General features: G+C 42.9%; 1 protein-coding gene across 1 annotated transcript; it reads left to right on the top strand.

Annotated features, from left to right (window-relative positions):
* Positions 1–19,047: 19,047 nt before the first annotated feature.
* On the top strand, positions 19,048–114,660 carry LOC144490399 (uncharacterized). The gene is made up of 6 exons (XM_078208147.1): positions 19,048–19,084; positions 94,822–94,936; positions 100,785–100,887; positions 103,962–104,031; positions 108,023–108,126; positions 114,249–114,660. The coding sequence occupies exons 2-6, from the start codon at positions 94,828–94,830 to the stop codon at positions 114,403–114,405; spliced, it is 543 nt and encodes a 180-aa protein (XP_078064273.1). The 5' UTR covers positions 19,048–19,084; positions 94,822–94,827; the 3' UTR covers positions 114,406–114,660.
* Positions 114,661–114,886: the final 226 nt, after the last annotated feature.

Genomic DNA, 114,886 nt, shown 5'->3' with positions numbered 1-114,886 from the left:
GACCCCTCTCTGGATCACCTGTTGGATGCAGTTGAGTGCAGTCAATGGCAAGCTGACCTATGGGAAGCCGGAAATTGCTGCAAAGTCCAATGCCCTGGTGTCCTGTCTTGCCTGATCTCTCGTAATGCATATGGAATTCTGGGCCTTGGCAAAGTAAGTGCCTGTTACCCCTTGGATGCACTTATGCTTGGCAACCTGAGAGACCCCACAGAGGATTTAAGCACCAATGAACGATGTTTCTGGGAGCCTCAACCTCACCGTGTGGATGGGGCCCTGCTGCCCCTAGTTCCTGAGGGTGAACCTCCTGTCTTTAGTGTACCTGGTGCTGCCTTTAGATGAGGAGACTGGACTCTTTTGCATTCAATGCTTTGTCTAGAGTGGAACAGTGGTTAACATGCTGCCTCACAGTGCCAAGGACACAGGTTCGATTCTGGCCTTGGGTGCCTGTTTGTGCAGAGTTTGCATGTTCTCCTCGTGTCTGCATGGGTTTCCTCTGGGTGCTCCAGTTTCCTCTTGCACTCCAAAGATGTGCAGGGAGTGCTAAGCAAGGTAGGTAAGTGAACCCCAAGGATCTCAGCCTTTTGGCTAAGATCAAGCGTTAGATCAAGCCCAAGATGGGGTGCAATGCATTATCTTGTCAGCTTGGATCTTGTTTGTCCCTCTTGAGGGGACCTTGAATTGGATTCATTGGATTTTGAATTTGGTTTTTGGAGCAAGTGAGGATTGGATTTTGGTTTGCCCACTCCATTCTGAGCATTGTCTTTGTAACTTTAAGGATGGAGTAAAAACTTTTTTAAAAGTTCCAAGGCAAGTGTGGTTCACCAGATTCACGACACTTATGTAGCATAGACAACATAATGGAACATCTCCAATATGAGAGGGTTTCTTAATGAAATTATTCATGATATTTTCCTAGTAATTAGCCACAATACCATTGTTTCTCATCATGATTAGTTGTGATGTTGTTCTCAAGTGATTAGAAAGACATCGGTGTGATGGCCTATTGGAGGGAGGATTCAGGTGAGCAATGGCGTGGCCCACCATGGCACTATTGCAAACTGCTTTCACAGTGATAAATGGGCTCATGTTGCAGAGCTTTGGCATCATTCATTGGGACAGTCCAGTTTCTCAGATATTCGCTTGGACACTCACTTGCAGTGGCTTGCCACAGAGAGATTTATGGGTAAATTAATCAATCCTGCACTTTCAGCAGGAAGGCAATAATGGAACAGAGAACACCATAACCCAGTTCTACAACTGGCATTCCCTTGAGGTGCAGCTCTCATTTTGAGTGTGGAACAGTAAATTTACCTTTTATTGTACAGTCATAACTTTCTACCATGACTTGAGTATATACTATCTTGCTCAGATTCAGACAACATATTGGAACATATCCAATACGAGAGGTTTCTTAATGAAATTATTCATGATATTTTCCTTGTAATTAGCCACAATACCACTGTTTCTCGTAATGATTAGTCGTGATGTTGTTCTCAAGTGATTAGATTTGTTGGTCTCATTTCTCCCTGTAATTAGGTACATTGTTCTCATTTCTTTCAATGATTCAGTGCAATACTTTTTTCCCTGTGTTAGTTACAAAGCGCCCATTTCTCAGTGATTTAACCACGACTCTCTTGTTTTTCCCAGTAATTAGCCACAATGCTCCTGTTTTACTTGGGAGTGAGCCGAGGCATTCCTGATTTTCCCGGGGATCAACCATAATTATCTTATTTTATTTTCCCCCCAATAATTAGCTATTCTGCTGTGGCGTCTAGTAGCGTATGTGTAATGCAGAAATTATTCTTTAGTATAGATTGATTATGACACACTGGCACTCATTTTTGAAGTAATTTGCTATGATTTTTTTTCTGCTTAGACAAGTTTTTCATGATCCTTGATGGCACATTTGTTTTACATTGCAGTTTGGCAATGTCCTCATTTCCAGAACTTCAGTATAACACATTCATTTCTTGTCGGGATCCACTCTGATGTTCTCATTATTTGAAGGGGCATCATTTCTCGGAGGGATTCACCGTGACATGATTGTCACTTGCTGCAAGACTCTCATTTCTCAAAGATTCGTCCCAGTGCTACCATCACGTGTAGCATTTCCTTCAGGTCCTCCACTGTTTGACAGGGTTTCTCTGCACTGCTCTAATTTGTCTCAGAAGTTTTCTGTAACGCTTGTTCCCTGCCAAGATTCACCTCAAGACACTTACAGCAATTTTGGCATCACACTCTCATGAATATTACTGTGTGATTTTTAACACCCATTTGTCAAGAATTAGGTTAAAATCTAGCAATGATCCAATTTGCATACTTTACACAACAGCTTGAATGGTACATAACACCTGCTGTTTTAATCAATGCTGCTTTTCAGTAGAGAATGCAGCTGTGATTCTTCAAGCATGGAATTACTCCTGTTTGATAATACAAGTGCTATGTTGTTGGAGAACTGTAAATTAACTGAAATTTTAGTATCCCACACTTCCATCTTTGAGCAATTGCGGTTACCTTATATCATAACTCAGGACAAGATACGTAGAAAAATTGTCATGCTTGTCTGCATGTTACTATGTGCTTCACATGTGATTAAGTTCATTGGCATCACATAACGGTGGTTAGCGCTGCTACCTCACAGCGCCAGGGACCCGGATACAATTCCGGCTTCAGGTGACTGTGTGGAGTTTGCACATTCTCCTCGTGTCTGCGTGCGTTTCCTCCGGGTGCTCCAGTTTCCTCCCACATTCTAAAGATGCGCGGGTTAGGTTGGTCATATTAAATTGCCCCTTAGTGTCAGGGGAATTAGCAGGGTAAGTACATGGGGTTACGCGGATAGGACCTGGATTGGATTGTGGTCAGTATTTGCTTGATGGGCCAAATGGCCTCCTTCTGCACTGTAGGGATTCTATGATTCTAATTGCAGAAGAACTGAAGCAGGCCTCAGTGAAGCAGGCAGTAAAATGCTAAATAATTATACCAAACTACCAACGAATGCAGATTCTAATTTGACGATCGGCCGGTGCATTGTACCTGAGAGTGATAAATTCTCACCTCCAATTTTCCACTTATGAATTTGAGGCATCGCCACTGGCCGGTGGTGGGATCTTCTGGTCCCTCCAATATCTATGCCGTTTTGTGTGGCTCACCTGTCTCACCAGTTCGAATAGCAGCTTTCTTTGTTGTATTGTTTGGGACACAGTGCAAAATAAACTTAAAGGGGCAGGGCTCATGACTGGGGTGTGTGTGTTGGGGGTGTGTGGGGAGGGTGGGAGGGTTCTGTTTGAGTCTGCCAGTAACTTCAAACAAAAATCAAGGTGCCATTTTTAAAGGCTGCCCCAGTGCACAAAAGTTCATATGGAATCACCGCCCCTGCCCCCGGCATTGCCCAGGCGTTTCCCTCCGGCACATTGGGAATGTGAAGTATTTAAAACAGCGTGGCATCCAGGAGGCAGAGCGGCAGCTGTGCAGCACAACAGGAATTGAGGAGAACTAAAAAAGGGTGTCGTATCTAAGTCAATGCGGAGGGAAGAACAGCATTATTCAAAGGGTTTTGAGATAAAGTAGCTGTATACTTGCACACAATATAATGTGTATAATGTTCTTAGTAACCAGCGAAATCACTTGAAGAATTGGAGAGCCTGGAGGGAAGGGTGAGGGTCAAGGAGAGAGGATAAAAATACTTACAGTGACACCTGCACAATGGGAAGGAGCTGATTTGTGAGGAGCTGATTGGTGAGTTTCTTTCCAGATGGGATCAGGAACAAAGCCTTAAGCTTCTTTCTGCTAACTTTAGATAACAGTCCAATCAATAGAGGCATTTCAATGTTTTTCCATTGTTTTAGTGCTTGGAACAAGTTAGCATTTGAAGAATAAATCAAATAGACGAAAAGATGGAGATAAATAACCTCGACTCTGATAAGACAGAGCTGCTTCTGAGTCTGTAATGCAGGTTGCGGACAGTGAGACTGTCTTCAGGGGATGTCTCTGTCTCAAATCTCTCGGACTAAGAGTAATCAAGGTGCAGCATGGGTTGTAAACATTGAAGATGTATCGGGAGGGAAATCTGTATCTAAACTATTGGTTCCAGACTTTAGCCAAACCTATAGGGAGGTACAGGAAATGAATGGGATTGTTACAATTGACAGTGTGTACAGTAAGGGGAACCCAAGTAAGATAGAAAACAAGGATTGGCAGAAACTGATTCTGTCCAACGGAATACAATGTTCTTGTACCTGTGAGGATAATGATAAAGATTGCCAGAAATACAGCCAAACCATGGTGAGCATAAGACTATCCAAATGAGCGAGAAGGGAAAGAGTAAGTAACATGGTCGTTCAATAATTAAGATTTAATACATAGGAAGAAGGCTAGCACCATTTTTAAGCAGGCTTGCGAGTCCTAGATGATATGCTGGCCGCCTGGTGCCAGAATGAGGAACATCTCAAACCAGCTTGAAAGGATATTGGAAAGGTCAATCACCGTGATCCCTCTTGGCCCCAGCAATGTAGAGAAGAGTAGGCAAGAGGTCCTGTTTAGAGATTACCAGGAACCAGGAGCTGAATTACAGAGTAGGACATTGAGGGTTATAATCACTGGATTATTACCCAAGCAAGCTCTCTGCCAATTGGGATAGGATAGGCAGGTTAGGGATATGAACACATAGCTGAAGGAGTAGTATGGGAAAGCAGGATTCTATTTTATGGAACATTGATACCAACATTGGGACTGAAAGGAATGATACCGTTGGGACGGGCTCCTCCTGAACTGGGCTGAAACCAGGATCTCAGTGAAAAAATGAATAGGCAGTCACAAATGAATGGTAACAGAGTGCAACATACAAGGTATTTTGTTGAATGTTGCCCACGTACAGTGTTGCCACACTCCGCTGATTTCTGTCCATGTAGCTTTTTACCTACCAGTATGACTGAAGTGATATGCACAAAACGCAAGGGCAAGTGAAGTGAGGTGCATGCTGCACTCCCTCTCTGTCCAAAATGTAAATATTTCTTTTGTTTTTACTATTTGATGTTGATGACAGTTCTGTTAATGGCCAGGATTCTCCAGGTCCATTTGCCCCAATCAGGAATCCCGATGGCCTATTGAATCGGGCAAGAGGCCAAATCGAGATACCTACTGGGTACCTGTACAAATCAGGTTCTGCCCATTGTGGGCAAGATCCTGATAACAGGTCATTTAAATGAATTTTAATGTCATTAGCGGGCTTGAAGCTCGATTCAATGGGCTTCTGCATTTCTCCCCATCCCCCAAAACCAGAAATCCCGCAAGCACCGATTACACCCGGTCCATACAAGCATGGACCTGGTGCCATAGACTCCAAGGCAGTACAAGGAGGGAACTGAAGCCTCCAACTATGCCCCTATGTCCCTCTGGCATTGCCAGGCTGCAGTGGGGGAGAGGGCCCCTCAAGGGACAAGGGGGTAGGGGAGCTCGGGCTGGGGGGTGGGCATTGGGAGGAGGAGGGATCTCCCCTGGGATGGTGGTCTAGTGGCTGCACATATCCTTTTTGCCCTGGAACAAGTGGTGTTCACTTTCAGGATGGTGATTTCAGACACCATTCTGGTAAAGAAATTCATTATTGTCCCTGTACTTTTAAAACCTTTGAAGTGGCCTGCTCACATTAAAAATGATGCCTCCTGAGCACCTGGAAGCCTTCAAAATCACCACAGCAATCCATTCCACAGTCGGGATTGCTCATGGTTAATGTCATAAGCTCCAGATGTTAAATGATCTTTTTAAAGTGCTCTAATAGAAAGGATCTGTCAGTTTTTTCAGGGTATAGGAACATAGAAGATAGGAGCAGGAGGAGGCCATTTGGCCCTTTGAGCCTGCTCCACCATTCATTAAGATCATGGCTGATCATCCAACTCAATAGCCTAACCCTGCTTTTTCCCCATAACTTTTGATCCCATTTGCCCCAAGCCGCCTCTTGAATGCACTCAATGTTTTGGCATCAACTACTTCCTGTGGTAATGAATTCCACAGGCTCACCACTCTTTGGGTGAAGAAATGTCTCCTCACCTCCGTCCTAAATGGTCTATCCTGAATCCTCAGACTGCGATCTCCATGAGATCCCCCCTCATTCTTCTGAACTCCATCGAAAACAACCCTAACCTAGTAAATCTCTCCTCATATATCAGTCCCGCCATCCCTGCAATCAGCCTGATAAACCTTCGCTGCACTCCCTCGAGAGCAAGAACATCCTTCCTCAGAAAAGGAGACCAAAACTGCACACAATACTGTAGGTGCGGCCCCACCAAAGCCCTGTATAGTTGCGGCAACACATCTCTGCTCCTGTACTCAAAACTTCTCGCAATGAAGGCCAACATGCCATTTGCCTTCTTCACCGCCTGCTGCATCTGCAAGTTTACCTTCAGTGACTGGTGCACAAGGACACCCAGGTCCCGCTGCACACTTCCCTCTCCCAATTTACAGCCATTCAGGTATTAATCTGTCCTCTTGTTTTTGCTTCCAAAGTGAATAACCTCACATTTATCTAAATTATACTGCATCTGCCATTGATTATTCCACTCAACCAATCTGTCCAGATCATTCTGAAGGATTTCTGCATCCTCGTCATAGTTCACCCTCCCACCCAACTTGGTATCATCTGCAAACTTTGAGATGTTACATTTGTTCCTTCATCCAAATCATTAATATATATATTGAATAGCTGGGGTCCCAGCACCGATCCCTGTGGCACCCCACTAGTATGCTTTCTCTCATCAGGCCCAGTTGCTCCGTACCCTCTTTGCAGTGCTTTGATTGACAGGAGGATGTCAGTTTCACTTGCTCCATTAGCGTTTGTTCGCAACATCACCTTCTGCTCCATTGAATTTTTGCGATACTGCTTGATTGACAGGTCCATTGCAAATCAAAGGATTAGCCCTAAGACAAGCGCAAAATACTGCGGATGCTGGAATCTTGAGACAAAAACAGAAAATGCTGGAAAATCTCAGGTGGTCTGTCAGCATCTGAGGAGAGAGAATCGAGCTAGCATTTTGAGTCAGCATGACCCTTCATTACAGCTGGAAATTGGCAGAGGGATAAGCTCTGATGAAGGGGTATCCTGACACAAAACGTTGGCTCTGTTCTCCCTCCATAGATGCTGTTAGATCTGTTGAGATTTTCCAGCATTTTCTATTTTCGTTAAAGGATTAGCCTTTGTTTGTTTTCAAAAGCAGCAGGTGGTCAACTTTTTTTTAACTGACTGCTCAAACCATATCAAAGAAAGGATTAGCCTTTGTTTGTTGACACTGAGTAGATGGTCCATTAGTAGCTGCAAGCTTTTTTGGCTGGGAGCCCAGGAAAGATGGAAGCCTGCATTGTTGATACAATTGCCTCATTAACCTTGAAATCCTGCCTCTTTTCTCCACAGCTGTTCAATCTGGATCCATTTTTAAACAATGCACTTTTGTTTCAAGTCTCTGAGGCTTCCTAGAAAGCAGAAAGGCTTGTCAGTACTTGTTTTTTTTACTACTGTCTTTCTTGTGTTGCCTGCAAAGCTTCTCACTGAAGCCACAAGATCCATTCTGCCGCTTTTTCCAATGACTGTATTTTGATCACTCTGCCCAGCTTCAAGAATGGTTAGGCTGGGATTTTTATCTTTGACATATAGGGGGCTGAGTGAAGATTAAATTTAAGTGCACAAAATTATGAGGGGGCCTTGACAGAGTGGATATGGAAGGACCTATTTTGCATAGCAGAGGAGTCACCAGGGAGCATAGATTAAAAGTGATTGGCTTGAAGAATAAAGGAGTTGAGGGGGAAATTATTTTAAGTGGTGTGGCGGGGGAGGTGTGGTGAGAGAGGTTATAGGTGGAAAGCTTATAAAACTTGCAAGACATGCTTATGCATTAGATGTTCCAAAATCTACAAGGCTATTCCCAAGGGCTTGAAAATGGTCTGTCTTGGAGATGGCAGACATCTGAGGGGCTGATTGGCCATCCCATTACTAGTATTCTCAATAAATCTATAGTCCCCGTCTTCTCACATCACCCAATATGATCCTCAGAAGGACCATTTATATACCTTAAGTCAGACACCAGAATAATGTTGCCAATGGCGTATAGGGTGAGGATGTAGCTTCTTGCCCATTTGAACATTGGCTAATGAGATTATTCATTGGCTCCTCGAGGTTTCACAAATCTGACAATTGCTGTGGCTATCTTGGATTTGAAATTGACCTTAGAGCTATGACAATATCACTGAAAATCACAAGATACTATTTTACAGAATCCATGCCAACTTTTCTACTTAATTTAAAACGATCATAAACAAATGAACTTTTTACTAACCTTGTTGCTCATCATGGAATCTTGTGCTGTCACTATTTGCTCAGAAAACAACAGGAACTGCACTTTCATCCTTTAATTGGACAAAGCCAGCGGTGTGCAATTAGCGATAATATTATAATCCTATCCTTAAACAATGCTACTTCTGAATGTGGGAATTAAATCCTGTGAAATGCTTTGAGACAATGCTGAGTCACATGTAAAGGTGCAATACGATTGATGTTCCTCCTTCCATCCTTCCTCCCTCATGTCCTTTCTCTTCCTTTCACTCTTTCTCCTTTTGCAATCATTCTGTCCTTCATCTTCCTCCCTCTCATTCACTCTTGCTCCCTCCGTCTCCTTCACTCTTCTCGCCCTCTCCTTCATTCTTTCTCTCATTTTAATCCAGCATGGTCATTTTGCTATTCCCACATGCTATCCACTATGATTTGCAGATCCTGGATGATGAAACAAGTGTTTTGCTCAAATGAAATGTTACAGCTCGTGCACTGAAAATTATATATACATAACTTCAGTAATGGGAGAAATGTGGAACGTGCTGTGTCTGAGAGCTGTCCACTCTAATATGGTGCTGAAAGATGTGAGCGATATGTGAAGGAGACACACAGCCAGTGAGACAACACCAAAGCAGGAACTGCTCTTCACTGTCAGGACAACAGCTGATCCCCAATTCCAATGGGACATGCCTCTGGGCCATTCAGTGCAGCGTGATTCCAACAGGGAGAGACACGGCTCATTGAAATGAGCTGGATAGGATGAGAATAGGGCTGTCAGCAGGAAACACTCCAGTTTTCCCGCTTAAAGTCCAAATGGGAGAATCGCGCCAGTATATAAATGATTAAGTATTTTCAAAAGTCATATGAAATATTCAGCGTGAATTAAATATATTCAATCTTATTCATGGGATCATAGTTAATGAACAAGCCTAATTTCAATCTTGCGGCCCACTGAAATGAAGGAGGGCCACTCATACGGCCCATTCACTAGCCTAGGTTGCTCATCACTGAAGTAGGTTAGCAGTAAAAGATGTGCTTTAAGAACTACAGATAAAGAGAACACGAGAAGACATAAAGCAATTAAACCCAAAAAATTAAATTTGTGAGTAAAACATTCGAGCAGAAGGACAGACTTATGGGATGGGATTTTCTACACAATCCGTGCGTATTTAGCAGTGGCAGAGGTGGCTCACCATTGGTGATGGGGTTTCCTGTGGAATGCACCCCTTGCCACAGGAAACTTGCAATGGGGGTGTGCCATTGGTGGCATGAACAGCTGGAAAGTTCAGGCCATGGATTAAAAAAGCACAGATTGAATGAATGTTAGGCACACATTTCAGCTTGTAGGGTATGATATGGCAGCCTTTACTGGGACATGGCTGAAAGACAACCAAGACTGGGAAATGTGTCAGCTTAAAAGGCCTGCAGGTAAAGTAGAAAAAATGGTAGAGGAGGAGGAGCAGCCTGAGTGATTAAGGATTAGAAAGGATATACTGAGTTAAGCAGACAGCAGAGACTTTATGGGTAGAATTAAGAAATAGAAAAGGAGTGGTTAGCACTGCTGCCTCACAGTGCCAGAGACCCGGGTTTGATTCCTGGCTTGAGTCACAGTCTGTGCAGAGTCTGCACATTCTCCTGTGTCTGCGTGGGTTTCCTCTGGGTGCTCTGGTTTCGTCCCACAGTTCAAATGACATGATGGTTAGGTGCATTGGTCATGCTAAATTCTCCCTCAGTGTACCCGAACAGGTGCTGGAGTGTGGCAACTAGGGGATTTTCACAGTAACTTCACTGCAGTGTTAATGTAAGCCTACTTGTGACAATAATAAATAAACTTAAAACTTACAATTTAAGTCTGTAGCGGGAGTTGTATATAGGTGTCTGGTATTGCCTGTGGTAGCTTGTGTAAATCTGAGATTAGACCAGCATGCAGCAAAGATGGAGTGGTTTTAATGGGGTATTATAATTTTTACATAGATTTGGATAAATAAACAAGCACATGTCAGAAAGAAAGTGAATTTCTTGACTGTTCAGGATAGATTTCTACAGCACTATTTGTACCAGATCCAAAAAGATCTCCTTATATTAGACAATGAGCAAAATTCAGTTAACAGTCCAGTGGTGCAGTAACATATATCTAATGATCTGATCCAATACATAGAGTGGGATTCTCTGGCCGCACACGTCCCAAGAATGGAAATTCCTGCCCAAGCTCAACAAACCTTTGAATGGTCTGCCGAAAATCTGTTTCGCCCTCTGCAATTCCTGTGGCAGGCGGGACAGGAAAATTTTGGCCATAGTATTTGAATGAGAAAAATGCAAAGCCAGTATTAAAATTCTAAGTTTAGGTAAGGCTGGCTTCAATGGGATGAGGTGAGGCAGTAAACTGGGCTAATTCTGTTACTGAGTGAAATAACAGAAGATCAATTTTCAAAAACAAATGTAGTCTTGCCCTTTTGGCTAAGATCAAGCATCAGATCAAGCCCAAGATCAGGTGTAATGCCTTTTCTTGTCAGCTTGGATCTACGATGTCTCTCTTGTGTGGATCATGAATTGGATTCAATCTGAATTTCAATTGGTTTTTGGAGCAAGCAAGGAGATTGATTAAGGGCTTGCCTGGTCCATTCTGCGCATTGCCTTTGTAACTCTGAGAAAGGAATAAAATAAATTATATATGTATTGTGTGATAGAGAACTAGTTGTTTGCCTAAAGGGCAAAAGTCTACTTGTCAAAAACAACTAAAGAGGTAAGATATAGCTTAAAGTTGAAAGAGGAAAACATAGAAAAATGCAAAACTAAAAGCACAGATCTTGATGACTGGGAAAAATGCAAAGAGCAGCAAAATGTGACAAGCAGATATAAGAAAAACTACAAAAAGAAAGTCTGTAAAGAAACTTGCAAGGGATATCAAAATCAACACAAATGTCAATTATATTAAGAAAAGGAGAGTATTCAGGAGCAATGTGGACCCCTTAAACACACAGTAGCCATACTGAGCTGTATCTTACACGAGTGGTGGGCAACTCATTCCTACCTGGAAGGTAAGCCAACTCACTCCACGCCAGCCCACCCATTAGCTGTAACACGCAGCGTGCAAACTAAATTGCCTGACAGAGGGACCCGGTCATTCACAATGGCTGGCAGCTTCAGCAGTCCCAGCTGTGCCAAGAGCTCAGGAAAACCAATCAGCAGAAAAAGGCCCAATGGATCCTGGCATAAAATAAGCCTGGGGTAATGGGCAGTGAGGGTTTGGGCAGTTTAATATAGGGTGGGAGGGGCGTTGGGTTTTGGAGAGCAAGCAGATAGGAAGAAAGGGGAGGGTACTATCTTAGTGGGGGAGCGGGTTGGGGGGGCTGCCTCTCGATTAACAAAGGACACCTCATCTTTTTAAAAACTTATTAATGAAAAAGTTTATCCATTCCCACTCAACTGCCCATGCCTACCATATTATGGCATGGGAAGCATATTGGGGTCAATTAGCTTGTTAGCTGGCACAATTTGTCTTTGATTATTTATTTAAATAAGAAGGGTGCGCTACCAATGTCAGCACCTGTCCATCTGTTGTGTTGTGAGGGTGAGCCCTCAGGTGGGTGGGAAAGTGGTAGCACCCGCCCTATTTTACATGCCTCCCTCTATCCTCCTGCTGAAAACAAACCCAACTGGGGATATATTAAATACAGCTCATTGTCAATGAAAACAAGGAAAATACAGATATAGTGAATAATTATTTTGCATCAGTTGTCACAAAGGAGAAAGAAGTCAGCATCCTCCAAACATCCCAAAGTTGTAAAGAAGTCGGTAAGAACATTGTAAACACCCTTACCATAATCTTCCAGAGATATATTGATTTGGAAACTGTTACTTTAGATTGGAAAGCTATGTCACTTTGCTATTTACGAACATTGAGAAAGGGATATCAGGGAATTATAGACCTCTTGGCTTAACATCTATTATCAGAAAATTGCCAGAACTTATAATTAAGGGCAGGGTAAATGAATACCTTCAAAATATTCAGCTGACCATGGATTTGTAAAGCATAGGTCAAACCTGATGAAACTTGTTGAATTTTGAAGAGGTGATGAAAACAGTGGACAGAGGAATATCTACGGGCATTATTCATATGGATTTCCAGAAGGCATTTGATAAAGTCCCTTATAAGAGACTGTTACCAAATGTTGAAATTGAAGGAATTTAAGGCAAGTTATTGATCATGTTAGGAAATTGGTTGCCTGACAAGAACTAGAAGGTAGGGATAAACAGCAGGTATTCTACTTGACAGGATGTGGCTGCAAGAATTTGTATTGGAGCCTCAACTATTCGCCATATTTATTAATGACTGAGCCTTAGATAATGAAATAGAATGCCACATATTCAAATTTGCTGATGAAGCAAAGTTAGCTGGCATTGTAAGCAGTGCCTAAAGTTACAAAGAGACATTGATGGGTTCAGTAAACAGTGTTAAGACCCAGGCCAGAAACTCCAAGGTGTTTTATCAAGTTAGCCTAAACTTTAGGTTTTGCATTTGATTTTGGCATGAGTGAGCATAAGTTGTTTTACTCCAGGTATGATTCAAGTGACTCACTCGGAAGCTTTTATTAAACAAAGTTTATTTAAGAACACAGATAAAATATGACAAAAAGAATTAGCATAACTTTTACCAATTACATGACTTAAACATATCACAGCCTACTCCTAACAGCTAGCTCTCTCTCTATTGTTCCATGTTAAACACCATCCCACAAACATACACCTTTCCTCAGACTTGGCACAGAAACAAGTATATTCATGTGATGCTGGATTTGTAGCTTTTTAGCACCTATTGTGAATTAAAGAACAAAGAACAATACAGCACAGGAACAGGCCCTTCAGCCCTCCAAGCCCGCGCCGCTTCCTGGTCCAAACTAGACCATTCTTTTGTATCCCTCCATTCCCACTCTGTTCATGTGGCTATCTAGGTAAGTCTTAAACGTTCCCAGTGTGTCCGCCTCCACCACCTTGCCCGGCAGCGCATTCCAGGCCCCCACCACCCTCTGTGTAAAATACGTCCTTCTGATATCCGTGTTAAACCTCCCCCCCCCTCACCTTGAATGTTGAATTATCCCTTTGAATGTTGGATCAAATCTCTGAGGCTTCGCAGTCCTGGAACTTTATAAACAGCCTCTGGAGGGTGGAGAGAGACAGACACTGCCTTCTTCCACCAGCTTCTAGTAGCAACTGAGAAAATCAAAATGAAAGACTTGGAATGTTCTATTAAAAAAATAGCTGTCCCCAGGCATATCACCCGACCTGTCAATCATCTTCAATCAAGCTCTACTCTCAAATCCCCAAAGGACCATTAAAACCCCAGATCACTGCATTAGTCCAGATTAAAATCAGCATGATATCAATTATACTGCTTCAGTAGCAGTAAAGGATACCAGTTACAGACGACATGGCACCCATAAAATGCTAGGGTCTGCTTGAAAAATCCCTGCAGAGAAACATGATTAAAATAGATTTCTTAAAGGCACAGTATCATTACAACAGACAACACTGGCAAATGGATTTCAGTTTTGGCAAATGTGAGGTCATCCACTTTGTATTTTAGAATAGGGTACTTTGAAAATGGTGGAGAAGTTAGCAACAGTGGAGGTCCAAAGGGACTTGGGGGTCCAGATGCATTCACTAAAATGTCATGAGCATAATTAAAAAGGCTAGTGGAATCGTGGCCTTATAAACTAAAATACAAGGGAAAGAAGTCATATTACAGGTAATATAAGTCCCAACTAGACCACATCTGGAGTTACTGTGAGCAGTTCTAGACACTACATCTCAGGAAAGATATATTAGGTTTGGCGGGAATGCAGAGTAGATTTACTAGAATGATATCTGGACTCAGAGTTGGTTTATGAGAAAGCTTTACAGAGACTAAGGTTGTCTTACCTGGAATTTAGAAGATTAAGGGGTGATTTGTTTGAAGTGTTCAAGATCCTAAGGGGAACAGATGGGATAGATAGAGAGAAACTATTTCCGCTGGTTGAGGAATCTAGGACTCTGGGTATAATTTAAAAATTAGAGTTAGACCTTTTAGCAGTGAAATTAGAATAAAAACCTCTACACACAAAAATTGGTAGAAGTTTGGACTGTCTTCTGCAAATGATAATTGATGCTAAACCAATTGTTAAATCTGAGATGGATAGATTTTTATTTAAGGGATTTAATTTATTTAGTTAATTTATTCAAGGAATTTTTATTTAAGGGACTTAAAGATATTTAAAGACATGGGGCAAAAGTGGAGTGTATGGCATGATCTCTCTTGCCGCCTTCTCTTTGAATGAAGAACATGTTCAAGGGGCTAAATGCCTGTGCCTACATTACCAAGACTTGGAGGTGAATTTTACAACCCCTTTGTGGTGAACCATCGTTGGTTCCCACTAAGTAGTACTGAGCCAGGGTCTGGCCAGTACTACGAGTCTGTATATATGTTGCTGTTGGGGTTAGGGATGGGTTGTTCTACTTGTTACTGTTAGGGTTGGGCTGTTCTACCTGTATTATAGTTATTATGGTACATCCCAGTCGGGCTCCGCCTCCTGGGAGAGGTATAAAGGTCACTGCTCTGTCTGGGACCCCTCAGTCTGGGATCGTGTACTATATATGGTAGCTTCGTTGTAATAGTAAATAAAAGCCTTTATTTCCTTGAGCATCTCAAGCCTCGTGAGTAATATCGCGCATCACCCTTACTGGCATATTTGAAGATAGAGGGGGTGTGTAAAATAAAGTGGTTGGTTTGCCAACACCTTCCCATCCACCCCTGATCTGTACCCCATATCATGATATCAGGCAGCCCTTGGGTCTATTAAGGCTTGTGAGTGGACAGTTAACTACCAATTAAGGGTCTCATTCTGCCTCTGCTGCACCCGGATGAAACCCATGCAGACACTGAGAGAACGTGCAGACTCCGCACAAATAGTGACCCAAGCCAGGAATCAAACCCAGGTCCCTTGTGCTGTGAGACAGCAGTGCTAACCACTGTGTCACTATGCCTCCTTAAGATGTCCTTATGTAACAAGTGGCTGGACCCTACTTGTGCATCTTTGTAAACTCTGAACCACCTCCTGAGGGTTGCCCTCTGTTATTCAAACTATACAGCTCAAGATCTGAAGTGTGTTTTATAGTACTATAATGACCCCAACGAGGCCTCCTGGAGTATGAGCTCCCTGATTGAAGTAATGATTGCCCAATCAGGGAGTCTCACCTGTATATACATATTGAAGAGTGTCAGGGCTACTGACACTCTGGATTCTGACTTTGTACCTGAAGCACTCTTAGAAGTGGAATTGAGTTGGTTAATAAAGGAAATCTGGTGAAGGGACAATACTGTTGAATAATAACTATCCAGGATAATTCATCAATGGAGGCAAGAGCACTAAGGAAATGAAAACCCAATCCACTTGAAACATGTGCATTCATTGCAAATGGGCAGTTATAGAATGGTAGATGCAGACGGTCTGGTGCTGTAATATCCAGGCACTTGTGAAAGGGATAAGGGAACGTATGAGAAAAGGCAACCCATGGTTTATTTCTTCACAAACCAGGCTCAAGTATTCATTTGTTAAAATTATGAAAACTTTATTTCTGTGAGACAATATCAGGCACCGAATTTAAGTAGAATTTACAAATGAGCAAATTAGATTGTTCATTGAAAAATTAGCTATAAGTCAAAGAAGTTTAGCATAAGTAAAGAATATATCCTTTTGTCATTGTTTGGAGATTCAATATGACTGTCTTTTCTTCCTGAGAGTTATTTATTAAAAGAAAAGTTACTCAGCTGTAAAGTAATGTTCAGCTTTTTGCATTAGCGAGAATGTAAGTTATGAACAGTGATGCTGTTGGTATGCAAAGCTTCGAATGGAATACTGAAAATGTCTTGTTTTCCACTCCATTGATTCCCACATGGGTATGCCATTAGCTACGAAGTCATGTTATCAACAGGAGATGCAGATCTACTTTTGGAAGGTCATTTTTTGCTATGGATCTTGTTATGAGATATGCCATCTGCATTCCTTGAATGAGGCCCTGTGAATTTGCAGTGCTTTTGCCATCTGTACATTTGTTCATTATATATGAAGTGGTTTAACAGCTTATGAGATCCAGGAGTGCTTTAGTGGCTGTTGTCTACCAACCTGATTTCTCTGACAACCTCTAATGACTTCTGGTGCTAAACTGCAACCCCTGGTGATTTAGATTGCAGGATTCTTTCATCAGTCATCCACAGGTCTTTGACATTTTCAAGATAGAACTATACAACTGGAAGTTAAAATGTGACTTCTGCTGTTACCTTACCAAGCTATGTGGGCAGCGCTACGTTACAGCCAATTTTATAAAGCCTTCCAATAAATGTAATAAAAATTTAAATACAGATTTCAGCAATAAACTTTTCAACATGCAGCATTTAAAATAAAAAGATTACAATGACTGTTCATCTGCTGGATCCCAAAAAGTAATGCCCATAAATTGCCCAGTCCTTCTAATATCCATCCATAACAAACATAAAAAGTGAACTTTAAAAGTCAACAGAAACAACAGCTCCATAACAAGCATTGCTTAACTGAAATTGAATTCCAAGACAGAAATTTGTTACTGTGAATTAGATAGGCAAAAAATCACCTACCTGCTAGTTCTAGTTGATGATGGATCTCTATTATAACTTCACTTTTAAACTTGGAAGTTCCCTACACTGCCAGGGCTTGAGCAGGGTGGGAAGTTTGATTTTCGCCTGTTGGGAAGGTAGGTAGGCAAGAGCAAGAAGGAAGATGAAAACCCAATCCACTTGAGACGTGTACATTTATTGCAAATGGGCAAACATTTGAGGCGGGATCTGGCTACACTGGAATGGATAATGGGTGGCACAGTGGAAAGCATTACTGCCACACAGCACAGGGATCCGGGTTCGATTCCCGGCTTGGGCGGAGTCTGCACATTCTCCCCGTGTCTGTGTGGGCTTCCTCCAGGTGCTCCAGTTTCCTCCCACAATCCAAAAGACATGCAGGTTAGGTGCATTGGCCATGCTACATTCTCCCTCAGTGTATCCCAAACAGGCACCGGAGGGTGACGACTAGGGGATTTTCACTTGTGACACTAATAAATAAACTAATTTGTAGAAGTGAAATGCATACTTGTTTATTATTTTATTGCAGTTAAACACTAGTTTTGAACATTGGAAATTGCAGTTCTTGAGGAAGACAATAATAAGTGATTAAAACATTCAGCAAACATTCTGGGAGAATTGTAGATTTCAGACATTGATGGCCAGATTGTGTAATACATACATGGACCTATTTCAACATAATCACGTATTTGAAATAGCTCAAAATGTTATTGTTGTGAAAATTATCACTGCCATATTGAATATCGTAAGAAGTCTAACAACACCAGGTTAAAGTCCAACAGGTTTATTTGGTAGCAAAAGTGGCTTTTGCTACCAAATAAACCTGTTGGACTTTAACCTGGTGCTGTTAGACTTCTTACTGTGTTTACCCCAGTCCAATGCCGGCATCTCCAGATATTAAATATCGCCAGAATTGGCCTTTTGAATTATTTATCTTAAAGGATGGATCCCTAGGGCCAGATTTTCCTATTGGAGGCAAGAAACAGGAGGTGGGTTCGATTCTGGGTCGCGAAACCGCTTTCATCTCCAGCATCCTGCATAGTGATTTTCACAGTGCCTGGGCCATAATATCAATAGAGTTGGGCTTGCAGCCCAATTAGGGGCTGGGTGGGGGGAGGTTAGAGCAGAAATGGAGGTGGGACATTAGGTAAGTGGGCTATGTTCTGGCCCCAATAGGCAGCCATTGCTGTAGCATGTGTGTGTGTACGTGTGTGTATATGTGTGTGTCTATGTACAGCAACCGGAGGCCTGGGTCTGTGATAGGGTAGGGTTGGTGAGTACAATTCCATTACTGCAGAGTAGCTTTTTCTCCAAACACTACTGTTTCAGCGGACTGCCACCCCTCTTCCCACCAGGTTGCAGTAGGTCAGCTTCAGAAAGCTCCGAACAGCCACCAGTCCCCTGAAAATCTCGGGAGGTCAGAAGGCAAGCTTTTAATGAGCTCCCTTTTGGCCTCATGCTGCCCAATTAATGAAGCAGCTGACTTCACTTTCCTGCCCGGACCCCTGATCTCCCCTCTCCACTCTGGGGAAAGATTATCATTCAGGAACAGAGGTGACAGACCAGCAGCAGGCAGGTCACCAACAACATATTTTTGCCAATTCACCTCTGCTGTGCCCCAGTTTGGATTGGGAAGATCCTAATCTATCTCCAAATTGAAACCTGCCAACTAGGCTGTGGATCAATCTGCAACTGGAAACTTGTTTTTAATACTCACAATTTGTAGTGTTCCCAAATATAGCATGCTTTTTAGAAGGTTGTGTGAGCAATATGTATGAGTAAACTTCTGATTTCACTGCTTGAGTTGTAATCTGCCACCCGTCCGCTGCACTGACCATCTGATTTCCATTCTGTTTGTTTTAATGGAATGAAGTCAAAGCTGGTTGTAAAGTGGACAGTCCACTCTGCCAGATTATCACTCAGGCATTAAAGTTGAAAATTTACCTCTGCTCCTTAATTTAAGTATTGAAAATAACTTCAATTGTAATCAGCTGTTGGCCACACATTGCTTCGAGTTTTTAATGTAAAATTTCCAACTATAATCCTGCAGATTCTAAAAATATTTCATGTCTTTTTTTGCTTTCAGCTCGGAAAAGGCAGGGGAAATCGCCACTGTTCCACTCACAAGAGTAAGTGCCTCTTAATGTATTTGTTGCTTCTTTAAGCCACTTTGTTACAAGTTTAAATAAAAGACGGGATTAGGTGGGAGTTAAGCTATTTCTAATGTGCTGGTGCGAACTTGATGGGCTGAAGGGCCCCTTCTGCGGTGTATGATTCTATGATTCTAAGTCAGTAGATTTTAATAAAGGTACTGTTTAGATTAAGAATATGGTGAAGCAGCGAAAATTGTGAAAGAGTTTGGTTTCCAGATCCTAAGTTCGTAGTAAAATTTTGGCTGAATGTTTTCCTGCAATCACACGTCCTTCGCTGTGAGAAAACATGATGAACATCATCTGAGTAATACAGTAGTGGTTTTTTTTTGCTGTCTTCTAATCTTCAAAGAGCACAAGCTCTTGTGAACTCCTTATGGTTTGTAAGAATTTAGTGGTTTCCTGTGTGCGGATCCATCAAGTGTTCCATGCTGCTATCTTGACCGTATGTAAGCTGCGTCTTCAAACTTAAGAACAATGGTGACTGATTCAAAGAGGATTATTTTTCCAATTGACGTTGTAGCAAAGACTCTCATCTATCAGCAGTTCAGATCTGAAATTTTGACATCCACTGGTTATGGTTTTCTAATGAACAGTCAGAAAATTCAGTCATGCTCAGCTACACGATTTCCATTACTGACAATAAGGATCACAAAACAGACTCTTAAAATTACCCACAAGGATAATTGGTGCCTAAAGTGCATTCTCTACACCTTCATGGTATATATAAAATAAATTATGTAACCTCGGTATTTTTACTTCTATTACTTTATTTGCTATATCTTGCAACGGTTTTAAGTTTTTTAGGGTGGCACGGTAGCACAGTGGTTAGCACTGCTGCTTCACAGCTCCTGGGACCTGGGTTCGATTCCCGGCTTGGGTCACTGTCTGTGTGGAGTTTGCACATTCTCCTTGTGTCTGCGTGGGTGTCCTCCGGGTGCTCCAGTTTCCTCCCACAGTCCAAAGATGTGCGGGTCAGGTTGATTGGCCATGCTAAAAATTGCCCTTGGTGTCCTGAGATGCGTAGGTTAGAGGGATTAGTGGGTAAATATGTGGGGGTAGGGCCTGGGTGGGATTGTGGTCGGTGCAGACTCGATGGGCCAAATGGCCTCTTTCTGTACTGTAGGGTTTCTATGATGATTAGTCACAAGTTTACATGTTTCCATGCTTTTTATAATTTTCATTTTTAGTGCTGAATATTTCCTTAACATCATTAGCTACTCTTGTAAGTAGATGTTCCATTGTCTATGGGTCCGCGTGTGTCTTTACCTGTTCACTGAACGAAGTCTACGAATTGAACAGAGATCCTTTATTACTATACTTATTGGAGCATATCACATAATGCTATGTGACCTTATCTTTGTGTGGATGAAGAATAACTCATCATACTATGACTCAAGCTATTAATGGCCAAATAAAATTTGTTGATTATTAAACAATTAAATTAAAGTGCAAATAGTATATTCAGCAATGGCAAGTTTTAATCAGCTCCCTGTGAAGTCAGAAACAATAAAGAAGCTATTTTTGTGTTAATTTCCAACATTGAACTAAACCTAGAAGTGCATTTCCTTTACTTGTTATCTAGCTGTATGTTATAGAGTCATTCGTGTAGTATCCAATAGTTTGTTTCATCTGTGTTTGATTATGATAGTCTGGTAACTGATGTTTGTACACTTGCTTGATTGCTTAAGCCTGTGGTTGGAACTAGTGAGTTAAGCACTAGCACCACACAGGGAATGTTACAGAAGGAATTTAGATTCCCAGCTCTGAAAACGTGTTGAAACCCTGTAAGTTATAAAAGTGTTAAAGCATTGTTGATAAATATTTAGAATTAGAGTCTAATCTGCATTGCTCTGAGATAACAAGATATATAAATACATAACAACTGGCTCATCATATTTTCCTATGGCCTTCAGATTGATGGCAGTTTTTGGGTAATACCAAAAGGATATAGGGCAGAATTTGATGCAATTGATGTGAGTTCAGGCCATGTCACTTCTGAAGAGAGGCCCAACCACATTAAGGACTGGATTTTTGCCACTGAGGAAGACATTGCTAGGCTCACTAGACCTGCCTCCAATATGTGTAATTTTCACCCCAGGGTGGGGACAGGATAGAGTCAGGCCCACCAAGCGCATATGCATAGCATAGCCAGCCATGGAAGTGAGTGTGCATCAAGGTGGGCTGGTTAGAAAGGCCACCTCAGTTCTCTGGGACAATGTCCCAATTGTCTTACAAGCTATTAGGCCGTCCATCCCTAAAACCTTCTCACGCTCCCACCCATCCTGCAGTGACCTTCATATCCTCCATGTCAACTCATGCCTTCTCATACCTCCATGCACTTTCATAGCCATAGACTCATTATTCACAATGGGCAGACCTCAGGATTCATGTAGAGTTAAAATACATTAATATCTAACAATCTAATGTAGCTCTCATTTAACTACAATGGATCATGGAAAACCTCCCATTCAGGAAATCCATTCAAAGCTTTTCAATCACATCAAGTACTTAATTTGTTGTAAAAACAAACAAATCTTTATTCAGACTGCATTCAGACAGCTAATTATTTAAAGCCTCTCTAAGCTGCCAATCAAACTGTGCATTGAGAAACTCAGCCAAGCATTCATGTGATATAATCATAGTCCTTGTGGGGAAGTATGAACAAAGTATTGAAACTGCATGAACAAATTCTATTTTTTCTAGCCTATACCAGATGGCCTGTCAGCCATGACAGTGCAACAGAGGGCTTGGTATTGTTACTGTCATTGACAGTTGCAATCTTTTTTAATGCTTAAAGATTGAAAGATACTTCAGATCATGTCAATAAATATTTACATCTGCTCCATCAGTTTGTGGTCCCACACACTGTGGGTTAAGTCTTTTGCAACAGCCAAAATGGGTTCTATTTGAATGCAGCAATAAGTTCAAATAGCCCTACTGAGTTTAGGCTTCCCCACTATGTGATTCCTACTTAACTCTCCTTTCCCATGCTGGCAAAGATTAAATCTGTCGGAAATTGGGGTGGGAGGAAACTTCCACAATTTTTAACTGGCTCTGTAAAAATCCTGCCTAAGTGTCTGTCAAGCAGTTCACTAGCTGGTGTTGGGCCTTCCATAGGACCCCAGGGGTGGAAATCCCACCTGCTGAGAGGTGGTGACAGCTGTCGTTATTACACCCAGGGACCCAGGCCACAGGTGAATGAGGGCAGGATGGGGTTTCTGGGGGGTGGTTGTCGGGGGGAGAATGGGGAATGTCAGACGCAATGGCAGCAGGTTGGTTTCCAGCCGTTCATCAGTTAAAATTGTATTCAGGGCTTGAGGGCATCATTAGATTTGGGTCTGTACATTGGAAAAAGGACTTACACAGCTTCAGGTTGCACACATGCTACATTTTCAGAAGATCAGGTTGAACTATAAGTAGCAGGAATGGCATAGACTGTCAATGGGTGATTCTCCTGGCCAAATTTACCTGTTTTGAATCCGGCCAGGTAGGATAAATATTAGTGCTCACATTTCCCTTAGCATTGGATAGCCATCCATTGGGTTCAATGAGATCTTTATTCCCACAAAGGCAATTAACAAACAAACATCTATAGTAAAGAGAATCATAGAATAATACAGCACAGAGGGAAACTATCCAGTCATCCTCGTTCCCATGCCAACTCTTTGACAGCGTTATTGAATTAATCCCAATCCCCTGCTCCATTGGATATTTCTGATTGACTGGAATAGCTGAATCAAGTTTGGGCAATCCAGTTATCTGTTCCAAATACTTATGATGATCTAAGGCCAGTAAACAATCCATAGCCAATGCCTTTGGAGTATAGACCATCATGTATCTGCTCTGCATATTGAGAAAAAGGTGACAGTAACCAGCCGTGTATAGTCTGTAACCTACTACAAAGTCTGGTAAAAATAAATCATCATGGTCAAAGCTATTTCATTTGTATCATCGTTATAGATTTTTTAAAATAACGGTTCAGATTTCTTCAGTTTCTAACATTTACTGCTTTATATCCATGTCTATCTCATGCCGCTCCTGTATAATACGAATAGTGTGTTCTTTTCATGCTGTTTATCAAATCTTGAATTCTTGCTAATCTATAGGCCAGCCTTCAGAGTTGTATGCATGTGACAGCAATAGTGGCTGTAACTTAAAACCATTTTATTTAGTGTTCCTAACACATTTATGTATTACTTTTCACATTTACTGGATTCATTATTACCATGTCATACTGTGAAAACGTTAATGCAAGTCCCTGCAATTGTAATTCAGTGAAGATAAAACATTAAGTGTGATTTGTTTATAAATAATTCATTCTCTAAGTAGTCTTGGCACAGGTGTACATATATCTTTCTCAGAAGCATCTTTTGATATTCTAGATAAGGTGCTAAGGAAAATAGTAGCGTTTTTAATGGTCTTTTGACACAGGGTTCCAAATGTAATTAAATGATGAAATTCACTTTCCAGTTTATGTATTTTTATGTAATAAAGCCAGGATATGATAAAGCATACCTCACATTATTCAGATCAGGTCTGAACTACTTGATAATATAATTCCTCACTTTTTTTTTTGCTTCTCACAAATGTGACTCTAAAAACATCTAGTTAAATAGGTTTTTTTTCACAGGGTGCTGGCTCGGCCAACATTTAGTGCCCATCCCTAATTACCCTTGAGAAGATGTTAGTGAGCTGTATTCTCAAACTGCAGTCCATGTGGTATAGGTGGTATCAGACCTGATCTGAATAATATGAGTTACCCTCTACAGTGCTGTTAGGGCGAGAGTTCCAGACTTTTGACTGAGCGACAGTGAAGGAACGGCAATACAGTTCCAAGTCTGGATGGTGTGTGGCTTGGAGGGGAACTTACAGGTGCTATTCTTGTCTTTCTTGGTGGTAGAGGTTGCAGGTTTTGGAGGGTGCTGTCAAAGGATCCTTGATGATTTCCTGCAGTGCATCTTGTAGATTGTTATATAGTTAACTGGTGGCATGATAACTTTAAGAGCTGATCATATGAATAGATGGTGATATCATTAGGGTGTTTACACAGGCTGCTCTGTTACTTTCAGTTTTTTCCTCTATATAGGCAAGTGCTCCGAGAATACACCAGTTGCATGTTACTTCCTTATTGACAGTGTATAATGAGTATTATTGATCCTATGTATAACATCGTAGTAATTTATCATGACCACTGAGGTAAAGGGGGAGGGATGTTATATATTTAACCATTGGCATGGTTGCTTTAAGAGCTATTCACATGATTTGATGGTGATGTCATTTGGGTGTTTGCACAGGCTGCTGTTTTACTTTTAGTTTTTTCCTCTGTACAGGCAAGCGGGCCTAGAATAAACTTGTGATGGTGTTACTTTGAATCTATGTGTGCAAACCACATCTTTTCTTTTCATTAAAATCCACACCCCCTAACATAGAACAGTTGGCAGCAGTGTGTACCATTTACATGGTATACACTGCTCGCCAACGCACATTTGAGGTGGAGGGAGTGAGTGCATATGGTGATAGATGGGATTTCAAACAAGTGAGCTGCTTTGTCCTGGATGGTGTTGAACTTTTTGATTGCTATTGAAGCTGTACACAGTGGAGAATATTCTATCACACTCCTGGTTTATGCCTTGCAGATGGTGGACTAAGTTTGATGAGTCAACAGGTGAGTTACCCTCAACAAAATTCCCAGCCTCCAAACTGCTCTTGTTGCCACTGTATTTATATGGCTGGGTCCAGTTCAGTTTCTGGTCAATGGTAACCCCCAGAATGCTGATCGTGGGGGGATTCAGTGATGGTAATGCCATTGAATGTCAAGGGGAAATGGTTAGATTTTCTCTGGTTGGAGATGGTCATTGTCTGGCACTTGTATGACTAGAATGCTACTTGCCACTTTCAGCCCAATCCTGAACGTTGTCCAGGTTTTGCTGCGTTTGGACATGGACTACTTCAGTAACTAAGAAGTCACAAATGGTGCTGAACATTGTGCAGTCAGCAGCAGACACTTCTGATCTTCTGAGGGTTCATAGAATCCCTACAGTGCAGAAGGAGGCCATTCAGCCCATTGAACCTGCACTGACAACAATCCACCCAGGCCCTATCCCTGTAACCCCACACTGCTAATCTCCCTGATTATGGGTCAATTTAGCATGGCCAATCCACCTAACCTGCACATTCTTGGACTATGGGAGGAAACCAGAGCATCCGAAGGAAACCCACACAGACACGGGGAGAACGTGCAAACGCCACACAGACAGTCACCCATGGCCGGAATTGAACCTGGGTCCCTGGTGCTGTGAGGTAGCAGGGCTAACCTCTGTGTCACCTTGCCGCCTACGAATGGATGGTTGTTTTTGTATGATGTATTTCTTTCCAATCAAATTGGACTTACTGTCAATATTTTATACAAATATGTGTTTTACATGTTGAGAACTTTTAACACTGTGTAACCAAAACTAATAACTAATTTTATGGATTTATCTTTTATGATCATAATCAACTTGTCAGAATTGTATTCAGAAGCCTTGTATGGGCTTATAAAATTAAATGAAAGTAATAAATTTAAAATAGTAAGAAAAGACTTAATGAAGATCAATTTTTAACACTTCCCATCCTGCAGAAACAGAGCAAGTGAGCTGTTAACATTGACTTAATTTGATTCACTGACCCTTTCCTGATATAATTGTGCCTGCCTCCATTTAAACTCCTCACATCATTTTGAAGACTGCAGGACATACTGGAATCGGGTTAGTGTTTCATGAATGCATGCAAATGAAGGTTGTCGGATATAATTAACATCCCATCATGGTATTAATTTGATGGACTAGGAGTTGGGACTAGCTGGCAGGGCACTTTGGTCGGCATGAGCTGGTTGGGCCGAAGGGCCAGTTTCCATGCTGCATTGTCCTATGACTCTGTGACCGAAACTCCCTCATACTGCTCAGGCTGCTGATTAAAACCTCACAGGACTTGCTTCGGGTATTAGCTGACCCTTTGAAAGGCTATTCAAAAGGGGCAGTTGAATCATTGGATTTTGTGTGCTGAGGGGAATTCCGAAGGATTTTGGAGCTTGAAGATTACTTGTTTCTGTTTCTCTTAAGCTACTGCCTTATCTCACTGCGAATAAACTGTCACAGTTTATCATGGGTGCTATCTTTGCTTCATTACTTTGAATGGAGAATTTGCTGAGAAAGAACAAGCAACAATATTCATTGGAACAGCACTTTTAATAGAAAACCTCCCCAGGCATTTCAAAGGAGTATTATCAGACACAATTTCACACTGAGCCACAAACTAATAGGTCAGATGATCAAAGTCTTGAGGAGCATTTTAAGGGGGAAAGAGAGACAGAGGATTAGGAAGGGAATTCCAGAGCTTAGGGCCCAGCTTAGGGCAAGCTGAAAGCACGGGCATCCATTATAAAAATTAGGAGGCTTAGGAGATGTGACTTGAAGAGTGGAGCAATCTCAGAAGGACTGCAGGAGATTTACAAAGATAGGGATGGGGGAGACCGTGGAGGATATTTAATTCAATAAAAGCAAACTACTGCAGATGCTGGAATCTGAAACAAAAACAGGAATGCTGGAAAATCTCAGCAGGTCTGACAGCATCTGAGGGGACAGAATAGAGCCAACGTTGCAGCTCTGACGAAGGAAGGAGGATCAAGGAAGAAGGAAGGTCCCGGTGCATTGCCCGGGACCTTCCACTCAAAAGATCTTGGGAGTGTCCAGTGCATCTGACTCCCCTTTCTAGAGACCTGGGTGCCTCTGGCACAGTGGACAGAATAGAATGGTACAACAACACCTGTGGTACCCACAAGTAGGCTGGGGCATTCCAGTTCCTGGCAGTCCAGAAGATGATCGCCAAACGCATCTTGGGCATCAGGGCCGGGTAAACAGCAGGACACTCCCACCTCAGATGTAGATCCTGGAGACACACCTAGATGCAGCAGGAGGTTTTGTATGGTTAAAAAATTGTAATTGCACAGCTTGGCATGGGTGATGTTGGGCACTTAGATCTGTTGAACACTTACTTTTGTTTTAATATTACCTATAGCTGTATTAAATCTCACTTTCGTTCACCACTTTTAGGCTGCATGAACTGTACTGATTTCTAAATGGAATGGTGCTTCTGATCTGTAGAATCCTTTAACCAAGCTCCCATCACTCTGAGATGACCCACACAATGGAGTCTGCGAGCTGGCATCAGACAGACAGGGAATTGTGGGGAGCTTGTATGGCCCAAAGTGTGGCCCCCAAGTGTTGGAGTAATGAAGTTTCTTTATCAAACATTTTTCTTTCATTTACTCTCTCAAGTTAGTTCTTCTATTGCTTGCAACTGAAGTGTCCCCACTGCCAAATGAACATGGCGACCATTTGGGTCTCCTCAAGATGTGTATCTGCTGCCTGGACAGGTCAGGTGGAGCCCTGTAGTATAACCCCCAGACATCAGCGGTATCTCTGAGGATATCACAGAACATTTCTCACTGTGAGTCACCATCAACTTCCAGCATTGAATGGTCAGTTGACATTCGGAGAGTCCCTATCACCAGGAGTTATGACTCCTCACACCCCCCCACCAGCTGGGCACATAAGAGTGTCCACATCCTGAAGGGACACCCGCGTGTCCTCCCTAATTCTCATTCTTCAGGAACTGTGTGGTGATGAGGACCTTTCTTTGCCTCCTTTGCAGGCTGCTCCTCGGTGCCCTCCTCAACTTCCTTCTCCAGATCCTCTTCCAAGAGCTTCTCACCCCATTACAGAGCCAGGTTGTGGAGGGCACAGCATGCCACCAGATTGAGGGAGACCCTCTGGGGGTTATACTGCAGGGCTCCACCTGACCTGTCCAGGCAGCAGATATACATCTTGAGGAGACCCAAATGCTCACCATGTTCATTCGGCAGTGGGGACACTTCAGTTGCAAGCAATAGAGGAACTAACTTCAGAGAGTAAATCAAAGAAAAATGTTTGATAAAGAAACTTCATTACTCCAACACTTGGGGTCACACCCTGGTCCATACAAGCTCCCCACAATTTCCATATGCTTTTTATTTATACCGGGTCAGCTGACCACTGTATCATTTTGCCATTGGTTACATTGTCTACTGGGTCAGCTGATTGATGTTACCATTTGTTACATAATAACAGATCCACTGTTATCATTGGTTACATTATAACACCAGTGTCTTCACCATGCAGTTGATGTCCTGAACCATTAAGTTCATACCTGAACTGTGGAGTTCATGGCCTGAGACACACTTTGGACACCTTCTTTCATGGGTCTGGCATCAAGCCCCAGGCTCTCCACTACGGTCACCACCTTTGCAGTGTTGGTCTGGGTACCTTGCATTGCCGGCACAACTTCCTGCAAGAGAAGGCTTTGGGACACCTCCAGTCAACCTTGCAATAGCTAGTGTCACTGACACCCCTTCCTGGTTTTCCTTATCTGCCTTTGCATCTCCAGCAGCTGAAGGACAAACAACGCCAGAGGCACAGCACCTGGTGGGGCACAGCTAAGTCCTGGGATCCAGCAGACCTCCGATTGTCCAATTCCTGGGACATTCCTGCCTCGGGCTGATATGGATCAGGAGCAATGTGGTGCTCACCAGATAGTGACCCAGAAGCCTGCCTGCTAAGATCGCCCAGTGATGTATTTGTCTCTGCGCTGGTAGAGGGTGCAGGTGACAGCCGTGACACATCCTCTATGTCCTCCACCGACATTTCAGAGCTCTGGTTGTCAGTTGATACTGGTTCCCTGCTGGTGGATGAGCCAGGCTGTTTGAATTATTTTCCTGTAAGGGAAGGGACATGGTGTTAGTGCATGGCAAGGGCAAAGGACTGAGAGAAACAGACTCACGTGTGTTTGGTCAGATGGAGCAAAAGTGCAAAGGCTCCTCACTTTTCTCTCTCCCTCCCACCTTGCTCTCTGCACAAGTCTACTCCTGTTCTTCCTCTGAAAGTTGAAGGGCTCTTTCCTCAAAAGGTATCAGGATCCAAAGCTCCGCCAATGCCATCGCCTGAGGCATTTGAAAATCTCTTAACGGCTGTGGTCCGTTCGTGCTGACGGGATTCACACCGGTTTTCGTACCGAAGTTGACACTTAGCTTAATTTTGGAAAATTTCCACCCAGTGTTTCAGGTTAATGACCTTGTGTCACAACTGGAAAAAGTTTTTAAAATGTGGCAGGTTTTAAGCAGGTACAAACTCAGGGAAAGAGGAGAGGAAAGATCAGAAGGGACTGTCTATGATAGGCAAGAGCCTTAGATATAGCTCTTGAGGCTAAATTGGTTATTAAGGGATATGGGACGAAGGGGGGATCAGGATATTGAACTTGATGATCAGCCATGGTCAAAGGGAATGGCAGGGCAGGCTCGAAGGGCCGAGTGGCCTACTCCTGTTTCTAGTTTCTGTGTTTCTATGTAAATGGAAAATGCTGAAACTAGGTTGGCTCTCCCCTCTACCTCGGCTTGCTACACTGATAACCTCTAGAGTTGTGGTAGGGAGGGGAGGGAACATTGTGTTGGATTGCCAAACTGGATTGACTCCTATGCCTCTTTTAGAAAAAAGATACCAAAAAATGCCAATGCCAGAACTTGTCATAAAACTTCATGACTAAAAACAGAGAAAAAAAACTAAAAAGAAACCGAAAATGGCATTGATAAAGCTTTGAAATACAATGGCTGGAATTCTCCAGCTGTTCAGGCCGGCGAGATTCTCCGGTCCCACCGGCAGCATATCCCTGCCCGTGGGTTTTCCGCCGGTGTGGGGTGACAGCAATGGGAATTCTCATTGACAGCCGTGGGACAGAGAATCCCACCACTCTCAAACAATGCGCCACCTCCCGCCAGGGGGAAACACATGGCTGGGAGGCCAGAGAATCTCACACAACATTTTTACTTCAGGATTCTTTAAACGTACTTCCGTGAACAGTACACCCAATCAACCTCAGACACCCATTGAATGAGTGGGTAAATGGATGGATGAATGGGAGTTGGATTAACTCATTGGCTGGACAGCTGATTAGTGATGCAGAGTGACACCAACAGTGCAGCTTCAATTCCTGTACCAGCTGAGGTTATTCATGAAGACCCCACCTTCTCAACCTTGTGGTGACCCTCAGGTTAAATCACCATGAGTCACAGCCCTATGGCCATCTGGGACTGTGACGACTTTACCTTGAAATGAATGAAATCTACGCAAGACTAAGTACCGGGGACTTAATTGGATATCTAGATTATGTGATCTGTGGCTCATTTTCCAAATAACTGACTGCAAACAGGTACAAAACCAGATTTAAAAAACTAATTTGCGTGCAAAATGAAGGAATACCTTCAGTTTTTGCGTGCTCCACCTGATGTCCATTATCAAGCATAATTGACAAGAAAAACTTGCACTACTTGCTTAGCAACAAAGAATTAAGAGCATTACTTGCCCTACTTGCACTACTTGCTTAGCAACATACAATTAAGAGCATTACTTGCCCAATAGCAGAGCATGATCTGATTTGATCAGATTATTATTATTGGCTGTCTCGTGATTCCAATACAAATGCAGGCCAGAACTTTCAAACAGATGGAAAATGGCAGCAGAGACCTGGACCTGGAATTCCCACCCCCATCTTCCCCCTTTTCATGGGGGCGGGTTCTAATGTATGCATCCATGGTTAATGGAGACAAGCGGATATTTTAAAGTGCAACTGTCATAGCTAGACCTGATTTGGGCTAGTAGGATCCAGAAACACAACTTGTGCACTTTAGACCTAGTAGGAGAAAGTCCAAAGCTACCCAATTTTTTTGAAGTGGTACAGAACCCTTTTTTCAATGTCCCAGACACCTTTGGAAAAAGTCAGGAGAGGTAATGTGCTCTTTGGGAGTGTTAAACTTAGACAAGAATGGGCATTAAAAGTGCATAAACTCATTGGAACTATCAAATTCATTGAATCCATTGCGAGAATTGTTAAGCTATGAAGCTATTTAAATATTGGAAAATACTGTATGCAATTTTGAAAAAAATCCGTGCTTGCCAATTCACTCTGTTGACAAAACCTGACAAGTTATCATTACAAGATAAGCCCCTGCAGGATTGATTCCACAATCTATTGTTATCACAGGTGCCTATCAGTTCATAATTTGAGAGCTCCAAGTGCTAATGAAGTTTTTGAAGTGGGATCTTAACTACATGTGCTTGTTATAAAGGATTAAGTGGTTAAATGAATTTAAATATAGTGAATGGTCCTTCACTATATGGTCAATTAGTCCTTTTTGAAGTAATGAATTCATTACTAAATTTACTCTCAGCATGGGTCCTGAGGTCTGCCCATTGTGGATATTGGGTGTGTTGATAGATATAAGGATAAAGGGTGGTGGATGGGGACATGGGTTGACATACATTGGCACTAAATTGGCAAAGGGGCGATAAAGTTCCATAGGAGTGGGTGGAGGGGCATAAGTTGGCAGAGGGGCTAGAAATGTATATGGGGGTGAGTGAAGGGTCGTAAGGCATGGAGGGTATGGGTGCAGTGGTCAGTGGGTGGGGGACATTAGGTTTTAGGGGCTGGCATGGGTGGGGTATGGAATGTATGTGTGCATGGGGACTGGTTTTTGTTTTATTGTTTTATATCTTCAACAAAGTGCCGGAACATCGAGGCAGTCCTTCCAACAGCTCACGCCCACACCTGGCAGCATCTGAACTCTTTCCAGGGACTTCCGCCATGATCCCATTTTCCTCCCGCCTGACCAAAAATCGAACTTCTGGAGCACCTTTTCCCTGGTCGGGTTTGCAGAGCTGGGTATTTTCCGACTCTGAGCTCCCGACCCAGGAATGAAACTGCAGGCCGCAGATCTTGAATTTCTTTTCCTTCAGTGCTCTTTCATCTATTGCCATCTATTGTCAAAAGGTGGGTAATACAAGAGCCTTTTTTTCTGAGGGTGCGCAATTCTTAAGAGATGTTCCAAACCAATGGTTTTATAACAGTCATCTTTTTCACATTGTTCATAAAATCAGATTTTAATTTTAATAGATCTCCATGCTACCACTATTAAACAATTATGTGTTAGCAGTCAATGAGTCATTCACAAATAACATGTAACTTATTTCATTATGCAAATATATAGTTTTATAGTTGCAGCCGTGAATTATATAGACAGTACAGCATTGGTTACATTTGAATCACTATAACAAAATAATCTGAAGATGTCTAATGCCATAAACCACAAGAACAAACCTTAAATCATTTGAACCTAACAATAGGGATAAGTTTATCATTGTTAGGTTTTTGAATGACCTCTCACAATCTAAGATGCTGCAATGCCTTTGAAGCATGTGAAAGACCCTGGTCAGGTCTCATTTGGAATACAGTGCTTAGTTTTGGTTTCCTCACATGGTGGTTAGATTTGAGCTTTTGCAAAGAGTGCAGAGGAGGGGCCTCGAGATCATTCCCTGTGTAAGCCATCCTAGTTACCCAAATAGGCTGGAAGAGTTGTGACCCTAAAGTGTAGACCTAAAAGAGATCCGATCAAATTTTATAAGCTGATGAAGGGAATAGATTCTGTTCTGTTCGGTAGTTGTTCCAATTAAATAGGTTAGTGGGGTACAAGGGGTCACAATTTTAAGTTGCATATGGCCAGATCTCGGTTGGATGTCAGGAGGTGGCTTTTTCCCCAGAAAATAGGGGTCTTTAGGTCAGGCTGCTGGCTTGTGCAGTGGATGCTGATTCATTGAATTTGTTCTATCGAGATCTGTACCTTTTTCTGGTTGGGGCTGATAATCACATCTTACATAAGTGGGATACTTGAAGGAATACAGGCCCCTTTTATAATTTTGGAATAGTTTTTGTAGTTTATATTGAGGAATTCTTTAGAAACATTGTAGCAGGATTAGGCCATTTAGCTCCTTGAACCTGTTCTGCCATTCAATGACATCAAGGCGATCAGCGACCTAATTCCATATATCCACTATTGTCCCATATTCCTTCATACTTCAGCAAACAAAAATCTATCAATCTCAGTTTTAAAACCGGCAATGCTAACACATTGATCTAGCATCAATTGCCATTTGCAGAAAAGAGTTCCAAACTATATCACCCTTTTTGTGAGGAAGTGTTTCCTCAGCCAAAATTCTCCGACCTTGCCAGCACATGGGATTCTCCAGTCCCACTGCTATGAATGGAGATTTGGCTGAGTGCCAAATTCTCCACTCTTGCTGGCAGCGGTAGCAGGTCGTGTGAGACTGTGGAATTCTGGCTCTATTTTCACTCCAGTGATGTGCCTCAGGGGTCAGTGCTGGGACCATAACCTTTCACAATATACATTAACGATTTGGAGGAAGGAACTGAAGGCACTGTTGCTAAGTTTGCAGGTGATACAAAGATATGTAGAGGGGCAGGTAGTATTGAGGAAGCATGGGGGGCTGCAGAAGGATTGCACAGGCTAGGAGAGTGGGCAAAGAAGTGGCAGATGGAATACAAAGTGGAAAGTGTGAGATTATGCACTTTGGAAGGAGGAATGGAGGCATAGACTATTTTCTAAATGGGGAACTGCTTAGGAAATCAGAAGCACAGAGGGACTTGGGAGTCCTTGTTCAAGATTCTCTTAAGGTTAACATGCAGGTTCAGTCAGCAGTTAGGAAGGCAAATGCAATGTTAGCATTCATGTCGAGAGGGCTAGAATACAAGAACAGGGATGTACTTCTGAGGCTGCATAAGGCTCTGGTCAGACCTCATTTGGAGTATTGTGAGTGGTTTTGGGCCCCGTATCCAAGGAAGGATGTGCTGGCCTTGGAAAGAGTCCGGAGGAGGTTCACAAGAATGATCCCTGGAATGAAGAGCTTGTCGTATGAGGAACGGTTGAGGACTCTGGGTCTGTACTCGGAGTTTAGAAGGATGAGGGGGGATCTTATTGAAATTTACAGGATACTGCGAGGTCTGGATAGATTGGACGTGGAGAGGATGTTTCCACCAGTAGGAAAAACTAGAACCAGAGGGCACAACCTCAGGCTAAAAGGACAATCTTTTAAAACAGAAATGAGGAGGTATTTCTTCAGCCAGAGAGTGGTGAATCTGTGGATCTCTTTGCCGCAGAAGGCTGTGGAGGCCAGGTCATTGGGTGTCTTTAAGACAGAGATGGATAGGTTCTTGATTAATAAGAGGATCAGGGGTTATGGGGAAAAGGCAGGAGAATGGGGATGAGAAAAATATCAGCCATGATTGAATGGCGGAGCAGACCCGATGGGTCGAGTGGCCTAATTCTGCTCCTATGTCTTATGGTTTTATGGTCCTATGGTCTGAGAGGTCTGGCTCAAATTTTTAAACTTTGCCCCCAGTCTTAGTTTCCTCAACCAGTGGGGAATACTTCCTTCCAAACTACTCTATCTGTACCTCTTAATGTCTCTAACACATCAGCTGAATCACCACTTAACCTTATAAATTCCAGGGAATGCAATCCATAACAACAGAAAAGCAAAATACTATGGATCCTCGAAATCTGAAATTTAAAACAGAGAATGCTCAGTCGGTCAGGCAGCATCTGAGGAGGGAGAAACAAAGTTAACACGCTGTAACTTCCGAACTCCCCAACATCGGATTTGAGAAGTACCCCAGAGATGAGCTGGGGAATCCCTCTCGGAACTTCCCAGATATGGGTTAGCACGGGATTGCCTAGAAGTGAAAACTTCCTCTGGGCAAATAAAAACAGAAATGCTGGAAAATCTTCACAGGTCTGGCAGCATCTGTGAAGAGAGAAACAGTGTTAACGTTTTGAGTCCGTATCACTCTTCTTCACAGCCTTTTCTTCCTTTGGTCTCATGGTGAACAATCACTGAAACAATTATATGATGACATCAATAAGTTCCATCCCACCATCAGACTCACCATGGACTATTCTCCGGAATCGGTTGCATTCTTGGACACATGCATCTCCATCAAGGACGGTCACCTCAGTACTTCACTGAACCGCAAGCCCACGGATAACATCATGATGCTCCACTTCTCCAGCTTCCACCCTAAACACGTTAAAGAAGCCATCCCCTACGGACAAGCCCTCCATATACACAGGATCTGCTCAGATGAGGAGGATCGCAACAGACACCTCCAGACGCTGAAAGATGCCCTCATAAGAACAGGATATGGCGCTCGACTCATTGATCAACAGTTCCGACGCGCCACAGCAAAAAACCGCATCGACCTCCTCAGAAGACAGACAAGGGACACGGCGGACACAGTACTTCCCCGGAGCGGAGAAGCTATGACATCTTCTCTGGAGCCTTCAACATGTCATTGATGAAGACGAACATCTCGCTAAGGCCATCCCCACACCCCCACTTCTTGCCTTCAAACAACCACACAACGTCAAACAGACCATTGTCCGCAGCAAACTACCCAGCCTTCAGGAGAACAGTGACCACGACACCACACAACCCTGCCACAGCAACCTCTGCAAGACGTGCCGGATCATCGACACGGATGCCATCATCTCACGTGAGAACACCATACACCAGGTACACGGTACATACTCTTGCAACTTGGCCAACATTGTCTACCTGATACGCTGCAGGAATGGATGTCCCGAGGCATGGTACATTGGGGAGACCATGCAGACGCTACGACAACGGATGAATGAACATCACTCGACAATCACCAGGCAAGAGTGTTCTCTTCCTGTTGGGGAGCACTTCAGCGGTCACGAGCATTCGGCCTCTGATCTTCGGGTAAGCGTTCTCCAAGGCGGCCTTCACGACACACAACAACGCAGAGTCGCTGAACAGAGACTGATAGCCAAGTTCCGCACACATGAGGGCGGCCTCAACCAGGATCTTGGGTTCATGTCACGCTATCTGTAACCCCCACGACTTGCCTGGGCTTGCAAAATCTCACTAACTGTCCTGTCTGGAGACAATACACATCTCTTTAACCTGTGCTTAACGCTCTCTCCACTCACATTGTCTGTACCTTTAAGACTTGATTACCTGTAAAGACTCGCATTCCAACCATTATTTTGTAAATTGAGTTTGTGTCTTTATATGCCCTGTTTGTGAACAGAGCTCCCACTTACCTGGTGAAGGAGCAGCGCTCCGAAAGCTAGTGGCTTTTGCTACCAAATAAACCTGTTGGACTTTAACCTGGTGTTGTGAGACTTCTTACTGAAGTGGTACTGAGCATCCTAGAGTCATAAAGCGCTGGCTATGGAGGTCGTAAATGCGTTGGTGTTAATTTTCCAAAATTTCTTAATTCTGGAAAGGTTCCATTAAACTGGAAATTCAGAAGGGAATGAGGCAGAAAACAGGCAACTAAGAGCCTGCTAGCTTGACGTCTATTGTGGAGAAGGTGTTAGAATTGATCATTAAAGAAGTTATAACTGGAAAAACTCAAAGTAATCAGGAAGATTACCTGATGGTTTTGTGAAAGAAAAAATCATGTTTAACCAATTCATTAGAGTTCTTTGAAGGAATAACATCTGCTGTGGATGAAGGGGAGCCTGTAGATGTATTGTACTTGAATTTCCAAAAAACATTTGATAGAACAAAGAACAAAGAAAATTACAGCACAGGAACAGGCCCTTCGGCCCTCCAAGCTGCATCGACCATGCTGCCTGACTTAACTAAAACCCCCTACCCTTCCGGGGACCATATACCTCTATTTCCATCCTATTCATGTACTTGTGAAGGCACCCTTTAAAAGTCACTACCGTCTCCGCTTCCACTACCTCCCCCAGCAATGAGTTCCAGGCACCCACTACTCTCTGTGTAAAAAATCTGCCTCGTACATCTCCTTTACATCTCCACTACTCTCTGTGTAAAAAATCTGCCTCGTACATCTCCTTTAAACCTTGCCCTTCGCACCTTAAACCTATGCCCCCTAGTAATTGATTCTTCCATCCTGGGAAAAAGCTTCTGACTATCCACTCTGTCCATGCCTCTCATAACCTTGTAGACTTCTATTAGGTCTCCCCTCAACCTCCGTCGCTCCAGTGAGAACAAATCAAGTTTCTCCAACCTCTCCTCATAGCTGATGCTCTCCATACCAGACAACATCCTGGTAAATCTTTTCTGTACCCTCTCCAAAGCCTCCACATCCTTCACGTAGTGTGGCGACCAGAATATTACAAGTGCGGCCTAACTAAGGTTCTATAAAGCTGCAACATGACTTGCCAATTTTTAAACTCAATACCCCGGCCGATGAAGGCAAGCATGCCATATGCCTTCTTGACTATCTTCTCCACCTGCATTGCCACTTTCAGTGACCTGTGTACCTGTACACCCAGATCCCTTTGCCTATCAATACTCTTAAGGGTTCTGCCATTTACTGTATATTTCCTATCTGTAATAGACCTTCCAAAATGCATTACCTCACATTTGTCCGGATTAAACTCCATCTGCCAGGGTGGCACAAAGGTTATTGTGGAACATAAAAGCTCATGCTGTCGGGGGTAACATATTGGCATGGGTGGAAGATTGGCTGGCTGGCAGAAAACAGAATATATATATAAATGGGTCTTTGTTTGATTGCTGGATGTGATAAGTGGAGTCTTGCAGGGGTCTGTGCTGGGACCTCAGCATTTTACAATTTACATCAATGACCTGGATGAGGGGAGTGAAGGCATGGTAGGTAAATTTGCAGCTGACACAAAGATAGGCAGAAAAGTAAGTTGTGAAGCTGATGGGGAAGGATTTTCCACCGCTGTTTTGGGTATCAGGAATGGCAGAGAATCAAAAGCAGGAGACCGAAAATGGCTTTTACACCGGCGGGACTTCCCCATTCAATTGTCCCCGCCTGCCCAACTTTAAAAAACAGGGCATTGGCAGGACCCAGTTGTCTTTTAAACTCTGACACCCCTCCCCCCCATACAAATTTACCCATTGAGGAACTTGCCAAGTTTTTTGTCTCATCTAATGAGTCAGTCTTATCTAAATCTAGAATCTTAGTAGCTGTTTCATGTTTCCCCTTTCAAACACTACATTGAGCTCAATCATATTATGATCGCAACAAGTTAAATTTTCATGTTAATTGAATCCGGCTGATTACTCATTACTAACTCTTGTGATGACCTGTCCCCTATTGTTTCTAAGACATAATGGGCAACATATAATGCCCCCTCCCGAAGCGATTTAACAAGCTGAGGGCATTTAATCATGTGAGAGGATGGTAGGGAGGGGCCCTGTTCCCTTCCTGCCTACAATGGGAAAGGCACATCGATGACTTTCCCTTCCCACAGCCAATTGAGCCCCTTAAGTGTTACATAACCAGCAGCAGGTGGGGCACTCACCACACATCCTGAAAAGCAAACCCTATTGTTTTCACTTGTGGAATTCTGTAGGGGGATCCTCGTCCAAAGGCACTCAGTGCCTGATCGAAGGACCCAGCATCGGGCAATGAGGGTGTATTTCCCTTGCTGCCGACACCCTTCCAGCCCCATGACCCCATCCTGGCCTGACTGACTTGTGGCCTGGCTCCCTCGGTAATCCTCGGCTTCTTCCTGGGTGTACTGCCAACAGCTGCCTCAGATCCTGAAGGTGCTGCCTACAGTGAACAATTGTGGGCCTCTCGTTGGCCCAATGGGAATTCCACCCCATCAGTTCCTTGGTTCAGGAGATGTCTGCTGCTGGCCACTTAAAGGTTTGAGAGGCATTTTAACATCAGTGGGCCTTCACAATGCAAGCATTTCACCAGCTGTCCAGCTGGCTGGTGAGAACCCGTCACCTCCATTAAATACTACCCTTGTTTCACAAACTATCCTGGACACATTTCTTTCTGGCATCTACTGGTCTGCTTATCCTAATCTATCTGAAGGTTGAAATCTCCCATTAAAACCGATGTGCTTATTTAATCTCACCATGTATAAAAGCAGTGACTTCATAACTATTATCAGGGAGCTTATGCATGACACCCACTTCAGTCTTGATTGGTTTTCTATTTCTTAATTCCATCCATAAAGTCTCCATTGTCTGCTTACCTCTCATTATATCCTCTCTTACTATTGAAGTGATTTCTTCCTTAATCATTAAGTGTACTTCTCCCTTTCCATATCATTTTCCTGGCCTTTTTTGTAGAGCTTTTAGCCTGTAACAGTTAGTTCCTCATCCTGACCATTGTGTAGCCTTGTCACTATGATGGCTGCTATGCTATACTCTCCAAATAGAATTTGTGCTAGCAATTTATTCAGTTCATTCCATCTGCTCCATGTGTTCGTATACAGAATGCTAATTTTGGTCACACTAACCTGTCCTCCTTTAATATTTTACTCAAATTCTTCCTGCTTCTTTTCCTCCCAGAGGAAATTGGCCTCAGATTTTTGCCTCTCTCAGGAGATGGTGACGTAGTGGTATTGTCACTGGACTAGTAATCCAGAATCCAGTACAATAAAAGTTTAATGATGATCATGAAACCATTGTCAACTTTTGCAAAAACCTATCTGGTTCACGAATGTCCTTTAGGGAAAGAAATCTGCCTTTCCCATTGTAGGCAGGAAGGGAACAGGGCCCCTCCCTACCATCCTCTCACATGATTAAATGCCCTCAGCTTGTTAAATCGCTTCGGGAGGGGGCATTATATGTTGCCCATTATGTCTTAGAAACAATAGGGGACAGGTCATCACAAGAGTTAGTAATGAGTAATCAGACAATCCTTGCCAGGTCTGACCTACATGTGACTCCAGAGCAACAACAATATCCTAAATGCTTTAAATGTCCTCTGAAATGGCCGAGCAAGCCACTCCGTTCAAGGGCAAAAACAGATGAGCAACAAATGCTGACTTTGTAGGTGATGCCCACATTCCACCAATGAATTAAAAAGAAACATGGCTTTGGGTGGGAGTGTTCATATAATGGATGGGTCATGCTGGATGAAGCAGAAGGTTTTTAACTTGTCCATGTATTTGTATGAGCCAGATGTTATATGATATCATTTTGTTAAATGTTGATATCGGTCAAAAATGATCAGGTGGGGAACCGTACTTGCATAACTATTGATTTACCATTCCATTAACTTTTTTAAAAATGGCCTTTTGAGCAAAATTGGTAAGAACATTTTGGGAACTATAAGGAAAATATTATGTGTTGATGAAGTAGTGACCCATACATGTGCTAAGAAGAGATGATGTGGAGATACACTGAGGGAGAATTTAGCATGGCCAATGCATCTAACCAGCACATCTTTCAGACTGTGGGAGGAAAGCAGAGCACCCGGAGGAAACCCATGCTGACACGGGGAGAATGTACAGACTCCACACAGACAGTGACCCAAGCTGGGAATCGAACCCAGGTCCCTTACGCTGTGAGGCAGCAGTGCTACCCACTGTGCCACCGTGCTGCCCATCTACAATTAATACTCTAGTGTTCCATCAAAGATGCATTATATAATAAAATGTAAGGTTTGAAACCAGATGCAATATTCGGGAAATGTTTTAAATAATTGGTTTTCATCATGTTAATACTTACTACATGGAAGTACATCAATTACACAGACATGGCTATGTTATACTTCTCAACCAGTTTGCCTTATTTTCTAAAAAGAAAGAGAAACTAAATGAATGACGATATAAACAGACAGTGAGAAGTAATTCTGTAACTAAAACTAGGGAAGATAATTACTTGGGGCATGAATTGGGCAGGCAGGCAGCTGGCTTGTTGATGGGAGCACAGTACTGTTTGTATCAGACAGTAGGAACCTGCCAGCGAGGACTCAAGAAATGATCCTGTTAAGTCAAGTAAGTCGATTGGGGAGACGGGTACCAAACCTGCGACACTCTGCTTTTGCCTGGCCTCGTGAGAGAAATCACAGACTTATCTCACTGAGATTCCTCTGTCCCTGACAGCTGGACCTGGCAGCAAACCCATAACCTAAAGTAAAGTAAGGCTTACATTAACACTGCAATGAAGTTACTGTGAAATTCCCCTGGTCGCCACACCCCGACGTCTGTTTGGGTCAATGCACCTAATCAGCACATCTTTCAGACTGTGGGAGAAAACCGGAGCAGCTGGAGGAAACCCACGCAGACACGGGTAGAACGTGTAAATTCCACACAGACAGTGACCCAAGCCAGGAATTGAACCCGGGTTCTTGGCACTGTGAGGCAGCAGTGCTAACCACTGTGCCACTGTGCCTCCTATTCAGGAACACAGCTAAAATAGCAGTCAGGTTCCGATTTCCTCTTCAAAGCCCAATCTATATATTCCAACTGGCATTCCTTTCGCTTGCTCAGAAGAGCACAATAAAATTGGAATCTGTAGGAAGATTGTGGGATGCTGACAGTTGAGTCCCACTGTTGATTTTAAATGCCCACTTGCCCAGTTTCTGTGAATGGCAGGATCTGCAATAGGTCTAATGAATACTGGAATTCTCCCTGTAGAGCACAATCCTCTACAAGAGATTTTCATTAAATATGTATATGCAACAAACAAACTAGTTCTCCTTCTTACATATAGCATCTGTAGTATTTAATCTCAATAATTTCTTCAAATAAAACTATACAAATAAAGTTAATATATACTATTATGAACTCCAGAGAGACTGTGAATGGTTTAAAGAGAAATTCTAGCCTCCAGTTATTAGCTGAAAGGATAACACGTCAAGATCTCATGTTTTAAAAGAACCTTTTACTATACAAATGACTAAAGACAAACGCTATAAATTAAATTCTCTTTTCCTTTTTTAGGCAATTTATATTTTAAACAACCAACAATGTTTGCCCCTTTCTACTTTTCCTGACAATTGAAACGCTCAATTTTATTCTGTCACTTAGCTATTCACTTCTGTTGGAACCAATTCAAAATGTTTTGCAGCTCTTACGGGTATTACATCTGTTCTTTTCCTTTCCCAATATTATTATCCATAGTTAGAAATTTCCTGGGGACGATCCCTCTAGCTTCAGCTAGGCAAACCCTCCAGCCTTGTTTAATTCCTCATGATCTTTGAAATTTAGGCCTTCACATTGTGGATTTAGAAACAGCTGTCATTTTCCCCAGATATTAACATTTAGCTCTTCCCTTTCAATAACAGAAGATGATTGTGCTTTTGATCGAGCAACTGAACCATTGGGTTTACTGTCAGACAGACTCCCGCAGATAATCTCACAAACCAAAAGAAATAGTTCTGATCCATAATAATCATATACTTCACACTTGTAATAGTACTCATGGGTATATAAGCTTAAATAAAATGGGTGGCATTTTGCGGCCTTGCTCGGCCAAGACCAGAAATTCCCACCCGATGTCAGTGGAGATTTCTGTTGTCGGATCCTCGCCCGCTCCGATTCCGTGATGGGCGAGGTGATAGAGTTCCGGCCAATATGTTATGTAGCAGTCAGCACAGCATCTTGAGCTTGTTTTAAGATTTTTGATGTGATTTCACAAAAACTTACTCAAGTACGAAAGTCAATCCATGAACAGTGTAAGTGGTTCATGGTGGACCTAACCATGCAGACCTGATTTGTTTAGTCTGTCCAGAGGCATGTTTGATGAAGTCTTGATACATGCTGACAGACTGGAGAATCAATTGGATCAGTATCTGATGACCTGGAGAATCAGGAATTTAGGAGGTCGGGTCAAGAAGGCCTGGAGAAATGCATTCAGTGGAGAGGTTTGGAGGAATCTGGCTGTGTACAAGTTACTAACCATGTTAATATGTATATAAGACTTGCAATTATCCTGTCATGGGTAAACACGTATAATTTTGTGTTGGTACTAACTCAAGTACAATGCCAGTGGGAATTCCTGTAAGCAACCTGAGCTCCTTGCATTTATACCTAACTCCCCTCCAATAATAGCTAACAATACAAAGCAGTAAAGAGTAGCTGATTTAAGAAGGATGCAGATAAACTGGTGAAGCAGGCATGACATGAAATTTAGTGTAGAGAAGTGTGAAATGAAGGAGAGAGAATATACGTTAAGTGATACAAATTTAATGGGGACGCAGGAACAGAAAGACTTGAATTCACATATACAATCCTTCGAAGGTGACATGACAGATTGAAAACACTTTTATAAAGAGAAGAGTATATTACTGGTTAATGTACATTCCTGGTAAGCATGCATTTCTAGTTAGTATTGTGTCCAATTCGGGGTACCTAGCTGTCTGCACGATGTCAAGGCTTCGGAGAGAATGTGTGGAAGATTTATTAGAATGATACCAGAGATGAGGAACCTCAGTTAAGTAGAGAAACTAGAAAAGATATAATTGTTCTTCTTAGAAAAGGTTAAAAGGAGATTTAATAGAGGTGATCAAATCAATGAGAGCTTTTAAAGAGTAAATAAGGATGTTTGGTGTACCATTAACCAGAGGACACCAATTTAAGATTACGGCAAAATCGAAAGGGAGCAACAAAAATAATTATTTTCCCAAGTTATTATGGTCTGAAATCTATTATCTGAAAGGTAGTGGAAGCAGATTCAATAATAACTATCAAAAGACAATTGGATATGTAGTTGAAAAGCAAAGGGTGTCTAGTGTAGCAGGGGAGCTGCATTGAACCCCGATTCCCAACTCCAAACTTTGACACAGGATTGGACGCCAGACTGTGCCTTTTGCAGAGCATTCCCCATGGCTCCTGAGAATTTCTGTCAGGTAGGCTTTCATCTGCAGGTGGCAGTTGGGTAGAGTGGTATCTTTAGGTTGCGGGGGGGGGGGGGATACAGCCAGAAACCCTGAGTGCAGGTTGAAGAGTGGACAAAGCCAAAAGCTCTGAAAACATGGGCTGATGTGGTGGGTAGAAGCAGGACCCACAAGAAGCAGCAGCAGGCAGAAGGTGTAGGAGCTCGAAGAGAGCAATCTAAAACCTTGGTTGGGATAGTCTCGATGCAAGGAATACCCTGAATCTGAGAATCCCCTTGTACCAGGTAATCAGGCTCATATTTGAGGGGAACTAGCGATACAAGTGCACTGGCTTTCAACTTTCTAGCTTTGTTGTGCTTCAAATTCAGTTAAAATTTGTTGAAGAGTGGAAATTATTTTGTGAAGAGTGGGAACCATAGGTAGAAGTGAAAGGGTAGACAGAGATCATTGTCCTTCCTGCTGGACGAAAGGCATCCCTGCTCCCATGGTTCAACAACCAAGTCTGCAACAAGGCTGATTTGAGACCAGGAGTTGAGCTCTTGAAGGTTTTCTTTTGAGTGTGTGAAGTGTCAGACCACAGTCCTCCAATGTAAAAAGTTCATTTCTTCAAGTTAAGCTTTTTCATTAATGTACTCATAGGTGTGATTCCATTGGAATAAAGGATTACTGTGCAGGAACCTTTGTAATCCTGTGTTCCAAAGGACTACTTAGTGAGTGGGACTAACTGGAGACCAGCACAGAAATGCTGGCCAAATGGCCTTTTGCAGTGCTGTATGGCTCTATGAACCGGTTGAATGAAACTTGTGTGGTGTGTGTAACTAACCATGGCTTCAGATTATAATAGATCAACGTTTTGTCAAAAGCACATCATGTACATTTCTTTCCAGTTTAAACTAATCAGAACGCTGGGTATAGGACCTGCCATTCTTCCATTACCATTTGTCACCATTGTTTCCATCCAGAGTTGAATAATAGTCTTAGTTTTTCAGTCAAGTGACATTTTTTCCTGTAAAAACTGATGACCCAACAAATTTAATGATTTTTTTTTGATACCCAGAATACAGCATTACGATTTTTAAGTCTATTTAAAAATTAATTTCCCAGGCAGTCATTATTTTAATCTGTCAATGAAACTCAATAATTTGTCAGCATAGTTCAAATCCTCTCTGTATAATGGTGCTCCGTTCGATTAGATTCTTTGCTCTCAAGGATCTTGTCTATTACAACTAACAGCATGATCTCCACAATCTAATATAGGAATGTAAATGAGTAATATATCACTGGCAGAGATAAAAGATAAAAAAGTTGCCTGATGATAAATGTCACTAACAAAAAGCTCTAAATGTCATTATGTCAAGTTTTGAACATCTTTTGTGCCACTGTTTAGTTATTGACTGACATTATAGTATTTCAAATCATCAGGACTTCTCCCCTCTGCTTCTAGTTATTTAGGTCATATTTATTGGGAATTTGCAATGACTTTTGGGAGGTCAGTTCACTCAGTTGGCTAAATGCTTAGACTGTGATGGGGAATGACACCATTGCTGCAGCCTCAATCCCTGTACCGGCTGTGGTAATTCATTTCTTTCTCAGAGTTACAAAGCCAATGCTCAGAATGAACAGGGCAAAGCCCCCAACTCATCTCCTTGATTGCTTCAAAACCCAATTCAAAATCAAATTGAATCCAATTCATGGTGCCCACAAATGAAACATACTCGATCCAAGCTGATGAGAACAGGTATTATATCTGATTTGGGGCCTGATCCTACACTTGATCATAGCTAAGAGGCCTGCCTCGCTGCCTTGCCTCACACTTGTGGCGTGGTGCCCCTCACGCGATATATAACCAATTTCTCTCTCTAACGGAGAGAGATAGAAACATAGAAACATAGAAGATAGGAGCAGGAGTCCATTTGGCCCTTTGAGCCTGCTCCACCATTCATTAAGATCATGGCTGATCATCCAACTCAATGGCCTAATCCTGCTTTTATAGATGCCTCTGATCTCTGAGACTAAGGAAATATGGCAAGACCACTACAACTCTCACCAACCTCGACAGATGCACCATAGAAAGCATTATTTCTGGTTGTATCACAGCTTGGTATGGCTCCTGCTCTGCCCAAGACCGCGATAAACTACAAAGGGTCGAGAATGAAGCCCAGTCCATCAGCAAACCAGCCTCCCATCCATTGACATTGTCTATACTTCCCGCTGCCTTGGAAAAGCAGCCAGCATAATCAAGGACCCCACGTAACCCAGATATACTCTCTTCCACCTTCTTCCATCGGGAAAACGATACAAAAGTCTACGGTCATGTACCAACCGACTCAAAAACAGCTTCTTCCTTGCTGTCATCAGACTTTTGAATCGACCTACCACGCATGAAGTTGATCTTTCTCTACACCCTAGCTATGACTGTAACACTATATTCTGCACTCTCTCCTTTCTTTCCCCATGTTCGGTATGCTTTGTCTGTATAGCGCGCAAGAAACAATACTTTTCACTGTATACCAATACATGTGACAATAATAAATCAAATCTTTAGTGGACTAAGGCTAATTACCTTACCTGTAATAACTTTTAAAATGAAAAATGGAGTGTACATAGGCAATTTTATACCAATTAAACTAATTAAAAGTAAGTTTTGTTGCACTAATAATTTAGTGGTAAGCTATCATTTTGCAGTTACTGCTTTATTTCTGATTATTATGCAATGAATTATTCCTACATTTCGCTGCATGCAGCAAAGCTGAACAACAAAGTTTGGGATGGAGTGAAATATTTACTTCTACCATCAGGCTGAAAACTAGTGATATCAAATCTGTTCAGAATGTTCTTTTAAATTTATTCGTTATCTGTCAAGATAATAGAGTTCAGAAGCATTTCTTGCCAATGATGGGAATTGCGCATATAAGATAAGTATTGTCAATAATAATTGGACAGATACTTACAGCATTGTGAGGTCACTGGAATTAACTGACTCAACGCATTAACTATATTCCAGCTTGGGGAGTGACCCTGTCCATTTCTGAGTTAGCACTTCTGGCATTCCCTATTTTATACCATTTCTCCAACTTGCTGTGTGAAGATTTGCATCTTTCATAACATTGCCGCCTCCGCGTTCAATTAATTAGCTGTTCTCCTGCATTGATAAGTGCAGTTTTAACCAGAATAACTGGCATTCAACTGAAAACAGAGATTAATGAACAAGGCCTTGAACAGGTGATGTTATCACTTGCTTTACACAGTGTGACCTTGTTCTCAGAGGACAGCTGAGATAACTATTGGGGAAGCATAAAGCCAACCTGTGTCTGAACATTTTATCAGCTAAACATCTCTGTCTGGTCATTCCCAGTTCTCACAGAGTAACTGAACATCGGGCGGTACGGTGGCACAGTGGTCAGCACTTCTGCCTCACAACGCCAGGAATTTGGGTTCAATTTCAGCCTCGGGTGACAGTGTGGAGTCTGCATGTTCTCCCATGTCTGCATGGGTTTCCTCTGGGTGCTCCGGTTTCCTCCCACAGTCGGAAAGATGTGCTGGTTAGGTGCATTGGTCGTGCTAAATTCTCTCTCAGTGTACCCGAACAGGCCCGGAGTGTGGTAACTAGGGAATTTTTCATAGTAACTTCATTGAGTGTTAATGTAAGCCTACTTGTGACACTAATAAATAAACTTTAAACTTTATTACCAAAATACATCGTTGCAAAGCTCATTATATCCATCCTGGGGGACGGGAATAGGGTCCAGGCTGGGGTTTAGGCTTCAATGCACAAAAGGAAGGCAATGTAATTTTGAAAATCTTGAATGCATGGCCACTTGACAAAGACACACAGGGGCATAGTCGTAAGCTTCTATGGAAGCGCCAACTTCCTTCTCACCTCCAGACCAGACCAACTGAGCACAGTTTGTGCCATCCGACAAAATACCTAGATATAACCTTGGTGGCACAATCAACTATTGTGAGTGCGGTGACCTCTCTCTGACCCTGTATTTTCCAGCAAGGTCAGCAGCAGAGGTCATTGGCCAGCAGGCTTTATTCTGGAGTAAGTGCCCCTGCATTGTAAAAGATTTTGAGACCAGACAAAAAATCTCAGATGAGGTGATACTTAATGTGTGACTAGGACTAGTTATTAAGCAACAAAAGTGATATTAACAAATTCAGACAATCGATATTGTAGTTCAGATGGTTCTTGCTTCTGTTAAGATCCTGGACCCGAACCCCAAGGTATATTATAAAGCTAGACTAGACCCCAACATTTTTTCTATTTTGGCATAAGTGTGAAGAAAAGATACTTCACTGCAGGAGTAATTTCACCGACAAATTTTACATATTTTATCGAAACAAGCTTTATTCGTGACATAGTTTAAATACAACTCTAACGACAGTTGAACAATCTTTAAACATGAAAAAAACACTCTACTTTCTAACTTATCACTATTTCAGTTCCAAATAAATAACATTCTCCTTAGAGATTTAAAATCCACTTAAAATATAGTTAGCAATCACAAATATACTTACTATAATGGGTGTAGGCAGCTTTGGAGTTTTTAGCGAGATATAGAGTTTTCTGAAGCCTGCAAAGTTCTCCTAACTTCAACCAGAACAGCCAAACTCCAACTCCTTTCCATGCAAAAACCTGTTTTTCTCTCTCTGCACAGAAACCACATTATCGCATGGCCTTGTCAATCAACCTAGTCTGAAATCCCAGGAGAACTTAAGTAAACAAAAGTCCATTAACTCTACTTAACATAACCATTTGCACGGTTGAAATGAGTAATTATTCTACTCTCCCAACATCTGAGCTGTATTCCTCCCAGGCATACAGACATATCTGTAGAAAAAAGCTGAACTTTAAAACATGCTCCAGAAACATTAAAAAAAAATATATACACATCATTGTACACTTCCGTTATACTTCACATTGCACTAGGGGCCTGGACAGCTCATGGTGCCTCTTAAGACCATAAGACTATAGAAATAGGAACAGGAGTATGTCTTTCAGCCCCTCAAGCCTGCTCCGCCATTTAATAAGATCATGGCTGATCTAACACTCACTAAGTCTACTTTCCTGCCTTATCTCCATAACCCGTAATTCCCATACTGATCAAAAACCTGTCGTTCTCAATTTTGAAAATGTTCAGGATCTCAAACTCCACAGGTTCCTGGGGTAAAAAATTCCAAAGTTTCACCATTCTTTTAGAGAAGGAATTCTTCTTCAAAATCCACCTTAAATGAGCATCTCCTTATTCTGCCACTATGCGCTGTGGTCCTATCTTCTCCCATGAGTGGAAACATCCTCCCAACATTTACTCTGTCTAACCCCCTTAGAATCTTGTACATTTCAATCACATCACCTCTCATTCTTCTGGACTCCAAGAACTTCTCAGTTCTCTTCCTGGGCCTTGAAATCCATGCAAAGAGCCTCTCCATGTGAGTTCTTTTCTCAGCCCATAATCTGTGATCTCCAGTACCCTGGAGGTACCCCGGAAGATACATTGGGACACCTTCCCTTGGATGTCCCCATGCAAAGGCTGCATAGGAATTGTCTCGGCAGTTCAGGCTTCTGATGAGCAATTAGCAATTACCCTGCACCGGAAACCATCCGATATTCTGAGTTAAATGGGAGACTTTAGATGGTTAGAAACATTAAACCCGCTTCTTACTCTTGGGTAACTATAATACTGATCCCCACCCCCTGGCTACCGTCTCAACCCCTCCCCCATCCCCCATTTCCTTCCTGACCCTCTGACCACCTGACTGATCCTACCTTCCCAATGACTACCCAACTCCCTCACCCCCAACCCATCCTACACCCCCTTCCCCTTCCTTCCCACTTGCCTTACACACTTGCCTTCTCCCCAGCTTCTTAATATGGCTGGGACCTTTAAACCTACCTGCTTTGCAGCAGTTAGTGCTGTAAAAAGGGGACAAGACTTCCTTTTACCCGACACCGCAATACGCGGCAGAAGGCCTCCGGGGCCAGCTGCGCTGTGCCATTCTCCCCCAGGCCTAGTCCGAAGGTCGGATCAGAAAGTTGCAGCTGGATGTTGTAGTTGTTGACTGGGGCAGCCATGTCTGTGGGAGGTGTTTCCGAGTTCCATCACACAAGCTTCAAATTTCACACTTTAAAATGGGGCAATTCAATACAATGGAGAAGGGAAAGGAGTTTCAGGGGCGAGGGGGAAAGACGGCTGGGAGTCACGGGGGTGAGGTAAGAGAAAAAGGTGTATGATTTCAACTGAAAATGCATTTCACAGAATAACAAAATCTTCCTCATGTTTGGCTTTGTTACCTCTGTTGAGATTTATCAACTGTGTGGCTTGCCAACAGAGCAATATCCTGACTGTACTGTGCTGTAAATTCAGTTCAGAAATCACAGTGTCAAGTAGTTGATTGCCACTCCAATTTGGCTATCTCATCTCTTTTCAATTCTACCAAAAGAAATGATTTGACAGTGCAATAGTAATGTGCTGGCTCCAGTGTCACACTTGGAGTTAACTCAGTCCCTCAAAATCTATTATGCATGATATCACAATGTGATGATACTGATTTGACTGCTTTTATCTTTTATCTGGCATTAACCTGATGCTTCAGTTCAGTACGCCTATATTGTTTAAAGTATTTTATGCTTGTGTAGCTAGGTGAAATGGGCTGCAAAACCAGGTTACTCTCGTGTCCTTCAACATTGCGTGTGCAATGAATTCCCACAAAACATACAAACCTAATGAACTTGTTCCTGATCTCTTTTTTTTTGTACATTTCAGAAAAACCCAGAATTTCAATGTGTTTAGAGAGTATAACTTGACTGATTGGGATGACAGAGCTTGAAAATCCTTGTTTATATCTGACCTGCGTATAATGGCAATATTGGAGGTCTATTGCTCGACTCACTGGATATTAGATTACAATTATTTCATTGTGTTCTGGCTCATGATACACTTACATTTTCCTTGATTGAGTGATTCGGTCTTCAAAGGAAATAATTTGTGCAATAAACTTATAAAAGCCTAGTTTAGCATAAGATTATTAGCTGCAATTACTGGCAGTCTGTCACTTTTCATTACTGAATACAGTCTGCATGAAGTAAGCTTTGTGAAAATGAGATGAAACGTGGTTCAGAAGAGCTGCAGAAATCCTGGGAAAGTGACATAAGCAAAGTTTTCATTTTCTGGTATTTCCCTGACTCATCCACTGAAATCACAGCCAATGGCCCTTCTGGGCGACATGGTGGCACAGTGGTTAGCACTGCTGCCTCACAGCACCAGGGACCTGGGTTCGATTCCCAGCTTGGGTCACTGTCTATGCAGAGTCTGCATGTTCTCCCCGTGTCTGCGTAGGTTTCCTCTGGGTGCTCCGGTTTCTTCCCACAGTCTAAACAACATGCTGGTTAGGTGCATTGGCCATGCTAAATTCTCCCTCAGTGTATCCGAACAGGTGCCGGAGTGTGGCGACTAGGGGATTTTCACAGTAACTTCATTTCAGTGTTAATGTAAGCCTACTTGTGACACTAATAAATAAACTTTAAAACTTGCGGCAACTCGCCCCCAGCATCATCTTTTCTTACCTTAGCAGATATCATGTGACACATTGCCCACAGTTGGTTTGACGATGTTACATCTTCAACAAACGTTAAATCACCGTGGCAATTAGGAGATCTCTAATGTTGTTGTTCATGGTGGAGGTAAAATGCATACCAGGCAGACATGAATCTAGAAAGAAAGTTATAACATCACCTCACGAACAATAAACTAGCAGTTACAAAATACATTCTTTTCAGAGAAAAAACTGATGATCCATACAAAAAATATAAAGGGTTTTTTCTCTGCAAGATTGCTTCCTGGGATGGCAAGTAGGGAACAAGGCATATATGTATGTCATTGTATTCCAATTGAAGTATTTTAGTTTTATTATTCAGATAAAATTTAGGAAGTAAAATTGACATTAAATCTCAAAGTGTCATTGCATACATAGCTTTAACTGTTTATCCGGCAGCAAGGATACTTCTGTTGCAAGCAATGAAAGAATTAACTTCGCAAAGTAAATCAAAGAAAAAGGTTTCATAAAGAAGCTTCATTACACCACACTTGGACCATGTCCTGGGCCACAAATGCTCCCCACAATTTCCACCTGCTTTCTATTTATACCGGATCAGCTGACCACCACATCATTTTGCCATTGGTTACATTGTCCACTGGGTCAGCTGGCTCTCATAGGTTACCATTGGCTACATTATAACATTTACTCATTGGTAATAAACAATAGGAGCAATTTATGGTGTGGCATTGTTGGAGGCAAAATCGTTCCTCGGAGAGCGCAAAGTGATTTGAGCTGCAGCAGTATCATCACCTCCATATTTCCTTCCACGTCACACTCCATTTTGACCTGGAAATATATCACGATTCCGTCAACCTCACTGGTGAAAATACTGGAGTTGGTTATTTAGCACTACTGTGGGAGTACCTACACCACATGGACTGCAGCAGTTCAGGAATGTGAATCACCGCCACCTTCTCAAGGGCAATTGAGGAACAGCAATAAATATTGGCCTTGCCAGTGATACCCACATCCGTATAGACAATAAAAATAGCTCCTGCACTTGTTAATAGAAAACAAAGGAACACAGTGAGATGCTATAGAATCCACATTTTGAATCTTTAAAACAGAAGCTTATTCTTGTAAAGTTGAAACAAAGGGAAGAAAATGTGTGACTAATAAATGATCTGTTACTGGCAAGGACGTGATTAAATTGAAATGCAGTAGTTTGCTGATACAATTGAGTGCAGTGCTGCAATTCCATACAATAATCTGTCTTATTGGAAGAGTCCACCTCACTAGAAAGCAGTGAAGAGGGAGGGGGGACAAAATATCTGAGGGTCTCTCAAACTGCCCAACATTATTTCTTGCCAAAATGTCATTTGTCACCTTAAAAAAAGAAATAGATGATGAAAAAGAAAAGCTCAAAACACACATTTCCAAAGTCCTTGATTAATTCAATTCAAGATGCCTGTGCAAAAATATGTGCTTTACATCATATGTGTGGTTCGTCGCGATGGGAAAGATACAAGGAACAGTTCAGAATCCAAATGAGAAACCACCTCATGACAATCACAGCAAATAGATGATTAATGCGTGTAGATAACACTTTCCATGTAAAATAGTTACTGCAATCAAATTGCATGAAGCATGCAGGCAGTATTTCTCAGTAAGAACATGCTATCGAAACAACAGAGCAATCAGTTGTCAGGATGTTAATGCATTCCATATTCTTAACACACAAAGAGCTTTCATCTAAATTCCTGATTTGATTTCCTCATGATAATCTTATATTCATGGACTCTAATTTAGTATTTCCCACAAGCAGAAGATTACTCTGCTTCTACTCTATCAGACAGAATCATTCATAATTTTAAGGATCTCGATTAGGTCGCCCCCTCAGCCTCTGCTTTTCAAGAGAAAAGACACCCGACCTATCCATCATCTCCTGATAGGTATAACCTTGCAATTCTGTTATCATCCTTGTAAATCTTTTTTGCGTACATTCCAAAGTGTCTCTGCATCCTTTATATAATATGGCAACTAGAACTGCACGCAGTATTCCCAAGTGTGGTTGAACAAAACTTTGATACAAGCTTAGCCTAAGTTCTCTACTTTTAATTCTATCCCTTGAGAAATAAACATTTGTGCCTAGTTTGCCTCTAGCCCACAATGCAAATCTTAGCGATTTGTTTCTTTTTATTCATTCATGGGATGTGAGCATTGATGGCAAGCCCAGCCTTTGTTTTCCATCACTAACGTTTCTTGAAGGGGTGATGGTAAGTTGCCTACTTGAAGTGCTGCAGTCCATGCAGTGTAGGTACACCCACAATGCTGTTAGGTAGGGAGTTCCAGGATTTTGATGTCGTGACAGTAAAGGAACAGCGATATAGATCCAAGTCAGGATGGTGTGTGGCTTGGAGGGAACTTCCAGATGGTGCTATTCCCATGCCTGGGCAGCCCTTGTCCTTCTCGTGCTTGTGGGTTTGTGGCTGTCTGAGAAAACTTGGTGAGTTCCTGCAGAGTATCTTGGAAGTGGTACACATTGCTGCCACTGTACATTGATAATAGAGGGAGTGATTGATGGTGCGCCAATCAGTAAACCATTTACCCTTGATGCTTCTTGAGTGTTGTTGGAGCTACATTCATCCAGGCAAATGGAGAGTATTCCATCATGCTCCAGACTTGGGAATAGAGGGATACAAACGGATGGTCTAGTTAGGAATACATGATCGGTGCAGGCTTGGAGGGCCGAAGGGCCTGTTCCTCTGCTGTATTGTTCTTTGTAGGACAGTCTTTGAAGTGTCAGGGCGAGTTACCTGCAGAATTCCCAGCCTCTGACCTGTTATTGTAGCCATGATGTTGGAGGATTTCTCTCGAAAAAACAAATGAGTTCGCAGTCTCTGTGCGTAACTCCAAAGCAGTCTTTATTTCAAGCTTGTACTAACGCAACGTGGGAGAGATCTAAAAGGCAGTCTCCAAGGTTCTCTACTCCACAGATTTTTCTGTTGATCGTTATACAGTCCGTGTTGCAATGGTTCCGTGCAACATTGTCAGTTGACTGACTCATCTCCTTATGATACTTGGCCAAGAATGACCATTATCTGCTGTGTGTTTGTGTCGCTGCTAACTTCATTGTTTTAAAATACATTTGTTATCTTGCAGTTCCCTCTGTTCTCTAAGCTAAGCATATTATATTAACTGTGTGTCTACAGTCTCCTTTGTTAGCTACATCTATCCTCTTTATTAAATCAACCTTTTTGTTAGCTATGTCTGCTTTTCTTTATTAAGTCAACCTTTATCCCCTGCCACATGCTTTATGCTTAAGCTAACATGGCCAAATTTACCCTGCTAATACTTACAAAGATTTTCCTTCTCGATATCACGTGATATTTATGGCTGATCCATTTCAGTTTCTGGTCAACAGTAAATTCCAGGATGTTGATAGTGGAGAATTTAGTGATGGTAATTCCATTAAATGTCATGGGGAAATGGTTAGAATCTCCCTTATTGGTGATGGTCATTGCCTGACATTTGGGTGGCATGAATGTTAGCTGCCACTTGTCAGCCTAAGCCTAAATGTTGTCCAGGTCTTGCTGCAGGAGGCCAGGACCAGGGAGGGACAGGTAGTCAGATGCTGATCACTGCGACGTGTGCCTTCAGGAGACCCGGGCTCTGGCAGCTCCACCGTCTCAAGTGGCTGGCGTATGTCTCAATGTGCTAATTTACTGGAAGGTTTTGCCATTTTCAAACTTGGAAGTGAAAGCGGAAGTCATACACCAATAGAATATGTCATTGTTGGTTCAAACCATTCTCATTTATATATAGGATTGTTGTTTGCAGTGCTTGTGAGGTTCAAGTCTTTTGAATGTTGCTATCCGGATATTGCATAGGGCCAGGTTCAAAGAAGTGGAGCTGGTTGCACATTATGGCATTTATAGCTAAAGGAATAGAATATAAAGGTAAGGAAATATTGTTGCAACTATATAAGGCATTGGTGAGGCTGCACCTGGAGTATTGTGCACAGTTTTGGTCCCCTTATTTGAGCAAAGGTGTAATGGCATTGGAGGCAGTTCAGAGGAGGTTCACTAGATTGATTCCAGAGATGAAGGGTTTGTCGTATGAAGAGAGATCGAAGAGTTTAGGCCTATACTCTCTGGAATTTAAAAGAATGAGGGGAGATCAAATTGAGATATATAAGATGATAAAAGGTATGGATAAAGTAGATGCGGAGCGGATGCTTCCTCTTATGGGGCATTCTAGGACAAGAGGTCATAATCTTAGGATAAGGGGTAGCAAATTTAAAACAGGGTTGAGGAGAAACTATTTCTCCCAAAGGGTTGTGAATCTGTGGAATTCGCGACCACAAAGTGCAGTGGATGATGGGACATTGAGTAAATTTAAGGAGGAGCTAGACATATTTTTAATTGGCAATGGGTTGAAAGATTATGGGGAGAAGGCAGGAAAATGGGGATGAGGAGCATATCAACCATGATCGAATGGCAGAACAGACTAGATGGGCCGAATGGCCCAATTCTGCTCCTGTATCTGTGTCTGACAAAGCCGTGGTTGTAAGATATATCATATCATATTGAAACCTGAGCTTTCGATGAGCTTAATAAATAGAGACAGAGCCAAGAGGTTTTGTGAAAGCTATACAAAATGGTTCAACCCAATTGTGATTGAGTGCCAATTCTAAAAACCCAAGGACCCCTGTGCATAAGGGATCCAACAACAGGCAAAGCATAGGGCCCATAATTTCTCTCCCTGACCCTGAGGTTGGCATGACCTTCTTCAGATTCTGAGGAGGCGTGAATCATACTGAACAAATCATCAGCAAATGTCCCCACTTCCAGGCTTACGAAAGAGGAAAAATCATTGTTGAAGCAGATGAAAATGATACTACTCTGTGGAACTCCTGCAGCAATGTCCTAAAGTTGAAATGATTGTCCCACAACCATCTTTCTTTGTCCTCGGTATGACTCTAACCATTGGAGAGTTTTTCCCCCTTATGCCCATTGACTCCAGTTTTGCTCGGGCTCCTTATTGCGTCACTCAGTCAAACGTTTCCTTGATGTCAAGGGCAGGCACTCTCACCTCACCTCTTCAACTTTCCTCCATGTTTGAAGAAAGGTTGCACTGAGATCTGAGCCTAAGTGGCCCTGGCAGAATTCAAACTGAGCTCTGGTGAGCAGGTTATTGCTGTGTCAATGCCATTGGATAGCAGTCTATGACACCTACTATCACTTTGACCAGATAAGGACAGCAGATTTCCTTACCTGTAGAACATTAATGAAACAAATGAGTTTTACAACAATCCTCATTATTACAGAGAGGAGCATTTTATTCCAGATTTTTTACTTAACTGAATTTAAATTCTAGCAGCTGCTCTGTGGGATTTGAATCTATCTTTCCAGAGCATTAGTCTTGGTGTCTGTATTATTGTCCTAGAAACAATGATTAGCTAATCCACCTCTCTCTCTTGCTATTGGCTTTGTCTCTCCTTATTGACCCTCTTACTTTGAGAGCCCATCTGCTGACAGCAAGCCCTATCGCTGCCACTGATTGGCCAGATTGGAGACAGTCACTACCAGGTGACTTCCCCACGCAGTGTGGGGTTGTTTTGAAGAAGAGTCATATTGGACTCGAAACATTAACTCTGTTTCTTTCTCCACAAACACTGCCAAACCTACTGAGATTTTTATTCCAGCACTTTGTTTTTATTAACAATATAGATTTATTGGATATAAGTGTTATTTGAGGGATGTCAGAATTAGGAATTGCAGGGCATCTTTATCTTTGACATTCATGTCAACCTCACTCACTTATAGATCAGATATAGTAACTTGTCACTGGGAGCTATTATGTTCTGTGCAGCTTAACAAAAATGGAGATGGATTTGTTTACTGAAATTATAAGGTCACCGTGTCAGGTCATATGCCATGTGATTATTTTGAATAAAGGGATAATTACTGTATACTTTATGACTGATGTTTAATTATAAAATTATAGAAGGCTGCTGCCAGGGACCCAGGGAAACGTCAGCAATAAATTTCATCTTTTGCTTTTCATGCTTAAATATTTTTTCTAACATGTTCTGTAATATCTGAGCTGCTGCTTCCAAGTCTACTGTGTCCACCATCCATCTCTTCTCCCCTCCCCTCCTCCCCCTCCCTCCTCTCCTTCCTCCATCTCTCCATCACTCTCCTCCCTTTCACACCCTTTCCACACACCCTCCAATTTGATATTTGCAAATCTGGCCATATATTGAGTTTCTGAAACAATGGCTGGATCATCATCTACAAAAAAAGGAGTTTGCAAAGCATTGAATTTAGTTTTTCTTTGCTGGGAAAACAATTTTTCTCTGTCTATCCGACTCCATACTATTTTCTTGTGGCCTTTTTGCAGGTTGGGAAAATGGGCATTCCCTTCTTACATGGTTAATGTCCTCTTTGCGAGCACCACAGGAAAATTGTATTTCCTCCTGTACTACTTTTTTATGTTGGTATGGGTTTTTGAAGCTCTAAAAATGCACCTCCTTGGACAGTTTATGGCCAATGGAGAAGCTTGCTGAGAGATAGGGAACATTCTGAATGATGACTGTTAAAAAAGGTTTTGCACCTTTAAATGCCAGTATTTGATGCTGCATAGCAATGTAGATATGTTTTTAATGCAGTGATTCCTCATGGGGCTCTATCCTGAAAAAGTAAGTTAACCATTACATTGATAGCCTTTATGTAATTATTGACATGCATTACAGTACCTTTATCCTTGGAGAAAGTGCCATAATGCATTAAAAAATGTCAAAACATATATTGGTAAACACTCCTTGCCATGTCTGGTAGTAGAATTCAAATATACAGGCTCATCTGAATGTGAACAAAAATCCCTGCTTTTGAAAGGTTAAAAAGCATGTAGGCATGTGCTCCCCTCCATTGATTGACAGGCAATTGGGTTTGAACTGGAGAAGACAGCATCTGTACTATCAATTTCAGGCTTTGGAGTTGGAAGGCAATGTTTTGATATTTGTGACAATTATGAATGGCTGGGTGAGTTCCAAAAACTTCTGGAGTACTCAGTTCTCTGGACACAATAGTTCAGGGGAATGACTGATAGTTTTGTACGGTTTCAATGATCTTCTCTGCCTTTGATGTGGTTTGAGTATTTTTATTGTTTACATAATTTAATGGCCACTTAAAAAATTTAAGGACTGGATTTTCGACTCCAGTTCACGTTGGGCATGTTCAGTGAAATGGATAGAAAATATCGTGGGAAGTACAAAGTCACATTTTGCATAAATGCATGATGTGATTGTCCCTTCCTCCATCAGTGATGGGGCATGGTGCCTGACGTTCAGCGCCTGGAGCCTCACCTGAATACATGTAATTATTAGGCCTGTGGGCCAGAATCATCCCGCTGTCAAAAAATCCATCCACAGTGGTTTGACGGCAGAACAACGTGAAGCCCAACTGGTCTCTGGAGGCATGCATCTGGCGAGCAAACCTCCCCCCTCTCCCGGGAGCTTAGGTGAGTGCAGCACCCGGGGGAGAGGGTCATGCCTGGGTTCTGCCCGGGTAATACTGAAGCACGCCCTGGTAGCACTACCTGGGCACCCCCCGGAGCACTCAAGCTGTGCCAGGAGATACTTCTAACACAACTAAATTCTCAATGTCTGCAATTCCAGCCTTTTACTCCCAATATTTTCAGTATTGGCATCAAAAGATGAATTATATGCATTTCTTACGAAGTTTGCCCTCTGAAACCCACTTTAATCCCTGGTCATGAAAGAATTATCAAAAGAAACCGGGAATGCCTCAAGCTAGGGAATGTCAAAATAGCATTAGTTTATTTATTAGTGTCACAAGTAGGCTTACATTAACAGTGCAATGAAGTTACTGTGGGGCATAACTATAAGGTTCATGGTGGGAGATATAGGAGGGATGTCCGAGGTAGGTTCTTTACTCAGAGAGTGGTTGGGGTGTGGAATGGACTGCCTGCTGTGATAGTGGAGTCAGACACTTTAGGAACTTTCAAGCGGTTATTGGATAGGCACATGGAGCACACCAGAATGACAGGGAGTGGGTTAGCTTGATCTTGGTTTTGGACAAAGCTCGGCACAACATCGAGAGCCGAAGGGCCTGTACTGTGCTGTACTGTTCTATGTTCTATGTTCTAACCATTGTGCCACCGTGCTCTCCTGTTGTCAAATTAATATTATTAGGATAAAGAGGGATCTGCAAGTTCCACTAAACAAACTTGGTAATGTCAAGAGCAGATCTGCATTCATGTCCATTCTGGCTTCAATCTGCAAACAGGGGAACCACGTGATATAGCAACATGCCTTTGTTAAAGCTGAACAGTGAGTGATGAGGCAGTTCTGTGAACTGTGGATTGTGGTGATTAGTCTTGATACTCTGGCTGGTTTTGTTCATCGTGCCGAGATGATTAACTTAATGCCTGTCCAACAAACCATTTTGTATGAATGTCCCCATTTCTATAGAACCTTGAGAAACAAAACAACGCATTATATCAATAATATGTAGTAATTGAAATAAAAATGTTAGCCTTTTTGAATATGTTTTAAAAATGGAGCCATTATGCATTAAGTTTGTTTGCCTCATCCAAGAAAATATTCTTTGAGGAGGCTACAGCTGATGATACTCAAATCCCATAAAAGAAAAACTGACAACCATTTCTGGATTTTCACATTTATGTGTAGACTCGGAAGTTTCTGTCACTTTCAGAGAGGCAACGATAGCAAACCCTGACAGATCTGCTGGCATGGACTGGTTGGACTTACGTAATTCCCACCACAAAATCTGTATCGTCAATACCACATCCATTTTTCCTTTGCCTATTATTCAGTGAGACTGGCAGTGTAATTTAAAAGTAAAATCTGTAGATATTGGGCATAAATATATAAAGCTCTAATATATATCTGCACCTAATTGAATATTTTAATTTATTACCAAGAGTAAATTAAGATGCTTATTTTTATGAGTTGCTATAGGAGGTCTTGTGGCACAGTGGTAGTGTCCCTACCTCTGAACCGGAAGCTATGGGTTCAAGTCCAGTACCAGGACTTGTTGGCCTCGGAAGGGACATCTATAACGGCTGATAATTCGCCCAGAAATCCTTCTTTCCCCACTGGGAAATAAAGTGTGTGACGATATGCTAAGAAAGATTGCTGCTGTTGTGACTGCTGGATGCTATCGGATAGTTATTTTCTAAACTCTCCCCTTCAATTCAAGATAAAATGGAGCAATTTGGAGAGGGGGATGATGACAAGTTTATGTGACCTCATATTGGCTCTGCCCAGAGACAAGCCCATGTGACCTAGTTGACATTGGAACAGGAGCCGAGATCAAATCATATTGAGTAATTTGCAAGCTTTAAAACCTGGACACAATTATTGCAGCTTACAGACTCTCAGAGACAGTCAGAGCAAGGATTTTGGGGAAGAAGACCCACAACTGGTGTTTCTATACAGGGCAGAAGGAAAGGTGTATTGCTTAAACACCAAGCGGAGCTGGTGAGGGTGGAATCCATGATTGAGGAAGCAAGATTGTGAAGAGTTAAAAACCACGGAATCATCCAGAGGGTACCTTGAAACTAGAAGTCCTCTCAATTATGCTCAAAGGGTTGCGTGAAAGGGACTTTGGTTAAAACGACACTGGAAGATTCACCTTTATGAAGCAGGTGGTAGAGATTCTGTTAGAGGCAGGAGGAGTTTTGGACTAAAAACTCAGGAGGGATTTTCTATCCTCTTCCCCCACGGTGTGCTTCTTGGCGGCGGGAGGCGGCCTGCCACTGATTGGGATCTTCTGGTCCCGCCGCTATCAAAGGAACTTTCCATTGATTCCGCCCCCACCTCTTGGAAACCCCTGGGAGAGGAGGGAGGGGGGAGGAGAGGGAGGCGGGGGCGGGGGTCACTGTCAGCAAGACCAGGAGATCCTGCCGGCAGGAAGAGCCAGAAAATCACTCCCTATGTGTCTAAGGAGAGTATGGTGTAATGTACAGATCCAACACAGGGTTTTCAGTTGTCTTAAGTTACTAAGGTACATAATTTCTGTAGTTTAATTAATAGCTGCCCATTGTTTTGTCCATGTTGATTTTAGTGTGTTTGTTACAGTAAAAGTCTTAAAATGTGAAATCCTGTCATGTGATTCTAAGGATCGGTCACTGGGAAATTCATATCTTTTTTTAGAAGCTATCTATCTCCGCGGGAATTGTAACACTGTCTTCACAGTGAACTGGAGTGGGCTTGTGATTCAGCTTCTGTGCCTGCTACTTTGTAACAGCAATGTAGCAGCGTGACTGTGGAGTGACTGAAGTGGTGCATAAACGCAGTGGTGATTCTTGTTAGACCTGAAATAACAGTGCTCAGTATATGTACATATTCTCCGAGCAATAATCACATCAATCTCATTGCCAGCATGAGTCTGGGGTTTGTCTGCTAAAAATAATGAAGACAAGTCAAGTCTGTTTGCATTGCATTGGCTCCAACTGTTCCAGCTCTGTTCTCAGAGGCTGAATAAGGAAATGCAGCAGGAATACCGAGCAAGTTAATAACATAATTGTCGCAGTATAGAACAAAAAAGCTGTTGCAAAGCGGTGGTAAATGAATCATAGAATCCTACAGTGCAGAAGGAGGCCATTCGGCCTATCGCATTTGCACTGACCACAATCCCACCCAGGCCCTATCCCCACAACCCCATGCATTTATCCTAGCTAACCCCCCTGATACTAAGGGACAATTTAGCATGGCCAATCCACCTAACTCGCACATCTTTCACAATGTGGAAGGAAACCTGAGCACCCAGAGGAAACCCATGCAGACAATGTGCAAACTCCACACAGTGACCCAAGCCAGGATTCGAACCCAGGTCCCTGGCACTGTGACTCAGCAGTGCTAACCACTGTGTCACCGTGTCCCCAAAAATTTCAGTAATCCTCCTCACTTTGTTTGAATCTTACTTACGATACAATCATCCTGTTTTGAACGACATTATTTTTTTCTGTGCAACATAACTTGTTAAACTCATCAAGATGAAAGATAACAGGGCTGAGAATTCAAGTTTATTTTGTCAGGATCAAGGACTCTGGATAATCAGATTTAGAATAAAGTACTCCGTATTCCGACCCAGAAGCATGCTTTATCTCAAAATCGGAAGAACAGCTTCTGAAGTTGGGATTAAAAACATTTTGTGAATTCAATGTCCATTTTCTGATTCTAACACCAAGCTTTGCACCATCTTCGAAGCCACTAGTGCAAGTGAATGCTCCTGATCTTGCATACATGGATGTGAATCATTTAGGACCTTTGTGGTAAGGAGAGAATAGAGACATTCATCTCCTCAGTCTGACCTAGATTTCAACACAAGTCCCGCATGTGTAAAGGTAGTATTCTAATTCATTATTCTAGCCAGTTCTCACATAACATCTGAGACATAGAAATATATCAGCCAGGCTAAAATAAGTTCTGAAACCAGATAGCTCTGCAGTGGGCCAGAGTTCAGACATGAAGAAAACCTGAACTCTGACCCAGTTTGGATAGATTATTTCCAGAAAGCCTGCTTCTAAAACAGTGCATGAACAGATACACTAAACTTCCCAATTGCTTCTCCCTTCTCCTGGCCATCCCCCATTGCACTCTGTAACTAATGTTTATTTTCCTTACAAATTTAATGTTATCCACAACAAAAGAACAGCTTAATGTGTCCTGTTGTTGATTTTTTAAAAATCATTGTATCACATTTATTTATGCCTATCTGGTCCAGTTCTCATAATACAAAGTACAAAGACCTCTCTTGGTAATTCTGTAGAATTGACAAACATCTGAGATTTTGCCCTCAGGTCCTCAGGATGAACCTCAAGGTCCTTAGTAGTTTAGGGAAATGCTTTCAATTTGTTTAGAACTAGTTTCAGTCTGTTCAACTCTTAGATAAGAATATAAATACACATTTAATAGCAGTAGCCTGGCTCTCAATTTCCAGTGTACTTGGGATTGTGAGCAGATCATTAGGAAAATGGTTTTGAGGCTCATCCGTATTATTTCATGGTCAGCTGTCCTTTCAATCATCCTCCGCAATGTATATATTCTAATGACAGTGAAAGCCAATCAGTTTAAATTAATCCTTTCAAAGATGCACTTATGAAAAGGCAAAACAGTTTTGTTACAGTGACTGAAGGTCCAACCCGCTCCATACCTCATTAAGAAGTCTTGTTAGCAACAGAATCTTCATTGGAAAGGGAAGGAAAAGTTTATTTATTAGTCACAAGTAGGCTTACATTAACACTGCAATAAAGTTACTGTGAAAATCTCTGAATCGCCACACTCTGGTGCCTGTTCGGGTACATTGAGGGAGAATTTTAACATGGCCAATTAACCTAACCAGCACATCTTCTGGACTGTGCAAGGAAACCAGAGCACCCGGAGGAAACCCACACAGACTCGGGGAGAACGTGAAAACTTCACACAGACAATGACCCAAGCCAGGAATCGAATCAGGTCCCTGGCGTTATGAGGCAGCAGTGCTAACCACTATGCCATTGTGCCGCCATTGAGGCTGACTAAAACATTACCAAGATATTGCATGGCATTGGAAGGCTTAATGATATAAGAAATTGGCTGAATTGGGGCAATCTATTTCACCAGAAAAGTTTTAACCTAAGCTAATATAGTCATCAATTTTGCTATATCTATGCGTCAACACATGCTTATCTCTTAAGGTACTTATACAACTAAACTATTTGATCCATTTGTTCATTCAGAGCTGTTAGAATTTAAAATAAAGAAACTTTGTCAGCTTAGAATACAATAAGGAATAAAGCAAACTCCCTCCGGATGCTTTCGGGACTGGAGCACATGAAAAATGACTTCAATCTTGTATTTATTGGAGCATCGTAGTGTCATCGTTGAGAAATGAATTATTCTGCTGTTGATATGCCCATACTTTATTATCAAAGCAGTTACATGCCTGTCAATGGCTGACTTTTACTTTTTTTTATTCTGTCTTATTAGAGATGTATTTCAAAAGGTTAGCCCTTAAAATATTTAGTGGCTGGAAAAATTGCGCTAGTGCACAAGAACTTTGACTTAGTATACATTTTGTGCTATTATAGGATTCTGAAACCCAGTTAAACTTTAATCATAAGACTCCGGGTCCAATTAAGTACGAGACCAAGTGGGTACAAGTGTGTTCAGACAAGATTCACCAATTTACCAAGTTATCAAAATTACAACAGAAAAAATACTTAACCACGTAATCGACGTAGGCGCTCCGCAGTGGAATATTGAATCAGTCGGCTGGGATGTTCTCTCCAAACTTCTATCTTCTTTCTCGCTGAAAAGCAAACCTTATTAACCCTTTTGAAATCGCAGCCACAGCCTGACCAGTGGCATCCTGAACTATGATGGCTCCATGTAGTACATGATTAGACCCTGGTTGGCTCGGTGAGGCACGTACAGTGCATGGTCATCTCCTGATGTCCATTCTTCCAGGATAGGAAACATGATTAGCTCATTATCTCAGACTTTGCATATTTAGTGTGAATTCCTAATTAAATCAGACACTTCTAGTGTCTGCAAGTGTTGTTGATTAGATCAGTTTTTAAATATCTGTCTGCTTTTCCTCCTGCTGGGTGACATATTTTACTGTGGCTGTTGTGTTTAGAGAGACTATTTTACTTTTGTTGTGAAGTTATTCATAATTTTAAACAAAGCAATATCAACCTACTATAGAGGATTACACAGTGGGTAATACCTAAATAAAATCTACACAAGGTGTGTATAACATAAGCGGACAGCACTGCTGGAGGATAAATAAGTGGAAAACCAGTGGGAAGCACTAAAATGTGAGATCCTAAATGTACAAAGTAGACCTGTCCCCTCCTAAAAAAGGAGTAGGACTGCCAAATCTAGACCCCCCCCCTCCTCCCCCAGTTGTCTAGAGGAGTACAGGAGGAGATGAAACTGAAAAATAAAGTGTACAATAGGCACAAAGAACTAAGCACTGCAGATAGCCTAGACAAATGTAGGAAGTGCAGGGATGAAGTAAAAAAGGAAATGAGGAAATCAAAGAAAGGGGATTTAAAAAGATCAGCAAGTAAAGTTAAAGAAAACCCAAATATACTTTACCAATACATGAATGGTAAAAAGGTTAGTGAGGGAAAAAAATGGGACCTTTCAGTGATGAAACGAGAACTCGTGTGTAGATGCAGAGGCTATGAGAAGGGTTTTAAATGAATATTTGTCTCCGTGTTTGCAAAGGAAAGGGATAATGCAGATGATGAGTAACCCAGGGGGAACACTGTGAGATATTGGATGGGATAATCATAAAGTGAGAGTAAGTACTCAGAGAGTTGGAATCCTTGAAAGTTGATTAGTCCCCAGAGCCAGATGGATTGTATCCGAGGCTGCTGAAGGAGGTCAGGGAGGAGATAGCAAATGTTATCTCCTCCCTGGATAATTTTCCAATCCTCACCAGAAAAAGGGAGGTACTGGAGAAATGCAAACGTAGTTCAATTGTTTAAAAAGGGATCAAAGGAAATGCCAAACAATTTATAGGCCAGTTAGTCTTACATCAGTGGTGGGCAAATTCGTAAAATCAATCCTGAGAAATAGGATTAACTGTCACGTAGAAAGGCATGGACTAGTCAGGGATGGTCAACGAAGATTTGTTAAAGGAAAATCTTGACTCATAAATCTGATTTCATTCTTTGAGGAAGTGACAAGAAGGGATGATGAAGATAGTGCAGTAACCGTTGTGTACATGGATTTTAGCATGACATTTGACAAGTTCCCGCATGGCAGATTGGTCAAAAATGTATAAGCCCTTGGGATACAGGATAATGTGGCAAGCTGGATCAAAAATTGGCTTAGTAACAGGAAACAAAAGGTTATGGTTGCCCTTGCAAATGGAAAGTTGTTTCAAATGTTGTTCCACAGGGCTCGGTGTTGGGACCCTTACTGTTTGTGTTATTTATTAACAATTGTGAATGTGGGGGGCATGACTGGGAAATTTGTAGGCGATGCAATGATTGGCCAAGTAGTGGATAATGTAGAGGGTAGCTTAATCTACAAAACACTATAGGTGGGTTGGTGGAGTGGGCAGTAAAGTGGCAGATGGACTTTAACACAGATGTGTGAGTTCATGCATTTAGGGCGGTTAAACAGTTGTAGGGAGTACACAGTAAATGGGAATATATTAAAAGGGGTAGATGAAGTGAGAGATCTTGGCGTACAAGTGTCCATGTCCCAAGAAGGCATATGGAATGCTCTCCTTCATTGGAGAGGTATAGAATATAAAAGTAAGGATATAATGTTGAAATTGTAAAGAACACTAGGAAGACTCGGGGAGAGATACAACCCTCCTCCTCCCCACAATAAGATAATGGAAACCCTCCAGGATTAACTATAACAAATCAGAGCCCATATCAACACCCCACCCACCTGGATGAAGAAAGGAAACCCCAGAGAGAGAGAAGCATCAGGATTATTCAGTAGATGCAAAACGCGGTTTTTCCATAAACACTTTTGCAGGAAGGATACCAGGAACTGAACAGCACAACCTCACAAGGAACAGGGACACTGTCCCCCCAGGGGAGCCCAAACCCAGAAGATAGACAGTCTGGAAGGTGCCATATAAGAGCGCTTGGAGAAGGGCGACCTACATCTCCAACCAACATTCAGGCCCTGCAACCAAAAGGACAGTATATAACCAGGGGCACCAATTCTCAGGGGAGAGAGCAGAGCAGAAGCTCTCAAAAGGGGATGTCTTAGGGGAGGTTGCCTACTTCCCTGACCAACATACCCTCCATCTGACCTGTATAACCACAGCCACTACTGTCCTAACTTGTTCAACAACAACCGAAACTAAGGGCCAACGCGCCAAAAATTCTCACATCACTCCTATACATTGAACAAAGCAAACTACCCCTTTCTCTAGGTACCCTAAAAGCGTAATTTATGCCCCTCTATATATGAGATTTGATCAATTTCTCCCATCAGAGAAACCGCAACAACCAGATAATGGGCCTGATTTTACCATTTTGAGTCTAAGTGCCGAATCTGGGCGTCAAATAGATCTGAGCCTGGAATCCTCTTTCCAGTGCGCCCATACGCTTTTTGCCGGCTCCGGTCCGATTCACGCTGTGGGCGGGGCTTAGCACTGCCAGAACGATCGGAGCTCTGAACTGCGCATGCGCAGTTCGAAAAAAAATCCGAAGCAGCGCGCCCGGGCGTGAAAGAAAAAAACAGCAGAGAGAGCGGCTCTCTGACCCAGATCATCTGGTAGAGGAGGGGGGGGTGGGGGGGTGGTGGTGGTGTCCATCTGGCTCACCAAGTCAATTACAATACTGCGTTCAGCATCTACTGAACCATCTTGGATACAAAGGATAATTAGGGTTCTGCATGTAAGCCTTGCTTATGCTAAAAATTATATCCTTGGTGTCGGCAGCCATTCCTGATGTTACAGTACTGATAACACCAGGAAGATCGACCAGTACCATTCATTATCCTTTGTATCTCATTCTCCTATTCCAAAAACACCAGAGATGACCACACAAAAAAAAGGCCCTGTGTTTTCCAGGATATATGATATGACTGTACTTTCTCAGGAAACAAGCAATGATTCCCTAATCCTAAAATAATAAATATACAAAAGAAAAGCGCAACTCCAATAGTTCAAACAGGGGATTTTCCTCACCCACAACAAGGACTTATAGGACCAACCTTCTCTCGGCCAAACCACCAACCCCCACCCTATGATGATGTTACTCATATTATCTTAAAAAATAAATTGAAGGGTACCAAGGGTTGTACTCCCTCAGTGTAAATGCAAGGCTTACAGATGTAGCACATAGAAGAAAAAAACAAACCAGGTTAAATACCGCACAACCGTCATACCATACCATACAACCAACATGGTATACTCCCCAATGGAAAGCAGGAGACCCACAAACAATTAATCTACAGCCTCCCTCATTCCATATCAGAGCACACTGGTGGACAAATAGCATCAAGAAAACAAAATAGACAATCCTGATTTTCACAATATAACAGATGAATTTGATTTGATTTGATTTATTAGCATACAGTGAAAAATATTGTTTCTTGCGCGCTATACAGACAAAGCATACCGTTCATAGAGAAGGAAAGGAGAGAGTGCAGAATGTAGTGTTGCAATCATAGATAGGTTGTAGAGAAAGATCAACTTAATGCAAGGTAGGTCCATTCAAAAATCTGATGGCAGCAGGGAAGAAGCTGTTCTTGAGTCGGTTGGTTCGTGACCTCAGACTTTTGTACCTTTTTCCCGATGGAAGAAGGTGGAAGAGAGTATGTCCGGGATGCGTGGAATCCTTAATTATGCTGGCTGCTTTTCTGAGGCAGCGGGAAGTGTAGACAGTGTCAGTGGGTGGGAGGCTGGTTTGAGTGATCGACTGGGCTTCGTTCATGACCCTTTGCAGTTTCTTGCGGTCTTGGACAGAGCAGGAGCCATACCAAGCTGTGATACAACCAGAAAGAATGCTTTCTATTGTGCATCTGTAAAAGTTGGTGCGAGTCACAATGGACATGCCAAATTTCCTTAGTCTTCTGAGAAAGTAGAGGTGTTGGTGGGCTTTCTTAACAATAGCATCGGTGTGGAAGGACCAGAACAAGTTATTGGTGATCTGAACACCTAAAAACTTGAAGCTCTACTTCGGCCCCATTGATGTAGACAGGGGCATGTTCTCCACGATGCTTCCTGAAGTTGATGACTATCTCCTTCATTTTGTTAACATTGAGGGAGAGATTATTGTCTTTGCACCAGTTCACCAGATTCTCTATCTCATTCCTGTACTCCATCTTGTCGTGGTTTGAGGTGAGAAACGCCTCTGTGCTCATATATCCTACACCCTTGTCACAATAACAGACAATCATAAAATCAGGTGTATAATTCCAAGGGAACAAAGTTCAAGATTAATGCTGAACTGCAGGATAATCTAACCATCCATGGAGCTTGAAAAGGCTAAATCCACAACAGGATCATCGAGCAACATCCAGGATCCATCCAGAATCCTCAGCATCTCTGCCATGTTGTCGTCCCAAAATCCTGGCAAAGCTTAGGCCCTGATGAGTGGCAAGGACCCGACCCATCCAGCCGCCTCTAACCCTTCTGGATGAACACGGAGGACAAGGCAATGTAAGACCGGTGGTCAGAGTCTTCGACCCCAAACCTCGAAGACCGGATGCAATGTGCGTCATCGAACCCGAGCCACCCAGCCATCAAATCGCGGTTGTGAAAACATGGCAGCCAATTCTCAAATTCGGCCAAGAATTCATCCCCAGCACCCCTCAGGAGTCTGGACGCACGGATACTCCTCTGGCCCCATCTCCCCGAGTCAGCCAGGATGTACGATGAACCAGGACTGAAGGTGAGCCTTGACTGTGGAAACTGCCCTCCTCGTTGACAGGATTCTCTTCTCTGCTTCATCCATTCTCTTTAGGATATCTTGCAGTTCATCAAAATGAGCACCAACGATCTGTGCTGGGAGCCAAGACCATCGTCCCTACCTTCACACATAATAGCGGCCATCTTCTCAATACCAAAAGCATCACCAAAGCATAGTCCCGCTCACCAGAGAAACCGCCACTGCAAACTGAGCCCCACCCCAGCCGTTTCCAACCACCTCAATCAAGGAAGGATTTTCTTTACTTAACTCAGCTCCCCGAGGCCAAAGTTTAGCCAGGATATTCCAGGATCATAGCACAGATTATACACATTAAGATCAGATAATTATGGGTTGTGCATCAGGATAAAAATGGGATTAAAAGATGAGTAGCACCAGAGCTCGTGAAAATGCAGCCGCTCCTATGCTTCCATCATGGGACCCTCCTGAGCCCAAATTCTAACCGCTTACCTGACAAACCTACCTTTTCCCTGGAGTGAAAGTGGCTGGATCGTTAAACTCACCTGATTTACAGTAGCCGGTGCCATAAAAAAGGGGGCATGGCCTCCTATCTGATTCAGCAGCACTCGATTGAAGATCTTGGGAGCGTGCTACATTGCATGGTTCTTACCCGGCTTGAGTTAGATGGCCAGACAAGACAGGATCAAAACGGTTCCAAGGTAAGGAGATAGGAGCGGAGTGGAAAACTGGCCCTAATTGCCATTGCATGGAAGTTCAGGTCTGTAAGACTTAAAGTTTGGGGTCATGTTGATTTCAAGTAAGATTATATATCAGCATTTGGGCTTACTTAGATGGAGAATTGGAGATTAGGTATCTACACTGCTTGCAAAGAAATGGGAGTTCTATCATTAGTTTAAAAGCATTCATTGAGTTTCGAAAGGCGACATCATCATGGGGATGGGTAGAGCTTAAGAAAGTTCTAAGGTTTCAATTTATCCATGTGTTTGCTGGGAGGCAAACAAGGGAAAAAGCCATACCAAAAACATGCTGCTGTTAGCAGGCAGTAAAATTGTTCCCAGTAGTTGACTGTGTGTAGTTGGGGCTCACAAGAAGTCCTGGGGAACTGAGAAGGTGGCAGAATGTCACTGGCTCTATGGTGAAAAGGGTTAGGGCTCAGAGGAATCCCTGGGACACATTCATAGTTTGGTGTAGCTGGGAAGAATAACTGAAATTAGGGGTGGCACAGTGGTTAACACTGCTGCCTCACAGCGCCAGGGACCCGGGTTCAATTCCCGGCTTGGGTCACTGTTGTGTGAAGTTTGCACATTCTCCCCGTGTCTGCGTGGGTTTCCTCCGGGTGCTCCGGTTTCCTCCCACAGTCCAAAAATGTGCGGGTCAGGTTGATTGGTCATGCTAAATTGTCACTTAATGTCAGGGGGATTAGCGAGGTAAATATGTGGGGTTATGGGGATGGGGCCTGAGTGGGTTTGTGATCAGTACAGACTCGATGGGCCGAATGGCCTCCCTCTGTACAGTAGCGATTCTATGATTCTAGAAATTGCACCGCTAAGTAGAGGCTGGAGTGCAGACTCAGAAATACAAGGGAATGAAGTCTGAAGTCTCGGGAAAGAAGTTGTCTCACCTTGGGTGGTGAGACAGTTTAACTTGAAATGGGTTTGAGGGAATTCAACAGCTTGGACTGTGATTCTCCCAAAAAAGTTCTAAGTGTCGAATTCGTGGGAAAACTGGTGTAAATCACGCTGGTTTTTTCAGTGCAGCTTCAGACAAGAATCTCCTACACTCTGTGCAATGCAGAGGTCACAATCAGAAATATCATTAAAAGCTCGGGGGACAGGGCCTATTTACACCGGAGGCTGACAGTTCTGGGCCCTGAACTGTCAGCCTGCAGTTTGCTGGCCAGTTCGATTGTGGCCAGCCCTGGACCCTCACAGTGCTGCCCCTCCACCCCCTCCCCATGGCCCAATCGTGGGCCCCATGACCATCCCCGGGCCAGCCCCGACCCCCCTCCCGTCCTAGACCGCCCAATCTCCAGCACCCCCCCCCCCCCCCCCCAGCAGTGACGACCCCCAGAGGAGGCAGACCACTCCCCCCCCTGGCAGACCCCATGGCTGACCATACCACTCCAGGCTGCCCCAATCACTGGCCTCCCTCCAGCCCAGACCGATCACCATGCAGAGTGGCAGCAGGACCCCCCATACCCACGGATCGCCCCCTAGGCCCCACACCCAGCTGGCTCTGCCCCCTTGACCCCCCCCTTGGTATTGCCCCATGCATGGTGGGCAGTGCCAAGGTGCCTCCTGGGCACGGGCACTTGGCCCCTTGGGTAGTGCCAAGGGGTACAAGCTGGCACTGCCAGGGTGCCCATGCCCAGGAGGTCAGCAGCTCCCCCGCCACTCAAGCCCCTGGGAGGCCCCAATTGTCCCCCTTCACTCCAGCGGGGTCATCCCGCTAGTTCCCCGAAAGTGGGGAGCTAGTCTGAACCCCACTGGAGTGAAATTGTACTGGCGGGATGGGAGATGCTAGCGGACCCAGAAAATTCAGTCTTGGGCCCGCTAATCACATCTAAATTGTATTTAAAACACTATTTAAATATTAGCCCCGCCTCCCAGCTGATTTCCGGCACTGTGCAGATGCCGCTGGGAATCCGGGCCTGGGAGGCGCAATCGCAGCGCGAACGCTTGCGGGAATCCCATGAATCAGCTGACGTGCGGTTCTCCCAGATGGGAGAATTGCCCCCTCGATCTTTAAAAGTGAAAAGTTTGGAGTCTCTCATGAGGGAGACAGCGTTTGACAGAGATTGAAAGAGACTCTGTGTTTAATGACATCTGGGTGCTGATAAATGCAGGGCAAGATCTTGGTCACATTTGCTGTTTATTGTACAGTATTAGATCACAGTTCATCTGTTAATTCACAAATACCTAATTTTAACCCTGAATACTCTGGTAAAAGATAGATATTGCATATTGTTTTATCTTTCTGACCTTGTTTAGTGAAGTTCTTTTTGTTTGTTCAAAACTAATGAATCATGTGGCTTTATTCACTGGACAAGTGACTTGAACCTCACAATTTGTCTACTTTAAATTTGGGAATCTCCTCTGGTCTGGGATCATCACATCACTCTTATGCTTTCAATTTGAAATTACTGATCCCTCATCACTGACTATTCAAGCTGAGTGTCGTTCCCTGTAGGGTTCAATATGGTGTTGCTCTATATTCACCCCAGCTGAACCAATCATCATTTAAAATCAAACTTTCTAAAATCTCCTCTTTTTCTTTTCTGAACAGTAAAAATAATAGTGATATTCAATGTGGAAGGTGAGTGAGTCAGATCGAGCAATGGTTGGAATTGAAAAGGGTGAGTGGCAGCTGGAGATCGGGTGGAGTGGGCAAGTATTGCCCGGGGTCGGACCAGGTGGTCAGCAGTGAATGGCGATCGAGGATTGTCATGGTTGCAACAGGCAGTCACACTGGCAGCAGCAACCATAATGACTTGAATGCAGATTCAGAATTTTAAATAAATCATTACTTGTGGTTGCATGTCAAACTGGTTTTTTTAAAAGCACAGTAAGAGTTTTAACAACACCAGGTTAAAGTCCAACAGGTTTATTTGGTAGCAAACACCATTAGCTTTCGGAGCGCTGCTCCTTCGTCAGATGGAGTGGAAAATGAGTACATTTCCACTCCATCTGACGAAGGAGCAGCGCTCCGAAAGCTAATGGTGTTTGCTACCAAATAAACCTGTTGGACTTTAACCTGGTGTTGTTAAAACTCTTACTGTGTTCACCCCAGTCCAACGCCGGCATCTTCACATCATTTCTTAAAAGCAGCCAGTGCCGATTGCTTTCGAGGTAACCCAGAGGATGACTCGAGCAGGCACTTTATTTAAATGTGTGACAGGACAAATGTCCCCTTTTAGCCAAGTGCCCTGGACACCCTTCCTTTGCCCAGGCCAACATTGCGGGCAATGCATTTCCAGTTAATAATGAGCATGCCAACATGTTGGCACTCCAGTAGAACCCGAAAAATAGGCACAGCATCTTTCTGCTTTTAGATCATCTGACCCCAATACAATGGATTTTATTATTCAGCGATTGCAAAATTGTGGATCTGTGCTATTCCTTACATGGTATAAGCACATCAATTGTTATAAAACATCCTCCAATTCATCATGTCATGGGAGACCTGCTAAAATATTAGATTTCCTTTATTGTCTGTTTTTCAATAAATCTATTTGACACTTAAAGCCTATAACAAGATCTGTTAGTGTTACTGTGCTGCTTTCAAAGATAAGGCTAATCCTTTGGAGACTCGAGACAGATCAGTAGCTGGATATTTAAAGAGGTTTTCTGTTCATTATCCTTGAGAAACTGTCACAAACATAACACTTTCCTTCAGAAGCACCTTTAACCCCTCCATTCTCTCCAACTAATACCCTGGCTCAGAGCCGGTTCCATTTTCCCAGTGCTTCTTTGACTAGAATGGTAATGTTCTCATTGAAATTTACAAATTAGAACAGATCCCATTTGCACTGGCTTCTGCCCTGTACTAGATGGACCTGGGGGGTGGGGTGGGGGGACAACTGAATGGTGCATGTGTTCCAAATATATTGAAATGACCTTGAATGTCATAGGATTGCCATGATTGACATCCCCATAACGCCAAGAGCCATTCATAAGACAAAAGAAGCACATTTGTTGTCAGCAGAAATGCCTTCCTTGGAGCTACCAGCCTGGAGAAACTTAAAATATTATTGTTGAATTTAAAGGATGACTTTTGGGACAGAGATTTGTTTTTTTTTGTTGCCTATCCGGATAGAACTGACCCTGCCTCTGGTGGCGCCACAGTCCCCAAACTATCAGGAAATGTTTCTGACTTCATATTTAAGCTACAGGATTCTTCGTGAGCATTCCTTTCATTGTTATTTTAATAGCATGGAGGATCCAGGGTAGTGTATACCCACCGCAAGATATTACCCACTAAAATAATTCTTTGAACAACCTCTGTTGGCGTTCAGCCAAAACTGTGCCAAAGAGGCTGCATGAAGCTCTGAGGATGGGTTATTGTCCTGAACTGGTAACTCAGTTTCTCTCCCACCACGCTGCCTGACCTGTTGAATATTTCCAGCACATGTTCTTATCATTTCAGGCTGAATGATGACCTGGCTGGGCAGCTCTGCCTGTAACAGTAACAGCTACCATGGTTCTCATCTATTATGCCACTAGTCCGTTTCAAGCACACAAACACACACACACAGGACCTATATATCCGAGCCACCCATCCATCAGTCACTGACAACATTTCCTCTCGAGATAGGGAATTCGTTCACATTGCGGCAGTGTGATACAGCCATACATTTTCATCAAGTTGCAGGATTGCCCAGAGTATAGGATTCAATAGATCACACTCACGCAACATTGTGAGCTCCCCATAGTTAACCCCTTAAATGTTCTGAATTGAAAAGCTGAATGTAGAGATCGCGTGACCAAATGCGAAGAATTCTATATGTCACTGCCAGATTTTGAAGGAAGTTATCATGATGTTTTGTTCTCAGGCACTCGGCCCTCCCTGACCTCTTAAAGGAAATATTCTAAGCAACTGATAGTCACGGGTGACAGTGTGTAGCCCTGCTGGTACAGAAATATGCAGTGCAGAAAGAGACTATTCAGCCTATTGTACCTGTATGATTGCTCCCCAGCTAGTTCCACTTCCCACTTGTCCAATGTGGCCCTGAAATTTCTCATTACGAAATAATTGTCTACTTGACTCTTGGAAGTTACCATTAGATCTGCTTTCAGCATCCATTCAGCTAGTGCAATCTAGATCATAACTTGCAGTGTTAAAAATGCATGTTTTATAATCCCTCTGCAAGTAACAGAAGATGATAGAATGAAGTACAAGTTTCAAGGCTGGAATTTGAGAAAACCATAGGGTTCTCAAAGAAGCTCCTCCAGTGTTTTGACTGGGTCACCATCAATGCGGTGTCTGTGTGGTTCTGTGTTTTAAAAAATAGATTCTTGACAAGCAACAGGTTCATACAGGTGGACTCTAACTGGCATCATTGAATTGGAACCTGGATCTGTTCATGTCTAATCAATTGGCCTAATGGCTGCTATCAAATCTCTTGAGAATGAGCTACACAGCTCCACGTCTCTGATCCAGCTCCTTTTTGGAGAATTAGACACCAGCTGCTTTGTGAACTCTGAAATTCACCTCAACATTAATCCATTCTCTCTCCACAGATGCTTCCAGACCTGCTGAGTTTTTTCAGCACTTGGTTTTTATTTCAGATTTCCAGCATCCGCAGTGTATTTTTTGCTTTTGTTTAAAACAATCTCCCCCCCCCAACCACCATCCCACCCCACCACCAACAGCAGCAGGTCAGAAAGCTGAAAGATCGTCGTTACTTAGTCCTGTATCTGTGCCTACCTCAGTTTCCTAGCGAAAAGCTCAGTCAGAAGGTGAGGCCACACCAAACTTCAAGCATCCTGATGTCTCGGCAGGTGGAGCATATTTTGAGTGTATTCCATTTGTTCAGTATCCGGACAACAAAGAAGGGAAACAAATGCAACAAAATCTGGACAATATCCAGGTTTGGGCTGACAAGTAACATTCGCGCCATACAAATGCCAGACAATGACCATCACCAATAAGACACACTCTAACCACCATTCCTTGCCATTCAATGGTGTTACCATCACTGACTCCCCCACTGTCAACATCTTTGGGGTTACAATTAACCAGAAACTCAACTGGACTCACCACATAAATACAATGGCTACAACAGCAGGTCAGAGGCTAGGAATACTGCAGCGAGTAACTCACCTCCTGACTCCACAAAGCCTGTCCACCATCTACAAGGCACAAGTCAGGAGCGTGATGGAATACTCCCCATTTGCTTAGATGGGTGCAGCTCCAACTCAAGAAGCTTGACACCATCCAGGACAAAGCAGCCCACTTGATTGGCACCACATCCACAAACATCCACTCCCTCCACCACCAATGCTCAGTAGCAGCAGTGTGTACTATCTAGAAGGTGCACTGCAGCAATTCACCGAAGATTCTTAGACAGCACCTTCCAAACCCATGACCACTTCCATTTAGAAGGACAAGAGCAGCAGGTACATGGGAACATCACCACCTGCAAGTTCCCCTCCAAGCCACTCACCACCCTGACTTGGAAATACATTGCTGTTCCTTCACAGCCGCTGAGTCAAAATCTTGGAATTCCCTCCCTAACGGCATTGTGGATCAACCCACAGCACATGACTGCAGTGATTCAGGAAGGTAGCTCACCATCACCTTCTCCAGGGCAACAAGGGATGGGCAATAAATGCTGGCCAGCCAGCGACACCCATGTCCCACGAATGAAAAGAAAACCTTGTAGCCATGGTTACTTAAAATAATCCTGGCATTTTGGTCACAACATTTTGTAAATGCTCTGGAATGAAAGGAGTGCAACCCTCATGTAAAAGTGAGCCCCTTTTATGGGGTGAGGTTTCAGAGGGGCATGTGACCTATTCAGCCAATCAGGCCAAAGCATGTGAATCCTGGAGCTGAGTGTGGGCTCGATCAGGTAGGAGTCTCGGGTTGAAGCAATCAGTAGCATCTTTCTCAGTCTTTGTAAATAGTTTTTTTTCTGTTAATTAAAAAGATCTTTAGCTACGTCATTGTTTCCAAGATATTACACCCTCAAAAAAAGCAGCAGCGTCTTGTTACAAGAACAGAAAATGCTGGAGAATCTCAGCAGGTCTGACAGCATCTGTGGAGAGAGAATGGAGCCAACGTTTTGAGTCAGGATGACCCTTTGTCAGAGCTCTTGTTCATCTGAGACGGTGCTGTTTTGAATGTTTCTGGTTAGCACATAAGGGACAGAATGCAGCGAAATAAATCTAGGAACAGGAAAGTTGTGGTGCCGGGGAGTTCCCACTCTTCCAGCTGGACTGACACGCAGAGTATCATTAGAGGCCATTATATCGGATTAGGCGAAGCAGACTGGCTTCCACAAGGGTAGATGTGGGGCACTTGGTGATGTTTAGGCCAGGTGAGAATACTGCATCACCAAACACAGCGATTTAAAATAAAAATCTGATAACATATCTGGTGGGGTCAGAACTGGATAGTTGCATCAGACGTGATTTTGGCATAAACCCTGGCGTCAATAGTGGTAATCTTTTAATTTAAAAAAAACACAAGATGATTCATTTACATTGATTTGAGAAGATCTAAATCTTGCAACACAAGTCAAAGGACATCACAGATAGGATGCAGATTAACAAGGCTCCCAGGTAATTGAGCTGCCTATGGCAAAAAAAAACAAGGCCCAGTTTAGATGGCGGAAAGTAAGAATCAAGTAGGAATAAAGCAATTCATCTTTGCAAGGTTATTTAACTCTATGCCTTTCCTATTGCTGACGGCTGGGATGGATTGACGTTCTCCCCAGAAAGCATGCCGAGAGTAGAAACTTCTCTGTTTAAAACTTGTGCATACTTAGACGCAGTGGATCTTTTTTTTGGAGGGACATTACTGTACGGATGTTTATTGTGAATGATAGTGACCTTGATGCTCTGTTCACCCAATTATTGTTCTCTGTATAAGCCTGGAGCGCCGGCTGAGTATTTTCAATACCTGAGTGTGTAGGCTTCTTTCGATGGGACGGTAGACACAGGATATTAAAAGTGCAATTTGTACAGATCCATGTCTCCAGGGTCAGCATCGAGACACCTCCATCAAGCAGGAAATATATGGTTTAATTTAGAAGCAGTGAAGCATGTACACTTTCCTCAAGGGAGCTAAAAGCACTAATCTCGACACTCCTATAGCGAGAATTCACTCAACACTTTGATAAGTTCCTATATTCGTTAGTTTTACCCCTTTTGGATGTAACTGCACATTATTTACGGTTCTCAGTAACCACATCTTACGTCAGATAGCCTCTAAACCTACCCTTTCAGGTTAAAATACAAACCACAAATGATGTTGATAATGGTGTCACTGCTGAATGTTGTAAATACACTAGGAGTTTTCAAATGAATGTCACTGCATTTGTTCGTTTCAGGTGACCCCACCCACACATGGGTCACTCACCTAACTTATCTCAATATTGCTGCGGTTTATATAATTTGGCTAAATTACTAAGCTCTGTGGACATTTTGTGCCAATCATAAATTTAAGAATGATTCTATTCAAAGTAGATCATCCATAAAAATAGTGCTAAAATGTTGTCTCGAAACAAGGCTGTGTTGCCTCCACATATATTTGCACTGCACTGCAGTTAGATACAAGCCTATGACTAACAAACGTCTGTTTAGTGATTCCTATAATTCTACATGATATTTTTAAAAAGCTGCACATATCACTTCCTCAAAGAAGCAATTAAGATTAATGAAGCAAGATCTAATTTCCCAAAGCAGGGCTGGGTATTGCAAGTAACAGCTGAATTCTCCCAAGTGATTGTATATGACATCCAGAACTTTACTGTTCTAGTATTTACTTCCTATTGAAATCAAACTCGGGAGCTAATAGTTTTCAGGGGCTGATTACTTCCACATCTTAATGACAGACATAAACCACGCTCCTCAACCTCATTGAACTATTGGGTGAAACCTTGCCAAAAGATGGCAGTGTGTTGTTTCTGACGTGTTTCTCTCTCTGCTGCTCAGAGATCAGAGCGCCATCATTAAAAGGCGCCCTGATCAAAACCTGAATAAACCTCCTCCCCAATCCACAACGGAGGTCTCAGGGGACCCCCCTCCCATCCCCGATCAGAGGTGACAATTCTCTACCCTCCCCCCCACCCCGCCAATCATCAGCCCCTTCTCCCCCTCCCCTCCTCCACCCCACCCACCTCCACCCCACCTCGCCACCGGCCATCGTCGGCACCCCCATTCCTCTTTCCACTACTGGCCACCACCACATCCAAATGAATCTTACCTGCCCCCCTCCCATCACATCTAGGTGAACCTGTTGTAAACTGTGCCCAATCACGCCGGCACCTGCTGAATATCCGGTGCGGGGGTGGAGTCCCAGAGAGAGTGCATACTAATGACGTGTTAATGAGCTTCCTGCAGTCCTGTAGTGTGTTTCACACCACTCTACCGGCAAGGGATTGGAACTCGGAAACTTGCCGTTGTGAATCGCGCTCTCCGGATTTTGAGCATGTGCCATCATTCCCACTGATGGAGAGTGCAGGCTCAAAATCATCATCACCGCCTGGGTGACCTCATCATTTCACAGAATGCTCACAAATGATACAGAATTCTGAATCATAGTATCCATAGAAACCCTACAGTGTAGAAAGAGGCCATTTGGCCCATCGAACCTGCACCAACTCTCTGAAAGGGCATCTTATCCAGGCCCCCGCCCTATCCACGTAGCCCCACGCATTTACCATGGCTAATCCACCTAACCTACACATTATTGCAATGTCACCATAGGCCCGAAGCACAGAAACTCAGCGAAAATGATTCCTGCTGTTAACTAAATCAAGTGTTAACTAAACACTTACACTGTAATAAAAAGAAAACTGGATTGTCTGTGATTGAAAAGAATGGAAGCAGGAAACTATCTTTATGCCTAGTCTGACCTGATACATTTCTCCAAGAACCAATTCCAAGCATAACTGAGAAAAATCTTGTAATTACTGCTTTCCTGACAGGTGAAGCATTGAGATGCGATGAGACATTACACCAATTCATGTCATCCAGCTCCACCCTGCAACCCGCCCAAAGGTTCGAACTCAATGATTGGGGTGGCACGGTGGTTAGCACTGTTGCCTCACGGCGCCAGGGTCCCGGGTTTGATTCCAGCCTTGGGGAGCTGTCTGTGTGGAGTTTACACGTTTTCGCCGTGTCTGCGTGGGATTCCTCGGGTGCTCCGGTTTCCTCACACAGTTTAAAGATGTGCAGATTAGGTGGATTGACCATGTTAAATTGCCTCTTTGTGTCCCAAGATGTGTAGGTTAGGGGGATCAGCAGGGTGACTACATGGGGTTACAGGGATAGGGCTTGGGTGAGGTCTCTGTTGGAGAGTCAGTGCAGACTTGATGGAGTAAATGGCCTCCCTCTGCACTGTAGGGATCTATGACTCAAATCCCCCTGTGGTCATAAAACCATTAGTAATGGCAATTATTGAATTGTGTTCACCACAGGATTGTGATATTCAGATTATTGTATGTAGGTACTTCCCAGTGTAGAATGCGTTTTCTAAATATATCTGTATACAAATTCTTTGATACAGAGCAGTTTATTAAAAATCGATCAGAACTTTAGATCTTTTTTCACAGCCGAGGAAAATGTAAAATTAAATGTGTGGATCTTCTCCAAAAACTGTAAGGAAAAATTAGAATATAAATTTACATATAAATTTATTAAAAAGTGGCCTTGGACACCTTGAGCTTCCTGCTTTCAGTGGGTCGTTTTCAAAGTTGGGTGAATTAAATACTTAAAGATTTGCTGCACAATTTTAAATACTATCTGTACAACACTGCAGTCTCCTGTTACTTTGTTTTATGCTTGAAGCGGTTTTTTTTAAGTAGGTCTTCTTACACTGTAACATCATAAATTTCACCTCCTGCGACCTTGCAAGTCACTGTTAAAGGGATAAAAGAATATGGTAATAAAATGAAAGAATTATGCGAGTTTTAGAAGAGCCAGCAAGAATAATGGAGATGGTAATGCAGGCATCAGGAGAAAGTTGGCTCAGTGTGAGAAAACAAAGAGAGGCAACGAAAGGGATGGATGCTGAGAGATGCACAAATATTGTTCTCCTGTGAGAATAAACTACTATCCTGCGAGAATTAGGCTTTACCACCATTGTGCAAAATATTCCTCAGTTACTTTCCTTAACTTTTTTCTGAACACACGCCATTAAAAAGCTCAAATACCACCATCTACAAGTTCCTTCCAAGTCACACATCCTGATTTGGAACTAGATTGCTGTTCTTTCCACTGTCGCTGGGTCAAAATCCTGGAACTCCCTCCTGGGGGGGGGGGTAGCAGGGTGGCATAGTGGTTAGCACTGCTGTCTTACAGCGCCAGGGACCCGGATTCGATTCCCAGCTTGGGTCACTGTCTGTGCAGAGTCTGCATGTTCTCCCCGCGTCTGCGTGGGTTTCTTCCGGATGCTCCGGTTTCCTCCCACAGTCCGAAAGGCGTGCTGGATAGGTGCACTGGCCATGCTGAATTCTCCCTCCGTGTACCCAAACAGGTGCCAGAGTGTGGCAACTAAGGGATTTTCACTAACTTAATTGCAGTGTTAGCTAACAGCACTTACCTACACCGCATGGACTGAAGCAATTTAAGAAGGCAGCTCATCACCACCTTTTCAAGGGCAATTAGGGATGGGCAATAAATGCTGCCCTAGACAGCGATGCCTACATCCTGTGAAGGAGTCTGTTTTAAAAACAAATTTCATCTGAATCACTTGCGGGTCTTACCAGTATGTATGACAGCTGTCAGATCTTCCAATTTTGTGTGGAACCTCCGTTGCAGTTGTGCAGTACAATTGTAAATATACCATTTTACCACAAGATCTCTGAAAACCATTGGATTTACAATTGCAGTTCAACTTCATCATGAAAAAGATCAATTAACATAAAATCAAATTTCAAACTTTCAGTGTTCTTGCGGTGGAGACCACAGCCAGGGTCCATCAACATAAATCCAACAGAGAATTCAGGAGAAACCTCTATACCGGGAGAATGGTTAGAATGTAGAACTCGCAATTAGTTGAGGTGACTTGCATCAATGCATTTGAAGCTGGATAAATACTAGACAGGAAAAAATAGAATGAAGCAGACTGGGAGGATGCTGATGTGGGGTAAACAGGCATCGACTTGTTGGCTTCAATGTTCTGTTTCTGTGCTGTAAATACTAGTCATGATGTGGAGATGCCGGCATTGGACTGGGGTAAACACAGTAAGAAGTTTAACAACACCAGGTTAAAGTCCAACAGGTTTATTTGGTAGCAAAAGCCACACAAGCTTTCGGAGCTCTAAGCCCCTTCTTCAGATGAGTCACCAATTTTGTGTGGAACCTCCATTGCAGTTGTGCAGTACAATTGTAAATATACCACAAAATTGGTGACTCACCTGAAGAAGGGGCTTAGAGCTCCGAAAGCTTGTGTGGCTTTTGCTACCAAATAAACCTGTTGGACTTTAACCTGGTGTTGTTAAACTTCTTACTGTAAATACTATGCAACATGTGAGTGCAGTTGAAAGAAAATGAAATGAGTTGTATAGAACACACACATCTGGACAGTTCAATATTCTGCTGTTTGGATTGATTCGGGGAGAGAGGGGTATTGTACAGCCCTGAATAAACCATCTGCATTCTGCAAAAGTTTTCCTTCAGAAGTGGAACCACCATGTGAGCAGGGACAAGAGAAGGAGTGTGTGTGTGTGCGTGCACGTGTGTGTGTGTGTACGTGCTGGAGTGTGTGTGCTGGAGTGCGTGTGCGAGAGAGAGAGATGGAGTGCGTGTGCGAGAGAGAGAGATGGAGTGCGTGTGCGAGAGAGAGAGATGGAGTGCGTGTGCGAGAGAGAGAGATGGAGTGCGTGTGCGAGAGAGAGAGATGGAGTGCGTGTGCGAGAGAGAGAGATGGAGTGCGTGTGCGAGAGAGAGAGATGGAGTGCGAGTGCGAGAGAGAGATGGAGTGTGTGTGCGAGAGAGAGAGATAGAGTGCGTGTGCGAGAGAGAGAGAGATGGAGTGCGTGTGCGAGAGAGAGAGATAGAGTGCGTGTGCGAGAGAGAGAGATGGAGTGCGTGTGCGAGAGAGAGAGATGGAGTGCGAGTGCGAGAGAGAGATGGAGTGTGTGTGCGCGAGAGAGAGAGATGGAGTGCGTGTGCGAGAGAGAGAGATGGAGTGCGTGTGCGAGAGAGAGAGAGATGGAGTGCGTGTGCGAGAGAGAGAGAGATGGAGTGCGTGTGCGAGAGAGAGAGATAGAGTGCGTGTGCGAGAGAGAGAGATGGAGTGCGTGTGCGAGAGAGAGAGATGGAGTGTGTGTGCGAGAGAGAAGCTGGAGTGCGAGTGCGAGAGAGAGATGGAGTGTGTGTGCGAGAGAGAGAGATGGAGTGCGTGTGCGAGAGAGAGAGATGGAGTGCGTGTGCGAGAGAGAGAGATGGAGTGCGTGTGCGAGAGAGAGAGATGGAGTGCGTGTGCGAGAGAGAGAGATGGAGTGCGTGTGCGAGAGAGAGAGATGGAGTGCGTGTGCGAGAGAGAGATGGAGTGCGTGTGCGAGAGAGAGAGATGGAGTGCGTGTGCGAGAGAGAGATGGAGTGCGTGTGCGAGAGAGAGAGATGGAGTGCGTGTGCGAGAGAGATGGAATGCGTGTGCGAGAGAGAGAGATGGAGTGCGTGTGCGAGAGAGAGAGATGGAGTGCGTGTGCGAGAGAGAGATGGAGTGCGTGTGCGAGAGAGAGAGATGGAGTGCGTGTGCGAGAGAGAGATGGAGTGCGTGTGCGAGAGAGAGAGATGGAGTGCGTGTGCGAGAGAGGGAGATGGAGTGCGTGTGCGAGAGAGAGATGGAGTGCGTGTGCGAGAGAGAAAGATGTGTGTGTTCGTGTGTGTGTAAGAGAGAGATGGAGTGTGTGTGTTCGAGAAAGATGGAATGTATGTGTGTGTGTGAGAGAGCGAGAGAGATGGAGTGTGTGTGTGTGCATGTAAGAGAGAGAGATGGAGTGTGTGTGTGAGAGAGAGAGAGATGGATTGTGTGTGTGTATGTTTGAGAGAGAGATGGAGTGTGTGTGAGAGAGAAAGAGATGGAGTGTTTGTGTAGTGAGTGTGTGTGTGTGTGTGTGAGAGAGAGAGGTGGAGTGTGTGTATGTGTAAGAGATGGACTGTGTGTGTGAAAGAGAGAGAGAGATGGAGTGCGTGTGCGAGAGAGGGAGATGGAGTGTGTGTGCGAGAGAGAGAGATGGAGTGCGTGTGCGAGAGAGATGGAGTGCGTGTGCGAGAGAGGGAGATGGAGTGCGTGTGCGAGAGAGAGATGGAGTGCGTGTGCGAGAGAGATGTGTGTGTTCGTGTGTGTGTAAGAGAGAGATGGAGTGTGTGTGTTCGAGAAAGATGGAATGTGTGTGTGTGTGTGAGAGCGAGAGAGATGGAGTGTGTGTGTGTGCATGTAAGAGAGAGAGATGGAGTGTGTGTGTGAGAGAGATGGATTGTGTGTGTGTATGTTTGAAAGAGATGGAGTGTTTGTGTAGGTGAGTGTGTGTGTGAGAGAGAGAGGTGGAGTGTGTGTATGTGTAAGAGATGGACTGTGTGTGTGTGTGTGTGAAAGAGAGCGAGAGATGGAGTGTTTGTATGTGTGTATGAGAGAGGAGTGTGTGTATGTGTGAGAGAGGGAGAGTGTGTGTGTGAGAGAGAGAGAGAGATGGAGTGTTTGTTTGTGTGTGTGTGCGTGTATGTGAGAGAGATGGAGTGTGTGTGTGCAAGAGAGAAATGGAAAGAGTGTGTGTGCGCGTGAGAGAGAGAGATGGAGTCTGTGTGTGTGAGAGAGAGAGAGAGAGATGGGCTGTGTGTGTGAGGGAGAGAGACTGGCTGTGTGTGTGCATGCGTGTGCGTGTATGTGAGAGAGAGAGATGGAGTGTGTGTGTGTGCCTATGTAAGAGAGAGAGTTGGAGTGAGTGTGCGTGTGAGGGAGATGGTGTGTATGTGTGTGTGTGAGAGAGAGAGATGGATTGTGTGTGTGAGAGAGAGAGAGAGAGAGATGGATTGTGCGTGTGAGAGAGAGAGATGGGCTGTGTGTGTGTGTGTAAGAGAGAGAGAGATGGAGTGTGTGTGTGTGTGAGAGAGAGAGAGAGAGAGATGGATTGTGTCTGTATGAGAGAGAAAGAGATGGATTGTGTGTGTGTGTGTGAGAGAGAGAGATGGAGTGTGCGTGTGTATATGTATGTAAGAGAGAGAGAGATGGATTGTATGTGTGAGAGAGAGATGGGCTGTGTGTGTGTGTGCATGTAAGAGAGAGAGAGATGGATTGTGTGTGAGAGAGAGATGGAGTGTGAGTGTGCGTGAGAGAGAGAACTAGATTGTGTGTGAGAGAGAGATGGAGTGTGAGTGAGAGAGAGAGAACTAGATTGTGTGTGTGAGAGAGATGGAGTGTGTGTGAGAGAGATGGAGTGTGTGTGAGAGAGATGGAGTGCGAGTGTGAGAGAGAGAGAACTAGATTGTGTGTGAGAGAGAGAGATGGAGTGTGTGTGAGATAGAGAGATGGAGTGCGAGTGTGAGAGAGAGAGAAATAGATTGTGTGTGAGAGAGAGAGATGGAGTGTGTGTGAGAGAGAGATGGATTGTCTGTGAGAGCGAGAAAGGGATGGATTGTGTGCGTGTGAGAGAGAGAAAGAGAGATGGATTGTGTGTGTGTGAAAGAGAGAAAGAGAGATGGATTGTGTGTGTGTAAGAGAGAGAGAGAGAGATGGATTGTGTGTGAGAGAGAGAGAGATGGAGTGTGTGTGTGTGAGAGAGAGAGAGAAAGCATGTGTGTGTGAGAGGGAGAGGGAGAGAGATTGTGTGCATGTGTGTGAGAGAGAGAGATGGAATGCGTGTGTGTGTGACCACACAGCAACTACACTGCCCCTATTAAAAGCGAGTGTAGTACATTTTTAATAAGAACACTTTTTAATTATAATGAACGTATACATATAAATAGAAAAGATTTATCTGAATTAGGTTTTTGTATGTTTGTACCTATTGCGCAAAAACAATGACTTGTGATTTAGCTCTTCAATACAATGAGAATGTTTCTCAGGTCAGAAGGTTTCCGTGGCTGGAAATGTTTGGGAAACTCTGCTGTATTGTGTTGTTTAAGCACTGTCACAGTAACCCTCCATTATACCTCATCCACTTGCAATATACATCCAGGAGTGTGCTTTATAAGCAGCAAGGTCAACTGATGAAAAGAATGCCAAACACCAAGTACAAGTGTGAAGGTGCACAATTTCTTTATAATAAACAGCCCCCCCCCCCCCCCCCCACCCGCCACCCACAACTCCTGAATCGGGGAGCAAGGCTGGAGGCAGAGAGTACATCCACTTTACACTGTCAACTCTAAGGTCTGGTAACACTGTGGATAGCCATGAATAAGACTTGCGGGAAGAGATTTACAATTATTTTCATTACCTAAATCAATAATAAAGTGCAAAACTATCAAAAAGTAGCCAGTCCTAAATGTTCTTTGACAGCGTTGCTGGGAGATTATTGGGATCAATAAACCTCCTATGGCCCAGTATATATATCTGAGGGAGGCTTTTTCTAAAATAAACTAAAATGTTTGGTAGTTCATCCAAAAATCAATACAATTAATTAAAAGAACAACTGCCACTTTCAACATTTGTAGCACGGATAGTATTGTTCTAACTCTCTGTATACACCCTATAATTTTAGATACAACACTACCCATTTACTGAACTAGTCCTTTTAGCAGAAACAAACAAATTGCCATGCATCCTCCGTTGCGCATGAAGAGAGAAATTGGTGGTTTTCTTATCAATCTTGTGCTGATCTAATTTTAATGATGCACATATGGAGCATCAGTTGAAATAGTATTTCCAATGATTCATTACTTTTTTTTGAATATTTATTAACAAAATCTCGCATCTGATGCTATAAATCAATCAATAGTGAAAGCATGTGACCTATTTACATTTCCAAATACATTTCCCCCCCATATGAATTAATGTATGGTGTGTGAGTGCCCCCTACTGTTAAATTGCAGAATTTCCAAATTAGTTAGGCTTCAGTTGAAGTTGGCTTCAGAGCAGAAACCAACTCGTACAGGAATATTTTATGATGTCGGGCAAAAATGGCCTTTATTTCATTAAACCTCTGCAAGGTTAGCATGCCGGTAACATAATTCTATTAATTTTCCTGCAGAGATGACAGTGTGGCTATTATTTACTCTTAACTCATAGATCTGATATTTCATGCTTTTTTATCTCTTTCCCAACAGTCTGTCTGCACTTTGAATATTGAGGCAATAAATAAAAATGAGAGTTATGTACTAAAATTAAAATAGTTTCTTGAACAGAGCTAATTTTGGTGAGTGCATTGTGCCATATTTTATACTAATGTATTTTACATACATATTCGTCTAGCTCCACAGTGACTCTTACAATCACAGTTAATAGCAGCTAGCATAAATCATTTTTAAGTGTAATGATAAGTGTTTTTACATTAGTACAGATGTTTATTTCGATATGTTATTTTTGCTGTTTCAAAATATCCACAGTAATTAGCACTGCTGCCTCACAGCCAGGGATGCGGGTTCGATTCCTGGCTTGGGTCACTGTCTGTGCGGAGTCGGCATGTTCTCCCCGTGTCTGCGTGGGTTTCCCCCGGGTACTCTGGTTTCCTCCCACAGTCTGAAAGACATGCTGGTTAGGTGCATTGGCCATGCTAAATTCTCCCTCAGTGTACCCGAACAGGCACCAGAGTGTGGCGACTAGGGGATTTTCACAGTAACTTCATTGCAGTGTTAATGTAAGCCTACTTGTGACACTAATAAATAAACTTTCAAAACTAACATTTTTAAATATCTGGTTAATTTATTAGCATGTAATTTTCTATACAGTTTACTACTCTTAAAATGTATTTTCTTTCATATACATGCTTTGCATCTGTTAAGATCCAAACATTATTCAATTGATTAGCGCTTAATCTTTTTGTGTCAGCAGACCATAGCTATTTGATATATTGCTGCTCTTCTGCCTAAGGACTATTCTCTGTTGGTAGCATTTGCTAGATGATACCAGTACAGTTTTTTATCATAGGTCTTTACGTAAAAAAGTGTTTGATTATTCTTTATTACGTTCATTTGGCACAATTACTACATTCTATGAAAAGAAACAGCAGGAAATCAAAATGTAAAACTGTTTGGCAATGGCTTTAACCCTTTGAAACACAGCAGAAATACTTTCAGAATCATTTAGCTCCTCTCGGAATACGATCAAGACCGGTATGTAATGTAATGGCAGAATTAAAAAGGTAAATCTGAGACTACTTAAAACTTCACGCACTTTCAGAATATTAACAATTACCTTGGTCCAACTCTGACAATCCCTACCTGATTCTATTCATCTTTCTTTTTAAACACCATTACAAACTCCATCCTTAAAACACCATTATAAAACCTATCCTGGGGGAAGCAGTGATGTAGTGGTATTGTCACTGGACTAGTAAGCCAGATGCTCTGGGAACCCGGGTTCAAATCCCACCGTGGCAGATGGTGGAATTTGAATTCAATAAAAATCTGGAATTCAAAATCAAATGTTGGCCATGAAATCATTGTCAATTGTCATAAAAACCCATCTGATTCACTGATGTCCTTTAAGGAAGGAAATCTGCCATTCTTACCTGATCTGGCCTATGTAACTCCAGACCCACAACAATGTGACTGATTTTTAAATTAGGGATAGGCAATAAATGCTGGCTCAGCCAGCGATGCCCACATCCCATGAAGGAATTTTTAAAAATTACAAACCCATCTATAAAACACCATTATGAAATCCATCTCTTTGACCAAGCATTTCATCACCTGTCCAAATCTCCCCCTCTCTAGTCCAATCTATGACACACCTTGGGGAACCTGTTTACACTACAGGCTAAATTACAGACTAAAATGCAGATGATATAAACGCAAGTTATTGCTGACAAATAGGTCAGCTACCTGCAAGTGATGTATTCATCATCAAAACTAGGCAGTCTCTCGAGTAAGTATTCCATTATGATGAAATTTCTAAAAACAACTTTTGAAGTACTGGTTTCATAAAATTTAAATGAGTACATTTAGAAACATGTTAGAAAAAGTTTGTCTTCACAGTTGACAGCTGGCAGCTATCTTCAATAGAAGGGCCTGCCTCTGGAGAGACAAGGTTTAGACATGCTGAAATGAAAAGTAGGAGTTATCTGAGAAGCCTTCTGAGGTATTACTCCATAAATGGACTACAGTTCCCAGCACATACACACAGGAGTTCAATGTATTTTTTAATGTGCAGCTGGCAAGCGAATATGGAGCTGCAGGCAATGATTAATGAATAACCCTGTGGCCAGGTAGCTTTGGCTGCACACCAGAATCATTTTAAAGAGGTCCAGGCACTAATTTTAAAAATTGTTCATGATCAAGGGCATGTAACATGCGCCTGATTTCAGGTGTTGTGGAATTTCTAGACCGGTTTATCTTCAAAGCTGTCCTCAAGTCAGTTCTGCTCCAGAACCTGAGCTGTTCACAAAGCTGCAGAGATGCCTTGCAGCAACTGTGAAGAGAGAAACAGGATTAATGTTTCAAGTCAAATATGATTCTTCTTCAGAAGAGGAACCTTCTTCAGAAGGTTCTGAAGCAGAGTCATGTTCAATTTTAAAAGTTAGCCCTTTCTCTCTCCACAGATGCTGCCAGACTTGCTGAATATTTCAAACACTTGGTTTTTATTTTAGATTTCCAGTCTCCAGACTGCTTTGCGCTTAAACATTGAAAGATCCCTTCCCTTGGGCTAAGGAGGCTGTGGTTTCAGAGTTTGTGGGTCCTGAATTAAAATAAGGATGCACACTGAACATTGTCACACACACACACACGCACAATACGTGACACAGATGCTGGAATTTTACCGAGGCTTGCAGAACGGCATTCTCCATTGGCCTCGGGTAAGATCTTACGAGCCTCAGGTGGGCGAGGCAGTAAAATTCCGGCAAGAGTAACTGTGTCACACTCCATTTTAATATGGTGGAATTCTTCATTAAAATGGAGAGTGACACAGTTAAGTCTGAGACTAGGATCCTGAACTTGAGGAAAGCTAACTTTGATGGTATGAGACATGCATTGGCTAGGATAAGCTGGCAAAGGATACTTAAGGGGTTGACAGTGGATAGGCAATGGCAGACGTTTAAAGAACACATAGATGAATTTCAACAACTGTACATCTCTGTTGGGCCCAAGAGTAAAACGGGGAAGGTTCTCACTCATGACTAACAAGGACAATCAGGGATAGTGTTAAGAGAGGCACATAAATTGGCCCGAAAAAGCAGCAAACCTGAGGACTGGGAGAAATTTAAAAACCAGCAGAGGAGGACAAAGGGTTTAATTTGGAAGGGAAAAATAGAATATGAGAGTAGACTTGCAGAAAACATAAAAACTGACTGCAAAAGCTTCTATACATATGTGAAAAGAAAAAGACTGGTGAAGACAAATGTAGGTCCCTTACGGTTAAAATCAGGTGAACTCATAATGGGCAACAAAGGGATGGCAGACCAGCTGAACAAATACTTGAGATCTGTCTTCACTTAGGAGGACACAAATAAGCTTCCAGAAATACTAGGACAGAGGGTCTAGCATGAAGGAGGAACTGAAGGCAATCCTTATTAGTCAGGAAATTGTATTGGGGAAATTTCTGGGATTGAAACCCAATAAGTCATCAGGGCCTGATGTCCTGCATCCCAGAGTACTCAAGGAAGTGGCCCTCGAAATAGTGGACGCATTCGTGATTATTTTCCAGCATTCTATAGATGCTGGAAGAGTTCCAGTGGATTGGAGGGTAGCTAATGTAACCCCACTTTTTAAAAAAGGAGGGAGAGAGAAAACGGGGAATTATAGACTGGTTAGCCTGACATTGGTGGTGGGGAAAATGCTGGAGTCAATTATTAAGGATGTAATAACTGAGCATTTGGAAAGCAGAGACAGGATCGTCAGCATGGATTCACTAAAGGGAAATCATGCTTGACAAATCTTCTGGAATTTTTTGAGGATGTGACGAGCAGAGTGGACAAGGGTGAATCAGTAGATGTTGTGTATTTGGATTTTCAAAAGGCTTTTGACAAGGTCCCACACAAGAGATTAGTAAGCAAAATTAAAGTTCATGGTAGTGGGGGTAATGTATTAACGTGGATAGAGAAGTGGTTGACAGACAGGAAACAGAGTGGGAATAAATGGGTCCTTTTCAGAGTAGCAGGCAGTGACTAGTGGGGTACTGCAGGGTTCAGTGCTGGGACTCCAGCTATTCACAATATACATTAATGATTTGGATGAAGGAATTGAATGCAATATCTCCACATTTGCAGACAATGCTAAGCTGGGTGGCAGTGTGTGCTGTGATGAGGCAGTGTGTGCTGTGATGAGGCAGTGTGTGCTAAGAGGCTGCAGGGTGACTTGGACAGGATAGCTGAGTGGGCAAATACTTGACAAATGCAATATAATGTGGATAAATGTGAGGTTATCCACTTGGGTGGCAAAAACAGGAAGGAAGATTATCTGAATGGTGGCAATTTAGGAAAAACGGAAATGCAACATGACCTGGGTGTCATGGTGGAACGGTCGCTGAAGGTTGGCTTGCAGATACAGCAGGAGATGAGGAAAGCTGACCTTCATAGCAGGAGGATTTGAGTATAGGAGTAAAGATGTCTTTCTGCAGTTATACAGGGCCTTGGTGAGGCCACACCTTGAGTATTGTGCAGCTTTGGTCTCCTCGTCTGAGGAAGGACATTCTTGCTATTGAAGGGGTACAGCAAAGGTTCACCAGGCTGATTCCTGGAATGGCAGAACTGACATATGAAGAGAGACTGGATTGACTGGGATTTAGAAGAATGAGAGGGGATCTCATAAAAACCTATAAAATTCTGATGGATTGAACAGGCTAGATGCAGGAAGAATGTGCCCAGTGTTGGGGAAGTGCAGAACTAGGGGGTCACAGTCTAAGAGTAGGACTGAGATGAGGAAGAACTTCTTCACTCTGATTGTGAACCTGTGGAATTCTCTACCACAAAGTTGTCAGGGCCAGTTTGTTAGATATGTTCAAGAGGGAACTGGACGTTGCCCTGGTGACTAAAGGGATCAAAGGATATGGAGAGAAAGTGGGAGTGGGATACTGAAAGTACATGATCATATTGAATAGTCGTGCAGGCTCAAAGGGCCGAATAGCCTATTCCTGTACCTATTTTCTATGTTTCTATATATATATTACTTGTGTATATATCCACAGACATAGAGGTCACTTTTCTAACGAGTGGCATATGACAGTGTCATGATTTGGTTTTCAAGCCTTTAAACAACATTAGTGAAGCTCTTTATGGCAGAGATCAATAGGGACTGTGGCAGCTACATTGTAGGTGGTGAGCGTCCACCCAGAGCATGAACCCAGGTAACTGGAATTGATTGATGCAAGACTGTTGTTTTACAAGATAAAGCATATGCCAGACTTCTGGGAAAGCTCATATAAGCACTCAGGAAACATTGTGAGATAGCACCATCATAGGTAAGTGCCCAATTAGTTTGGTTCACAGCTCATGACAGTAAAAAGTGGCTGAGTCCATTGGGCACAGCAGAGGCTCTGAGCCCTGGCAGCAGTAATGTTGTCAAGACCTATACACCAGAGCTAGTTGTTTCACCTTACAATCCACAACAGTGATATTTACCCAACAATGTGGAACATTGCCCAGGTATATCCCATTCACAAAAAAAAAACAAATCTAACCTGGCCAATTGTTGCCCTGGTACTTTGCTCCCAATCATCAATGAAGTTAGATTTGATTGGCCATGCTAAATTAACCCTAGTGCCAGGGGGATTAGCAGGGTAAATATGAGGGGTTATGGGAATAGGGCCTGGGTGGGATTGTGGTCGGTGCAGACTCGATGGGCCTCCTTATGCCCTGTCGGGATTCTATGATTCTCTGACTCAAAGTGATGGAAAGAGTCAACAATATTATCATCCAGAAACACCTACTCATCAATAATCATCTCAAGGCTGATCAGTTCATATTCTGTCAGAACTGTTTGGACCTCATCACAGCCTGGGTGACTAAAATGAATAGAGATTATCCGCCTTCTACACCAAGGCATCTTTCAGCCAAGAAGGCATAGCAGAATTGCTGAGTGGAAGCTCAAAGCAAAAACATTTGTTCGGAGTCATATCCATCACAAAGGGAGATGAATGTAGTTATCAGAGGCCACTCGTCACAGGCATGTTTCAGTATAGTGTCCTCAGCCCAAATATTTTCACTTGCTTCATCAATGAACTTTCCTCCATCATAAGGTCAGGAGTGGGGTTGCTCACAATTACTGTCAGATAATTAAGCAGCCCCTGCCAACTCACAGGAGGACCAAGATGCCATTCAGACCTGAGTGGGCAAGTAGCAGGTAAAGGTGGGAGTGGAATCTGTTAATTCCGGTTGGATTCTCACTCACCAAGCTAAATGAGGCCATGGCAATTCTAACCGCCAGCTTATTAACAGGCTCACCACCTCCCAGAATTGGTCAGAGATGATTGGGAAGCAACTGCTGCCTACTGAATTCTGGGTAGACCTTCGCAGTCTGTTGGCACTAAGGTAATCATAGAGTAGAATAGAATCATAGAATCCGCACAGTGCGAAAGGGTGCCATTCGGCCCATCAAGGGGACTATGGTTCTAGCAATCGACTAGGTGTCTGTTAATTTTCCACCTGGATCCTGTTGTCTTGGATGGGAACCTATTCTGGAGTGTTCCACCAAACCCTACAAAAGAAAATAAAAGATGTACTTGGAATGAGCTCTTCTCATTTCGACCCTCTTCTGACTAGTGGTCACGAGACTAAGTTCCCCTACTCAGGTCAGATATAAAATAGTGCAGAGTGCTCAGTGAGATTTGTCACCCAGATCTGTAAATAAATCCCACTGGTTTAAAGTAGATGCATTGCCAGGCACTCAGAACAAGTTCAAATCGAAGACAGCTAGGTGAATCAGCAGAAAATCCATCCAGTTACTGCCAACCAGCCAGGTTTTCACTGGACAGGAAGGATTAGAGTCAAGCCTCATGTATGACATTTCCCTGCTCGTTGTTGGGTTTATTTTTGTGGAGATGCTCACCTAATATCAGTGTGGGAACATTACAAATGCAAGGTCTGTGGTAATTCATGGAGAAGGCCCATGACTATATGTCAAGCGATAGGCAATAAGTGTAGCCTTATCAGTGCCCCCACATCCTAAGAACAAATGAAAAAAAAATGCCACTTCCTTCAGTTAATTGCTCAGGAAGATTTGAACTGGAGATTGCTCTAGAGTTACTTTGTGTCAGTTCACAGGAAGTGGACTGGAGCCAAATATGTCTTGTAGATAGATGATCTGATCAGTACCAAGGCAAACCAGTTAGAGATGGCTCCTTGAGTCAGGTTTAAATAACAGGGAACCTTGGGACTTTGATAACTTTGCATTGAAATCCTGTGAGGTAATGTTGTTCTTTTACTTGTGAAACATGATAGAATTCACCTGTTTCTTTGACAGATTATAATGGAACAGTACAGAAGATTTGCCTGGGTGGCCTGGTTTACAGAGATCTTTATCACTGTCAGCATTACAGTTTCTTTTCTGGTCCTTGGATCTGCAATGAAGCATACACGTAGGTCAACTTTTCTAGATATTATTGAACTTAATTACCCAAGAATTTAGCAATAGATACCAAATTAGCTATATATATATATTATATATATGTATATTTAAACCCTCAATTCAGGATGTACTTTAATTAATCAGTTTGTCTTGCAGGTAATTTTTATGGACTTTTTCTGAACTATTTTTTTGACTATACTTCTGTTCGGCATTCTGGGACATCAATCTACATTAAAGCTCCTCCATGACTGCAGGTTGTTGCAATAAACATCTTTGTCAGATAAGGCCCTTGCAGGTTAGATAATAGACAAAGACAAGGGTTTTAGGTAAAGATCAAAACTGTAAGAAGTGCCTTAAAAAGTGTCATGCTTGACAAGTTAAAGAATAATTAGCCATGTAGGGCAAATAGATTTCTGCCTAGCCCCTTCCAGTCCAAGGAATCTCAGTCACATCATGATTGTGTCGATGCCCAACTTCAGAGCTCACCTTTAATCAAAGTATATTGTGTTAGATTTGGAGACGTGATGAAATAACAAAAAACTGAAGTTAAGAATATTACACATTTAACATTTGAGAATAATCCCCAAAATGTAGAGTATTATTGCACTGCTCGCAGCTTTGTTGTGTGTGAAGGTTCAGATAGATTTCGCACTGTCAGTCGATTGCAGAACACAAAGGAATAGCACAAAAAGGTACAAAATGTCAATCCATGAATTGACACTAGGACAATGAACAGAGTAGAGTTCTCTTTTTCACTATTTTGATGCATCCCTTCAGAAAATTAGCAACAGATTGTACATAGAAGAGCTTGCTTATTGATGATGATATTTTGACAATATAGAAACATTATTCAGATCAAATGTATTCAAAGAACAAAGAACAATACAGCACAGGACCATGCCCTTCGGCCCTCCAAGCCCGCGCCGCTCCCCGGTCCAGGATTGAATCCTGAATCCAGGATCCCCGCCCAATTTTCCAGCCTATCTACATCCTAATATCCTATCCACCGAGCTGTCCCTCACAGCTACGATGCTTTGTTCATCACAACCTATTAACTCACCCCCACCCCCCCATTCCAGACCATGTGATCTCCAGGGAGAGGTGAAAACCCAGAGTGAAAACCCCAGGGCCAATATGGGGAAAGAAAATCTGGGAAATTCCTCTCCGACCCCCTGAGGCGATCGAAACGAGTCCAGGAGATCACACTGGCCCTGATCGGAAAATGCTTCCCAACCCTATTCATTTCCACTTCCACGAACACCATATGAATTCCCTGCCCCCGAGACAGGTTCCCAACTATCCGCAGTCTCGCTCTGTACTGGCACCAGCAAGATGAACATAGAATGAAGCCTTGAAACGAGAAACAAAGAACAATTAGCCCGCACTGCTCCCTGGTCCAAACTAGACCACTCTTTTGTATCCCTCCATTCCCACTCCGTTCATATAGCTGTCTAGATAAGTCTTAAACGTTCCCAGTGTGTCCGCCTCCACCACCTTGCCCGGCAACACATTCCAGGCCCCCACGACCCTCTGTGTAAAATATGTCCTTCTGATATCTGTGTTAAACCTCCCCCCCTTCACCTTGAACCTATGACCCCTCGTGAACGTCACCACCGACCTGGGGAAAAGCTTCCCACCGTTCACCCTATCTATGCCTTTCATAATTTTATACACCTCTATTAAGTCTCCCCTCATCCTCCGTCTTTCCAAGGAGAACAACCCCAGTTTCCCCAATCTCTCCTCATAACCAAGCCCCTCCATACCAGGCAACATCCTGGTAAACCTCCTCTGTACTCTCTCCAAAGCCTCCACGTCCTTCTGGTAGTGTGGCGACCAGAACTGGACGCAGTATTCCAAATGCGGCCGAACCAACGTTCTATACATCTGCAACATCAGACCCCAACTTTTATACTCTATGCCCCGTCCTATAAAGGCAAGCATGCCATATGCCTTCTTCACCACCTTCTCCACCTGTGACGTCACCTTCAAAGATCTGTGGACTTGCACACCCAGGTCCCTCTGCGTCTCTACACCCTTTATGGTTCTTCCATTTATCGTGTAGCTCCTCCCTACATTATTCCCACCAAAATGCATCACTTCGCATTTATCAGGATTGAACTCCATCTGCCATTTCCTTGCCCAAATTTCCAGCCTATCTATATCCTTCTGTAGCCTCTGACAATGTTCCTCACTATCTGCAAGTCCTGCCAGTTTTGTGTCGTCCGCAAACTTACTGATCACCCCAGTTATTCCTTCTTCCAGATCATTTATATAAATCACAAACAGCAGAGGTCCCAATACAGAGCCCTGCGGTACACCACTAGTCACAGGCCTCCAGCCGGAAAAAGACCCTTCCACTACCACCCTCTGTCTTCTATGACCAAGCCAGTTCTCCACCCATCTAGCCACCTCCCCCTTTATCCCATGAGATCCAACCTTTTTCACTAGCCTACCATGAGGGACTTTGTCAAACGCTTTACTAAAGTCCATATAGACAACATCCACGGCCCTTCCTTCGTCAACCATTTTGGTCACTTCTTCAAAAAACACCACCAGGTTAGTGAGGCATGACCTCCCTCTCACAAAACCATGCTGACTATCGTTAATGAGTTTATTCCTTTCTAAATGCGCATACATCCTATCTCTAAGAATCTTCTCCAACAACTTCCCCACCACGGACGTCAAGCTCACCGGCCTATAATTACCCGGGTTATCCTTCCTACCCTTCTTAAATAACGGGACCACATTGGCTATCCTCCAATCCTCTGGGACCTCACCTGCGTCCAGTGACGAGACAAAGATTTGCGTCAGAGGCCCAACGATTTCACCTCTCGTCTCCCTGAGCAGCCTTGGATAGATTCCATCAGGCCCTGGGGATTTGTCAGTCTTTATATTCTCTAACAAACCTAACACTTCCTCCTTTGTAAGGGAGATTTTCTCCAACGGTTCAACACTCCCCTCAGAGACACTCCCAGTCAACACATCCCTCTCCTTTGTGAATACCGACGCAAAGTATTCATTTAGGATCTCCCCTACCTCTTTGGGCTCCAAGCATAAGTCCCCACTTTTGTCCCTGAGAGGTCCGATTTTTTCCCTAACAACCCTTTTGTTCCTAACGTATGAATAAAATGCCTTGGGATTCTCCTTAATCCTGTCTGCCAAGAACATTTCGTGACCCCTTTTTGCTCTTCTAATTCCCCATTTGAGTACTTTCCTACTTTCTTTGTACTCCTCCAGAGCTCCCTCCGTTCCAATGGCATTTGTCAGAAGTCACTGGAAGAATAAATTATTCCGCTGTTGTGATGAATGTAAATTTGATAAACAAGCATCAAAGGTTTAAATTCCCCAATTAGCCAATGAGCATCATTAATTATGAAATCCACATAGAGGGTTGGGTATTCCTGTCTGGGTCACGATCCCAAGGTCAGCCTCAATTCTGGGTCGGAAACCTCGGGCATTGCTTGTGACCTTCCCAGAATGCAGCTCGAGGAAACCCATCAATTTAGGATATGGGCAAACCAGTCCAGTAGGAATTCCTGCAGCGACACCCAGCCACCAGTCCAGTCCCATTGGAAGAGGTGGGCAGGAGACTGCGAGTGCGCCTTGCTGTGCTCTCTGCAGCATTGGAAATAGTTAAAAATCCTCGATGGCCACAGTTGTTAGACCATCAGTGTTGGGGGGCGGGGGGAGTCCTCCACAATTTGGCCTGTGGCTGCAGCTGTCATATCCCAGCAGGTCTGTGCTGCAGTGATGGAGAGTGAAGTATTCATCTGTAATTTCCTGTGACAGGAATATTGGACATAATTGAGACCATTGTGTATCCTGAGCCAACAATGTATAATTTACAACAAATTTCATTAGATTGCCAGGGTTATTAAAATGTCATTTTTGGGGAGGCTGTGACATCATGGTATTGTCACTCAACTAATGATCAAGAAACCCAGGTAACGCTCTGGGGACCTGGGTTCAAATCCCCCAACAGCAGATGGTAATACTTGAATTCAACAGAAATTAAAAATCTAATGTTGACCATGAAACCATTATTGATCGTCATAAAAACCCATCTGGCTCACTAATGTCCTTCAGGAAAGGAAACCTGCCCTCCTTACCTGGTCTAACCTACATGTGACTACAGATCCACATCAGTGTGGTGGGAAATGGCCTAGCAATCCACTCTGTTCAAGGGCAATTAGGGAGGGCATTAAATGCTGAATGATTTTTTTAAAAAGTCATAATGATACAGAAGGAAAAGATGAGGCCAGAATTCAGCCAGGAAACCTTCAGTTTTGCTTAGTGACGAATATTCTCTGTAACAGCTTTGACTATCTTCTCCAGCCCAATTGATATATGGTTTGCCTGCTATGGATTAAGTATGATTTGTACAAGCATTAATACACAATTGTTGAATTGGCTTTTCTGGCATTTATTTATTCTTGAGGGACCTTTTAGCTAATTAAAGTTGTGATGATCAATGCTTAAAAGGAAGCATTTTTTAAAAATAATTTAAAAGCATACTTAATAATACATTTTTATTGACATGACAATGTAACGGTTTCAGAACCTGTCTTTGAACAAGTCTCAATCATCAAACCGAACGCATGGCATTTAAATGAAATCAGTAAATGCATTTAAAATGAGTAAGTCAATGCTGACAGGTGTATAGCACAATTAGGTTTCCTTTCTGAGTGACGGAAGCAAAAAGGTGTTAATTCAGGAAATTCATGATAATCATTTATTTTAATGTTAGGTGAAGCTATGGTAATTAAATTCACTGAGGGTAATGCAAAAGGTTCCCAAGAAATTATGGACTGATATTAGCCATAAGTCACATACACAATAATTTTCTCAAACATCTGGGTGAGAATATTGACATGCACCATAGGCGCACCGTTGCTGTGGTGCAGATTTTCAGTAAAGGATTACATATATTTCCCCTCTTAGTAATGCTTCAGATCAAGAGCTTAATTCAGGATAAGCTCAGTTGCATCTCAGTTGGACACTTCAACTTCTCAGTATGTTTATCAATTCTGTTTAGGAGGATCCCCCGACCCCAAGAATTTCCTACAAAAAGTCACGTGAATGTTTTTTCCATGCAGAATGTCAAACAATATTGGGTCTCGTTTGACCCACCCCCGTTGCCAGCAAGAATGGAGAATTTGGTGCTCAGTCAAAACTCCATTCATTGCAGCGGCACCGGAGAATCCCAGCCGTGGACGAGTTCGGAGGCTTCCAAAATGACCGCAAAATCATCATTAAATTCTATTGCGTCTTAGGGCAATAGATTATTAGCCACATCTTGATAATCTGATTGTTTCTATTACAATTAAATCTAGGGTGTTTTTAGGACAATACAAACTTACTAGCATGTTGAACAAAGGTGCCATTTTTTATCATTGTGCCTACAGGTGGCAAGAAAGCTAAGATGAAGCAAGGAGACCTCTGATCACCATGCCTGCTTCAATAGGGACAGAGCTGTTATAATGAACTTTTAACTACTCACAAAGGCTTTGGAAAATGGACCAAGAACTTTTGGTGTGATTAGAATCTAGCTTAACTCATTTGCACCAGAATGTCTTGGAATTTCTATGTTGGAATAATGGCAACATGTCTAATCTTCAGAAAATTCCTGGCCCTATTCACTATTTTACATAACATGCTTCAGACTTCAGCTACTCCCTTCCAACTATTATGTTAGAAACATTCATCAGTTTGACTTGTGATATATTTCCAGTAAGCTGATTGTAGTGATGCAATTTAAAATGGTCACTGATGGTGATTACAAGTTAAAATCTGAAATTCTTGTGGTATTTACCTACACAATTGATGCACACCATTTTGTTTCTTTCTTTTACCTGCAGTGGAAGGCTGGGTGGATTCCTTCTGGAGCAGAAAATGTGAGAAAGTTTCTGAGCAGTGCGAAACATCTTGCATGCACATAATTAAGTTTGGTGGTTTGAAAAGGTAAAGGAACAGTTTGATCTTACAATTACAATGGCAATGATCTCAGAAAGCCACTGTTAAAAATTGTTGCGAAAAATGGCCTGTTACTGGTTCACAAAACAGCCGTTGGTTAGGGCCATGCAACATCATAGCTCGTATTCACAACCCTCGGAGCAGTGATTATTGTGCAGGGTTTTAGCACTGGCTTCAGGACCAGATATGGGTTCCAAGCCTGCATTTGCCCCCAGCGGGAAGAGCTCAGGAATTTTACCGGAGGCAGGCATGATGTAGATACTGTTAGGCCAGGTAGGGTTGCTGAGGCAGCTTGGAGATCAAGAAGTCACCTGAACGTGGAGGTGCCCTTAGAGAGGTAAGTAAAATAATTAAAAATCAGAGGAGCCAATCAGGCAGGCACCTCAGGATGGCCCAATGGGATGGTCTGCCCTTCCATAGGCCCCTCCAGCTCCAACTGCTCTCTGGACAACTGCAAGGCGGCTACCTCATTGAAGATGGAGGCTTCTCCACGTGGATGGGGACACTTGCCACCGACAAAATAATCATTAAAAGGGCAGTTCGAAATATGGAAACGAGAAGCATGAGTAGGCCATTCGGCCCTTCAAACCTGCTCCACTGCCATTCATTATGATCATGGCTGATCATCAAATTCAATATCCTGATTCCCCCCCCGCCACCCCCCTTCTCCCCAATTCCCTTGATCTCTTTAGTCCCAGAGTTCTGCATCTGCTCCTGCTGCTGGGATCTCCCCCTGGGGAGTGGTCCCGATACAGGCTTCAATACTTTCCTGCTCCACCGCCTACAAGCCCGCCAGCCTGGGGCCGAGAAAATCCCACCCACGGATATTTCATTAGAAGTACGACCAATATAGAAAGCACAAAATAAAACATATTGAACATAGAATATCTTTTCAAATGGTTTCTTCATTCATTTTCATCCTGGCAACCACTAATGAAAATATTTGCACAGTTATTCACATTGGAATAAATTAGTTTTGATTTTTATGACACTCGAGCTTACTATCAATGATTCAGATATGTGTGTATGAAAGTCAGCTGATATCTTTCTGACTGAAAAGTTACACAGATTAAAATTTGAAAATACTTTCGGCATTTAATGAAACTGCTCATTTAAGTGATTTAATAAATCCATCAGAACTGATAGTCTTGTCAATGAATGTAAAATAAAATCTCTATGCCGTGAAGATGTACTGTGGACCTCAGCTGTGTAATCACTATTTCATTACTAATCACCATTTCTCCTTTGATCTGAGACTTGGTTCCACCACTCAGGGGTATATGATTCATATCCAGTCCATGTGACATGTCATTTTATTCGATACTGCTTTCTGAGATTTGATAGCCAATTTGTAAAAGAAATTGGAAGAGTTTGAACAGGAATAATAAAAGATGAGGCAGCATTTCTTTGCAGCAAGCAAGATATTTAAGAAAAAGCTAGTTACAGTAACAGTAGTGGAGAATCAAAATTATACTGTGGAAATGGTTTTAAAGTCCTTTGTACAACAGAAAATGATAAATGTCTGATAGAAAGTGTGATGGTACACTTCATTTTATGCTGAAAATATAGGTTAGGAATAAATTAGTGATTTTTAATAAAAAATGAAATCAAAAGTCCAGGATTTTTGGTAATTCAATACTGATGGGCAATCTCACTCAGACTGTGGGATGGTTGATGTGGGAAGTGGAAATAGTTCAAACCGTTGCAATAGCGAGCACACTTCTAAAGTTGGAATTAAGAACATAAGAACTAGGAGCAGGAGTAGGCCATCTGGCCCCTCGAGCCTACACCGCCATTCAATAAGATCATGGCTGATCTTTTCGTGGACTCAGCTCCACTTACCCACCCCCTCACCATAACCCTTAATTCTTTTACTGTTCAAAAATTTATCTATCCTTGCCTTAAAAACATTCAATGAGGTAGCCTCAACTGCTTCACTGGGCAGGGAATTCCATAGATTCACAACCCTTTGGGTGAAGAAGTTCTCCCTCAACTCAGTCCTAAATCTGCTCCCCCTTATTTTGAGGCCACGCCCCCCCGTTCTAGTTTCACCCACCAGTGGAATATTAATGAACATGGGAGCACCTTTAGTCTTCAGTTTGGGGAGCATTTTACATCTCAAATGGCATAACACTACTTTTTTTAAAAAGTGCTAACATTTTTCACAGCTAATTAAATACAGGAGTAAGATAGAAGACTAAGAAAAGGCTAATTGAGTTATATTTATTTTAAAAGCCAGGCACATGGGCCCAGAAATTGGGCCTTGCCTATCTTTAGCCACAAACTCAATGACAACCACAAACTGGTTGGCAATGAAAAATAGGGAATGTCAGGGAAACCATTTTACTGAAAGGGTAATGAGCACAATAAAGTTTGAATTCCCTCGTCGCCACACTCCGGTGCCTGTTCGGGTACACCAAGGGCGAATTTAGCATGGCCAATGCATCTAAGCAGCACGTCTTTCAGACTGTGGGAGGAAACCCACGCAGACACGGGGAGAATGTGCAGCACGTCTTTCAGACTGTGGGAGGAAACCCACGCAGACACGGGGAGAATGTGCAGACTCTGCACAGACAGTGACCCAAGCTGGAAATTGAACCCAAGTCCCTGGCACTGTGAGGCAGCGGTGCTAACCACTGTGCCACCGTACTGCCCATGGAGCAGAGTACTAGTGCAGATGGTGGAACAAGACACTTTAATGACCTTGAAGAAGGGGCTAGTCAGCTTCTTGTCAATAAGCAGGAAATATGATTATTAAAGATGTACAAAGTGAACACTGAATTGGAAACTCAAGCATTCTAGAAAATGATTAAGGATGTTTGCTTTTCTGCACACACCTATTTCAAAAACCTCCTCTAATTCTTTTGTCTTTCTCTCAGTAAGCACCTGTTTTATTTTGTCCTCCATTTCTTAATCTCAGGTTAATTTCTACTTCTGTAAAATAATTTGGGTATCTTATGTTAAGGTTGCTATAAGTAAGTTGTTCTTATGTGTGATATTATTTGCATTAGAAAATATATATTTACGAGTCTAATAATCAATATAATTGCTTTGCTCTACAGTGTGACTCGCGGACTAGTTTGCCTGCTGGGGTTTGGTACTATTTTTATGGTGGCTATGTCTAATCCAAAGGTAAGTTAGGATGAATAATTATATTAATGGAATTAGTAAGTAAATCATGTAAATACAAAAGTTATAATAGTGTATCAAATCAACCCTATAGTTCCAGCAGTTTCTGAGAAACCAAAGTTCCACAGCCTTTGACCTGTCTAAATGCTAGCATGTTAGATCTGACTCGGTTGTATGGACTCAGGGGACGTAACATAGAAACATTGAAAATAGGAGCAGCAGTAGGCCATTCGGCCCTTTGGGCTTGCCCCACCATTCATTACAATCATGGCAGATCCTCCAACTCAGTAACCTGTTCCTGCTTTCCCCCCTGTCCTTTGATCTCTTTAGCCCCAAGAGCTATGTCTAATTTCTTCTTGGAAACATACAATGTTTAGACCACAAATGCTTTCTGTGGTCGTGAACTCCACAGGCTCACCGCACTCTGGGTGAAGAAATTTCTCCTCATCTCATTCCTAAATGGTTTACCTCGTATTCTTACACTGTGACTCCAAGTTCTGGATCCGCCCCCCCCCCCCCCCCCCCGCCCCGCCATCAGAAACATCCTCCCAGTATCTTCCTTGTCTAGTCCTGTTAGAATTTTATAGATTCTATGAGACCCCCCTTTCATGGTAGCACAGTGGTTAGCACTGCTGCTTCACAGCTCCAGGGTCCCGGGTTCGATTCCCGGCTCGGGTCACTGTCTGTGTGGAGTTTGCACATTCTCCTCGTGTCTGCGTGGGTTTACTCCGGGTGCTCCGGTTTCCTCCCACAGTCCAAAGATGTGCGGGTTAGGTTGATTGGCCAGGTTAAAAATTGCCCCTTAGAGTCCTGGGATGCGTAGGTTAGAGGGATTAGTGGGTAAATATGTGGGGGTAGGGCCTGGGTGGGATTGTGGTCGGTGCAGACTCGATGGGCCGAATGGCCTCCTTCTGCACTGTAGGGTTTCTATGATTTCTATGATTTCATTCTTCTAAACCCTAGTGAATATAATCCTAACCAACTCAATCTCTCCTTTCTCCTGCCATCCCAGGAATCAGTTTGGTAAACCTTTGTTGCACTCCTTCTATAGCAAGAACATTCTTCCTCAGATAAGGAAACCAAAACTGTACACAATATTCCAGGTATGGCCTTACCAAGGCCCTGTTAAATTGCTGCAAAGCATCCCTATTCCCGTACTCAAATCCTCTGCTGTGAAGGCCAACATACCATTTGCCGCCTTTACTGCCTGTTGCACCTGCATGATTGCCTTCAGCGACTGGTGTATGAGAACACCCAGGTCTCACTATACATTCCCCTCTCCTAATTTATGGCCTTTCAGATAATAATCTGCCTTCCTATTTTTGCTACTAACGTGGATAATCTCACATTTATCCACATAATACTGCATTTGCCATTCATTTGCCCACTCACTCAGCTTGTCCAATTCATACTGAAGCATCTCTGCATCCTTCTCATAGCTCACCCTCCCACCCAGCTTTACATTATCTGCAAATTGTGATATTATCATAGAAATCATAGAAACCCTACAGTACAGAAAGAGGCCATTCAGCCCATCGAGTCTGCACCGACCACAATCCCACCCAGGCCCTACCCCCATATCCCTACATATTTACCCACTAATCCCTCTAACCTACGCATCTCAGGACACTAAGGGCAATTTTTAGCATGGCCAATCAACCTAACCCGCACATCTTTGGACTGTGGGAGGAAACCGGAGCACCCGGAGGAAACCCAAGGGTGGGGGATATTATATTTAGTTCCCTCATCTAAATCATTAACATATATTGTAAACTGCTGGGGTCTAGTACTGATCCCTGCGGTACCCCACTAGTTACTGTCTGCCACTTGGAAAAAGACCCATTTATTCCTACTCTTTGTTTCTTGTGCACCAACCAGTTTTCTATCCATCTCAATACACTACACCCAATCCCATGCACTTTAATTTTACACGCTAGTCTCTTTTGTTGGACTTTGTCGAAAGGCTTCTAAAAAGCCAAGCAAACCACATCGACTGGCTTCCCCTCATCAACACTACTAGTTACATCCTCAAAGAATTCCAGTAGATTCGTCAAGCATGATTTCCCTTTCATAATCCATGCTGTGCGATCCTGCCACTGTTTTCCAAGTACTCTGTTAGTAAATCTTAGATCCAAATACAGAGAGACAACATGCCACTAGAGACACATTTCAGGTGCTTACTATGGGTGAGAGATTGGGAATCTAATTGTTAACTAACCACATTGGTGGGCGCAAGGTGGAGGATTGTGGACTGCAAGGCAGTAAACTCCCCACCCCTCTTGGAAACATTCACTCATCAGATCAGAAAATTAAATAAAATATCTTGTCCTCCTTGGAGATTCAGGCCAGGATGCATAACTAAGGCAAACAATTTAAATTCTGGGGCGGGGAGAAAAAGGGTAGAACCATATTTCAGAACCTAATGAAGAAATGAGTCAATGACCACCTCCAGAGGAGTGACTGGAAGTGGATTTTATAATCATGCACACTCAATTGAATTATCAAGTGGTGGAACACTGAACAGTTCCCCAGGCTTGACTGCTTGTGGGAGACAAAGAGATTCTTTATAGAAAACAAATCATGGCATGTTAACAAATACCACTCTCCCATAAATTGTGAGCCACCAATTAGACAGGCAGCGATAAATCCCTGACAGCCAATCACATCAAATTATTCTCACAGTCCGCTAAGCAGAAACCTTTTACTTCACTTTGAAATTTTCAGATGGCGAAATGAATGATGATTAGATTTAAACGTAAGCCAAAATATCAATACAAGCAACCTTTAAAAAAGATTAAAATTTGGAACTTTTAGCATAATGGAGAAGTTTGATATTCGGCAAATATAAGATTAGCATTTCAGTATAATTAGCAGTAATTATGAAGTGAATGTGTCATCAAAAACCTAGTTCAACAAGCTGCAATGTTTTCAAAGACTTTTACCCTATCCATGGAAGAATGCCAATTTATCAATTTCCCTGATTCCAGTGTGTAAGAGAGGAGGTGGGGGAGGAGGGGGTGCAGTGCATCCTCTGGGAAAGCGTAGAAAGTATAGAATCACTGACAGCAACTTCTGGTTTTCTGTGTTATTCCGTGCATGTGTACACTCTAAAAGGTTGCTGTTACTTTCAGTCAGGCAACATGCTGGGATGAGGAGGAATAACTTCACTTGAAAGGTTGTGAATCTTTGGAATTCTCTATCTCAGAGGATTGTGGGTGCTCCGTCGTTGAATATATTTAAGACTGGGATAGACAGATTTTTGGTGTCTCAGGAATTATGGAACACGGGGAGTGGACAGCAAAATGGGGTTGAGGCCCGAGATCAGCCATGATTGTATTGAATGGCAGAGCAGGCTCCATTGGACGAATGACCCTTCCCTACTCCTATTCCTTGTGTCTTATAATGCAGACAGTTTGGTGTCATACCACTGCAAAATCTAGGCCTTGTAAATGGATCAGCTGCTATGCACAACTGGCCATTTGCTGTAGCACACAAAGTGTATTCAGGGCTAACCTTTGTACAGTATCTGCTTTAGTATTTAAAAGTGAGATTTTTGGCATTTAAAATTTTTTAGACATGGGAATGGAACCTAATGGGGTGAATTTTCCCGTGCCACCCGCGCAAAGGAATTGTAACGGGCGAGAGGCGGACCATGGAAAGGTCCCTTGACCTCAGGCAGGATTTTGCCGTTTCAGGGCGAAAGTGACCGGAAAATCCCGCCCAAAATGTCTGCAATTAACTTGTGTACAACCACTTCTGTATACACTTTTCATAATCAAGTATACCAAATATCTGGACAAAGGGGCAAAGAATTGTTTCACATTCACCTTGCTAATGAAAATATGCACATTAGTGCTGAGTGAGTTCTGCAGAAACCTCTCTCTCCATCACAAGCAAAGCTTAAAATAAGATTCCTCGCCTCTGGCTCAAAAACTGTACAATAATTTTGGCATAGTGTTTTTTTATATTTCACCATTGTTGTTGTTTTCCACAGGGATTTGTTATTGTGCTTGATAAAGTCACCTCGTTTGCTTTAAATCTTGAAGCTGGCCTATTCATTTTCCTAATGCTGAGGAATGCTCGGTCTGAGCCTTATAAGTAAGTCTGTATTTTAATTGTTTCTATTAATCAAAGTACTGGTCAAAGGGAGGACGTGAAGTTAACTTGGGTGAATTTCAATGATGGAGTAGTTCATTGAGGTTTTAAAAATTCAATTTTTAAGATTTATACGAAAGGGTTACACTTGGCCAGTCTTCAAAAGTTTTGTCTGGCCGAGATGACTTCAGTTTGACGATGGACAAAGGATATCAGGATGTTACATCCTTAGAATTTCAAAGAGGTTTCAATGAGGTTCCACATTGGCATTTAATAACCAGAGTTATGGAACGAGGAATAGAGCAAGGTACAAAAAACAGGAAATTGATAAACTGCGACGATATTGGCATTTCTCAGCACTTTTGTTGGATAAACCCAATGCTTGATACTCCAGTTTATTCAATTCATGGGACAAATCGGATTTAACACACATTAGTAACTGTGGCCCAAATCTTCCGATCAGGGTTGGAACCCTTATTCCTGACCCTGATCAGACAAAAAGTTACCCATTTACCTTCCTCCCATTTTCCTGGGTAATTTTCTGATGGAGGATCCTGCAGAACTCACTCAGCGCAGGAAACCTCAGAGGCATCAGCAAAGGGAAGTTCTTTATGGTGCTAGCTGTCCCTTTCTGGTAAGAGTTTAAATCACCCAAATCTTCTCTGTGTTAGAGTGCAGGAGTGGATGGGTAAGTGTGTGGTTACGTAAGAAAGTAGGGTAGGTGAGGTGAGTGGGCAATGGTGGACAACGCAAGGGGGTAGGGTAGGCGAGGTGGGTGGGCAGCATAAGGGAGTAGGGTAGGTGAGGTGGGTGTGTGAGGTAAGTGGGTAACAGTGGGTGAGTTATGTGGTTGATAATGCGAGGGGCAGGTGAGGTGGGTGGGGGAGGTAAGGGGGTTAGGGTGGGGGAGGTACAAACATATGAATTAGGAGCCTGCTCCACTACGTACTGAGATCATGGTTGATCTGATTGTAACTTCAAATGCATTCTCCTGATAATGTTTGACTCCTTTATTACTCAAGAACCTTTGACTTAAAACTCTTCATTGACCTTGCCTCCACCACTCTCCAAAGATTCACGATGCTGAGAGAAAACCTTTCTTCTCATCTCCCTATGAAATGGGCAACCCTTTATTTACTGTTCTAGTCTCTCCCTCAAGGGAAAGCATCTTTTCATGAAGTCAAGTCCCCTCAGAATCTTATGGGGGTGATTCTCCCGCCAAAAAATTCCAAGTGTCAAATTGGCGTAAAAACTGGATAAATCCTGCTGTTTTTTTCAGCAGGAGTTTCAAAGTGAATCCCCCACACTCTGTGCACGGCAGAGTGCACGGACGTGAATCACTCCAAGAAGCTGGGGACGGGACCTATTCCCGCTGGAGAGGCTGGCAGCATAATGCTGAAGGGGTTGCTGCACATTCGCCGATCTGTCAGCGCCGAGATTGGCGCATATGCAGTAGACCCGCATAGCCGGCCTCCCGATTGCTGGCAAGCTCGATCGCTGGCTAGCCCTGTGAACCCGCATCACTGGCCATGCGACCCCCCCCAAATAGCCCGATCACTGGCTCCCTGAACATCCCTGGGCTCCCCCCCCCCCCCCCCCCCACCGCAGTCCTGATCTCCCAATCACCCACCGCCCGACATTTGCAACTACCCCTCCCTGCAGCCCCGATACCCCCCACCACCTCCAAGCAGGCTGCCCCCTCTGTCAGTCCCGACCTCTGGCCTCCCTCCCTCTGTCACTCAGCCCAAAGTGCAGAGTGGCAGCGGGAACCCCCCCACCCCCACCAAGGGTTCCGCCCCCATCAGGCATGGGAAATTTCCCCCTTGGCCAGTTCTGGGGGGTCCAGGCTGGCACTGGTAAGGTGGAAATGGCCAGGGGGCACGCCCCCCACAGCATCCAATGCTCTGGGGGTGGGGGGGCGGTGGGGGGAGGGGAGGGGTCTCGATTGCCCCCCCTTCACTCCAGTGGGGTCAGGCTGCCAGCTCCCCGCAAGTGGGGAACTATTGTAAACCCCACTGGAATAAACCACTCCTGGGGGTGGGGGGGGGCGGGGGGCAGGTAGGCGGGCCTGGAAATTTCAGTCCTGAACCGACTAATGGGATTGAAATTATATTTAAATTAGTTTTTGAATACATGAGGCAGTTCCGCGCCAATTTCTGGCGTGGAGTGGATGGCACTGGAAATCTGGTGCTGGGAGATGCGTGGAGGGCATGGTGCCCATCGGGGAGCCCACAAAATGGCCTCCGTTAGAATCTCCCGGCATGTTGTACTACAAAAACAGCGCAGCCGGATGGGAGAATCACCCCCTATATCTTTCAACAAGTTCACCTTTCAATCTTCTAAACACCAATGGATACAAGCCCAGCTTGTCTAATCTTTCCTTGTAAGATAACTCCCGCATACCCTCTCCCCGGTATTGAATAAGTGGGTAACAGGGTAGGGTGGGTGAGCTAAATTAGTAAGGGGGGGGGGTAAGTTTTGAATCATGGAATCATACAGTGCAAAAGAGTCCCTTTGGCCCATCGAGCCTGCACCAACACACTAGAAACACCTGAACTCCCACCTAATCCCATTTGCCAGCAAAAGGCCCATAGCCCTTAATGGTTGGCGATGTTGGGTCAGGGAGGAGGAACCAGGTGGTGGGGGCTAGTCAGGTCGAGTTAGAGATGGGGGCTGTGGAGTGATGCGAACTGTATAGTTAACCAGGAGTACGACTAGGATTTCTCTGTCCAACATTTCCTGGGTAACTATCCAGGTAAGTAAGTCAGTCAATCTGAAGTCTCAGACTCTAGCTCAGAGTTGGAGATTTTTCCGAAGGGTCCTGGGGAGCGGGAAATTACCCAGCGGAAGTTCCCGGCTATTTCCACAGAGTCAGTGCATTGGAACTTCAGAGAGATCATGTCGCACATCTTGGGGAGTGCGGGGTAGGCACTATATGGAGAACTAATTGAGATAGCAGATCCTTCACCAGAACTTGAAAATAAGTTGCATGGTGAGACAGGGATATTTGAAAGTTTAGGCACGTAGGAGTGTGTTGTTGAAATGCCTGAAGGTTAAATTGATTCGCTTTGTGTGAGCAAAATGTATGAGAATAAACCTTTTGCAACTGTAAAGCAGGACCAACTGCAGAGTGAGCTTTCTTCTTTTTCCATGATGAATTCTGAGGTTTGCCAAGCAACATGTTTGCAAAACTGTGCCCACTGCTTCGATTTTCTCTTTGCTGATACACATGGTAATTGCATCCTTGATTAAAGACTCTAAAATTGTCTCCGTCATTGAGGTTAAAGCAAGTGGCCTTTTTAAAATTGGGCTTCAATTGGCTACACTTTGTGTCCCCCAGCACACATCCTTTCAGTAGAGCCCTGAAATATAGTGTCTTGTGCCTCTCCAATGCTGTCCATAACTGAATAAGCTAAAGTCTAATCAGTAATTTACAAAGAGAACAAAGAAAAGTACAAAACAGGAACAGGCCCTTCCACCCTCCAATGCCGATCATGATGCCCTAACTAAACTAAAAAAAAAACCTTCTGCCCTTACTTGGTCAATATCCCTCTAATTCCTCCCTATTCATGTACCCATCCAGATGCCTCTTAAATGTTGCTAATGTGCCTGCTTCCACCACCAATTCTGGCAGCGTGTTTCAGGCACCCACTACTCTCTGCGTGAAAAACTTGCCCTGCGCATCTCCCTTAAACTCTCTCTCACCTTGAACCTGGGCCCCCTTATAATTGACACTTCCACCTTGAAAAAAGCCTCTGACTATTCACCCTGTCTGTGCCTCTCATAATTTTGTAGACCTTTATCAGGTCGCCCCTCAGCCTCCATCTTTCCAGTGAAAACAATCCTAGTTTATTCATAGTCAATGCCCTCGAGACCAGGCAACATCCTGGTGAACCTTCTTTGCACTCTCTCCAAAGCTTCCACGTCCTTCTGATAATGTGATGACCAGAACTGTCCGCAATACTCCAAATGCAGCCTAACCAACGTTTTATATAGCTGCAACATGATTTCCCTACTCCTGTACTCAATGCCCCGGCTGATGAAGGCAAGCATGCCATATGCCTTCTTAATCATCTTGGCCATCTATGTTGCCACTTTTAGGGATTGTGGACTTGCATGCCCCTGTACGAGATCCCTATGTATGTTCATGTTCCTAAGGGTTTTGCCATTTACAGTATAATTCGTATCTAAATTTGACCCTCCAAAATGCATCACCTCGTATTTGTCTGGATTAAACTCCATCTGCGATTTCTGTGCTCAAGTCTCCAATCTATCTATGTGCTGTTGTATACTCTGACAATCCCTGGCACTATCAGCAACAGCACCAATCTTCATGTCATCCACAAACCTACTAGTCAGACCACCCACATTTTCCTCCAGATCATTTTTATATACTACAAACGGAGGTCACAGCACTGATCCCTGCGGAACACTACTAGTTACAGATCTCCATTCTGAAAAACACCCTCCACTGCTACTCTGTCTTCTATAACCAAACCAGTTTTATATCCATCTAGCCAGCCCACCCCGAATCCCATGTGATTTTAGTTATGTACTAGTCTGCCACGTGGGACCTCGTCAAACACCGTCCTAAAATCCATATAGACTACATCCATAGCCCTTTCCTCATCAATTTTCTTTGTCATCTCTTCAAAAAACTCTATCAAGTTGGTGAGACATGACCTTTCCTGTACAAACCATGCTGCCTGTCACTAACTAAGCACATTTTCTTCCAAATGTGCATATATCCTGTCCCTCAGTATCTTCTCCAAAAGCTTACTCACCATTGATGTCAGGCTCACTGGCCTATAACTTGCTGGATTATCCTTGCTTCCTTTCTTAAACAAGGGAACAACATTGGCTATTCTCCAGTCATCTGGAACCTCGCCTGTGGTCAAAGAGGATGTTAAGATATCTGTTAAGGCCCCAGCTATTTCTCCCCTTGTCTCCTGCAGCAACCTGGGATAGATCCCATCCAGCTCAGGGGACTGGTCTACCTTAATGCAATTTAGGATACTCAACAGTTCCTCCTCTGATATATTGATGTTCTCAAGAGCGTTCACACACCTCTCACCACAACATCCATCTTCTTGGATGAAGAGGGTATCCTTCTTCTTGGTGAATACCGATAAAATGTACTCATTAAGGATTTCACCCACTTTGCTCTACCACTCACCTTAGTGTCATCTGTGAATTTTGACACACTACGCTTGGTCCTCAACTCCAAATCATCTATGTAAATCATAAACAATTCGGTCCCAACACTGATCCCTGAGGCACACCACTAGTCACTGATCGCCAACCAGAAAAACACCCATTTACCCCCACTCTTTGCTTTCTGTTAGTTAACCAATCCTCTATCCATGCTAATACATTACCCATAACACCATGCACCTTTATCTTATGTAGCAGTCTTTGGTGTGGCACCTTGTCAAATGCAAAGGGTCTTGGTCTGAGTTAGGATCCGGACAGCAGACTTGCTTAAGTTTATGTGGGGTGAAGAGTAGATGTGAGAGCAATAGGTAGTTGGCCCATTGGTCATTTGACCCATTCGTGCCTTTGTAACAGTATCAAAAAGTGCAACATTTTTTCTGTTAATTTTAAGCAAAACTAAATCATCAATTAAATCATTTGCATTGAAGTTTATCCATGTATGTTGTTCTCACTCTTAGTTTCAACACTAATATTTCATTATGATGAAGGATTAAGTAATTATTTCAGGAGCTAACAAGTCTGCTGTTTCTGTGCACTATTATTTTTTAATTAAAATATATAAATACTGGAAATCTAATTCTTCTTATCCCCAGTTGGATATACTCATCATATAAATAATGTGAGATCAATACTGTTACGTTTTAGCCTACTTCAATTATTCTTTTAAAACTGCAATCAAAATACATGCCAATATAATTAGCACATTCAGGCAGCCTTTCTATAGTTCAAGTTAAATAATATAATAATGCAGCATATGAAATTGAGTGGGACTTGAAATGTTAGAGATTACAAATGTCATGGAAATGATTGCAATTGTAAAATGGTTTCAAGTTGCAGAACCGATTGTGTGAGGTATGTGTATATTCTGCTAAATCATTCTGAAATGTTGATCACATTATTTACTTTTTTAGGCTTATTAAAGTGCCTTTGCCGATGAGTTCAAGGATCTTTTTGTTACATTGGCTTCTCCCAGTTTATTTCCTATTTGCTGTCGGATACGACATCTATCAAACTTTAGCACATGGTTGGCATCACTCACTTCCACGATCAGGTAATGGTACAGTCTGATAATGTGCAACATTCAACGTATGCGCAATAAAAGAAGCTTTCACAAATTAATTTTGGTTGCTAAGATTTTGAAAAAGAAAAATGTTTAGGCTGGAACTTTATCGCAGGTATATTTTGTCCAATTTTTATGGTGTTATTTGTTAACAAAAGATGTATGAAATAATTATGCACTCCATTATAGCTAATATAGCTTATGGCAATCAAATATAAATGTATATCTATGTAAGCTTGTGCTGTTTCTATTTGGTATTTATTATCTTCACTGTTCATTTTACAATTTATTATAGTCAGAACTTGAGCTAATGATTGAATGTATTTTATAGCTTGTAAGTATTGACAAAGTCAGTTACTCTTTTCACCTGCGTAATTAATTTCCAGCTGTATTAGGGGTGGCGGGGGAGTGGGCTTTGTAGCAACTTACATCTTGAGGATGGATTAGAAGCCGAGAAGAGTCTGCAAGGTTCTTACTCCAGTAAATATC

The sequence above is a fragment of the Mustelus asterias genome, chromosome 3, assembly GCF_964213995.1.
Source record: "Mustelus asterias chromosome 3, sMusAst1.hap1.1, whole genome shotgun sequence".
NCBI lineage: Eukaryota > Metazoa > Chordata > Chondrichthyes > Carcharhiniformes > Triakidae > Mustelus > Mustelus asterias.
Note: the sequence above shows the minus strand (reverse complement) of the source record. Positions and strands in the feature narration are given on the sequence as shown.

What these genes read in the sequence shown, in the direction of transcription:
- LOC144490399 (XM_078208147.1), top strand. Translation starts at nt 94,828, where the DNA reads ATGGAACAGTACAGAAGATTTGCCTGGGTGGCCTGGTTTACAGAGATC. An exon ending in TGGCTATGTCTAATCCAAAG is followed by an intron (nt 104,032 to 108,022) that starts GTAAGTTAGGAT and finishes TGTTTTCCACAG; the next exon opens with GGATTTGTTATTGTGCTTGA. An exon ending in GCTCGGTCTGAGCCTTATAA is followed by an intron (nt 108,127 to 114,248) that starts GTAAGTCTGTAT and finishes TTACTTTTTTAG; the next exon opens with GCTTATTAAAGTGCCTTTGC.